This window comes from Anolis sagrei, chromosome 6 (genome assembly GCF_037176765.1).
Source record: "Anolis sagrei isolate rAnoSag1 chromosome 6, rAnoSag1.mat, whole genome shotgun sequence".
Lineage (NCBI taxonomy): Eukaryota > Metazoa > Chordata > Lepidosauria > Squamata > Dactyloidae > Anolis > Anolis sagrei.
In genome coordinates, this window is record NC_090026.1 from 41,725,606 (window position 1) to 41,868,513 (window position 142,908).

Genomic DNA, 142,908 nt, shown 5'->3' on the forward strand with positions numbered 1-142,908 from the left:
GTGTGATCCTGGACTCATCGCTCATTGCTTGGAACCGCAGGTTTCAGCGGTGACCAGGGGAACATTTGCACAGTTAAAACTTGTGTGCCAGCTGCGCCCGTACCTTGTGAAGTCTGACTTGGCCACGGTGGTCCACACTCTTGTTACATCCCGAATAGATTACTGCAACTCGCTCTATGTGGGGTTGTCTTTGAAGACCTTTTGGAAGCTTCACATGGTCCAACGGGCGGCAGCCAGGTTACTAACAGGAGCGGCACTCAGGGAGCACACTACTCCTCTGTTGCGTCAGCTCCACTGGTTGCCAATTTGCTACTGAGCACAATTCAAAGTGCTGGCTTTAGCCTATAAAGCCCTAAACGATTCCGGCCCAGCTTACCCATCCAAACATATCTCCTCCTATGAACCATCTAGGAGCTTAAGATTGTCTGGGGAAGCCCTGCTCTCGACCCCGCCTGCCTCTCAAGCGCAATTGGTGGAGACTAAGGAAAGGGCCTTCTCAGTAGTGGCCCCCCGACTATGGAACCCCCTCCCCAGGGGTATTAGATCAGCCCCTTCCCTCCTGACATTCCCTCCTGAGAATGCAGCGGAATAGATAACACGGCACTATGAATGATGAACATGGAATGGCCAGACAATGTTACTGGATAACCTTTTTAACAGGATGACACTGATGATTATATGTTTTAATGGTTTTTATATATGTTTTATATTTTCATGTTGATTGTTTTTAATTGCACTTATATGAAGGACTATGCCAATCTGTAACCCGCCTTGAGTCGCCGTATAGCTGAGAAAGGCGGGCTATAAATATTGTAAACAAACAAACAAACAAACAAACAAATAACTATGTGTATATATGTGTGTTTGTGTAAATATGTGGTTTTGCACATGCATTGTAATTCTTTTTTTTTGCTTTTAAAGTCTCTTCTACTGTGTTTTTCAGTGTTTTTATGAGTGATGGTCACTTGTTGGCCTGATAGGTGTATTGTGTCCAAATTTGGTATCAATTTGTCCAGTGGTTTTTGAGTTATGTTAATCCCACAAACAAAGATTACATTTTTATTTCTATAGACTATCTGTTCCCTGCCATGCGTTGCTGTGGCCCAGTCTGGTGATCTGGAAAATAAAGTAATGAGAAAGTGTTGGTTTCTAATATATGTAATTTCTTTCTGCTTTGGGTAAGCAGTATTTCTTGCTGTTTCTTTGTCAGTATTGATATCGAGATTGTCTGGTTTGCCTATTCAGGAACATTCAACATATTATTGTCCTTCTTTAGGGGTCCCTTTCAAATCTATGATACTATCTGTGTGTGTGTGTGTGTGTGTGTGAATCATATATATCTATCTATATCTACAGGGGGATGGCTCTTTGTCAGGAGGGCTTTGATTATGTTTTCTTGCCCTGGTGAAGGGGGTTGGACTGGGTGACCTTAAGTATTTTCTGTTGGTCATGGGGGCTCTTTGTGGGAGGTTTGCCCCAATTCTCTCATTTGTGGGGTTCAGAGTGCTCTTTCATTGTAGGAGAACTATAAATCCCAGTAACTACAACTTCCAAATGTCAAGGTCTATTTCCCCCAAACTCTATATGTGTTCATATTTGGGCAAATTGAATATTTGTGCCAAGTTTGGTCCAGATCCATCATAGTTTGAGTCCACAGTGCTCTCTGGATGTAGGTGAACCACAACTCCCAAACTCAAGGTCAATGCCAACCAAACCCTTCTAGTGTTTTCTGTTGGTCATGCGAGTTCTGTGTGCCAAGTTTGGTTCAATTCCATCATTGGTGAAGTTCAGAATGCTCTTTGGTTGTAGGTTAACTATAAATCCCAGCAAAAACAACTCCCAAATGACAAAATCAAGTGATGGTCACTCCTTGGGTTAGTAGGTGTCTTGTGGTCAAATTTGGCGGCAATTAACCAGTGGTTTTTGAGTTACGTTAATCCCACGAATGAACATTACATTTTTTTAAATATAGATGTTCAAGTTCCATTTTTTCAAACAATAAGTAAAGAAGGTTCTGGGTTGTTGTAGGTTTTTCTGGGCTAATGGAAGGTTCGGTTCCATTATCTGGGCGGAAGCCAAAAGGGGACACTAGACAGAGAAGGATAGTCTGTGGGGAGGGGGGTATTTGAAGAAGTAAAAGAATTTCCCCTGTTTTTCTGTCCCCCCCCCCCCCCCATGCCGCCATCATGGAAATAGCCCTCGTTGATTAAATGGGACATGGAGAGGGGTGATAACCAGTGAAAACGGGGAAAATGGTTTTCCTCCTTCAACTCCCCCAACCCCTAAAATGGACTATCCCTCTCTGTCTAGGCCCTCTTTTGGCCTCCGTCCAGGTAATGGAGGTAAAAGGTAAAGGTTTTCCCCTGACATTAAGTCCAGTCGTGTCTGACTCTGGGGATTGGTGCTCATCTCCATTTCTAAGACAAAGAGTTGTCCATAGACACCTCCAAGGTCGCTTCTGGTTGCTTCTGGAGTGAGAGAATCAGCCGTCTATGAAGACGTTGCCCAGGGGACGCCCGGATGTCTTGCAATCCTGCGAGGAGGCTTCTCTCATGTCCCCAATTTGTTAAAATGTAATACAATTGTCTGGTTGATACTGACACAATAAATAAAAACCTCCAAGGTCATGTGGCTGGCATAATTGCTTGGAGCACCATTACCTTCCCACCGGAGTGGTACCTATTGATTTACTCACATGTTTTCAAACTGCTAGGTTGGCAGAAGCTGGGGCTAACAGCGGGAGCTCACGCTGCTCCCTGGATTCAAACCTGCGACCTTTTGGTCAGCAAGTTCAGCAGCTCAGCGCTTTAACTCACTGCCCCACCGGGGGCTCCACCTGGGTAATGGAACAGTACCGAAAAGAGAAACAAAACAAAAAAAAGAGGATTTGTGGAGTTCTTGTTGCTAAATTAGATCTTTACAAAGGTTGTCTAATATTACCATATGTCACCGAGAGAGAGCGACAGGGTTGGGGGAGAAGAGAAGCCTTGCATTTGTTACAATTATTACATCTCTTTCTTCATCTCAATTAGTATTACACACACTGTCTAAAGTATTCAAAATTTCATATAACGTCACTAACAAAATAGAGCGTAGCCTTGAAATCTGACGTTAAAGCTGGTAGTCATTTTTTCTTATGTTGTCCCATGTTCTTCCTGTCTTCTCTTCCATATCTTATCAATAAGGGCTCCTCCTAATTATTCTTATTAGTTTATGTATTTAAAATGTTATCGTAGGCTTTCATGACCGAAATCACTGGGTTGCTGTGAGTTTTCCAGGCTGTATGGCCATGTCCCAGAAACATTATCTCCTGACGTTTCGCCCACATTTATGGCAGGCACCTTCAGAGGTTGTGAGGTCTGCTGGAAACGAGGCAAGTGAGGTTTATATATCTCTGGAATGCCCAGGGTGGGAGAAAGAACTCTTCTCTGCTTATGGCAAGTGTTATTGTTGCAATTGGCCACCTGCATTAGCATTGAATATCCTTGCAGCTTCAAAGTCTGGCTGCTTCTTGCCGGGGAAATCCTTTGTTGGGAAGCGTTAATTGACCCTGATGGTTTTCCTTATTTACTGTCCTGATTTTAGAGTTTTTCAATACTAGTAGCCAGATTTTGTTCATTTTCATGGTTTCCCCCTTTCTGTTGAAATTGTCCACATGCTTGTAGATTTCAGTGGCTTCTCTGTATAGTCCAGTGTTTCCCAAACTCCAGTTTTCCGGGTATTTTGGACTTCAACTCCCAGAAGTCTCAGCTGCCTTGACCAATGACCAGGGATTCTCTAGGTTGAAGTCCAAAATACCTGGAAGATCAGAGTTTGGGAATCAGTGGTGTAGTCTGACATGGTGGTTGTTAGAGTGGTTCAGCATTTCTGTGTTCTCAAATAATAGGCTGTGTCCAGGGACCTCATCACACTAGAGAATGAATCCACTTTAAATCCTGTTGCTGCCCCCTGCAGAATTCTGGGGTTTGTAGTTTAGGGAGGGGCTGGATTTAAAATGGATTCATTCTCTAGTGCAGTGGTTCTCACCCTTCCGTAGGTGTTTATTAATTCAATGATTAATGGGCTGTTGTGGCGCAATGGGTTAAACCAGTGGTTCTCAACTTTCCTAATGCGGTGACTCCTTATTACAGTTCTTCATGTTGTGGTGACCCCCAACCATAAAGTTATTTTTGTTGCTACTTCATAACTGTAATTTTGCTACTGTTATGAATTGTAATGTAAATATCTGATGTGCGGGATGTATTTTCATGCACTGGACCAAATTTGGCACAAATACCCAATACGTCCAAATTTGAATACTAGTGGGGGGTTGTGGGAGATTGATTTTGTCATTTGGGGTTTGTGGTTGCTGGGATTATAGTTCACCTAAAACGAAAGAGAATTCTGAATTGCACCAGTGATGGAATTGAACCAAACTTGGAAGACAGAACTTCCATGACCAACAGAAAATACTGGAAGAGTTCAGTGGTTCATCGGGGCTCTGCTATGGCTTCTCTCGTTGAATTAGTCTGCAGTGCCTTTCATGTTTCTTGATTCATGCCTGGGCAATACTGCGTTTGGTGGTCCCACAGCTGCATGGTATACGGTGGACTCCTGCAGAGGTGAGAGGATCCCTCTTGTCCTTTGCTGGATGTAGCATTTGTTGGATTTTCTTTGTGGGTCTGTAGATAGGTTGTAGGTTGTATTTGTTCATCAGATTCTCTCTCTGTGGTCAGTGGCTCCCTTGATGTATGGCAGGAACACTTTTCCTCTGGGTGGATCTTTGTCTTTACTCTCGGTGCTTGTTCTTGGTCTTGTGGCTCTTCTGATCTCTGTGGTGGAGTAGCCATAGGCCTGTTGAGCCCAGTTTAGGTGGTTCAGTTCACATTGGAGGAGGTAAGATTTGCAGATTTCTGCACGATCTGTCAGGGCTTTAATGGAGCTTCTTTTTTGACCTGGGTGATGGTTGGAGCTTTTACAGTATGTTGGTATCTATCCGTGTGTGTATGTTTTTTGTAAACTGTGTGACTAATATTTTTTGTAATATTTTTATTGTTTTCTTGTTATTTACATAAAAAGAGCGGGAACAATATGTTTCTGTGAAGTAAAGTAGGAAAGTAAGGAAATGAAGTAGATATAGGAGGTAAGGAGAGGGAAAAGGGGAGGGGAAAAGAAAAAAAAAACAAAAGGGAGGGAAGAAGGAAAGGGTGAAGGGGGTGGGTAAAGTGCTTCCAGGATCCCCCAGGGTGACCCAGCTGTCTATATATATATCTCCTGTCTTTGCTTATTTTTGTCGTCAGTTTCGTGTTGATACTTCCTTTGAGTTTTGATTACAAATTTCTGATATATACACTATTTATCTGTTTTCTTATCTTACGAATTCCAGAAATATTTTCCAATCAGTTCTTTGAGGTTTTGTTGTGTTGTGCGAACGTTTTTGAGTCAGTATGTCCATATGTATTATGTCCATATTTATTTATCCATGTCCATATTTATTTATCACCCACTGCTCCACTGTGGGTATTTCCTTAGTTCTCCATACTTTGGCTAGAATCATTCTTTTTTTTATTGAAGGTTTTTTTTACAGTGAGGGTTAAAAAAAAGTAGGAGTTTGGGTAAAGAAAGTGGGGTAAGGAGTGGTAGGGAGAGGTTGGGAAGGAGTTGGGTCATGGTAGGTAGGGGAGTGGGTATTTAGGAAAGGCTGGGGAGGTGGAGGTGGGGAGAAAGGAAAGACAGAGTGTTGGCTTCCAGTCGTCTTCATCTTTGGCATTCTAATCTCTTTATGTGGGTAGTTCGAATATTGAGAGGCAAACCCGTTTGCATCTTATTCAGTTGTATCTTGTTCAGTTGTAGTTTTGTTGTATTTTAGCCTATTATTGTGTTTTAATTAACCATTTGTAATTTTTTTGGGTTAAATAGTTTTTTTAGCGGGGTCCAATCTGTTCTTGTTTTCATCATCTTTTGATTCGCCTTCATCAGGTGGGTCAATCTGTCCATGTTCATGATGTAAACTATCTTCAGTAGCCATTGTTCTTGTGTAGGGATCTCCTTAGTTCTCCAGTATCTCACATAACAAATTTGGGCTGCCGTTATTGAGTAGTTGAGAAGTTTCTCTTTGTTAGTTTCCAGATCTATCTCTGTAATTCCTAATAGAAAAAGTTCCGGTTTTAGTTCAATCTTTATTTCTAAATTTCTTTTCAATTATTGCATGTATTTCCCTCCAATAAGATTTCCCAATTCTGCATGACCACCACATGTGGAAAAATGAGCCTTGTTGTTCTTCACATTTCCAGCATAGATCTATATATATAAATCTGTTAGGTGAGTCCAACGGGACAGCAAAACTCTAAAAACCCCCAACGAAACTGACCCAAAATTGCCATGCCCCTAGGACAACCCACTCGGTACAAACTAATCTACTCAAAATTAAAAACAACACAACAACACACAGATAAAACGGCAAAACAACTGAGCATGCGCACTGGCGCAAAGTCCCCAGCGCGCGCACACACATGGCCGAATGGCCAACGCACCCTCCGCACTTCCCTCCCTCCCTTCTGGCTGTGCTCCGCTCCCGAGACGGACGGCCCTCCCTCGCCCCGCCCGGCACAAACACGTCACCACAAACACGCAACCGCCGCCTCCAAGCCCGGCACGCTTCCGCCGCCAACACGCACAGACACAAACACACACACGCACCACGCACCTCCCCGCCGCCCCCTTCCCGCCCACACATGCAACACAACTTCCCCCCGCCCCCTTCCCGCTCACACATGCAACGCAACTTGCCCTCCTTCCTCTTACCCTGCTAACCCCGCCCACGCCGCTGCCAAGCCTCGCCCCCTTCTAACCCTGCCCACCCTCTTCCCCCAGTCAAAACCATCCCTCCCCTCGCCCCCTTCTAACCCCGCTCATGCCGCCGCCAAGCCTCGCCCCCTTCTAACCCCACCCACCCACTTCCCCCAGTGAAAATCATCCCTCTCCCGCCCCTTCTAACCTCGCCCACACCGCCGCCAAGGCTTGCCCCTTCTAACCCCGCCCACCCTCTTCCCCCAGTCAAAACCATCCCTCCCACCTACCCCCTTCTAATCCCGCCCACCCCGCCGCCAAGCCTCGCCCCCTTCTAACCCCGCCCACCCTCTTCCCCCTGTCAAAACCATCCCTCCCCCCGCCCCCTTCTAACCCCACCCACGCCACCGCCAATCCTCGCCCCCTTCTAACTCCGCCCACCCTCCCCCAGTCAAAACCATCCTTCCCCCTGCCCCCTTCTAACCCCGCCCACACCGCTGCAAAGCCTCGCCCCCTTCTAACCCCACCCACCCTCTTCCCCCAGTCAAAACCAACCCTCCCCCCGCCCCCTTCTAACCCCGCCCACGCCACCGCCAAGCCTCGCCCCCTTCTAACCCCGCCCACCCTCTTCCCCAGTCAAAATCATCCCTCCCCCCGCCCCTTCTAACCCCACCCACACCGCCGCCAAGCCTCACCCCCTTCTAACCCTGCCCACCCTCTTCCCCCTGTCAAAACCATCCCTCCCCCGCCCCCTTCTAACCCCGCCCACGCCGCCGCCAAGCCTCGCCCCTTCTAACCCTGCCCACCCTCTTCCCCCTGTCAAAACCATCCCTCCCACCTGCCCCCTTCTAACCCTGCCCACACCGCCGCCAAGCCTCACCCCCTTCTAACCCCACCCACCCTCTTCCCCCAGTCAAAACCATCCCTCCCCCGCCCCCTTCTAACCCCGCCCACGCCGCCGCCAAGCCTCGCCCCCTTCTAACCCTGCCCACCCTCTTCCCCCTGTCAAAACCATCCCTCCCCCACCCGCTTCTAACCCCGCCCACACCGTCGCCAAGCCTTGCCCCCTTCTAACCCCACCCACCCTCTTCCCCCAGTCAAAACCAACCCTCCCCCGCCCCCTTCTAACCCCGCGCACACCACCGCCAAGCCTCGCCCCCTTCTAACCCCGCCCACCCTCTTCCCCAGTCAAAATCATCCCTCCCCCCGCCCCTTCTAACCCCACCCACACCGCCGCCAAGCCTCACCCCCTTCTAACCCTGCTCACCCTCTTCCCCCAGTCAAAACCATCCCTCCCCCGCCCCCTTCTAACCCCGCCCACGCCGCTGCCAAGCCTCGCCCCCTTCTAACCCTGCCCACCCTCTTCCCCCTGTCAAAACCATCCCTCCTACCTGCCCCCTTCTAACCCTGCCCACACCGCCGCCAAGCCTCGCCCCCTTCTAACCCCACCCACCCTCTTCCCCGTCAAAACCATCCCTCCCCCACCCGCTTCTAACCCCGCCCATGCCGCCGCCAAGCCTCGCCCCCTTTTAACCCCACCCACCCTCTTCCCCCTGTCAAAACCATCCCTCCCCCGCCCCCTTCTAACTCTGCCCACGCCAAATGCTCAATTCAGAACTCCTAACTCACAGCCAAGGCTGTTTACAGGAATTGAATCCAAAGACTATAAATGCTGATAGGAAATCAAAACAGAACTGATAGCTACCTATTACAATTGAATTACAACATCATAACACCTGATGAAGACATTGCAAAACAAGGGAAACAAGTTGTGTGTCACTGTCATTGATGTTGTTTATGGAAGAAGATCTTTCGACAACATAGAAAGTGTTATTTTGTGCCACTGTGACGGATATTGTTTAACTGTTGTTTTGGAAGCTCTAAGTTCATTGTGTTGACGAAATATTGATAAACCATGTGTCACTGTTTCTGATGTTGTTTATGAAAGAAGATTTTTCGATAACATAGGAAGTGTTATTTTGTGTCACTGTGCCTGACATTATTTAATTGTGATTTTGGAAGCTCTAGTTTTACTATGTTAACAAAGTATTGAAAAATTATCTTCCAATTATAAACAGTCTCTAATTAATCGTGTGAATGTTCTCATGTTACATTCAATGTAGAAATTCTTAGTCTATATTATTACGCCTAAATATTTTACCTTTGTGACTACTTTAATTCCTGTTTTTTTCCCTGGAGTTTCTCTTTTCTTTCTTTACAAATATTCTTAGTAATAATTTGTGTTTTATTTCTATTTATTTTAAATCCAGCCAATGGTTGATTGGGTTTGCGGAGGACTCGTACAACTAGAAATGGCAGTTTTCCTTCATTTTCTTTTTCCATGGTGAATTGGATGTTTGTGTGTATGCTGTTGAGGTCGTCCAGGAACTTGTTTACTTCTTCTCCTCCATGGCTCAAAATGGTGAAGGTGTCATCCACATATCTGAACTTTTTGTGGCTGTTTCCAGGGCTTGTTTTTCGAAGTGTTCTTTGTAGAATTTTTCTATGACTGGGATGAGAGGTCTCCCCATGGCTAATCCATCTTTCTGTTCATAGAATTCATTGTCCCACCAGAAGTAGCTATGTTTCTATGAACAGAAAAACTGGTCTGGATTGTTAAGGCCCAGGGGATTGAGGGAGGGTTTTTTCAGCAGCAATTTAGTTGTGTATGTTCCAAATTTCCCCAGATATTAATTTTTGCTCCAAAAGACACATTAAACTTATTTGCAGGGGGTGTCTTGTTTTCTTGTGTACAAAAATCTACACCTATTCAAATATAGTCATTTCATCTTCTGTTACATTGTCATATTACAATGTCAATATTATTATTTATAAATATTTAATTATATATTAAAATTAATATTTTATCATTCATTCCTTTGAAGACTGCCCGGAAGCTTCAGTTAGTCCAACGGTCAGCAGCCAGGTTGCTCACCGTAGCAGCATATAGGGAGCATACAACTCCTTTGTTACGCCAGCTCTACTGGTTGCCGATCTGCTACCGAGCACAATTCAAAATGCTGGTTTTAACGTGCTGGTTTTAAAGTGCTGGTTCTGGCCCAGACTACATGTTTGAACATATCTCCTACTACGAATCATCACGAAGTTTCAGATCATCTGGAGAGGCCCTGCTCTTGATCCCACAGCTATCGCAAACACGATTGGTGGAGACGAGAAACAGGGCCTTCTCAACAGTGGCTCCCCGTCTGTGGAATTCCCTCCCCAAAGACATCGGATTAGCCACCTCCCTCCTGCCCTTTAGAAGGAAACTCAAGACTTGGCTGTGGGACCTTGCATTTGGCCATTGAATAGTGGCTTGTATAAAGAAGACATAAGCAATTTCGAAGTGACAATGAATTGACCCGGATCCGGATTTTAATTGGCGTGTTTTAACAACTGCTTATTTAATGTTTTGTTTTAATCAATTTGTTGATTGTTCTTATCATTATGATGGCACCAAATGGTGTTTGCTGTGAGGCCGCCCTAAGTCTCCCCTCTGGCGTGAGAAGGGCAGGGTACAAGTATATGAAATAAAATAAATAAATTATGTCTGTCCTGTCTTGTAATGGATGTATTATTAGTAAATGCCTCAATCTAGCTGATGACCTTAACTGGGACTTATTTTGGGGTAGTTCTTATTTACAACATATTGAAATATCATGCTGGGGCTTATTTTATGGTTATGCTTTATTATATATAACTTTTGGGCAATGCTGAAATTAGTGTGAGTCTTATAATTGATGGCATCTTAGAATTTTTTATATGAGAGAGGCCAGTGATTCCGGTTTGGGAATCACTGGCCTCTCTCATTTGAGGCCAGTTTGGGCCAGTGATTCCGAAGCCTTTTCGGTCATGGAACCCACACATGCCTTCTTTTTTGGTGTCAGGAGCGACTTGAGAAACTTCTGGTGTGAGAGAATTGACCGTCTGCAAGGACATTGTCCAGAGGGCACCCGGATGTTTTGACGTTTTACTATCCTTCTGGGAGGCTTCTCTCATGTCCCCACATGGGGAGCTGGAGCTGACAGAGGGAGCTCATCCATGCTCTCCCCAGATTCAAACCTCTGACCTGTCGGTCTTCAGTCCTCCCGGCACAAGGGTTTAACCCATTTGCGCCACCAGGGGCTCCTATGGAACCCTTTAGAAGACATTTCTTTCCTGCAGAACCCTAACGCTTTCTGTATCTTTTAAACCAAGCATTAGGAATTCACAAAGTTCTTCCTTTTTTCTATTTCTATTACCTGAGTTTTCTGTATAATTCAATATGTTTGGACATGAAGAGAAAATATTTAAAGTATAACCACAAACCATCGTTTTAGTTTTGAAAGAGGGTTTGATGTCTGACAGCTGCAGAGATAAATCTAGGGTGGTATTCAACTGCCACACCGTGTTTGGTGGAAGAATAAGAAGAAAAAGGTTTCGGAGATCACCTGCGCTCCCCATTCCTTCTCATTAGAGAAATCCAATATTGAGTTGTGTGTAGATTGATTTTAAAACCCCTTTAAATATGATTTTAAGATTTTTTGTGGAACCCTTATCGCTCCATGCAACAGTTTGGGAGCCAGTGTGAGTCTAGGCATTAATTAAGAGCCTGTGGGAGGGGCTTAGCTGTGGGAGGGGCGGGAGGGAGGGGCCTCAGGGAGGGAGGGATGTGTATGCAAATTAGGTTGCAGAAGTGGGTTGTGAGGGGAGAGGGTATTTGCATGTGGGTGCTGATTGGCTGGTGGAGGAGATAGTGGGAGGGGCCCTTGGAATGGAGTGGTTTCTATGCAGAGTGGAGATTTGCATATAGGCGCTCATTGGGTGAGCTGAGTGTGAGTGTGGAAAGGGCCAGCCAGACACCAGCCACACGCAAATCCCACTCATCCTCCCAATCCCAAACTCCTGCCACTCAGTCTGCATGCAGACCCCAGTTGCTAGCACTCTCCCTCTCCCACCCTCTCTCCCAGTGGCAGCCAGTTCCAAGGGTCAATCCCTTGCTAGAGTCCCTTGGAGTGGAGAAGACGGATGCCCTCATGGTGCCCCGTGGACTTCCTGGACCATCAGCCTGGTCCCTGTTGAAGGGAGGGGACGGGGGGCTTGCAGGACCCCTGGATGGGATGGGCTGCCCCAGTCTCTCACACTTTGTGGCCTTCTCTTGCCCCTTTCAGCTCTTCAGAGCCACAAGGAACTTGCGCGGAGGAGCCCTCTCTCCGGACATGCTTCATCCAAGTACTGCCAGCATTTGAGGTAAGAGGAAGGTGGCCTTTTAGAAATACAGGTAGTCCCCAAGTTATAAACAAGATAGGTTCTATAGATGTGGGACCATTTTTAAGGTGTTACTCCTATCTATCTATCTATCTATCTATCTATCTATCTATCCAAAACAATTTTTATTGATCAGTCGATTCATCAAAACACACGATGTAAACACAGCATACAGTATACATCTAGTCTGAGTAAAAATATAAATATACAAGTACAGAGGGAAAAAGTGTGGGTGGCCAACTTGTAACTAAATATACCTTGTTTATACATCAAATGTCCTCATCCCCCTTATACTGTGTACTAATTTGATCAATATACTCCTTTTAGCCGTATATACTTGAGTATAAGCCGACCCGAATATAAGCCGAGGCACCTAATTTTATCCCAAAAAAAGGGAAAACTTATTGACTCGAGTATAAGCCGAGGGTGGGAAATGCAGCAGCTACTGGTAAATTTCAAAATAAAAAATAGATACATTATTATTAAAATTACATTAATTGAGACATCAGCAGGTTAAATGGTTTTGAATATTTGCCATATTTCAAAGTAAAACAGTAAACAAGCCATGTAGATGGAAAAGGGGGGGGGGGGCAAAAAAAGCAATATGGTATGAACAGTAACTTTATAATAATGGGGACTCAGGCTGGCTTCCAACATAGTAACAGGCAAACATTAAATGCCTATATAAACAAAAAACTATAAAAAATTTAAACAAAAGACAATACTAAACATGGTAGGGTGCCCCCGGTGGCGCAGTGGGTTAAAGCACTGAGCTGCTGAGCTTGTTGATCGAAAGGTCGCAGGTTCGATTCCGGGGAGCGGCGTGAGCTTCCGCTGTCAGCCCTAGCTTCCAATCTAGCAGTTTGAAAAACATGCAAATATGAGTAGATCAATAGGTACCGCTCCGTCAGGAAGGTAACGGCGCTCCATGCAGTCATGCCGGCCACATGACCTTGGAGGTGTCTACGGACAACGCTGGCTCTTCGGCTTAGAAATGGAGATGAGCACCACACCCCAGAGTCAGACATGACTGGACTTAATGTCAGGGAACTACCTTTACCTTTACCTAAATATGGTAGAATGAGTTAAAATAAACAGTTGCATTAATTATCATTAAAAGCAATTTAAAAACCATCCGAGGTAAAATGTCATATCAGTTCCCTTTTGCCTTCTCTCAGGTTCCTATTGATGCAGCCTAGAACGGCACTGGCCTTTTCAGCTGCAGCATCACACTATTGTCTCATGTTCAGTTCGTGGTTCTAAGACTCCTTTCATAGAATCCTAGAATTGGAAGGGGACTCTAAAGAGCCATCTAGTCCAACCTCCTACATTCTGCCTTCATGTAGGGAAAGCACAATCAAAGCACCCCCAACAGATGGCCATTCAGCCTTGATATTAATATTAATATTGATAATGATAGTAATAATAGAGTTGGAAGGGAGCTCTAAAGGCCATCTAGTCCAACCCCCTTCATTCTGCCTTCATGCAGGGAAAGCACAATAAAGCACCCCCAACAGATGGCCATCCAGTCTTAATATTAATATGAATAAAAATAATAGATTTGGAAGGGAGCTCTAAAGGCTATCTAATCCAACCTCCTTCATGTAGCAAAAGCACGATCTTTGTAGGACACCTCCTGGTCTCAGAAAGCAGGCAAGCGAGCAGGCAGTGAGGCCGGGTGAAAGCTGAATGGAGCTGGCTATGGAGGCCTGTGCTGGCTGCGGAGGCCAGTGCAGGCCTTTGCAGCCAGCGCAGGCTTCCGCAGGCCTCCACAGCCACAGAAGTCAGGCAGACAGGCAGGCTGCTGCAAGCGGAGGTCCTCCTCCGCGGCGTCGGCTGCATCCTCCTCTCACTGCGCACGCCTCTGCAAGAGCGAGCGGAGGACACAGCCGACGGAGCAGAGAAGGACCTCCACTTGCAGCAGCTTGCCTGCCTCCTTACCTTCTGTGTCTGCGAAGACCTGTGGAAGCCTGCACTGGCTGCGAAGGCCTGCGCTGGTTTCTGCTGCCCTCCGCAACCAGCTCCAAGCGACCTCACTTTTGGCGAGGGCACCTGGCTGGCGAGTGCACCTGCTGCCACTGCCCCTTCCGACGAGGCTGCCTCCTTCCTTACAAATGGAGACCCAAGGTAGCCTCGCCGGAAGCTGTGGTGGGTGCACTTGCCAGCCACTTCTCTGGCCCGAGGCTGAAAAAGGAAGTGCAAGGCTCGCCTGCGGGCTCCGCTGCCCCTGCAGCCGCCATACGTCCACCTCCTTTGGCCTACTCCATGGAAGCAAAGGCCAGCCAGCTTCGAAGCCCCCAGGCTCCGCTGCTCGGCTTGATTCAAATATAAGCCGAAGGGGACTTTTTGAGCCCAAAAATAGGGCTGAAAAACTCGGCTTATATTCGAGTATATACGGTACTCCTTTTAGATGCTTTATACAAATAAAGGGCAACTTTTGTTGTTAAAACAGGGTTATAACCAGCTAGTATAAATGTGGTTTTGGCCGTTGCATCCCAGCTCGTTTTATGACAAACGAAAGGCCATAAATGTTGTTTCCTTTCTTTATCATACAAACAGTAGTTATGTAATATGTGGTTCAGATTGTCAACCAGCATTGGTGGCGCCACAGACACAGAGTCTTTCTTTGGGTAGGATATGATTGATAGAATGAAATAAAATGCAAAGATACAGAATGGGGGACGCATGTGAAAAAGATCTTTAGGTCCTCATGGACAACAAGTTAAACATAAGCCAACAATGGGATGCGGCGGCAAAAAGAGCTGGACATGTTTAGCCTGAAGAAGAGAAGGCTGAGAGGAGACATGATAGCCATGTATAAATATGTGAGAGGAAGTCATAGGGAGGAGGGAGCAAGCTTGTTTTCTACTGTCCTGGAGACTAGGATGCGGAACAGAGGCTTCAAACTACAAGAAAGGAGATTCTACCTGAACATTAGGAAGAACTTCCTGACTGTGAGAGCTGTTCAGCAGTGGAACTCTCTGCCCTGGAGTGTGGTGGAGGCTCCTTCTTTGGAGGCTTTTAAACAGAGGCAGGATGGCCATCTGTTGGGGGTGCTTTGAATGCAATTGTCCTGCTTCTTGGAAGGGGGTTGGACTGGATGGCCCACGAGGTCTCTTCCAACTCTATGATTCTATTGGATTTTAACTATGTTTTGACTTCTGTATTGTATGTTTTATATGCTGTAAGTCGCCTTGGGTCCACTTGCGGAAAAATACCGGGTAGAAACATCTTAAATAAATAGACAAATAAATAATTACATGGCCGACTCATGAAATTAAAAAAATCATATGAAAAAGTGACCAAAAGGAACATCAGAGATTTAAAAGGTGGACCAATATTAACAAAATGGGTTACAACTGGGAGAACTGTAGGGTACTAGACTTGGGCAATGAAGTTTTTTTTTGTCGTGTCAGGAGCGACCTGAGAAATTGCAAGTCGCTTCTGGTGTGAAAGAATTGGCTGTCTGCAAGGACGTTGCCCAGGGGATGCCCGGATGATTTGATGTTTTATCATCCTTGTGGGAGGCTTCTCTCGTGTCCCCGGATGAGGAGCTGGAGATGATAGAGGGAACTCATCCGCCTCTCCCCGGATTCGAACCTGTGGCCTGTTGGTCTTCAGTCCTGCCGGCACAGCGGTTTAACCCACTGTGGCACCGGGGACTCCATCAATAAAGATGAAATGCCTAGATATGGGATGGGTGACCTCTGACTTGACCACAGTCCATATGAAATGGAATTAGTTGTCTTAATTGACCGCAGACTGAACCTGAGTCAAGAGTCTATTGCAGCAGCTTTCCAAGTCCACGCTGTTCTAGGCTGCATTAATGGAAACCCAGGGTTGAGATGGAGCGATGTCCTAGTCCTACTCCCTTCTGCTTTGGTCAGACCTCTTCACCTGGAATAACTCTGTGTCTAGTTCTGGGTAAAGCCATTGAAGAATTGGGTTGCTTTGAGTTTTCCGGACTGTATGTCCATGTTCCAGAAGCATTCTCTCCTGACGTTTTGCCCATATCTATGGCAAGCATCCTCGGGAAATCCTTTGTTGGGAGGTGCTTAGATGGCTCTGATTGTTTCCTGTCTGCTTGAGGCAAGCATGAATGTTGAAAATGATCACCTCGATTAGCATTGAATAACCTTGCAGCTCAAGGCTTGGCTGTTTCCTGCCAGGGGGAATCCTTTGTTGGGATGTGCTTAGCTGGCCCTGATTGTTTCCAGTCCGGAATTCCCCTGTCTTTTGAGTGTTGTTCTTTACTTACTGTCCTGATTTTACAGTTGTTTAAATACTGGTAGCCAGGTTTTGTTCATTTTCATGGTTCCCTCCTTTCTGTTGAAATTGCCCACATGGTTGCAGATTTCAATGGCTTCTCTGTGTAGTCTGACATGGTGGTTGTTAGAGTGGTCCAGCATTTCTGTGTTCTCAAATAATATGCTGTGTCCAGGTTGGTTCATCAGGTGCTCTGCTGAAGTCTTGGGTTGAATTAGTCTGCAGTGCCTTTCATGTTCCTTGATTTGTGTAGACTTGTCCACAGCTGCATGGTATACGGCAGCTCCTGCAGAGGTGAGAGTATCTCTCTTATCCTTTGCTGAACGTAGCAACTCAAATGGCATCCTGCTTCTCACCAAATGTGCAGAGCACAACCTTGTCATCACCAACACGCTCTTCTGCCAGAAAAACAAGTTCAAGACATCATGGAAGCACCCCCGGTCAAAGCATTGGCACCTCTTAGACTATGTAATAACACGCGCCAGAGACCGCCGTGACGTGCTCCTCACAAGAGCCATGACAGGTGCTGACGACTGCTGGACTGACCACAGGCTAATTCGATCCTCGATGGCTATCAAGATCGCTCCCAAGCGCAGACTCCAAGGAAGGAAGGCAAGGCGCAAAATGAACACCCAAGCCCTTCAGGAGCCCTCCAGACGAGCCCATCTCCAAACAGCACTCAAGGACCATCTACCCACAGTACACCCCGAAAATGTCGAGGAACATTGGAACAAACTGAAGACCTCCATCATTCAAGCCTGCGAAGAAACTATTGGATACCAAGCCAAGAAACATCAAGACTGGTTTGATGAAAATGACATCGAGATCCAACAGCTAATTGACAAGAAAAGGAAAGCCTTCCAAGCATGGCAGAGAGACATCAACTGTGCTGCTAAGAAAAAGATCTATACCAGTGCAAAAGCTGAGGTCCAGAGAAGGACAAGAGAACTCAAGAACATCTGGTGGACAAAGAAGGCCGAAGAAATCCAACACCTGGCAGATACCCATAATGCTCAGGGATTTTTCAAAGCCACAAAGGTCATCTACGGACCAAGAAACCATGGCATACAGCCTCTACGCTCATCAGATGGAACCAAACTCCTGAAGGACCAAAACTCAATTGCACTACGTTGGAAAGAACACTACCAAAGCCTCCTGAACCGCAGCTCCAATGTGGCCGAAGAGGTCCTCTCACAAATCCCACAACAACAAACCAGGGATGAGCTTGCAGCACTGCCTAGTTTGGAAGAAGTCAGCAATGCCATCAACCAACAGAAGAATAACAAAGCCAGTGGACCAGATGGGATCCCTGCTGAAATCTTTAAAGAGGGAGGACCTGAGCTGACACACCAACTCCACCAGCTCATAGAAAAAGTGTGGGTGACCGAGAAAATCCCAGCAGATTTCAAGGACGCCACCATCATCACCCTCTTCAAAAAAGGGGAAAGAACAGACTGCGGAAACTATCGAGGTATCTCCCTTCTAACCTCCGCTGGGAAAATCCTCGCAAGAATCCTTGCAAACCGCCTTCTGCCCCTCTCAGAAGACACCCTCCCAGAATCTCAGAATGGCTTCTGCACGACAGCTCCAAGAAAAATGCAGGGAACAAAACCAACCTCTGTACATGGCATTCATCGACCTTGCAAAGGCATTCGACACAGTGAATCGCAGCGCTCTCTGGACCATCCTCCACAAAATCGGGTGCCCTAACAAATTTGTGAACATCCTGCGGCTCCTCCATGATGACATGATGGCAACAGTCTTGGACAGCAGTGGCTCCCAAAGTGACCCATTTAAAGTGGAATCCGGTGTCAAACAGGGATGTGTTATTGCCCCAACTCTATTCTCCATCTTCATCGCTATGATACTTCACCTTGTTGACTGGAGGCTTCCCACCGGAGTGGAAATAATCTATCGGACAGATGGCAAGCTATTCAACCTCAGCAGACTGAAAGCCAAAACCAAGGTTATAACAACAGCTGTTATAGAACTCCAGTATGCTGATGACAATATCGTCTGTGCGCATTCAGAAGAAGATCTACAAGCCACTCTAAACACCTTCGCAGAAGCATATGAGAAGCTCGGCCTGTCACTGAACATTGAGAAAACCAAGGTGCTGTTCCAGCAGTCACCAGCCCATCCCTCTCCAATGCCAGTAATACAGCTTAATGGCGTAACATTAGAAAATGTGGACCATTTCCGCTACCTTGGCAGCCACCTCTCCACCAAAGTCAACATCGACGCCGAAATACAACACCGCCTGAGCTCTGCAAGTGCAGCATTTTCCAGAATGAAGCAGAGAGTGTTTGAGGACCGGGACATCCGTAGGGAGACCAAGGTGCTTGTCTATAAAGCTATTGTCCTCCCAACCCTGCTCTATGCCTGTGAGACGTGGACTGTCTACAGACGTCACATGCAGCTCCTGGAACGTTTCCATCAGCGCTGCCTCCGGAAAATCCTGCAAATCTCCTGGGAAGACAAGCGGACAAACGTCAGTGTGCTGGAAGAAGCAAAGACCACCAGCATTGAAGCGATGGTCCTCCAACATCAACTCTGCTGGGCCGGCCACGTTGTCCGGATGCCTGACCACCATCTCCCAAAGCAGTTGCTCTACTCCGAACTTAAGAACGGAAAACGGAATGTTGGTGGGCAGGAAAAGAGATTTAAAGATGGGCTCAAAGCCAACCTTAAAAACTCTGGCATAGACACTGAGAACTGGGAAGCCCTGGCCCTTGAGCGCTCCAGCTGGAGGACAGCTGTGACCAGCAGTGCTGCAGAATTTGAGGAGGCACGAGTGGAGGGTGAAAGAGAGAAACGTGCCAGGAGGAAAGCGCGTCAAGCCAACCCCGACCGGGACCGCCTTCCACCTGGAAACCAATGCCCTCACTGTGGAAGAAGATGCAGAGCAAGAATAGGGCTCCACAGCCACATACGGACCCACAAGGAAATCCATAATGGAAGACCATCTTACTCGTCCAACGAGGGATCGCCTAAGTAAGTAAGTAAGTAAGTAAGTAAGTAAGGTTGCAGATTTCAATGGCTTCTCTGTGTAGTCTGACATAGTGGTTGTGAGAGTGGTCCAGCATTTCTGTGTCCTCAAATAGTATGTTGTGTCCAGGTTGGTTCATCAGGTGCTCTGCTGAAGTCTTGGGTTGAATTAGTCTGCAGTGCCTTTCATGTTCCTTGATTTGTGTAGACTTGTCCACAGCTGCATGGTATACGGCAGCTCCTGCAGAGGTGAGAGGATCTCTCTTATCCTTTGCTGAACGTAGCATTTGTTGGATTTTCTTAGTGGGTCTATAGATAGTAGGCTTGGGCGGTTTCGTTCGTTACTTTCGTAATTCATTATTAATTCATATTTCAATTAGCTTACGATCCAATATTGAGCCATGCAGGACTACTGTGAGGAGTAATTAAAAATCGAAACAATTTTTCCAATTTATTTCGTAATGTTTCGTAATTGTTTCGTAATTGGTTCAAAATTGTTTTGAAATTGTTTCGTAATTGTTTCATAATTATTTCCGTATGTCTGGTGCAAGTTTTATAGTTGTTGTTTGTTTTATCAATGATAAAAAATAAATTATCACACCAACAGTCAACAACAGAGGGAGAGGGAAGCTTCAGAAGTTCCCCCTGTCCCATTTGGAGGGTTTTTTAGCATATTGCGCAATCGCGTCCGCCATTAACGAATCGATTCGTAATTTTACGAAATTTCGTATATTTCGAACTTTTTTAAAGGAAAATTTCGGAATTCTTTAAAAAAACGAAACACAAGGGCCCCCCTAAAAACGAAACGAGTTTTGAACCAAATTTTTTCGTTGTTACCCAAGCCTAATAGATAGTTTGTAGGTTGTGTTTGTTCATCAGCTTCTTTCTCTGTGGTCAGTGGTTCCCTTGATGTATGGTAAGAACACGTTTCCTCTGGATGGATCTTTGTCTTTACTCTCGTGGCTCGTTCTCGGTCTTGCAGCTCTTCTGATGTCAGTGGTGAAGTAGCCATAGGCCCGTTGAGCCCAGTTTAGATGGTTCAATTCACCTTGGAGGAGGTGGGGTTTGCAGATTCTTTTTGCATGCTCTGCCAGGGCTTTAATTGTGCTTCTTTTCTGACTTGGGTAAAAGAAGATGGCCACCATTTCCCCTTGGGTTCCTCCATCTCGTTCGCTCCTTGTCTCTCACAGAAGCTGGGCCAAGGCAGTGGTCGGTATCCAAGAAAGTAGGGCTATTCTGGGTTGTTGTAGGTTTTTTCGGGCTATATGGTCATGTTCTAGAGGCATTATCTCCTGAAGTTTCGTCTGCATCTATGGCAAGCATCCTCAGAGGTAATGAGGTCTGTTGGAACTAGGAAAATGGGTTTATATATCTGTGGAATGACCAGGGTGGGACAAAGAACTCTTGTCTGTTGGAGCTAGGTGTGAATGTTTCAACTGACCACCTTGATTAGCATTTGATGGCCTGGCAGTGCCTGGGAGAATGTTTTGTTGAGAGGTGATTAGATGTCCTTGATTGTTTCCTCTCTGTTGTAATTTTAGAGTATTTTAATACACGTAGCCAGATTTTGTCCATTTTCATGGTTTCCTCCTTTCTGTTGAAATTGTCCACATGCCTGAGGATTTCAGTGGCTTCTCTGAGTAGTCTGACATGGTGGTTGTTAGAGTGGTCCAGCATTTCTGTATTCTCAAATAATATGCTGTGTCCAGGTTGGTTCATCAGGTGCTCTGCTATGGCTGACTTCTCTGGTTGAAGTAGTCTGCAGTGCCTTTCATGTTCCTTGATTCGTGTCCGGGCAATGCTGCGTTTGGTGGTCCCTATGTAGACTTGTCCACAGCTGCATGGTATACGGTAGACTCCTGCAGAAGTGAGAGGATCCCTTTTGTCCATTGCCGAACGTAGCATTTGTTGGATTTTCTTGGTGGGTCTGTAGATAGTTTGTATATTGTGTTTCCTCATCAGCTTCCCAATGCGGTCAGTGGTTCCCTTGATGTATTGCAAGAACACTTTTCGTCTGGATGAATCTTTGTCTTTACTCTCGTGGCTTGTTCTCGGTCTTGCAGCTCTTCTGATGTCTAAGGTATAGTATCCATTGGCCTGTAGAGCCCAATTTAGGTGGTTCAGTTCATCTTGGAGGAGGTGGGGTTCGCACATTCTGCCAAGGCTTTAATGGTGCTTCTTTTTTGACTTGGGTGATGGTTGGAGTTTGTATGTAGATATCTATCTCTGTGTGTGGGGTTTCTGTAAATGGTGTGACCCAATTGTTGATCCGGTTTGCGGATGACTAGGACATCTAGAAAAGGCAGTTTTTCTTCATTTTCTTTTTCCATGGTGAATTGGATGTTTGGGTGGATGCTGTTAAGACGGTCCAGGAACCTGTTTAGTTCTTCTTCACTATGGCTCCAAATCGTGAAAGTGTCATCCACATATCTGAACCATATCGTGGGCTTTTTTGTTGCTGTTTCCAGGGCTTGTTTTTCAAAGTGTTCCATGTAGAAATTAGCTATGACCGGGTTGAGGGGGCTCCCCATAGCTACTCCATCTTTTTGTTCGTAGAATTCATTGTCCCACTGAAAGTAGCTGGTGGTGAGGCAATGGTGAAACAGAGCTGTGATGTCTTCTGGGAACTTCTGGTTGATTGGTGCCATGGTGTCTGCTACCAGGACCATGGTAAATAGAGACACCACATCAAAGCTGATCAGTTTATCGTTGGTATTTAGCTTGAGATTGCTGATTTTTTCTATGAAGTGGGCTGAGTCCTTGATGTAGAGTGTAGTGAGCCCAATATGGCTTTGTAACTGTGCTACAAGAAGTTTTGCTAAGTTGTATGTGGGGGATCCAATGGCACTCACGATGGGTCTGAGTGGGGTGGAGTCCTCATGGATTTTTGGGAGTCCATAAAGCCTAGGTGGAAGGGCTTCCGATTTACATAGCCGTTGTCGTATGCCAAAGTTTATTGAGGAGTTGGAAGCTTTTAAGCAGAGGCTGGATGGCCATCTGTCAGGGGTGATTTGAATGCAATATTCCTGCTTCTTGGCAGGGGGTTGGACTGGATGGCCCATGAGGTCTCTTTTAACTCTTTGATTCTTTGATTCTATGTTGATTTTTCTGGTTATTTTGGAAGTTGGGTCTTGTTTAAGTTTTCTGTATATAATAGGATCCAAGAGTTTTCTGATCTTCTCCTTGTATTGTTCTGTATAGCATTCCCCTTGTCTACTGGGAGAATGATGTTATCAGGATCTGAGTTGAGGTCTCTGATGGCTTGTCTTTCCTCCCTTGTTATGTTACTGGAGGGAAGTTTTGCCTTTTTCAGGATCCTTGCTGTTTCCCCTCTTGCTTCTTCCTGAGGGAGGCGATAAATTGCTGATTCGACATTGGCAATGATGTTTTTTACTGGGATACTGGTGGCAGTTACAGCAAAATTTCCACCTTTCGTTAGTATGGATACTTGGTCTTCAGAGAATTGTCTGTCTGTCAGGTTGATGATGGTCCGCGATGTATCCACTTCTGGTTTCGGGTGTTGCTTTTGGCGTTTGTGGAATTTTTGTTTTTGTCTGTTGGTGTGGACAACCATGCTTTTCTCCATTTTTCTGCAAGTGAGGTTATCTATTTTGTCCCAGTCCTGAGAATTCATCTTCTGGCGGATGTTGATATGGAGGTGCAACAGTTCCTTATCTATGTTTGCGAGTTCTTTGCGGATGGTGTGAATTCTCTCTCGTAAGAGGTTGCATTCCAGGCGGTCATATATCCGGTGAGCCTGTGGTGTTTTGAAAGTCCTTTCAGAATTAAAGCAGCTTTGAGACAAACCTATCGTGAGGTTTTCTTGGCCAGATTTGTTCAGAGGAGATTGTTTTTGCCTTCCTCTGCGACCAAGAAAGTGGATTTTGATGGGAAAGTGGGGATTCAAATCCTGGCATCTACGATTGCGGTCCAAAGCTCAGACCACTGTAGCACACTGGCCAAAATGTACAGGGCTTGTCTGGGATATGAATATGGGACATCATGCTCCTACATACAGTATTAAGTCCCAATCTTAATCAGAGGTATCTGCAAATAAGACTGAGAAAGATTCCTGCTTTCTACTAACTAGCAGCTTCCTATAGAACCAAGAGAAATACTGAAGATGTCGAGTAATGGCCCTGATGCATTGCTGTTAAGAACTTAGGGCTATTCCGTTGTGGTCCCCAGGTGGGCCTTCTCTGAAGAGGGGTGGGAATCCTGGAGCCCTCAGGAGTTGTTTGACTGCAAATCCCAGCAGAAAGATTTGGCAGAAGGAAAAGCCCTTCTTCAGTAAAGTCTTGAGACCCCCCCCCCTTCCTTTCTCTGCAGTTTCTGGGGAGAGAGGACCTCCCCTTGGAGTCTAGCAGCCTGGTGGCCATCTGCGAGACTTCAGAGAGGTACCTCCTGTCCATGTTCTTGGGGAGAGGGCATGCTGGGGTCTGGGGGGTTTGGGCCCGGATATCTGGAGGGGGCCCTCCCAGGATGTTGCCTTCCTCCCATGGGCTGGCAAGATCCTTGGGATGGGGCTTGCCTCTCTTGGAGGGAATAGAAGGGAGAAGCTGAGTTCCTCTTCTGCCCCTTGCCTTTCTAGCAGCTTCATATCGGAGAGAATCCCAACTCCTCCACAGAAAGAACTACCCAGGGAGTTGGTGAGTGAAAAAAAGAGGCTGGAAAGGGGGGAGATTGCCTCTCTTCGTCCTTTGGGAAATGGATTCAGGCTCAGGGCCATCCCAAGACCCCTTGAGTTCTAGGTGGCTCTTTGCTGAAGAGGCCTCCTTCAGTGCTCAACTGTTGTTGGAGTGCAAGTCCAAACAGCCCCAGGCAGTGTGTCACTGGGGAGGAAGGCTGGGGGTTTCAGTCCAATTCTCTTTGGGAGAAAGGGGGGGGGGGTTGGCAAAGAACACAGCCCTCAATTCCCACTTCTTCCCACTCAATAGGGCTCCAAAGACGTTGGTGTTCCTTCGGAGCTGTTGGTGCAGGAGGGGGCGGCCCAGGACCTCGAGAATGAGAGGTACATCCCAGGTTCAGGGCCACATCGCAGTCAGAGATCCTCTCACTCCCTCCCTCAATTGTGTCCAGGGGGGTCTTCAGCGTGCAGCCTTATTCTAGGGGGCTTGGGGGGGGGGGTTCCAGCTGAGAGAGAGGAGAGGATGTCTTCTGATCTTGCCTTGTCTCTCTCTCTCCTTGCAGTGTTGATGAGCCCCCTGAGAAGACATCAAGGGTAAGGAAGGAAAGGGAGCGGGGAGGGGGCGGGCGAAGGGGGGGGGCTCCTTCCTCTTCATCCCCTCCTCTTTTCCTCTCCCTGCCCCTCCTTTAAGCTTCTTCCTCCTACTCTAGTCTTCCTCCCCTGAGCTGTCTTCCCATTCCTTCTCCTTTGCCCCAATTTCACTTCTCTATCTAATTGTCTTTTACAGGACCCCGAAGAGGCAACGTTAGCTGATATCCCCAGCCTGGAGGATGAGGTGTGGGACCCTCTCCCCAGTTCAAGCAGGTGCGTTGCTCTTTGCCAGGAGGGATGACCATTGCGCCCCTCCTTGTCCTCAGTCCCTGGCCTACCAGACCTCACCTCCTTATGCCTCTCTTCCAGCTCCCTGGGCCATGAGGAAGGGGAAGATCTGGCCCTGAAGCCTCGGAGATGGTCCTCCATGGACCTAGAGCAGGTAAGGCCCAGAGTTCCCCCCACAAGGCCTGGGACCACCACCGAGGAGGCATCGTCCAACGCCTTCCTCAGGACGCAGAGAGGGGCCTCCTGCATAGACCTTTCAGGTGACATCTTCCTAGAGATGTCCGGCCTTCAGGTAGACTTCTCTTTAGCCACAAGAAAGGTATGTTGGGACCCAATGCCCCATGCCTTCCAACAGGCATCCTACACATCTTACTGACCATCCCTCTCCCTCCAGTTTTGGTCCCAGGAGACTTTCCATGTCTCCTGAGTGCTACTGTTTCCATTCTTTCTTTCCTTACAGGCGCAAGAATACCTTCACCGTCTGTGCCAGCTCCTCTGCAGTCCCTCCTCTGCAGAGGCCATGCCGGCCGTGGATTACGTGGCCCGCAAACATCTCAAGATGGCCACAGACCACTATCTGGAGTCCAGTGGGAGGTAAGAGAGCTGGGCCTGGGGTGCCACTCCCCTGTCCCCATGGGGCTGGAGACAAGCCTGACCCTGACCCTGGCTCCCTCTTCCCTCTCTTCATTCACAGGGAGTGTGGTGAATTGATGTGCGCCGTTCTCAATTCACCTTACTGCTCTGCGGAGGCGGCGCTCGACCTGTTCCTGGCCAAGGTGAAGGAGGGCCCTTGGCTGGCCGAGGAGGGCAAAGAACAGGGGAGTTCCACTTTGGATGCGGCCACAGTAAGGACATCCCCTCCTGCACCCTGTCTTTGGGGGGCTTGGGAAGGAGAGGGGGCCCTCTTTCCTGGCCGTCAGCAGGAGCCCTCCTGGCATTTAATCCTCCTCCTTTCCCTCCGCAGGCAAGAGCGACGTGGGCCATCGGGAAGATCGTGAGATACATCAAGGACAGCAGTCGCCTGCAGGGGTGGTTCCTGGAGCTTCTGCTCGCCTTGGTGACCAACTACATCGAGGTCACAAGGCCTGGGTTGGAGGCACCCAGCAGGGACCAGAGCAGCATCTACGTTCCTCCAGAGTAAGGAGCGGGGGAGGCTCAGTGGGGCTCCCAGGCCTTTTGGGGGGCCAGATGGGGGACTCAAATCCTCCACTGGGAAGTAAACTTTTTTCTTTCATTTTCCTGCAGAGAACTGGCGAAGATAATCATCGTGCTGCTGAAGAGGGTGGCCCGGGTGTCTTTCAAGGAGACCTCCAAGGAGATGCTAGAAGAGCTCAGCATCTGCCCTGAGGGAATGGCCCTCCAGTTGCGGTAAGGAGCCAAGGGCCGGAGGAGGTTCGGGGAGGATGCACAGCCTGGTCTCTCTGGCTGGCTTCCCTCACGGGGTCCCTTTTGTCTTTCAGGAGCTTCCTCAAGTCCTCCTCCTCCCTGCTCCAGCACCTGTGTTCCACTTGGGAAACAGAAGCGCCGCTGGAGCATTCGGCCGGAGTGGTGGCCTTCTATATCCAGGTGAGGAGGGTTGGTCAGAATGAGTTTTGGGCTGGAAGGGGGCCTTAGGATAGGGCGGGGGAGTTGAGAAGAGGAGAGGCAGTGCTTCCCTTCCTGGCTCCAGCTCTTCACACTTCTCCTCTTCTATTTCAGCTGCTGCACACTGGCCAGCGCCCACACTCCCCAGAGAAGACCTGGGCACTGCTGACGGCCTGGCTCCAACATCACAGCCTGGCCGTACAACATCAGAGCAGGCAGGGCCTTCTCCTTCTGTGCAAGACATACAGGGAGGTAAGTCAGGCACAGCCCCGGCTCCACACACCACACAGAAGGCCAGCTGAGTCTAGATCCAGCAGGCCTTGCTCTTGCAGTTGTTGGAAGAAGGTCCTGGGAGGTCCCTTCCCCATCCAGGGGGGAGGACTGTGTCTACGCGTTCTCTGCAGGGGACCTCTTAGGCATGGCCTTCCTTTCTCTCTCTTTGCAGACCATGAGGCTCCAGGAGCTCCTGGACGGGGTCCTTGGGGGGCTGCAATCCCCCCACATCAACGTCGTGCTGGAGTTCCTGGGCCTGGCTGGCCAGCTGGGGGCCCTGCTGCACAAGGAAGACCAGGGCCCTGCGAAGGCTCACCTGGCTGCCGGATGCCGCCCTCTCTTCCACCACGTGAGTCTTCGCCCCTGGTCCTTTTTGGGGAGGGTGTAGACTTACCCCTTTCGCCAAGCCCTGAGAAGGGGCTTCACACAAAGAAAGGGGGAGAAAGAAAGTCTCTTTTTCCTTTGTTTTTTCAGGAGGCGGCCAAGATCAGGAAGGCAGCCCTGGAATGCTTTCAGCAGCTTCTCTGGCGCCCGGAACATCAACATCAGGAGCGCAAGACCATCCACGACCTCCTTACGGTGCTGGTTCACGTGGAGGATGAGGACAAGGAGGTGGCCAAGGTGGGAGGGAGGCCCAGCGCTTGGGGCTCAGGACAGGGGTCAAGGGGGAGAGGAAGGGGTCACTTGCCCGCCAAGTGAGCCTGACTCCTTCCCTCTTCCTCCTCCTCCTCATTGAAGACTGCGAGGGAGACCCTCAGGGAGACGGCGGAGGTCCTGCGATGGCACCTGAAGGACAGCGTTCTGGGGGGAGAGACCTTCAGCCTGCAGGAGCTGCTCCACAAAATCTCCAAGCGCCTGGTCAGTGCCCGTCCTGAAGCCTGGGAGTCAGGGGGGCCTTATGCCCGGCAGGCATAGGGAACCCTTTTTTTGACCTCATCTCTCTCTCTCCTCCAGATCCAGCACTGCAGCTCCAGGAGTGAGTTGGAGGAGCAGGTGTATGGCTGCCTGCCTTTTTTCAAGAGCAAGCTTCCCTCGGCAAAGAAGGCAGCGGCCATGTTGCTCGGTAAGAGATCGGGGGGGGGGGGGTGATCAGTGCCTATTCCTGGCTTCCAGCTCACTTTCTGGGGCAGTAGGAGTGCCCTCTTCCCCAGAGGACCCCTCTCCTTCCACCCTGGGCCCTTCGAGCTCATTCTGGGAACCCAGAGCCTTATTGGGGGGAGAGCAAAGATCAGGGACCTCTTCCTCCCCTTCTCTCCCTTCCTTCTGCCTGCAAAGCCCCCTCCCTGTCCTCCTCTGGGGCACCCCCTCCCTTGGGTGTAGCATTGGGTTCAGGGAGCTCCAGAATGCTCTTTGCTCAGGGAGATGGTCCCTCTCTTCTCTGCCGCCTTCCTTCTCTCCAGGTCACGTGCTTCACAAGAACAGTAACATCTGCACTGAGAGGAACACCTGCACCTACGAGGCCTGTAAGTCAGCCCAAGAGGGACTGGGCCTTGGAAGAGAGGGTCCTGGGGAGTCCGTGTGCCGTCCCTCTCCTGCTGACCTTCCTCCCTTCCTTCCAGGGCTGACCGATCTCCTCGCCGACCATGACCCTGAAGTCAGGAGAGTTGGCTGGCAGACCAAGGCCATCCTCGCCAGGGCCTCCGCCCTCCACTCCCGACACGGGCTGCGAGCTGCTTTTCGGCGCTTGGTGGCAGGCTGCGGGCGAGAAAGGTACCCCCCAGAGTACGCCAAGGGCCCACCCGCCTGATGGACAGGTAAGCAAGGAAGGAGAGAAGGAGAGAAGGAGGGAGGAATTGAGGAAGAAAGAAAGGAGTCTCCTTCAACCAGTCCTCCTTTCTCTGTCCTTTGCAGGAACATCACGATCTCCCGGCTTGTTACAGGAAGACCTCCGCTACGCTCCAGCTGTGCCGCAGCCCCAAAGGGAAGTAGCGTTAAGGAGGCGGGAGTCTGCCCAGCCCTGGCCCAGGGAATCCCCGCCCCTTTGCAGAAGGACCGCCCCCGCTCTGGGCCCCATTGCCACCAGAGGCCCTTGGAGCAGAACAGAAAAGGAAGACTGCTTGGGCCCCCTCAGGCCCCTCTGTTGAGCTCTGTTCTGTTCTGTGGGGGATTGGGGGACCTGGAGGGGAGGGGCCACCACCTGCTCCCTGGGTCTTCATTCCAACCCTTGGGTTGGGCTCCGCCTCCTTTGACCTCCGGACTCCCCCACCCTGACCCCTCCCCCTCGGCCTGGGATGCCACTACTGCTTTCTTCCTCCCTCCAAGGTGGCATCCCCACAAGGGCACTTCCCTCCCCTTGCCCAACCCATGGGTGCCGCCCCTCCTCCCCCTTCCCTCCAGGCACAGCCAGGCCTCCCTCCTCCTGAGCCCCTCCCCCCAAACACCCCCAATGCCCCCTCTCCCCACCCAATCAGAAGGGTCAAGAGGGCAAAGGTCAAGTCATGGGTCACAGGGTCACAGCCCCCTCCTTTCCTGGGGAATATCTATAAGTTCAGACTGCATTATTTAGAAACACACATCCAGCCACAGGTAACATATGGGGTGACTGCATCAGGTCTTCAGAGGCAACCTTGCCTCCAGACAGGCCCTTTATTGTAGAAACTTCTGCAAAAAAGGGGGAAGCTGTCCAGATGACATTCTGGTCAACCCTCAATTAATTTGCCACAAGCCAGGGAAACCTTGGTGTGTGGAAAATTAATTAGTTAGTGGATTTATTTTGTGCCTCTTGGAAGCTGTAGGATAAACCCACTACTTCTGGTGTCTGGACTACAGTCATTTTTCCGGACTAAATTAGTCCGGAAAACTATGGGAATCCCATCCTCCTCCCCCACAGCCCCCAACCCCTTTTTAAAAGTAAAATAAATTTAAGTAAGTTTATTTTACTTTTAAAAGGGTTTTGGGGGCTGTGGGGTAGGAGGCTAGGGTCTGCAGATGTTCTGCCGGGCCAGTCCCGGAAGAACACCTGGACACCCACCCCAGAAAGCATGCGCTTTCAGGGATGGATGTAGACAGGCCCCCAGGAATATCCACGTATTTTAATCGCAGATGCTCCTGGGATAAAGAGCTCTCTGGAAGCGCTCTTGGGCTTTGACTCATATCATCCTAATTGCTAGCAAGCTGACTGGGATTTCAGCAAACTTCCAACACATGTTGGAACGTGTGTTGGACTGACTTCCAACACACGTTGAGAAGCACAATTTGAAGGGCTATCCAGATAGGACACAAAACGTGCGCCCTCCTGCGTTTTTCTGAGAGGCGTCCAGATGACGGCCCACGTAAACGCGAATGCATTCGTCACAAAGCAGGAGAACTCTGCTTTGTTCAAGGTAATTTAACTGCTGGAAAGACACGGGTCTTTCAAAAGACCTGTGTCTTTCCCGGTGAGGGAGCTGTGTAGATGGGACCGGAGATTGCGCCGCGCGACTTCCAGTTCCCCTCTATACAATCTACCTTGGATTTCTTGGGCTCCTGGAGCCCCAGAAATGTAAGACACCCCTTCCCCAAAGCTCTTAAAACTGCCTTTCTAAAAGGAAAAAAAATCTGCTCCCCAATTTCTCTGGAGTTCTCCTGGGTCGTACCAATGATGCATGAAGGGAGGAGGAGGAAAATTGCTCCTGTCCTGCCCCCCTCCCCCTGGTGCACCATTGGCATGACCCAGGAGAACTCCAGAGAAGGGTAAATGGTGGCAGGGTGAGTTATTTTCCTTTTAAAGGGATATTTAAAGGTTTCTTTTTTCTTTGTCCTGGTTTCCTGTGGGAAATCCTGGCAGGGCATGTGGACTCTCCCCTCCAGGAAAGCACACACTTTTTGGGGGTGGTGGACTAGAACAGGGGAACATTCGCGTTTTTAAAATGTCATTGTTACTGGGTTAAACTGCTGTGTGGAACCGCCCTGAGAAACACTGCTTTAGACTTTGAGTGACTACTTCGGGGTTGTCCTTGCTCACAGGTTTGTCCAGGCAAGTGACAGCCACTGATGGGCCAGCTTTCCCCAAGGGCTGCATTGGAATTGCATTTGTATTTTCCAGTGTAGCCTCTGAGGAAGGCTGGCCCATTAGTGGCTGTGACTTTCCTGGACAAACCCGTCAAGCAGGAGGCCATCCCCCCTCTTCTGGAGCTATGTCTCCCGATAGGCCTTGATGCCCCTTGGGTTCACCTTGGGCCCCCCACCCACCCCACTTCACCTGGACTCACGTGGAAGGAGGCCTGGCTGATGGGGGCCATGGAGGAGAAGCAGGAAGAGGAGGGGCAGTGCTCCCCACTGACACCGCTTGTGGTTCTTGCAGGGCCTTTCCGGACGGAGGACGCCAAGGGACAGTGACCCATCGAGGGACATGAACATCGAGGGACCCTGATCAACGAGGGACTCTGACCATCGTGGGACGCTTGACATTGGGGGACCCTGATCAGCGAAGGACCCTGGCCATCGAGGGACCCCAACCATCATGGGACGCTTGACTTTGAGGGACCCTGACTGGCGCCTGTAAGAAGAAGAAGAGAGAAGACAGGACTTCGATAACTGTGTTTGGATATTTCGCTTTCTTGTAAAAGTTTAAAGTGTATGTTTGTTGTTATTTACCATGTAATATGATTGTCTTTCTTGTGTAGGAGAGGATCCCCCTGCCCTGTGGAAGCGCTGCTCTTCCCCTTTGGCTGCTCTGGCTGCCTCCTGTGGATCCGGGGCTTGCAGGGGAGGGAGGCCCAGGCCTCTCTGGCAGAGGAGGGTCTCCAAGGCCCCCCTCCCTCCTCTGCAAATCCCAGGACTCACAGCCCAGCCGCTGGAGGGGAAGAGACGCCCTTGGACAGCGCAGTGAGAGAGGCCCCCTAGTCTGTGTATTGTAGTTTTATCTTGTGGATTTGTGTAGTCTAATATTGTATCCTTTAATGTCTGGGTAGAATAAATGTACTCTTTTTTTTTAATGTGGTGGTTTCCTTAGATTCCTTTCGGGAGGGAGACCCAAACTGCCCAGGACCTGCAACTTAGGCCCATCCACACTGACCCTTCCATGCAGGTTGAACGGCATATGAGCTGGGTCTTTATTTCCCTCTCTCCCAGGATCTGATCCCAGATTATCTGCTTTGAACTGGATTATATGTGTCTGCACTGCCAGATAATTTTTGTTAAACAGATAATCTGGGATCACATCCTGCTACGTAGGGCAGGGTAGATCCAGCCTGAGTCTGCACTGACCATCCTATACAGTTCTACCTGCATGAAATGACAGTGTAGACAAGACTATAGGCCCCATCTACACTGCCATATAATCCATTTTCAGAATGCATGTTAATTGTGGTTCAACCTGGATTATATGGCAGTGTAGGGCCCCTTCTACACAGCTTTATAAAATCCAGGTTCTCTGCTTTCAACTGGATTATTTTGCAGTGTAGATTGATTCAGATAATCCATTTCAAAACAGATAATGTGGAATATCTGCCTTGATATTCTGGATTATAAGGAAGTGTAGAAGGACCCTAGATGGGCCCTAAGAGGAGGAAATTAGAGGAGATGACAATGTTCCCGTGTAGGCTGGATCTACACTGCCCTATATATCCCAAAATCTGATCCCAGATTATCTGCTTTAAACTGGATTGTACGAGTCTACACTGCCAGATAACCTGGGAGAAGCAGATAGTCTGGGACCAGAAACTGGGATATGGGGCAGTGCAGATCCAGCCTGAGTTCATACTACATGAAATGATAATGTAGATAAGGTTCTAGGTCCCATTAACACTGGCATAGAATCCAGTTTCTGAATACATATTACCTGCGTTCAAACTGGATCCTATGACAGTGTAGATGGAGCCATGGCATACGGTCTGTGTTGTATAGGCTTTGTAACCAGGGTTGTCATGTTGGGCAACCCTGACATCAATCGTGACTTAACATTATATTACTCTATAGTCTGTTTTGTCTAGTTTCCTGTAACCATTTATAAAATGTCTGCTGTCTAGTGTTAAAAGATCTTTGCTTAGAATAAATGTATCCGTTTCTTTTGAATGTGGTGCTTTCCTTGGACTCCTTTGGGGAGGGAGACCTCAACTGCCCAGGACTTACAACTCAGGCCCCATCCACACTGGTCCTTTCATGCAGATTGATCTGCATTGTATGATGAGTGTAGACTCATCCATATATGTCTGTACTGAGTATACGCCAGAAATCGGTTTACTCAGTGTATGGAGAATGGGGGACGTCACCTACTTAATTTGATCTTCAAAACTACATAAAACAAAACTTTAGGTATGCGCCTACATTATTAAAAAATTCTGATTCATACAATGGGTTTTATTAAGTTTTGAAAAAAGGAAGTTATGCTGCCTCACCCTGTATAACCCAGTTCAAACTGCATGCAATGGATAGTGTAGATGGAGCTATAGGCCTGATATGCACTGTCATATAATCCAGTTTTAGAATTTGGATTAACTGCAGTTCAAACTAGATTATATGGCAGTGTAGATGGGGCCTAAGAGGAAGAAGTGAGAGAAGACAGCAATGCTACCATGTGAGATGGATCTACGCTGCTCTATTTCTCAGGATCTGATCCAGATTAACTGCTTTAAACTGGATTATATGATCCTACACTTCCAGATAATCTGGGATAAACAGATAATTTGGTGTCAGATCCTGGGATATGGGATGGTGCGGAAGGGGTTGTAGTTTGTGCAAATGTGTGTGTCATTACACTGTGTCATGTTGAGATCATGTTGTGACCATAATGGCATGGCTGTGTCAATAAAGTTTGTTACATTTTCTTAAGAAGACCTGTTTTGTGTGTTTTTAAAAATGCTTTGCTGGGGGATCTGCTCCTTGTGGAAATGCAGAAGTGTGGATAGTAGGGAACCCTATACTTAGTAGTCTGCAAGTGGAAAATGAGGTGTGAAGCTACGACGAAAAACGGCAATGAGATTCTAGGCTGCATCAGTGGGAGTCTCATGTCTCAATGGAGGGGGGGGGGTCCACAATCCCATTCTGTCCTCACCTGGGATCAACCTGGGTCAGTTTCTGGAGACCACAATCCAAAAAGGAGAGGGACAGGCAGAAGGGCCCAAAGGCCTCCAGGTGGTCCTTTAACGGGTATCCCCATTTTGGGTTGTAGGTTTTTTGGGTTGTATGGCCATGTTATAGAAGCATTCTCTCCTGACGTTTCACCTGCATCTCTGGCAAGCACCATTAGATTCTGCCTTCTTGAAAGATGTCTATCCAAGGAAAGTTTCCAACACATTCCAAGACAGCATGTGCTATTACTATTTTATGGATTCTACCCTTAATAGCCCAAAATAGTGTGTCCTTAAGTCTAAGACTGTAAAGAAGTGGGAAACAACCTATATTACCCTCATCTCATTGCATGCAACATTTACCATAACATTGTATTTGATTTCAACTCTGTAGAAGACTAGAAATGCACTCTGAACATGCTCAGAAACCCAATGACAATATGAGGTGGGATTTGAACGGGCGGAGTGGCCGAACCCAAAGGGGGCTTCTGGCAATGGAAATGGTCTGTGTGAAAGGGATCTAGGACCACAAGCAGAACGTGAGACAACAGTGTGATGCAGCAGTGAAAGGGGCCAATGAGAGTCTAGGCTGCATCAATAGCACTCAAGTGTCCAGGTAGAGCAGTGGTGCTCAACCTTCCTCATGCCGCGACCCCTTGATACAGTTCCTTATGTTGTGGTGACCCCCAACCATACAATTATTTTAGTTGCTACTTCATAACTAATTTTGCTACTGTTATGAATCGTAATGTAAATATCTGATATGCAGGATGCATTTTCATTCACTGGATCAAATTTGGCACAAATACCCAATACGCCCAAATTTGAATACTGTGTTTGAGATTGATTTTGTCATTTGGAATTTGTAGTTGCTGAAATTTATAGTTAACATACAATCGAAGAGCATTCTGAACTCCACTAACGATGGAATTGAACCAAACTTGGCACACAGAATTCCCATGACCAAGAGACAATACTGGAAGGGTTTGGTGGGCATTGACCTTGAGTTTTGGAGTTGTAGTTCACCTACATCCAGAGAGCATTGTGGACTCAAACAATGATGGATCAGGGCCAAACTTGGCACAAATACTCAATATGCCCAAATGAGAACACTGGTGGAGTTTGGGGGAAAATAGACCTTGACACTTGGGATTTGTACTTGCTGGAATTTATAGTTCACCTACTATCAAGGAGCATTCAGAACCCCACCAATGATAGAATTGGGCCAAACTTCTCACATAAAACCCCCATGACCCTCCTGTCCAAACACATCTCCCTCTACAAACCTCTGTGGAGACTAAGATCCTCCAGGGAGGCCCTGCTCAAGGTCCCACCACCATCACATACATGATTGGCGGGAACGAGAGAGAGGTCCTTCTCAGTGATTGCCCCTGGCTATGGAACTCCCTTCCTGGTGAGACTAGATAAGCCCCCTCCCTCTTGTTCTTCAGAAAGATGGTAAAGACCTGGTTGTGGGACCAAGCCTTTGGGACAGTGCAATGGGGCAATAACAGGAAACCTATTCTGCTGACCGGAGCCAGAATTGTGATGGTTGTAAACAGCTGATTTTAGAGTAGATATAAGTGATTTTAATGTTTGTGTATATTTATACTTATTTTATGCCCCAGCATGCCTGCCGTATATATGTTGTGCTCCACCCTGAGTCCCCTTTGGGGTATTTATTTATCGTGTCAGGGGCAACCAGACCATTGTATTACATTTCTAACAGAACAAAACAAGCCAACAGATTTGGGGTGAGAAGGGCGGAATATAAATGTTTCAAATAATAAATAAACTCCACACTGCCCAAGTCCCAAGTCCTCAATGAGGAACAGTTTAGTTGGAGCACCTCAGTGGCACAGTGGGTTAAATCACTGAACTGCTAAACTTGTTGATCGAAAGGTTTCAGGTTTGAATCCAGGGAGTAGGGTGATCTTCCGCTGTCAGCTCCAGCTTCTGTGCAGCTAGCAGTTCGAAAACATGCAAATGTGAGTAGATCAATAGGTACCGCTCCGGCAGGAAGGTAACGGTGCTCCATGCAGTCATGCTGGCCACATGACCTTGGAGGTGTCTACGGACATCGCCGGCTCTTCGGCTTAGAAATGGAGATGAACACCAACCCCCAGAGTTGGATACGACTGGATTTAATGTCAGGGGAAAACTTTTACCTTTCCCTTCCTTTCCCTTCCTTTCCCTTCCTTTCCCTTCCTTTCCCTTCCTTTCCCTTCCCTTCCCTTCCCTTCCCTTCCCTTCCCTTCCCTTCCCTTCCCTTCCCTTCCCTTCCCTTCCCTTCCCTTCCCTTCCCTTCCCTTCCCTTCCCCCGTGTCTCCTGTATGACAGTTGGGATGTATCTAATTTCTTCTCTCCTCTCTGTTTCTACTCTCATTCTGATTGGTTGTTTAAAATGGTCTTTTTCTACTGCAAACTTTATGAATCTGCCTTCTGCCTTCTTACACTTTAGTATGGAGAGTATGTGTATGAGATCTCTCTCTGCATGTGTTTCAGAGAGATGTAGTGCTTTGAATATTTTTCCCTCTTGAAACCTTAGAAGAGATGGATGTTCTTGGTCATTAAGAAATCCAGTTCTTGGTTATTAAGAAATGCTGTTAGTTTCTTAATATTGTAAATACATCTTCTGTGATTTTTCAGATTGGACTCGGCATGTTTGCCTCCTAAGCTCTTAATTATTTACAGCCATATCACACGACACTTTATACACTTTGTTTGCTAGTTTGCGAATGCTCCATTTGTGTATCCTGTTTATTTTTGGATGTTCTGCTTTCTATATAAGGTAGTTTCCCCTAACAATTACATGTACAGCTGAAGCGGTTTTCCAAGTGAATAGCCCAATATAATAATAATATGTGGTGTGATGTTGAGCTTAGTCGGCTGTGTTGTCACTATCAGGAATATTTCTGACAACCAGTGGAAGGATAAATCTTGCATTTTATAGGTATTGCAGCAAAAGAAATAAATCATTAACAACATTTAGGATACCATATGGCTTACATGTAAGTTTTAGCTTCTGGTGGTTAAACAGTTTTGGGGTAAGATAATAAAGGCAACAGAAACATAAAGAGATATAGATTCGTGTTGAATATAACTTATTAAAATGCTGAGATAGGAAGTATTTAGGATTTTTTCAGATTTTGGGCTACCTGCTGCAGCACGCACGCACACACACACACACGCACACACACACAAAGGTTGTGCAAAAGTTTCTAAAGCTTCTAATGTCAGAAGAAAATTCGGGATAGGGGAGAGATTTGTCCCTCCATAACCAGCCAGAGTGCCAATAAATTGGTTAATATTCTACACTTTTATTTGTGTTCCTGGATTATAAATGTCTGTTCCTCATTGGCTCTATCATAAAAACCTGGTGAAAGTTTATTAAACTGCAAAAGCTTTGTCTTTGTGGGAGGGACATCATGCTATTTCACATTTTAAAAATAGTGTTCTCAGTGAGTCTCCTCCACCAATTTAACATAGAGTTAGACACAAAAATGAAGTTTCTGGAGTACAAAAACTACTTTCAAAGTAAGCACTACACAATTAAATAGGAAATAACACTTTCAAACTAGAAACATATTTTCTTTATTATATATTATTATATTATTCAGAGGCTGGATGGCCATCTGTCGAGGGTGCTTTGATTCTGCTTTTGCTGCATAGCAGAAAGAAGGTTACACTGGATGGCCTTTGGGGTCCCTTCCAGCTCAATAATTCTACTAGCTATTTTATAACATTGTATAATATTATCTTATACTACTATCTATCTTATAATATTATATAGACTTTTAATGAGATATCTTTGGCTTCTATAAAAACGTTTTTGTCAAAACTTTTAAAAATTCCCTAAAGTCAGTAGATGTATGAATATTCCTGAAAGAGAATGATCCCCTGTTGTCTTGTGTCATTGTATTGTACATTCAAGGAGATAGCTCTTGTCGTTTTGAAAAATGTTTATAAAAGTTTTGAAAATTTCCAAAAATCCGTGGATAAGTGAAAGGTTCTGAAATTTGGTGGGCTTACAGTGGTAAATGTGGTAAATGTGTTCTACCATTGTAGAAAGTTTCACCCCCATGGCAGTAAAAATGAGAGAGAAATGAGCTCCAGAAGCCCACCCAAGTGACCAATTACTTTAATGAAAAAGTAACAAAATTTCATTGCTCTCGTATTAGTAACTTATTTATTTAAACTAAAGAGACTTTAGAAACACTTTAGAATCAAAATGCCAGCAGCCCCCATTTAGTAAAAACTTTAAAAATGTTTTTAGATGCATCACACAAGCCTAATATCTCTCTATCTCTCTATCTCTCTATCTCTCTATCTATCCACACACACACTCACACACAATAAAAATATTTTTTTCATGTCAGGAGTGACTTGAGAAACTGCAAGTCACTTCTGATGTGAGAGAATTGGCCATCTGCAAGGATGTTGTCCAGAGGACGCTCAGATGTTGTGGAAGGCTTCTCTCATGTCCCCACATGGGGAGCTGGAGCTGACAGAGAGAGCTCATCCACACTCTCCCCAGATTTGAACTGCTGGCCTGTCAGTCAGCAATCTTGCTGGTACAAGGGCCCATTGCGCCACTGGAGGAAATGGGCTGAAGTCTAAACATGTGTATAAGATGTTATGTTTCAGAAACATCTTCTACATCTAGCCTGAAGATAACTGTATACAATAATTTAATAATTTTGTGCATGAAACAAAGTGTACGTACATTGAACCAAAAGAAAGCCAAGATGTAATTATCTCAGTGACTCACACAGACCACTTTGGATTATTTTGGATAATGGGGATGCTCAACCTGTATATGGCTTTGGAAAACCATAAACCTATGACATAGAGAATTTTAAAATGCCAGAAAAGTGACCGAAAAGAAGGCTACAGTGTAATAGAGAGCAAGGCTATATGTACATGTATGCACTACAATAAAACCCTAAACATGTTTTGTTCAGAACAAAGTCCCACTTTATGATCCCACCAAAGGAGGGATGGCGCAGTGGGTTAAACCCCTGTGCCGGCAGGACTGAAGACCGACAGGTCTCAGGTTCGAATCTGGGGAGAGGCAGATGAGCTCCCTCTATCAGCTCCAGCTCCTCATGCGGGGACATGAAAGAAGCCTCCCACAAGGATGATAAAAACACCAAAAATCATCCGGGTGTCCCCTGGGCAACGCCCTTGCAGACAGCCAATTCTCTCACACCAGAAGCGACTTGCAGTTTCTCAAGTCACTCCTGACATGACAAAAAAAAAAAATCCCACTGGAACCTCATTTCTTCTGGTGGGAGTTGATTCCCATCTTCTTTCTTTAATGTTTCTTCAACCATTTTTTCCCATATACTTTCAAAATCATTATTCTTCCTTTCCGTAGGCCTTTTTTAAACTTTAGAGTACATGTTAATTTATCATTTATTGCTAATTTCCAAATTTCCTTATATCATTCTTCTATCTTAATTTCCACCTCTCCTTTCCAATTTTTTGGTATTAGGATCCGGAGATTGGGAGCACTACAGGTAGCACAAAGGGGGAGAGGGTAAGAAATAACTATATAAATTGTAGATATGATTTTTTTCGCAACAAAATGAATAGAAATGTAATAAAAATTACTATTCAAAAAAAGAAGTAAGCCCCACTGAGGAAAGACTGGAAAAAGTTACTTTTCTGAACTGCAATTTGCCTAACTCATGATTGTGGGAGGTGTAGCCCAAAATATATTTTTCAAGTTTGGAAATAAATGGGACTTTCCCAGAGAATTGTGTACAGCTTTAGACATCCAGATATCACGATGAATTCAGTCGTCTTTTTGCTTAGTTAGAAGATTGAGCACATAAAGAACCACATACAAGGGCACGAAAGCGGCAGGCTCTCCTGTTCCAGTAAGATGAGCGTCATTTTCCTGAATGGTCACTCCACTCATTTCAATCATTGCTCCCGTTATAAGCATCTCCTCTTTAGATAAGATCTGGGCATCTACAGCAAATTCCACCTCCTGGTTGCCTCGAATATGCTCTAAAAGGATCTCAACCTTTGGGAACACGAAAGAAGCAAAATCAGAGCACACTACTCGAAGTATTCAATCTAAAAAAACATTGTTGTTCTTTGTGAAAACTATTGCTATGTATCACTATCTGATGAGGGAACTCTTTTGCCATAGTTAGTTCTACCAGTACTGAAAAACTAGCAGCCAAATTATATTTTAGAAAGGAACAAGTATACAGAAAGCTCGTATGAACTCATGCCGTTCTGTACCACAATGTTGTAGCATGATGATTCCACTTTAATTCGCATGGAATCCTGTGGGTTTTTTCTTGTTTGCTGCAGCATTAGAACTTTCTCTGGCTGCAAATCCTAGGCTTTCATAGAAACACATGATAAAAATTCACATCTATGAACATGTCTGGCAAAACATAAAGAATCATAGAATCCTTGAGTTCGAAGAGACGTCATAGGCCATCCAGTCTGTGCTGGTACGGCTGTACCAGGAGCTCCAACTTTATTTTCTTTCTGTTACTGTTTGCAGTCATAGGGCAGGTCTCCTGTCCATCATAATTAAGCTTTGGTTCCGCCCCTTGTTCAGGGCACTGGGCGGGAAAGGAGCCATTTTTTGTGCAGTCTCTCATAAGGAAGCTAAACTATAGGACGTAGACCAGCTCGTCCCGTAGAAAAGCTTCTTTTCTCAAGAACATCTGGGGAAACAGAAACAGAAATTCCAGGGAAAAAGTCCCAAGGCTCTGGCTGAGAGCTCACAGCCTCTCAACCTCACAGCAATCAGAGGGAAAACAGCCCTGAAGTTTTCAAAGAATTCTCTGAGGGAGGACAGCACTACAGATCCACGGAACTCCATCTGAAATATCTACAAGCCTCGGCTGGTAGGTCTACTCAATACCCAGACACATTTGGAATTGGTAGTAGGACCCACACCGATGAGGCACAGATAGTAAACAGCCTGGGAGAGGTTAAAAAGGGTTTTTTCCTACAGAGAATGTACAGCTAATCAAAGTCAGGTACCAGTCCATTGAGAACTAGACTAAGAAAGTGTTGTTTGAACCATTGAAGATTTGTTGTTTGTTCCTTAATAAAGACTTTGTTGTATCATTAAAGACTCTAAAGACCATCACTTCAGAAAAATCCCTGAGAACCTTTCTTTGAGGTGCCCTGGCTTCCCACTGGGCTTAAAGTATACGTCCTATAGAAAAGACAGCTGTTACAGGCCCAGAGCGCGGCAGAACAGTCCAATCCCCGCTAAGAAGCAGGAAAATTGCATTCAAAGTATCCCCAACAGATGGCCATCCAGCCTCTGTTAAAAGTCTCCAAAGGAGCCTCCACCACACTCCGAGGCAGATAGTTCGACTGCTGAACAGCTCTCACAGTCAGGAAGTTCTTCCTAGTGTTCAGGTGGAATCTCCTTTTCTGTAGTTGGAAGCTATTGTTCAATGCCCTAATCTCCAGGACAGCAGAAAACAATCTTGCTCCCTCCTCTCTATGATTACCCCTCACAAATTTATACAAGGCCATCATATCTCCTCTCAGCCTTCTTCTCTTCTGCAGGCTAAACATGCCCAGCTCTTTAAGTCGCTCCTCATAGGGCTTGTTCTCCAGTCCCTTGATCATTTTAGCCACCCTCCTCTGGAAATGTGGGGTTAGAGTTCTCACTTACCAGTGCCAGCTGCTTGGGCACAATCTTTTTTTCCACAGATTCTTCCAAGAGCATCAACTGTTCTTCTTGCAGTTCTGAGAAAAAGCAAAACAATCAATGGAAGGGAAGGGTTCCATACTAGGGCTGAATGGCTGAAGCAAGATTATTCTGACCAGCAATACATAAGAAAAAGCCCTAGTTTGCTCTAGCATTCTGGAACATGCAGATTAAGAGAAGGCTCTTTTTCAATGAGTTTATGTCCTCTCACAGTAATAACTGGGCAAATCTGTGAGAAAGTCTGGGAGAGTATGCCCTGAGTTACTTGTCCATGATGTATTATTATTAAACAGGTCTAGTTGCCCTCTTCAAGAGGGCAGTGGAGGATTTCACGCAGATTTAAAATCAAGCAAGATCAATATCTGTGCAACGGAGTCAGCAGGGGCTCATGGGCTGAAAGGTCCTTTAGTGACATACATTCAAATGGTCACTGTATTTTGGAAGTTGTGATCCTCACCATCTAAGGCTTTGAGAAAATAGACAACTGCCTTTGCAAGTTCAGAGATGATGACTCCACTGCAATCTTGTAAATTCTCCATCAGGTCTTGCAATTCTGGCTCGTCTGCCTTTAGTTCGCATGGGCCGGGGGCTTCAAGCGCCTCCTCCAGCTAATAGTATATAGAGAAAAAGAAGATGTTAATGCCAACCAGATAAATGCAGGGATTTAGTGGCACACAAATGAAAGCAAGGCTGGCTATGTGATGAAATTTGAAACAAAAATATGGTAGAATGGGAATGTTTTTGAAGATGAATTTGGGGTTGAAATTTAATGTTTTGTCCTGAAATGGCAGGGTGACTGTTTCTAAGTCTTTCTCACAAAGGACAAAAACACTTGTGAATCATTTTATATACTTTCTAATCAATAGACACAGGCAGCTCCTGAATTACAAACACAAGGCTTATATATGACTCATAGTTAAGAACAGGGATGAGACAACAGGAAGTGAGAGAAATCTACCCCCAGGAAGGGAAATTCATTCCTGGAAGAGTTATCAAGGGGTAAAGGTGTCTCCACTGAAGCTTTATCACTAATCCTGGATTCCATAATAAGCCGTGTATGGTAAATTGAGGGATATCTCTGGCAGGGTGGACACCAAGATCCCACCTATGCCCTTATATATAGCGTGGAACAAAAGGCTGAGCCTAAGTGACCGAAGCACTTGGTAAAAATAGCTGCCACCACCTCAGAATTGCCGGCCTGAGGAACCAAAAGGGTGTGATTGTATTTTAAATAAAAGGATGTTTGAGCTCTTGTACTTCAATGGCTAACTGGAGATTAAAAGATGCGTTGAGAGAATGACTTTTGAGGGAAACGAATGGATTGAGGCGAACAACAGTTAAGAGTGTAGCGGGGAGGGTGGTCCCCAAATTCCAATAATCCAGGAGATCGAAGAAGAAGGAAGAGACAGAGACAGCTTTGCAAGTTCACAGAATTTAATGCTTACCCGGGTAAGGGCACCTCAGCTTCAATCTGGCTGATGAGGTACAAAGTACTAACCCAAAACTCCCAGTATTTATAGGCAAAATTATCCAGTTCGCACATGCGTACATTCACTTGACATTTACACAATCTAATCAGTTTGTCCTCGAATCGTGGCCAAGAACATTTGTTGGCAAGAACACTTGTTGGCACAATACTATGTTTTCCACAACTTCCCCTTACATCATCTGACCACGCTCCCAGATGATTTACATTAAAATGAATCATTAAAATGAATCATAACTTCATATATTTCTTCACACATCATATTATATGATTCCACACATCTTCATATCTGTATCTTTAACTTATTAAAAGCAAGCATTTCCCTTATTAATCCTCCTTAATTACCTTCCCAATACATTCACAATACATTAGTTCTTTCAATTGATCCATTAAAAAGGTATATTAAATTTTGTCTGCTATTTACTTCAACCAGACAGGAGGTGGCGCTGTTATACCATATCTTCAGATGTTTGCTTCTCCTTAGATTAATAATTATCAATTTGTTCTTGGCACCAACTCTTGTAACCTTCCACATTTAGCTCCAGCCTTGGCTTATTCAAATATTGACATAAGATAGGTCTCTTGCCTTCCTGTCCTCTATACCATCTGTTATTCTTCCCTTCCACCACCGAATCACTACCAGAATTCCTTCTCCACACTATTAGGAATCCCTTCTAAGGTAAAACTTCATTAATTTCATTAAGTTATAATTATTTTTCTATTTAGCTGCTGCCACATACCCCACAAAATCTTGTGACGAAGAAAACTTCATTTTTCGGAGTCACACCCTTAGTGTGATTATATCACCTTATTTCCCCTGGATAACTGTTGCATCTCTTCTATCTCCATAGTCATAAGTTGTTTCAATTGACTTCCATGTCGGGCATTTGCCGCAGTAACAATTCTTTCAATCATATTTCTTAAGCAAGCAATCACACAAGGTAGTAGGAACATGATTAGAATACCAATTATCAAGATAACAAATCCTATGACGATGAGGTCTTTTAACCATTGGAAATTCGGCAACCAATCAGTTAACCAGCCAAAAACACTCTCTCCCTTTGGGGCGTATCCAATTCTGATGGTAGATACTACTTTCTGTATCTTATTTATATCAGATTCAACCTCTCCTGATTTGTTTATATAGTGGCAACACGTGGTATTTAGAAAAGAACATAGTCCTCCTTCTACAGACAATAGGTAGTCCAAAGCAAGTTTGTGTTGCATCAGGACCCCTGCCAAGGAATCAACTTCCGTCTGCAGAGCTCTTATTCCAGCCACAGTTTTGTTCGCCAGCCTCTCCACTTGAGCTGAGAGTCTCCGAATCTGTTTTATATTTAGAGCTACGCCCACAGCAGGGAACAAGATGGCTCCCAGCCTTTCTCCTTCATTTAAATAAGTTTGGTCTGGATCATATCCCAGTGTTTCATCATAAGCTCTTTTCAAACGCTGTTCTTCACGCTCCCTTCTCCAAGTCACCTGGGATTGTTGTTCTGGGTATATTGTCACATCTGCTAACATCAGGGTACCAATCGTGCACGTACCTTCCCAAAAAGGCAGTAAAATCTTTCCTGCCCATTGTCCACAGATCCAATACAATCCCTGAGACAAGCCTCCCTTGGCTACCAACGATTTAGGCACTTCCTGGTGGGCTTCCACCCCTTTTACCACTTTTGCAGGATTTGATTCTCCTCTACTCTGCTGTGGCCCTTCAACAGGTGGTTCCCCCTGGCCCTGAGGCAGCCCTTTGATAGGAGCCTTTGGTGGATCACGACCCCTGCTGGCTACTTTTGCCTGGGCCTGTTTAATGTGCGTGCCCAATTCTGGTGAAACAACTCCATCAGATCTTTTTACCCTTCTTGAGTGTTCCAAACGGGCTAAGAGGCTAATGTCTTCAGAAGCCTCTGTTTTGAATACATGGAGAAGGAGATTGCAATTGGGATAATGACCAAGTTCTATTTGGTGTGTGTGGAGAGGGTTGTCTCTATCTTGGGTCCATCTCTCATCTTTCTCCCAAGTAATGCAAGCTGGGGCCTCTGGCGAAGTCCCTTCATGTGTTACTATAGCTTGTCCTGGATCAAGTAAAGTTTCAGTCATCTCATAATTTTGAGGCCTTAAAGTGCTCCATCCTTTTTGACTTAATAATGTTCCTACCATAAGTGGCCATCCCTCACGCTGGGAAGTAGGCCCATGACTACAAATCCAACATTCAGTAGCTTCTGTCTCATTCGCTATATCCCGAATCATCTGGTGGAATATATTCTGCTCCCATCCTCCCTGCACTAACTTTGGGACAATCACACTCAACACAATCAGGTAATAAGTATTCCACATTCCAAAATGAATAAGCTTTCCCCCATAAAACATGCTTATAATAGTAACCCAACCAGACCAACCCTAAGATAATAAGGAGTCCCACAATTACACCCCCGTCACCCAAAAAGTCCATTCAATCTTCTTTCTTCTTTCTTCTTTCTTCTTTCTTCTTGCTTGATTGCAGTTTCAGAAACTAAGTCTCTCTCCTATTCAGGGCAACTTTATTCTTATGTTTTAAGTCTTTGAAGTATGTCTTTTTATTTTATTTATGTATGGTTTAATTAGTTCTTTATTCAATCATCCAACTCTTAAGTTTATTTGCTGTAAGTCAGGGTCCTCTGCTGTGTAGTCTTCTCTCTCTTTTAAGCAGGCTTAGCTCATCCACAATTTTACTTCCTCGTACCCGTGGGAATTCATCAAGTAGCAGACCCCTTTCACTCCTGTCTCAGATGTCACACTCCCCAGGATCTTTCATCCACTTTAAATCTTCTGGTAAAACAGGGGGATACTGTAACAGGTAATTAATTAACATTTTTAAAATCTGTACTTCTTTCCATGCTGCTTAATCCTCCTCACTTCCACCTCATATTGCAACAGCTTATCTTCATTCCTTTACCAATTCAATTTACTAATATGTTTGAACCTTAAAAAGCATCTCAGTATTTTAGCAAAGCAACCCCATAACATTCACTTTATCACAGCTCTCCCCACAAAATCTTCTAAATTTAAATGCATCTCAAATTGTCACTACTTTTTCTCTCTCAGACAGTTTTACAACTAATATCAATTTTTTTTCCCAAAAGATTTTCCCAATTTCTTCTCTCCCCGTGAGGGCATTTAAGTGGCCATTCTTAAATACTCTCAACACATAATTTCCCTTTTCAACCTCACCAGGCATTTGCAAACAACCAACCTCACACAACCTCACACAACAATCTTATTCATCCCAAAACTGATTTCATACATACACTCATTTACTCTTTACTGCAACTCTCTTCTCAAAAGGGAATCTAATCATTCACTTCTCACACTTCTTACTCTCACACATCTCAACAGTTTTCTTCTTTCATTATCTTTAATCCCTCTTTACTTCTGTACTAACATTTCATCACTACTGTATGACTTTCTTTTACATTCTCATTCTCTCTCTTTTCAATTCTTTTCCCACATGGTAATCACACACTCTGGTTTTTCTCCTGTGATTAACCATTTCGCTCTTCTGACTTACTTTTTCCTTGCTTTCTCAACATACCTTAACTTTCTTCTTGGATGACTTTCTCTTACCCACATACTTGGTCTTTCCCCATCATATGTATTGTTCCAGGTTTTTCCTGAATTATCCTCTTTTTCCTTTTATTTGAAACCTGTAAAGATTATTTCTCTCACAACACAAACAGCTACACACATTCTTTTTTCTTCTTCTAGCCATACACACATTCAAGTTTTTCCAGAAAATGTATACAGACATTTTCCCTTTTCCCAAAAGACAGACACATATTTCACATATTTTTCTTTTCTCTTTTCCTTTTTTTTTCATTATTTTTCTCATTTCATCATCATTTCTTTCTTTTTCCTTTTCTTTTTCCTTTTGGCTTTTTCCCGGAAGCTGCAGCTAGTCCAACGCGCGGCAGCCATGCTGTTAACCGGAGCAGGACGCAGAGAGCATACAACGCCCCTGCTGTCCCAGCTCCATTGGCTACCGATTCGCTACCGGGCCCAATTTAAGGTGTTGGTGTTATCCTACAAAGCCCTAAACGGTTCCGGCCCAAAATACCTTGCAGACCGCATCTCGGCCTATGAGCCCACGAGGGCCTTGAGATCATCCGGGGAGGCCCTTCTCTCGGTCCCGCCTGCCTCACAGGCACGCCTGGCGGGGACGAGAGAGCGGGCCTTCTCGGTGGTGGCCCCCCGGCTGTGGAACACCCTCCCTGTTGAAGTCAGACAGGCGCCCTCTTTGATGGCCTTTCGGAGGGCCCTGAAAACTTGGCTCTTCGAGCAGGCCTTCAACTGAGTGTATCTTGAACGACTCTGGAATGGACTAGGATTATGAAATTGGCTATGACCCCAGGACTTGACGAAGCGGATTTTTAGCATAAGTATATGTTTGTTTGTATTGTCTGGTCTGTATTGTCTTGACTTATTGTACACTGTTCTTTGCTACTGTGCACCGCCCCGAGTCGCCTTCGGGCTGAGAGGGGCGGTCAATAAATGCAAATAATAAATAAATAAATAAATAAATAAATAACCATTAGTTTCTTTTCTTTATGAACATACTGACATTTAACAAAGAAACAAAGCAAAAACAGAAACAAACATACGGTTGCAAAGCAGCTAGAAGGAACAATGCATATAGACACATCCAGATTCCACAATACACAACACATAGGATCAACATAACAATTTTCCCTTTTTCCCAACCTGAACACTTTTTCCCTTTTTAAAAAGTGCACTTTTTCCAACCTAAGAGTGAGCTTTCTGTGGCGAACGCAACACTCAGGGGGTTTTCTTTCTTGAGGTCTGCAGTACCTCTTTTGAAAAAATGTTCCCCCAAAAATGTTTCCCCAGGCATATCCACAAATGCCTATACCTTAAAAAGCTAGCTTCTCCCTTTTTCTGGAACTGCAGCTGTTACTTCTCAATGCACTTTCAGTCAAGGGGCCAATGAAGGAACAGGCCAGTGGAGGCGATTTTTCTTATGGGTACCCTTTTTCGTCTCCCCTGATCCATGCCTTGTCCGGCCCTCCGAGTGAGAGGCATCAGCCCCCAAAAGCTTACCTTTCCTTCTTCCTGTTCTCCAGTCCCTGTTCGGGCGCCATTTTGTAGCGGGGAGGGTGGTCCCCAAATTCCAATAATCCAGGAGATCGAAGAAGAAGGAAGAGACAGAGACAGCTTTGCAAGTTCACAGAATTTAATGCTTACCCGGGTAAGGGCACCTCAGCTTCAATCTGGCTGATGAGGTACAAAGTACTAACCCAAAACTCCCAGTATTTATAGGCAAAATTATCCAGTTCGCACATGCGTACATTCACTTGACATTTACACAATCTAATCAGTTTGTCCTCGAATCGTGGCCAAGAACATTTGTTGGCAAGAACACTTGTTGGCACAATACTATGTTTTCCACAACTTCCCCTTACATCATCTGACCACGCTCCCAGATGATTTACATTAAAATGAATCATTAAAATGAATCATAACTTCATATATTTCTTCACACATCATATTATATGATTCCACACATCTTCATATCTGTATCTTTAACTTATTAAAAGCAAGCATTTCCCTTATTAATCCTCCTTAATTACCTTCCCAATACATTCACAATACATTAGTTCTTTCAATTGATCCATTAAAAAGGTATATTAAATTTTGTCTGCTATTTACTTCAACCAGACAGGAGGTGGCGCTGTTATACCATATCTTCAGATGTTTGCTTCTCCTTAGATTAATAATTATCAATTTGTTCTTGGCACCAACTCTTGTAACCTTCCACATTTAGCTCCAGCCTTGGCTTATTCAAATATTGACATAAGATAGGTCTCTTGCCTTCCTGTCCTCTATACCATCTGTTATTCTTCCCTTCCACCACCGAATCACTACCAGAATTCCTTCTCCACACTATTAGGAATCCCTTCTAAGGTAAAACTTCATTAATTTCATTAAGTTATAATTATTTTTCTATTTAGCTGCTGCCACAAGAGTAAACTAATAAAGAGTTTATTTATAACTTGAGGATAACAACAACTCGTTGGAATTGAGTGGTACAAAATCTTGATGCAGTTGCAGTAACTTGGTTACTTGAACACAAACAGTTCTCCTGACAGAATAACTTTTATATCTGAGAATCTCTTTAAACCACTGTTCTACTATTAGACACAGTATTCACTGGGATACAGACCCAAGACAAATGGCAATAAGGTATCTGTGAAACCTTTACAAGGCTCACTAAGGCACAACCCTCCTTTACTAGTTCTCCTAACTCAGTAAAGCTCTGGCTTCCTGCCTTCCCCTTATTCCAAAACCTCAGAGATTCTCTAAAAGTTCTCTCACTTCTGTCAGTTCCCTGCTCTAAAAATCCAACTCTCTCTGTCTCACTCCCAGACTCAACTCCTCTGTCAGATAAGACAGCTCCCTTTCCCTCCATCCAGCTGACTCCACCCCTGATTGTTGCACCCAATCAGGAGTCAGCCTGACTCCTCCTCCTTCTCTGCTCAACAACCAGGGGGCAAGCCACTGCCAAGCAGGCTTCGGCCTAGCCAGCTAAAAAGGTAGTTTTATTACATACCTCCCCACCTTAAGTTCTTTCTGGAAAATTTTCAATTTCTAATTGAAATCTGTAAGAAAGGGTTTCTCATGAAGAAAGCTCTTTCTTACCTAACTCTCCCTTCCTGTACCTAACTATCTATTCTAACCCAATCTAACTTAAGGCAAAGGCATTCAACCTATCTTTCTAATCTTGCATGTTATCTAAACTATCTAAACATCCTATCTAACATGTTCACAGTCCTAACTAACATTACATTGCATACTAAACAACATTTGCAAACAATACAATTATTCAATGTATTCTATCTATGCAATCCTGCAATGTAAATAAAACAGTCAGTACAATATAATATACAAACCTGCAAAGGAAAAGCATGTTAAATATATTACATTATACTGTACAATACATTACCTTATACAATATACTCTATAATGCAATTACTTATACCATTGTCAATAATGCCTTAACTAACATCTGAACACCATCAATGCATTATTTTAACCTGCAATTAAATATTTTAAATTGCAAATAATCACCTGTATTATCAGCAAAGAAACTTCTATGGAAGATGCATTTGACATAACCCTGGGGTTTTCGTTGGTTAACTGGCACACTCAATTTAACTAGGAACCAACTTTGGCATGGCAAATATAAAGGGGCTTAACCTTGTTCTATTTCAGCCAATGCCACAAATTCTTCCTTTGGCTCTTAAATTAACACCACCCACGGCCAATTCAAACCCCATACTCCCATCTACAGATGTTTCCTCCCAGGATGAAGCTGAGACAGTGTCATCTCCATACAACACTCTCTGGACCTTACGCTCTAGCTCCACCTGCTGTTTTTGTCCGGGATTGCAATCTTTAAATTCTCCCTCCAAATCTAACAAAGAACCAATTGAATACACTCTCCCCCATTTAGACAGAGTCCCATTCCCCTCAGTCTCCGGAGAAATCTTCCCCACAACCCTGGTTCCGCGAGAATCCGGCTCTCCGGGCAAAGTCCAATGTCCTGAGCACAATGTCTCACAGCCTAACCCCAGTCCCGCTGGTACTGGAGTAAAGATACCAAACATTGTCCCTTTTTGCTGTCGTGAGGGCTTCTCCTCCGCTGTCCTCCGACTTGGATGGATGACTCGCTGGTCTCCTCGAGGGACGACCTCCCTCCTCTCCAGATGACCACGAGACCGCTCCGCCTCGCTCTCGCTCTCCAGCCGTTGCTTCTTTTCGAACACTGAGGTGAACTCCGACCTCACTGGGCTGTTGACCACCGCCTCTCTCCTTCTCTCTCTCTCCTGCACCGTCTGCTTGGATGTTGAGGCAGTCGCAGACCTCGCTGGGCTGCTGTCCATCAGCTTTCTCCTTCTCCCTCTCTCCTGCACCATCTTCTGTAACGTCGAGGTAGCTTTAGATGTTTTTGGGCCGCTGACCGTTCCCCTTCCGGCTTTGCTGGAACACACGATCGGCTTCTCGGAGACTAACTCAACCGTGTTTCTGATTGCTGGCTTTTCGGCTTCCCTGGCCACCATGACGGGCCCCTTGGTAACTTTCTGTACCATTCCTTTAGCCACGCCATCCAGCCCAGAGTCAGCTCCGCCATCTTTGTCTTTCCCATCCTCCTGAGCCTTTCTAGCAACCTCAGCTAGCACCTTGGCTCTCTTGATGAGGGACAAATGGCCTGGAGTCCCTGGCTGAAACTCCTGGTGCCATTCCACAGCCTGTGCCACAACTTCTATAGCACTGTTTAAATCTCCTCTTGCCCTCAAACATGTCGCCATTAACAAAACTAGATTAGTGGAACTCTTCAGCAATTCTGTATCTTTCAAAATCATGTATGCTTCATGTACATGACCTTGATTCAACTTTTGTATTGCCATAGTCAACTTTTCGATTTCTAAAGAGGCAGCCACTAATCCTGGGCTTTCTCCTCCTTCTTCAGCCTCAGTCTCCCTTACAGCCTCCTCCTGTTCCTCTCCCTGATTAGGAACCACAGGAGCTTTTTGGTGTTTAGGAGGCGCCATGCTGCTGTATAATGGTGTATTTAAGCAGTTTCTGAGGTAAAACTTCCTCAGAAATGCTTTGGCTCAAACTTTTACCTCACAAAATCACACCACCCCACTGGATTTAGGCTTAAAGTAACGTATCCCACCGCTGGTCACCAATATGGTAAATTGAGGGATATCTCTGGCAGGGTGGACACCAAGATCCCACCTATGCCCTTATATATAGCGTGGAACAAAAGGCTGAGCCTAAGTGACCGAAGCACTTGGTAAAAATAGCTGCCACCACCTCAGAATTGCCGGCCTGAGGAACCAAAAGGGTGTGATTGTATTTTAAATAAAAGGATGTTTGAGCTCTTGTACTTCAATGGCTGACTGGAGATTAAAAGATGCGTTGAGAGAATGACTTTTGAGGGAAACGAATGGATTGAGGCGAACAACAGTTAAGAGTAAACTAATAAAGAGTTTATTTATAACTTGAGGATAACAACAACTCGTTGGAATTGAGTGGTACAAAATCTTGATGCAGTTGCAGTAACTTGGTTACTTGAACACAAACAGTTCTCCTGACAGAATAACTTTTATATCTGAGAATCTCTTTAAACCACTGTTCTACTATTAGACACAGTATTCACTGGGATACAGACCCAAGACAAATGGCAATAAGGTATCTGTGAAACCTTTACAAGGCTCACTAAGGCACAACCCTCCTTTACTAGTTCTCCTAACTCAGTAAAGCTCTGGCTTCCTGCCTTCCCCTTATTCCAAAGAGATTCTCTAAAAGTTCTCTCACTTCTGTCAGTTCCCTGCTCTAAAAATCCAACTCTCTCTGTCTCACTCCCAGACTCAACTCCTCTGTCAGATAAGACAGCTCCCTTTCCCTCCATCCAGCTGACTCCACCCCTGATTGTTGCACCCAATCAGGAGTCAGCCTGACTCCTCCTCCTTCTCTGCTCAACAACCAGGAGGCAAGCCACTGCCAAGCAGGCTTCGGCCTAGCCAGCTAAAAAGGTAGTTTTATTACACCGTGTTTTTCAAAATCCAATAACCACAGGGACAGAATAACAAAATCCAATAACCACAGGGACAGAAGCACTCCAAGTGGCCAGATACTGGTCAAAGGACATTTAATCAACTACCAGACTCTACAAATTTTGTATTTTGTCTATCTGTTTGCTTTGTTCTGTTAGAAATGTAATATAATTGATTGGTTGCCCTGACACGACAAAAAGGGACAGAAAGTGGGGGGAAAATTGTCTGAACAGGAGCAGAGACAGCAAAACAAACACCACAGGGGTATTAGCCCTTTCCTGTTTTTTCCAAAGCTAAAAAAGATGTATTTTTAGTTGGAATTTGTAAGGTAATCTTAGATGCCGCTGGACAATATTAGGGTAGTGAGATGGTGTTATATATCATATGTAATGGTATAGTTTGTAATACTTGTCTTCTAGGCCTGGGCGGTTTCGTTTCGTTAATTCGTAATTCGTTAATAATTCGTTAATTTTTCCAATTACAAAACGATAACGAACCATTCTGGAGCAATCATTAAAAAAACGAATTTTTAAACACGTTTTGTAAATGCTTCGTGTTTCATTATTGTATTCGTTTCGTTATTGTTCTGAGGTTGTTTCGTTATTATTTCCGCATGTCTGGGCCAGTTTTATGGTTTAATTAGTGAAAAAAAAATATAATATCACACCAACAGTCAAGAACAGAGGGAGAGGGAAGCTTCAGAAGTTTTTGGAGGTTTTTTAGCGTATTTTGCGGTCGCGTCCACCATTAACGAATCGATTCATTATTGTTTCGGAAATCGATTCGTTAATTTTTTACCATTTACAAAATTTCGTAAATATCGAACTTTTTAAAAGGAAAATTTTGTAATTATTTTAAATATCGAAACAAAAAAACCCCCCAAATACAAATCGATTTTAGAAACAAATTTTTGCATTGTTACCCAGGCCTATTGTCTTCACTTTATATGCTGCCACCAACCCAAGCTGCCTTAGGATTTTTAAAATGCCGCTCTGAGGTAAACTTTTCCCTCTTCTGCCACCACTGCCCTCCCTTTAACTCCAAAGCAAATGATTGTCAGGGTTAGAACTCTTTCAGTGATATCAGGATGTTGCACTGCCTGGAATTTCTACTCAAGGATTACTGGTAAAATGAGTAACAATAGAGGCTTCTTAAAAGTCAAACAGAGAAAAGATTTATTTATAAAAAACAAACAGACAACTGATTTCTTCTTTTGAGAGGCACAAACGCTTGACTTGTTACTATAGCACAATATCTTAATGGTTGCTAAAAAAAAGATTCTTGGCTTGGTTACAAACAGAGCTAATCTCACAGATATAGCTACTGGATAAAAAAACAAACAAACCCTCACTCTACTTCAGCGAAATAGCAATGCGTTCTTGACCAACCTAACCCAGGCAGTCTTCTGAGTAATTAGCTAACTCTCCCCAGAGTCCTTACAGCTAACTTACTCAAACTAGAGACCAAATCCCTTGTGTTGTCTCCCACAAGTAATCAGGATGCTGCCTGACCTTTCTTGTCAGGTATTCAGCCCTGCCCTGACACAAAACACACACTCTCTCTCAGAAATACCCAGCCTCCAAACCACTTCTTCTCCCTCCAGTTCCCAAATCTCTCCTCTCTCAGAAGCTGAAATCTTTTTCCTTCCCAAGACTTGGCTCCTCCTCCTCTGCTCTAGCCAATCCCAGGAGACCTCCAACTCCTCCCATCTTCTATCTATCCTCCCTCAAGATGGCTGCTTTACTGGTAGAAACTCTCAAAATGGAGGTTTGTCCTACTGTCTTCCCAGGATTCTATTCTGGCCTATTAAGTAAGAATCATTACAGAGCTACACTTTAAAAATGCACCTACAAATTCAAAAATACAGAATGTATCTTGTTCATAACACGGGGACTCCCTGGAATACTATACTATGGAATACTATAGGATGTCCCTGGTACAATTTGGAGTGTGTAACAAGTAATAAAACTCAGGTTTGACATTCAAGATTTTAGAGAAATCTTCAATTTCTCTAAATATGACATAGAGCTGGAAATACACTAATGGGAAAGATCCACAAGGACAATGTGGCGATTCTGGCGAAGGATTAGTGAAGGGAGGGCCAATGTGCTGGAAAAAAGGAGGAGGAAACCCTTAGGCCCAAAGGAAGGGGCTAACGCACCACGAGAATATCTTTACCTGGAACTCTAGTTTTTGTAGAAGGTCCTTGTTCTTCATTAGAGCCACAAAGCCAGTTAGAAACACCCCTCTCAGATTTGCAGATAATGATGTGAACTGCGCACATTTCACTTCAACCTCCCGCTGTATAATTTCTTTACTGGGTTCAGCTGATAAAGAGAATTGAGAGTTCAGGATCAGATGATATGCACCCATTTAAGGAAAAAGATACCTGAGGGCTAAGTATCTGATAATACTGGTATTATTCATGTTTTTGAAAATATTGTATTTATGGGTTGTTGTAGGTTTTTTCGGGCTATATGGCCATGGTCTAGAGGCATTCTCTCCTGACGTTTTGCCTGCATCTATGGCAAGCATCCCCAGAGGTAGTGAGGTCTGTTGGAACTAGGAAAAAGGGTTTATATATCTGTAGAATGACCAGGGTGAGACAAAAGACTCTTGTCTGCTGGAGCTATATGTGAATGTTTCAATTGACCACCTTGATTAGCATATAATGCTTGACAGTGCCTAGAGCAAACTTTTGTTGAGAGGTGATTAGATGTCCTTGTTTTTTTTCCTCTCTGTGGTTGTGCTGTTGTAATTTTAGAGTTTTTTTTATACTGGTAGCCAAATTTTGTTCATTTTCATGTTGTCCATATTGTAGTTATGTCACCATGCAAACCCAGCATAACAAGTTCTTAGCACAGAGCACAAAGCCCATTAGAAACACGCCTCTCAGATTTGCAGATAATGATGTGAACTGTGCACATTCCACTTCAACCTCCCACTGTATAATTTCTTTACTGGGTTCAGCTGATAAAGAGAATTGAGAATTCAGGATCAGGTGCTATGCACCCATTTAAGGAAAAAGATACCCGAGGGCTAAGTATCTGATAATACTGGTATTATTCTATGTTTTTGAAAATATTGTATTTATGTCACCATGAAAACCCAGCATAGCATGTTCTTAGTACAGAGCACAGAGCCCCCGGTGGTGCAATGGGTTAAAACCCTGTGCCGGCAGGACTGAAGACTGACAGGTTGCAGGTTCGAATCCAGGGAAAGCACGGATGAGCTCCCTCTAACAGCTCTAGCTCCTCATGCGAGGACATGAGAGAAGCCTCCCACAAGGATGGTAAAAACATCAAAGCATCTGTGCATCCCCTGGGCAATGTTCTTGCAGACGGCCAATTCTCTCACACCAGAAGCGACTTGCAGTTTCTCAAGTTGCTCCTGACACGGAAAAAAAAAGCACAGAACACAAGCACAAAGAGGTATCTCACTGGTAGAATTAAATGCCAGATCTTTTGAAACGGTCGGAATCTTTGAAATCCATAACCTCATCAGTAGAGAAGGTTTGAAGTATTTATTGTATTGAAACAGATTAATATTCGATTAAGAAGGCTTTTAAGATAGGGGTTCCCAACACAGCAACTTCAGAGGATACTGTACCCAAAGATACCTCTCTCGGTATCCTGTGTCTGACTGACAGAATTCATCTGGACAGACATGGACAAATCTATTCTAATGGCACCCATCTGCCATGCTGATGGCACAGTTTTCTAATATATGCATCAGTTTGCCCATTTTACATGTATGTAATGCATTCACCAGTTCACCTCTTCTTGGCATATGACTGTTAATACAAAGATTTGATGCCATTTGCTAAAAGTTTATTTAAGCCTCAAGGGATATTAAATTATTTTCTAACTTTGAGTATCAAACTAGGACATATTTTCAGAAGTGATAAAAATATGTATAGTATGCGTTCCTTACCCCTGAGAATTTTTTTAAACCCACACTGCAGAAATATTGTGTTATTTCAGGATCCCCATATTGCTTGAAATATTATTGAAATGTGTAAATAGGCCAGACAATGAACTCAGTTACAACAGTGGCCTTCAATTGATTCACTTCAGAGCTTGCATTAACCCCCAGCTTCTGAAACATAATCTCTACTTACGTGGGCAAGAGAGTAATTCATGTTCTTCTTCTATGGAAAAAAGAAGCATAATAAGAAAAACAGAGTCAGGTATATTATTCATGCGATCTGCATTCAGACAGAGTGTGAACACATCCTACCGAATTTTGGTGGAGCCCAAAGACCTTCTAACACAGTCATGCTGCAATGATGGGTTTTGTTGGGGTAAAACTGGCTTTGTGCACTTTCGGAGTTCAACAAATTGTCCAAAGCACCCAAGGACATCCTCCCAAATTGCTTAGTGTGTGGTACTGAAAAGGTACATTTCTGCCCATCATTTCTGTAAGCCAGTAGGTTGTGCAGACTCAGTATCAAAGCGTGATCAGTGAATGCTTAAGAAATGATTGGACACTTTCAGGGAGTGTGGTCTCACCAGGAGACTTGAAGATGTCCAATAGACAATCATGTTTCCAAACGAGAATGGGATGTCTATACACACACATGAAGATCCGCATAGTCAAAGCAATGGTATTCCCCATAGTCATCTATGGATGTGAGAGCTGGACCATAGGGAAGGCTGAGCGAAGGAAGATAGATGCTTTTGAACTGTGGTGTTGGAGGAAAGTTCTGAGAGTGCCTTGGACAGCGAGAAGATCCAGCCAGTCCATACTTCAGGAAATAAAGCCCGACTGCTCATTGGAGGGAAGGATAGTAGAGGCCAAGATGAAGTACTTTGGCCACATCATGAGAAGACAGGAAAGCGTAGAGAAGACAGTTATGCTGGGGAAAATGGAAGGAGAAAGGAAGAGGGGCTGACCAAGGGCAAGATGGATGGATGGCATCCTTAAAGTGACTGGATTGACCTTGAAGGAGCTGGGGGTGGTGACGGCCAACAGGGAGCTCTGGTGTGGGCTGGTTCATGAGGTCACGAAGAGTCGGAAACAACTGAATGAATGAACAACAACAACAACAACACACACACACCAACTATATAACCCATTGTAACCTACACTTTGGGGCACATGAGAATGAAAGAATTATCCTACTTGGGAGCCCAGCTAAATAAAGCCTGCTTTTTTTCCATTCCAGAAGACTCGGTGTTATCTTTGAACTACAAAAACCATTGCAGTACAGTGGTTTATTTGCTACTTTTTAAAAAATCATCCCATCTTCAACTTAAATGGACATGTAGACTATACTATCCTGTCATGTTAAAGTTTCATTTCCTTCCCAAGCAGAAGGATGGCTCTGTAAATGCAGTGGCATTACGGGTGTTGGGGGGGTCACTCCCCCCCCCCCAACTAAACATGTGAGGCAGAGTAGAGCTCCATTTTGAAATGAAACAGATGATTTCCCTACCTTCATCACACTGTTAAATGTATCCATGTTATTCATTTGTACTCAGCATTGTTTGCCATCACACTGTAAAGATTTGGCCCCACCCACCATCCTTCCCCATGTTTTTTGTTGAAAAAACCCTCCTCTCTTTGAAATGTCATCTGTTATGTGTTTCCAATTCCGGAAGCAAGGAAGCAGGGAGGGAGGGAAAGTGGCAATGCTCACTCTCTCTCTCTGCTGCCCCACAGAAAAGTGTGTGGACCTTGGAAAACTATAACTCCCAGGACTGCATAGTATGGAGCTATGGTATTTAAAGTAAGGTCCAGCTGCATTCATTTCACAGTGTAGATGCACCCAGAGAAGGTTCATGGATCTAGGGAAAGTGCTTCTGCTGACCACCATGGCAATTGGGTTGTCTCCTGTGGGAGCCACCATATTGCTAGCCTGGTATTGTCCCATCCCACAGCTTTCTCTCAAAACCCCACTCAGCAGGAAGTCCCGTCCCTTCAAGATAATCTGCAGCAGGATCCATGGTTGCCTCTGCTCCCTCCCCACTCGGCATGTGAGCATGTTCAGCTCACACATCTCTGGAGGGGTTTCATTCACACAAAGGCAGGGAGAATAATCTGGTGCACCTTGTAAGCACCTCCCATGGAGTGGATTGGTAGGTCAATTAGGTTCCCACAGAAAGGAATTTGATTGTTCTATCGTTCTCCATGTTGTGGTGACATCTAAGTGATTCCTTTATCACACTGCACTACTCTATTGCTGTAATCTACTTTAATTGTCATGATAGCAGCCTGGGCTTCATAGTTTAGTGAGGCCTGTGAAGTCTCGGCCTGGTTTTTACCCCTCTGTTTGCTCCCTGGAGGTGGACTGTTCCATTCTACTAAGTTTTATAGAAGCTTAGGATCCCCCTAGAGGCCAAGCTCTGTTGGTTCAGCCCATTCTGGCCCAGAGCCTGGTGGAAGGACCTTTCATTCCATTCTGTTTGGACATAGCTTGTAGTCGTTAGCCAGAAAGTGTCTGGTCTGGCTTAGCAGTCTGAACAGGCCATCCTTAGCACATATTTGCCTCATAGATTAGAATGTATTTGTCTTAGAGTCAGATGTTATAAAGAATTCATCTGTATTTGTCATAGAAAATATAGTTGTTGTTACCTCAAAGTACATACCACCATTATACCTCATAGCCTCCTGTTATCTATGTTTACCTCAGTTATACCTTATACCTGTTCCTTACTATTCTGATTCTATACCATCAAGAATCAAACTGCACCTTTGTATACCTTGTTTTGATTCACTGCACCTTTGTATACCTTGTTTTTGATTCAGTAAACTTCATTGGTTAATTTTAGTCTCGTCTCTAGAGTTTTATTTTGGAGGTATTAAAGTATATTTAGGGCATACCGATGGTCACTGGGAAAATAGCTGGACACACATAGTTTTCTCTTAATCTTCCCGGTGGTGCCATCATAAGGCCCAAGAACTCTCTGGATAAGACTGCACAGCTCCTCTCCATAAACTGCAAGTTCTAGAATTCCATGGCAGTTAAAATGGAATATAGTGCTATGCACAGCATAGTGGGAATAAGGATATCAGGTAGATGTGGATCTTGACTAGGAAGAGTGCGCGAGAAATATCAGCTGGTTTGGAATATACCAGCCAAACTATTGATGAAAGCTAGCCCAAGTCATCTTGTTGTTTTTATGTGATAAGACTCAAATTAGCTACCAAAATGTTTCCAGATATAATTTTAAATTGTGGCTTCTATTTTTCATTCCCTAGGTCCAGATCAAATTAGCTTAAAGATGCTACATATGATCTTCCGTGGAGATTGACTTCAGTTACTTTAGTTTCAGACTATGGTCTTCTAATTTTATTAAATTATTTTATATTTTGAAATGCCCTTTTGTTTGGCATCCTTGAAGTGACTGGGTTGACCTTGAAGGAGCTGGTTTGGGGAAATATCTGTAATGCTGGTTTAAGGCACTAGGTAAAGAAATTACATTTATCCTTCTGATGTGTTTTTGGAAGAATGCTGGCACTATGAAAACACTTCTGTTAATGTGTGAATGATGTTGAGAAATAAAATATTAAATATTAAACAAATTTGCTAAACTTTGCTTACCTGACTCAGCGAAAAGCCAGGTTCCTGTATTATCATCTGAATAGTAGGAAAGACCTAAGGCAAATAAAAAAAATCATAACTGTAAAAAACAATATGAGTTTTGAAGATTAACATATGATTACAAACATTACTAATAGGGCAGAGTACTATCCAGAAGCAAGTATAATTGAACGCAAATGGATTAACCTCTGCATAGACAGAGGTTAATCGTATATTATCAAGCATTTTATCAATAAAATTGTTTTTAATTAAGCAATTGTTTTTGATTGTTTTATTAGTACAGGACAATGGATGTCAATGGGCCTACCAGCCTGTTTTGTAATGAATTCCAAGGTGTTATGTGAGCAATATTGTTAGGGAGTAAGGGATTCCTCCAGACCAGAATGTAAAAACAGGTGGCTTGAGAGAGTGTATGTGAATTGAACCTCCACAGTCACATTCTCACCATTCGCATTATACGTAAAAAAAAACCCGACCCCACCATTATCATCTTTTTTCATTTTGGGAAAACATTTCCTATTGCAAACCATCTTTCAATTCCAAGGACCTGCTGAATTTTTATACTTCTCCTTGACTCTGAGACTTAATGTGTTCCTGACTCTGTCCTGGGACCACCACGAGAATCTTGTTTTTGAGACATCTGTACAGCAGTGATTCACTGGCTAACTCATATTTTCAAGTATCGTATATGCTCGAAGATAAGCCGAGTTTTTCAGATGTTTTTATGGGCTGAAAAATCATTCCTCGGCTTATAATGGCGTCTAGCTGGGCAGTGGGGCCTGGAGGTCATTGCTTGCAATCTATATCTATATCTATCTATCTATCTATATATATATATATATATATATATATATATATATATATATATAAATGCTCTCTGTGAAATGAGTACCTTAAAAACAAAAGAACCAATGAACGAAATGACACCAAATTTGGCAAAAAAAAGTTTCACAACACAAGGAGTGACCATCACTCAAAAAATTATGATTTTGTAATTTGGGAGTTGTAGTTGCTGGGATTTATGGCTTACTTACAATCAAAGAGTGTTCTGAACTCCACCAATGATTGAATTGATCCTGTCTTGGCACACAGAACTCCCATGACCGACAGAAAACACTAAAAGGTTTTGGTGAGCATTAACCTTGAGTCTGGGAATTGTAGTTCACCTACATCCAGAGAGCACTGTGGACTCAAACAATGATGGATCTGGCCTGAACTAGGCACAAATATTCCATATGCCCAAATATGAACACAGATGGAGTTTGGGGGAAATAGACCTTGACATTTGGGAGTTGTAGTTACTGGGATTTATAGTTCACTTACAATCAAAGAGCATGCTGGACCCCACCAACGACAGAATTGGGGCAAACTTCCCACACAGAACTCCCATGACCAACAGAAAATACTTAAGGCCACCCAGTCCAACTCCCTTCACCAGGGCAAAAAAACAAACAAACAAAAAACGTAATCAAAGCCCACCTGACAAAGAGTTATCCAGCCATAGATATAAATTATATATATGTGATTCACACACAGAGAGATATAGTATCATAGATTTGAAAGGGACCCCTAAAGAAGGACAATTTGCATGGTGCATGTTTCAGAGTGGGCAAACCAGACAATCTCCACATCAGCACTGACAAAGAAACTGCAAGAAATACTGTTTACCCGCGAGCATAAAGAAATTACATATATTAGAAACCAACACTTTCTAATTATTTTCCAGACCACCAGACTCAGCCACAGCAACCCGTGGCAGGGGATGGCTAGTCTATGATATATTTCTCTCTCATCTTCCTCTGCTAGACAATTTTTCTTTTCTGCTTCTGCTCTGCTTCTCTTCCCAGGCTGGAATGTTTTGAAAAGGGAAAGAAGGGGGAGGGAAGCCAATCAGTCAACAGGTTTTCCCATTTTTTGTAGATGCCTTGGCTTATATTCAGGTCGGCTTATACTTGAGTATATATGGTTAAACAAGCAGCAGTGGTTGCCATGCCCTGATGGGCATTGTAATGAATCAAATGTTTCTTGTCATATAGAAAAGATAAGCATTTGCCAAAAGGAAAATGTCCCCTCCAAAATTATTTGCAATGCATTAATTGCAAGCTCTGCCCATGCTCAGAATTAACATACAAGAAAAGAAAGGATGGAAGAATTTACTTCTGTTAAGAACCACATTGTAAATAAACATCTATTACCTAATGATTCCTTTAATACTTTTAGTTTCTTGGTTCTGAATGCGAGAATGCAAGATTTTGGGATGAGAATTGTCTTCTTACTATCTCTGGTGCCCTAGAAGATAAAACAATAAACAAAACCCTGGATCAACTTCAAGGAACATGGCATCGGTGTGAAAGGAGACACCTTGTTTACTCCCTTGAAATTTATGAATGGGTTGAAGCAATGCTAATCCAACCTTCACCCCCATTTTGAGATATTTTTGAAAAAAGATGGCGCCTTTGGTTTGGCTGGATTCCTCAATCTCTGCATCTTCCACAGTCTCGACTGCCTCAGTCACAATATACAGGTCGTAGTTAAGCTTCTTTGATTGTTTAATGAACTCATGATCCCTGTCGATTTTTCTGTAGCAGAAAAGAACATACATCCCTTATCAAAAATATAAGCAACAGTACAGATTGCATGGAACAATGGTTATATAAAAACTAAAGGTAACACTTCCACTCAGGCCAGTAGCCAGGATTTTGATTCGGGGGGGGGGGGGGGCTGAGTCTGAGTGAAAGGGGGTCTACCCTAGCAAACCTTTTGTATTGTTACCCCAATACCCCCATGCATATGAGATATATTGAGCATGGTGATCAGATCATGATATGAATAAACATAACAGTTTAAATCAGGGGTCCCCAAACTATGGCCCAGGGGCCAGATACGGCCCTCCAAGCTCTTTTACCCGGCCCTTGCTCAGTGCCAGCCTAAGGCTGAAACGACTTGAAAGCACACAACAACAACAACAACAACAATGACAACAACAATCCTATCTCATCAGCCAAAAGCAGGTCCACACTTCCCACTGAAATACTAATAAGTTTATATTTGTTAAAATTGTTCTTCATTTTAATTATTGTATTGTTTTAAAGTGTTTTTGTACTACAAATAAGATATGTGCAGTGTGCATAGGAATTCATTCATTTTTTTTCCAATTATAATCCGGCCCTCCAACAGTTTGAGGGACTTTGACCTGGCCCTCTGTTTAAAAAGTTTGAGGACCCCTGGTTTAAATAATGTACCAGTAAGGCCTTTTTGCAGACCATCATGCCTGCTTCCACTATTTGCCAGGTGTTATTGAATGAATTTCTCGACCGTCATGGATATGGATTCTAGTATCAAAGTATTAAAAACCCATACTATTTTACTATAGCTTTCTCAGGCTTATATTTCCATTGGTGCATATATATATATAGATAGATAGATAGATAGATAGATAGATAGATATAATCTCCAACCAGTTTATCATGCACTTTTAATATTTATTTTGTGCAATATTGCTATGTTAATAATGATGATAAAAAATAATTATTATCATGACAATGAGGATCATTACTTTAAAGTCAACAAATACATCTCTATTTGTTTTTTTTTAAAATATATTTTGTGATTTGTCTGCATTATTGTGGGAGGGGGGTTAAGTTACTTTCTCATACACATTATGGGCCTCTTCACATGGGGCTATTTGGCCCCATTTTGTAGACTTTAAGCACAGCATGGACGGGACCTGCCGTGTGCCATCACACTATATATGGCAGGCCTCTCCTCTCCCACTTGAAGTAGAGGCAAAGCGCCAAAAGGCAGTTCACCCTCCACTACAGAGAGCAAAGGATATTTTGGGTACCTCTGATATAGTTACCCACAGTTTTGGCCAGTTTTGGCTGTGTGATGTCACAAAGGGCAGCGGGGCAACGAGTGTTGCTGTGCATTGCCATCCTTTGTGCCATATGATGGGGCGGGAAAGGGTGCCAATGCACCCTTTCCTACCCCCATGTGTGATGAGGGTAGGGGGAAGGTGCGCAGGGCACCACAAACCACCCCACACACCTTCCCTTTTGCCAGTGAAAGCCAGTGAAGTTACACAGCCCAGCTAGGGTGCGGGATAAAGTGATTACACTAAGATTAGAAAGAATTAGGTAAAACAGTTTTGGAACTGGAAATCAGTTTTACTTGACTGTGGAATCAAATCATATCTGAGTAGAAACATGTACAAGATATCATGCGCTATTGGCTTTGAAACAGGTTCACAAGCTCAATATACTTACAGCTTTTTCACAGAATTGATGATTGTGGGACATAATTTTATCTTTTTCACCTTCAAAGACCTTTCACAGGACATGGACACATTGGCTTCTATATCGGCTATACCAGGTCCAGAAATTTGTGCTTCCACTGTTCCATCTACCTCTACCTTAATGGTAAAGTAGCTTCCATCTTTGACATCTGGAAATTAAAAATGAAGAAAGTGTTTGACTGAAAGAAGCAATAGAAAAAAGAAAGATTGCTTAAGGATCAGAACAATTTTAAAAACTATCCACCTCATCACATTGAGGGCGCATCCACACAGTGCCTAAAACTCGCATTTTTACCCTGGAGCGTCCAAATGACACCTCAGGTAAAAATGAATTCCTTCGGCACAAAGTAGGAAAACCCTGTTCTTTCCCAAAGTAATCTGACACTTGAAAAGACTCAGGTCTTTCAGCACTGTGGGCGCTGTGTGGATTCGGTCCCAACCCACACAGCTGTCTCTCATTTTTGGGGTCCTTGAGCCTGAAAAACCCAAGACAGGCCCACCCCTTCCCAAAACACCATAAAAGCCTTAAAAAGTAAAAATTATTTACCCAGTTGGCATTTTCCTGCTGCCAACCCTCCCTTGACACGTAGAAATGCTGTGCGAGTAGAAGGGGGGGCAGGAGTGATTTTTCTCCTTCCCTCCCCCCACTTCTCCTGGCACATTATTTCTATTTGCCAGAATAGGGCCGTCAGCAGGAAAATGCTAACCAGGTGAGTATTTTTTTTCTTTTTAAGGCTTTTCTGGTGGTTTTCTTTTGTGTCTGGGTGCCCTGCCAGAAGGTCCGGCAGGGCATCTGGACGCCCCCCCCCCCCCACGAAAAGTATGAGCTTTTGGGGGGGGGTTGAACTCTAACGTGGGCCCAATCGGGTTTTTAAAATTCAGTTGGGCAAACATTAAAGTCTTGTCTGGAACCACCCTGAGAAGGGAAAGCATAGGATACTGTCCCTATAAGGGAGAAAATCTCTTGTTTGGAGTTCTACCTCCCCATCACACTCACGTGAAAACTGGCAATACAGTCATCTTTTACATTCATCACAAGAAACAACAATATCGAAAAACCAAGAGATTCCTTGCCCTGCCCAAAGCCCCTTACATTAAAGGAGACTGTCACCAGTTTACAGCCTATCTTCCCATGGCATCCTATTGATCTGCATGGAACCCCATAGAATACAAGATATAGTGAGCCAGGTTTAAACCATTGCTTTCCATGGGGATCCTACTGATCTGCATCAAACCCCATAGGATACAAGAGACTGCTGATGGTTGAGCAATGAAACAGGATGGGGAAATATTGATGGTTAATTACCGATATACTTGAGTACAAGCCGGCCCGAATATAAGCCGAGGGGGGCTTTTTCAGACTTAAAAATATGCTGGAAAACTCGGCTTATACTTGAGTATATACAGTATATGAGTTCTGCAGTTAAATGCATTGTGAAATCAAATGTAAGAATCAATGAATAAAACCCAAGAAGGGACAGAATGCTAAACTAGAAAGGTCTTTGGCTTGATTCAGCACCATCCTTATGGTCTTATAATTGAATCTTAGATGTTACCTAATTTTACAGCATCACAGTCACAACAAACCACATCGGTTAGTTTATATTCTGTTTTTTGAAAAGGCTCAGTCTTCCACCATGAAGTCTTTATCTTTTTGTAAAGCAGGCAAAATGGCCGATAATTTTCATGGTCTATACTGCTGCATACTGGGATCAAATCTCCTTGTGGGTCCAGTTCTTTTGCCAAAGATTTAGTTGTGTTATAGAATGACATTTAAGGAAGATAACTTTGACCTAAAAAGAGAAACAACAATAAATAGAACAAAATTACGAACCTGGCTGCATTGTGCAATTGGCAGAGGAATGATTTCCGCTTTGGAAATAGTAATTCTTTTGTCTCTTCAAAGGAATTTAAAGAAAATATGTGGTCTTTTCTGCTTCCCATGGTACAATTATGCAGTTAATACAATTAATCTCCAAATGTGGACAACAGCTCTACCAAAAAGTGTATGCAGCTTGATAACTTATGATTTTTAAAAAACAGGTTCACTGAACAGTGATTTGTTGTTCTCTATTATAACTTCTGTTAATACCAGCTTCATTGCTTTTATGTGCTTTCAAGTCAACTTATGTCAAATGTTCTGAAATATAATTAGGGGAACTTTCCAGTATATCTATTATATTTATATTTTCATAGTGTTACTCCGTGCTGGCATCTATATTGCATCTTCAAGCAGCCAGGCCACACTGTGAGATCATGATGATTGCAAAATTTTACCATGTAGACCAGTGGTTCTCAGTCTGGGGTCCCCAGATATTTTTGGCCTACAACTCCCAGAAATCCCAGCCAGTTTAGCAGCTGTTAGGATTTCTGGGAGTTGAAGGCCAAAAACATCTGGGGACCCCAGGTTGAGAACCACTGATGTAGACTGTGAACCAGCCTTTTCTTAAATCAGAGTCTTCAAACACTGGAGAATGGCTTTAGTCCCCCTGACAGCTCCTGCCTTGCTTCTGGCACTCCAAAACATGCAATTGTTCCTCCACATTGACGGTTTTCACTTCTGCAGATCTGATTATTCATGGATTTGATGAACATATTCTCTCTAGGAATCTCTAGAGAGATTCACAAGGTCACTAGCCTGGAGGAACTAGAAATTTCCGTAGAGAAATATATTCAGTTTCTGTAGAGTGGTGGTAAAAGACATAGAAGTCCTAATAGAACGAGATGGGCAAAATGTGCTCTCTCTCTCTCTCTCTCTCTCTCTCTCCCCGCAAAATTGCCCAGAGGGATGACTCAGGGAGTAAAATCTTGCTTTCTGATGGCTTATTGTACACAAATTTTGTTTCGTGTACAAAGTTATTACAAATAAATGTATTACTTGCCTCTCCTTGCAGCTCATGACAGGTTTAACAGGGTTAAAACAGAGTGATCAAATACAACACTATTACAATATATATAACACAATACACACCGTTAAAACTTTTCATCCTGAGCATTTTGGGTAAGGTAGAGTCAGCTTTACCTATCTTATTAAACCTGTTCATATTCTGTTTGCCCGATCTTTCTTTTTAAAATTAAATGCGTACGTTTAATTAAATTTCCACAACATCTACAATAACTACAATATCACAGAATAGAAACAAATCACATCCTAAAATGTTGCCTTTTCCTATCCACCTTCTCTCTCCAGCTGAGTAGTTGATTTTTACATCTGTCAATCCTCTTCTGAATAAATTATTCTCTACTCTGTTATTAATAATAGTCATACCTGTTGCATTTCAAGCGGAATTGAGTCTAGTCCCACAAAGACACAATAACTTTGCACAGTTGCAAAAGGAAAAACAGAAAACTTTACTCGTTTCAGCAGAGTCAAACATAAACTTGCAATGTTACATCAAAAACAAATCTTATGGTGTAACAAACTTACATAGTTCTTGTAAGCGTTGCAAGACCCAAAGAGCATGACTTCTTCTTCTTTCAAAGGAGAGATAGCAAGAAGCAGAAGCAAAAGCAGGAACATCAGCTCAAGTGTATCTTAGTACACACACACACACACAACCACACCCCACTGGGTGTGGTCCAAACTTAATTTCTCAACTAGTGAGAAATATTAGCTCCTCCACATTATGATCAGAAGTATGAGTTTTTATTTAACACATACAACCTTGGTATTGGTTTTCATTATACCATAACAAGGTATAGTCGTTTATCCAAAATCTCACTTGATCTGAGGATCATTCAAATTTGCTATTACTTTGGCACATATAGTTGATAAATGGTTTCCGTGGGATCATCCACAGTAAGTTGTAGAAGTAATGCAGTTTGACATCGCTTTCACTGCTGTGGCTCAGTTCCCTGGAATCCTGGGACTTGTAGTTTCACAAGGTCACTAGCCTTCTTTGCCATTGAGTGCTGGTATCTTCGCAAACTACAAATGCCATGGCGCCATGGCAGTGAAAGTGGTATCAAACTGCATCAACGTGGATGCAGCACATATAACCTTGAACAAATTTGCTTTCATTTCCTCTCTTTTAATATTTCAGACAAAGCTATTGGTGTTCTAGTTCACCAGTTCTGTATTGAGAAATTCTATCATTTTTCTCCATAGTTTGACTAGCTCCATCCTTGCAGCACACACCAGAAATACTATAAAATCTTTATTTTGCAGATTTGAAAAAGGAGATTATGTCTTTTAATAAGGAGATCATAGTCCTCTACAGTGGACCTTTTCTCCTATTATTAGGGACCTAGCAAAACCTTATTATCTTTTTTTCTTTTTAGAGCCTATTTTATTGTTTACTCCCATCCTAAATTAATCCCCCTTATTTGCTTCCTCATCGCCATTCAATCACTGAGATTTACACAGAGGGTGGAATAAGCCAAACAATTGTTCTGCACGACCAAGTGCAAGAGAGACTTTTTCACGAGTCTTACCTCTGGTTCTCAAAGATATATCCAACTTGGGTCCTCGATTGTAAGAGGCCTCTTTCTTAATTTCAACACCTCAGATTCAAATATCGAGCACGAAAAAAGGCTGCCTTCCTTGCTTTCTGTTGCAACAGAATGGGACTATCTTGGTGCCTCTGAATGCCTCTTGAAGGAAACTAGGGTTAAAGTAGCAAAGAAAACACCCACATGCAAACAAACCATCTAGTCACATGCAAACAAACCATTTAGTCACATTTACTAAATTCCACTCAAGGCTACACTTAAAATGTTGAAAGCCACTGTGTTCATAACATAAAGGACTTCACCACATTAAGCTGGGAAGTGTTTGAAAGAAGGGAGGAGAGGAGAGTTGTGTCTGACTCCATTTAGTAAAAATATGGAATAGCCCGATATACTAATTTGGTGTGATATTGAGCTTAGTCTGCTGTGCTGTCGGTATCAGGAATATTTATTTATTTATCTTAATTTTATACCACCTTTCTCAGCCCGAAGGTGACTCAGGGCGGTTTACAAATCACACAATTTGATGCCCCCCAACATAAAAAGCAATTAAAACAGTTAGCATAAATAACATCACACGAAACAATAAAAACCAATAAAAACATAGATGTATTGTCGAAGGCTTTCATGGCTGGAATCACTAGGTTCTTGTGGGTTTTTTCGGGCTATATGCCCATGTTCTAGAGGCATTTTCTCCTGGCGTTTCGCCTGCATCTGTGGCAAGCATCCTCAGAGGTAGTGAGGTCTGTTGGAATTAGGAAAATAGGTTTATATATCTGTGGAATGACTGGGGTGGGGCAAAGAGCTCTTCTCTGCTGGAGCTAGGTGTGAATGTTTCAGTTGACCACCTTCATTAGCATTTGAAGGCCTGGCTGAGCCTGGAGGAATCTTTTGTTGAGAGATGTTAAGATGTGCCTGGTTGTTTCCTCTCTGATGTTTTGCTGTTGTAATTTTAGAGTTTTTTTTAATACTGGTAGACAGATTTTGTGCATTTTCATGGTCTCCTCCTTTCTGTTGAAATTGTCCACATGCTTGTGGATTTCAATGGCTTCTCTGTGTAGTCTGACATGGTGGTTGTTGGTGTGGTCCAGCATTTCTGTGTTCTCAAATAATATGCTGTGTCCAGGCTGGTTCATCAGGTGGTCTGCTATGGCTGATTTCTCTGGTTGAAGTAGTCTGCAGTGCCTTTCATGTTGTTGGACTGTGACTCCCATCATCCAGGAAGGCATGGTGGTTGAGGACAATGAGAGTTGTGATTGACCCATCAGAAGTTATGGTCTTGTGTATGGGGCCTAAGTTCATGGTGTATCACAACGACATCATCACCTGAAGACAAACCCCCTTGGCAGCCTCTGGCCTTGGGAAGAACCAGGGAGCCTCCAGAGCCGGAGGGAGAGACCTTTCCTCCCAGAAGAGGAGCCAAGGGGGTCTCTGCCTGGGGCTCCAGGGGTCCCTGTGGCCCCTGAATCCACCCTGCAAGGCGAAGGGGCAGGAAAAGGGCAGGCGCACAGGGCCACTCTCCCTCCCTCCCAAGAGCATTTCCTGGCTGTGGGTTGTTTTCCTTTGAAAAGGTTCCATTCCTGCCCAGGTTCCAAGCCTGGAGGTGTTTACCTGGTTGCCATGGAGACTGAGGGTTCCAAAGGGCCAGGAGTCGGTTGGCCCTGCCATTGCCTTCCTGGGCGCCATCATGGGCAGAGGGCTCTCCAGGCAGGTCCGGCCGGAGCCGCCCCCCACAGATGCCCCTCCGACCCAGGCCCCTCCGCGCGCTCCCCTTGGGACGGCCCTGGTGACATGGCTCAGGGTAAGGGCCACGCTCCCTCGGGGAACCCTCCCCTCCCGCTCCCTTTGGGGCCCCGGGGCCAGCCCTGCTCTGGCAGGGAGGGCCCCCTTCATTGCCTCCCTCCACTTCTGCAGAATGCCTGGACAAGGCGCCCACATTTCCGCCACGTGGGCCCCGAAAACACAGAGGAGGTTCCTGTGGCTCTTCCAAGGTAAGCCCCTGGGGCCCCTTCCCCTCCCTCCCCCCCCCCAAGGGAAGCCCTGGCCCAAGAAAGGAGGGGTCCCCAGAGGAGGAAGAGGGCTGCTTGCTCCCTTTGGGTCCCAATTTAATTGTCAGGGAGTGCTTTTGGGGGTCCAAGCCCCAAGGGAGGGGTGGGAGGAGGGGATTGTGAGGGACACTTGCATGTGGGAGGTGATTGGCCAGTAAGGGAGAAGAGGGAGGGGCTCCTGGGAGGGGTATATGCAAAGTGTGATATGTGGGGATTGTGAGTTAATACAGTTTGCATGTGGGAGGTGATTGGCTGGGGAGGGAGAGAGACAGGAGGAAGGGACCCCTGGGAGGAGGGTATATGCAAATTGTGGCAAGAAGGGATTGTGAGTTTAAGGGAATTTGCATGTGGGAGGTGATTGGCCGGGGGAGGGAGAGGAGGGAGGGTTCCCTGAAAGAGAGGGGTTATATGCAAATCGTGGTAAATGGGTTCTCTGAGTTTAAGTGAATTTGCATGTGGGAGGTGATTGGCTGGTGGAGGGCAGAGGGAGGAGCCCTTGGGAGACGTATTTCAGCACATAATAGTCATCACCATGCAATAGTCACATCCCGCTTTTTGGCTCCCAAATTTAGCATTTTGGCTTTTTTCCCATAAGTTTGTATTGAGCACTAGCCATCCTCTGCCACACATTGCTGTGGCCCAGTCTGTGTATATGTGTTTTGTGTGTGTATATATATATTTGTGATGATCTGGATGAGGGCGAACAAATTGAAATTGAAATTCAGACAAGACAGAGGTCCTCCTGGTCAGTGGAAAGGCCAAATAGGGGTTCCAGCCTGCAGACACAGGTTAGCAGCTTGGGTGTGATCCTGGACTCATCGCTGAGCTTGGAACCCCAAGTTTCGGCGGTGACCAGAGGAGAATTTGCACAGTTAAAACTTGTGCGCCAGCTGCGCCCGTACCTTATGAAGTCTGACTTGGCCACGGTGGTCCACGCTCTTGTTACATCCCGAATAGATTACTGCAACATCCTCTACATGGGGTTGCCTTTGAAGACTGTTCGGAAGCTCCAAATGATCCAACGGGCGGTAGCCAGGTTACTAACAGGAGCGGTACACAGGGAGTACACTACTCCTCCGTTGCGTCAGCTCCATTGGCTGCCAATTTGCTACCGAGCACAATTCAAAGTGCTGGCTTTAGCCTATAACGCCCTAAATGATTCCGGCCCAGCTTACCTATTCAAACGTATCTCCTCCTATGAACCATCTAGGAGCGTAAGATCGTCTGGGGAAGCCCTGCTCTCGACCCCGCCTGCCTCACAAGCACGATTGGTGGAAACGAGGACAGGGCCTTCTCAATAGTGGCCCCCCAAATATGGAACCCCCTCCCCAGGGGTATTAGATCGCCCCTTCCCTCCTGACTTTCCGGAAAAAAGAACTGGTTCTTTGAGCAAGCTTTTGAGAATGCAGCGGAATAGATAACATGGAATTATGAATGATGAACACGGAATGGCCAGACGATGTTACTGGATAACGTTTGTAACAGGACGACACTGATGATTATATGTTTTAATAGTTTTTATATATGTTTTATATTGTCATGTTGATTGTTTTTAATTGCACTTTTATGAAGGGCTGGCATCGAATTATGCCAATATGTAACCTGCCTTGAGTTGCCGTATAACTGAGAAAGGCAGGCTATAAATATTGTAAATAAATAAATAATTATGTGTATATATGTGTGTTTGTGTATATATTTGGTCTTGTGCATGCATTGTAATTCATTTTGGGGCGGGGGGTTGGCTTTTAAAGTCTCTTCTACTGTGTTTTTCAGTGTTTTTATGAGTGATGGTCACTTGTTGGCCGGATAGGTGTATTGTGTCCAAATTTGGCGGCAATTTGTCCAGTTGTTTTTGAGTTATGTTAATCCCACAAACGAAGATTACATTTTTATTTATATAGACTAGCTGTTCCCTGCCACGCATTGCTGTGGCCCAGTCTGGTGATCTGGAAAATAAAGTAATGAGAAAGTGTTGGTTTCTAATATATGTAATTTCTTTCTGCTTTGGGTAAGCAGTATTTCTTGCTGTTTCTTTGTCAGTATTGATAATAGAGATTGTCTGGTTTGCCTACTCATGAACATTCAACGTATTATTGTCCTTCTTTAGGGGTCCCTTTCAAATCTATGATACTCTCTCTCTCTCTCTCTCTCTCTCTCTCTCTCTCTGTGTGTGTGTGTGTGTGTGTGTGTGTGTGAATCATATATATCTATCAATATCTACAGGGGGGTGGCTCTTGGTCAGGAGGGCTTTGATTACGTTTTCTTGCCCTGGTGAAGGGAGTTGGACTGGGTGACCTTAAGTATTTTCTGTTGGTCATGGGGGCTCTTTGTGGGAAGTTTGCCCCAATTCTCTCATTTGTGGGGTTCAGAATGCTCTTTCATTGTAAGTGAACTATACATCCCAGTAACTAAAACTTCCAAATGTCAAGGTTTATTTTCCCCAAACTCTGTCTATGTTCATATTTGAGCAAATGGAATATTTGTGCCAAGTTTAGTCCAGATCCATCATAATTTGAGTCCACAGTGCTCTCTGGATGTAGGTGAACCAGAACTCCCCAACTCAAGGTCAATGCCCACCAAACCCTTCTAGTGTTTTCTGTTGGTCATGTGAGTTCTGTGTGCCAAGTTTGGTTCAATTCCATTGTTGGTAGAGTTCAGAATGCTCTTTGGTTGTAGGTTAACTATAAATGCCAGCAACTACAACTCCCAAATGACAAAATCGATTTTTTTGAGTGATGGTCACTCCTTGGGTGAGTAAGTGTCTTGTGGTCAAATTTGGCGGCAATTTGGCCAGTGGTTTTTGAGTTATGCTAATCCCACAAACGGACATTACATTTTTATTTATATAGATTTTCAAGTTCCATTTTTTTCAAACAATAAGTAAAGAAGGTTCTGGGTTGTTGTAGGTTTTTCTGGGTTAATGGAAGGTTCTGTTCCATTTTCTGGGTGGGGGCCAAAAGGTGACACTAGACAGAGAAGGATAGTCTCTGGGTAGGAGGGTATTTGAAGAAGGAAAAGCATTTCCCCTTGTTTTTCTGTTATCCTCCCCCCCCCCCCCCCAATGTCGCCATCATGGAAATAGCCCTCATTGATGAAATGGGAAGTGGGGAGGGGTGATAACCAGTGAAAACAGGGGGAAATGGTTTTCCTCCTTCAACTCCCCCAACCCCTAAAATGGACTATCCCTCTCTGTCTAGGCCCTCTTTTGCCCTCCGTCCCCGTGTAATGGAGGTAAAAGGTAAAGGTTTTCCCCTGACATTAAGTCCAGTCGTGTCTGACTCTGGGGATTGGTGCTCATCTCCATTTCTAAGACGAAGGGCCGACGTTGTCCGTAGACACCTCCAAGGTCATGTGGCTGGCATGACTGCTTGGAGCGTCATTAACTTCCCGCCAGAGCAGTACCTACTGATCTACTCACATTTGCATGTTTTCGAACGGCTAGGTTGGCAGAAGCTGGTGCTAACAGTGGGAGCTCACGCTGCTCCCAGGATTCAAACCTGCGACCTTTTGGTCAGCAAATTCAGCAGCTCAGCGCTTTAACTCACTGCGCCACTGGGGGCTCCGCCCAGGTAATGGAACAGTACTGAAAAGAGAAACAAACAAAAGGGGGGGGATGAGTGGAGTTCTTGTTAGGGTTATTATTTAATGTGTTATCAAAGGCTTTCATGGCTTGAATCGTTGGGTTGCTGTGAGTTTTCCGGGCTGTATGGCCATGTCCCAGAAACATTCTCTCCTGACGTTTCACCCACATTTATGGCAGGCACCCTCAGAGGTTGAGAGGTCTGCTGGAAACTAGGCAAGTGAGGTTTATATATCTCTGCAATGTCCAGGGTGGGAGAAAGAACTCTTGTCTGCTTGTGGCAAATCTGAATGTTGATATTGGCCACCTGCATTAGCATTGAATGACCTTGCAGCTACAAAGTCTGGCTGCTTCTTGCCAGGAAAATCCTTTGTTGGGAGGTGTTAGTTGGACCTGATGATTTTCTTTATTTACTGTCCTGGTTTTAGTGTTTTTCAATACTGGTAGCCAGATTTTGTTCATTTTCACGGTTTCCCCCTTTCTGTTGAAATTGTCCACATGCTTGGAGATTTCAGTGGCTTCTCTGTGTAGTCTGAATGGTGGTTGTTAGAGTGGTCCAGCATTTCTGTGTTCTCAAATAATAGGCTGTGTCCAGGGACCTCATCACACTAGAGAATGAATCCACTTTGAATCCTGTTGCTGCCCCTTGCAGAATTCTGGGGTTGGTCATTTAGGGAGGGGCCGGATTTAAAGTGGGTTCATTCTCTAGTGCAGTTGTCCTCAACCTTTCTTTGGTGTTTATTAATTGACCCCCAACCATAAAATTATTTTTGTTGCTACTTCATAACTGTAATTTTGCTGCTGTTATGAATTGTAATGTAAATATCTGATGTGCAGGATGTATTTTCATTCACCGGACCAAATTTGGCACAATTACCCAATACGCCCAAATCTGAATACTAGTGGGGTTGTGGGGGACTGATTTTGTCATTTGGGGGTTGTAGTTGCTGGGATTATAGTTCACCTAAAATGAAAGAGAATTCTGAACTCCGCCAGTGATGGAACTGAACCAAACTTGGAACACAGAACTCCCATGACCAACAGGAAATACTGGAAGAGTTCGGTGGTTCCTCAGGGGCTCTGCTATGGCAGACTTCTCTAGTTGAATTAGTCTGCAGTGCCTTTCATGTTCCTTGATTCATGCCTGGGCAAGGCTGCGTTTGGTGGTCCCACGGCTGCATAGTATATGGTAGACTCCTGCAGAAGTGAGAGGGTCCCTCTTGTCCTTTGCTGAATGTAGCATTTGTTGGATTTTCTTTGTGGGTCTGTCGATAGTTTGTAGGTTGTGTTTGTTCATCACCTTCCCTGTGCGGCCAGTGATTCCCTTGATATATGGCAAGATCACTTTTCCCCTGGGTGGATCTTGGTCTTTACTCGCGTGGCTTGTTGGTGTTGTAGCTCTTCTGATCTCTGTGGTGGAGTAGCGATTGGCCTGTAGAGCCCAGTTTAGGTGGTTCCGTTCATGTTGAAGGTGGTGCTATTTGCAGATTTTTGCACGGCCAGTCAGGGCTTTAATGGAGCTTCTTTTTTGACTTGGGTGATGGTTGGAGCTTTTACAGTATGTAGGGATCTATCCGTGTGTGTATGTTTTTTGTAAACCGTGTGTCTCAATTGTTGATTGGGTTTGCAGAGGACTTGTACATCTAGAAATGGCAGTTTTCCTTCATTTTCTTTTTCCATGGTGAATTGGATGTTTGTGTGGATGCTATTTAGGTCGTCCAGGAACTTGTTTAGTTCTTCCTCCTCCATGGCTCCAAATGGTGAAGGTGTCATCCACATATCTGAACTTTTTGTGGCTGTTTCCAGGGCTTGTTTTTCCAAGTGTTCCATGTAGAATTTTTCTGTGACTGGGATGAGAGGTCTCCCCATGGATAATCCATCTTTCTGTTAATAGAATTCATTGTCTCACTGGAAGTAGCTATGTTTCTATGAACAGAAAAACTGGTCTGCGATGGTTAAGGCCCAGGGGATCGAGGGAGGGCTTTTTCAGCAGAGTTTAAGTTGTGTATGTACCGAATTTCCCCAGAAAGATGACTGGGTCTGATATTATTGTTTGCTCCAAAAGACACATTAGACATTTGCAGGAGGTGTCTTGTTTTATCATGCAAAAAAATCTACCCTTGTTCAAATCTAGTCATTTCATCTTCTGTTACATTGTCATAATATAATGTCAATATTATTATTTATAAATATTGAATTCTATATTAAAATTAATATTTTAGCATACAATATGTCTTTCTTATATTGTAGTTGATGTATTACTAGAAAATGCCTCAATCTGGCTGACGATCTTAACTGGGATTTATTATGGGGGTAGTTCTTATTTACAAGGATCATGAAATATCATACTAGGGCTTATTTTATGGTTATGTTTTATTATATATAGCTTTTGGGCGATGCTGAAATGAGTGTGAGTCTTAAAACTGATGGCATCTTAGAATGTTTTATGTGAGAGAGGCCTGTAGTTTGGGCCAGTGATTCCCAAGCCTTTCCAGTCATGGATCCCCCCCCCCCTTTTTTTTGTGTGTGTCAGGAGCAACTTAAGAAACTGCAAATCACTTCTGGTTTGAGAGAATTGTCCATCTGCAAGGATGTTGCCCAGGGGACACCCAGATGTTTTGATGTTTTACGATCCTTGTGGGAGGCTTATCTCATGTCCCCACATGAGGAGCTCTAGCTGACAGAGGGAGCTCATCCGTCCTGTCCCCAGATTCGAACGTCTGACCTGTCGGTCTTCAGTCCTGCTGGCGCAAAGGTTTAACCCATTTGTGCCACCGGGAGCTTCTGTGGAACCCTTTAGAAGACATTTATTTCCTGCAGAACCCTAACTCTTGCTGTATTTTTTAAACCAAGCATTGGGATTCCACAAAGTTCTTCCTTTTTTCTATTCCTATTGCCTGAGTTTTTTGTATAAGTCAATAGGTTTGGACATGAAGATAAAACATTTAAAATATAACCACAAACCATCGTTTTAGTTTTGAAAGGCTTGATGCCTGAGAGCTGAGGACATAAATCAAGGGTGGGATTCTACTTCCAAACCATGTTTGGTGGAAGCATAAGCAAAAAAAAAAAAAGATTTGGAGATCACCTGATTTTCCCCTTCCTCCTCATTAGAGAGAATCCAATATTGAGTTGTGTGTAGATTGATTTTAAAATCCCTTTCAAATATGATTTTTTGTGGCACCCCTATGGTTCCATGCAACAGTTTGGGAGCCAGTGTGAGTCTAGGTATTAAGAGCCTGTGGGAGGGGCTTAGCAGTGGGAGGGGCAGGAGGGAGGGGCCTCAGGGAGGGAGGGGTCTCTATGCAGATTAGGTTGCAGAGGTGGGTTGTGAGGGGAGAGGAAATTTGCTTGTGGGTGTTGATTGACTGGTGGAGGAGATAGTGGGAGGGGCCCTTAGAATGGAGTGGTTTCTATGCAGAGTGGGAATTTGCATATAGGCACTCATTGGCTGAGCTGAGTGTGAGTGTGGAAAGGGCCAGCCAGTCACCAGCCACACGCAAATCCTCATCCCAATCCCAAACCCCTGCCACTCAGCCTGCATGCAGACCCCGTTGCTAGCACTCTCCCTCCCCCTCCCTCTCTCCCAGTGGCAGCCAGTTCCAAGGGTCAATCCCTTGCTAGAGTCCCTTGGAGAAGAGGGATGCCCTCATCGTGCCCTGTGGACTTCCTGGGCCATCAGCCTGGTCCCTGTTGGAGGGAGGGGACGGGGGGCTTGCAGGACAGCTGGAGGAGGTGGGCTGCCCCAGTCTCTCACACTTTGCGGCTTTCTCTTGCCCCTTTCAGCTCTTCAGAGCCACAAGGAACCTGCACGGAGGAGCCCTCTCTCCGGACATGCTTCATCCAAGTACTGCCAGCATTTGAGGTAAGGAAGGCGGCCTCTTAGAAATACAGGTAGTCCCCAAGTTACAAACAAGATAGGTTCAGTAGATGTGGGGCCATTTTTAAGGTTGTACTCCTATCTATCTATCTATCTATCTATCTATCTAAACAAAACAATTTTTATTGATCAGTCGATTCATCAAAACACACGATGTAAACACAGCATACAGTATACATCTAGTCTGAGTAAAAATATAAATATACAAGTACAGAGGGAAAAAGTGTGGGTGGCCGACTTGTAACCAAATATACCTTAAGTTTATACATCAAATGTCCTCATCCCCCTTATACTGTGTACTAATTTGATCAATATATTTCTTTTAGCCGTATATACTCGAGTATAAGCCGACCCGAATATAAGCCGAGGCACCTAATTTTATCCCAAAAAAAGGGAAAACTTATTGACTCGAGTATAAGCCGAGGGTGGGAAATGCAGCCGCTACTGGTAAATTTCAAAATAAAAAATAGATACATTATTATTAAAATTACATTAACTGAGACATCAGCAGGTTAAATGGTTTTGAATATTTGCCATATTTCAAAGTAAAACAGTAAACAAGCCATGTAGATGGAAAAGGGGGGGGGGGGGGAGGTCAACAAAAGCAATATGGTATCAACAGTAACTTTATAATAATGGGGACTCAGGCTGGCTTCCAACATAGTAATAGGCAAACATTAAATGCCTATATAAACAAAAAAACTATAAAAATTTAAACAAAAGGCAATACTAAACATGGTAGAATGAGTTAAAATAAACAGTTGCATTAATTATCATTAAAAGCAATTAAAAAACCATCCGAGGTAAAAGGTCATATCAGTTCCCTTTTGCCTTCTCGCAGGTTCCTATTGATGCAGCCTAGAATGGCACTGGCCTTTTCAGCTGCAGCATCACACTATTGTCTCATGTTCAGTTCGCAGTTCCAGAATCCTAGAGTTGGAAGGGAGCTCTAAAGGCCATCTAGTCCAACCTCCTACATTCTGCCTTCATGCAGGGAAGGCACAATCAAAGCACCCCCAACAGAGGGCCATTCATCCTTAATATTAATATTAATAATGATAGTAATAATAGAGTTGGAAGGGAGCTCTAAAGGCCATCTAGTCCAACCCCCTTCATTCTGCCTTCATGTAGGGAAAGCACAATAAAGCACTCCCAACAGATGGCTATCCAGTCTTAATATTAATATAAATAAAAATAATAGATTTGGAAGGGAGCTCTAAAGGCTATCTAATCCAACCTCCTTCATGGAGCAAAAGCACGATCTTAGTAGGACACTTCCTGGTCTCAGAAAGAAGGCAGGCGGGCAGGCAGTAAGGCCGAGTGAAAGCTGAATGGAGCTGGCTATGGAGGCCTGTGCTGGCTGCGGAGGCCAGTGCAGGCCTTTGCAGCCAGCGCAGGCTTCCGCAGGCCTCCACAGCCACAGAAGTCAGGCAGACAGGCAGGCTGCTGCAAGCGGAGGTCCTCCTCTGCGGCGTCGGCTGCATCCTCCTCTCACTGCGCACGCCTCTGCAGGAGCGAGCGGAGGACACAGCCGACGGAGCAGAGAAGGACCTCCACTTGCAGCAGCTTGCCTGCCTCCTTGCCTTCTGTGTCTGCGAAGACCTGTGGAAGCCTGCGCTGGCTGCGAAGGCCTGCGCTGGTTTCTGCTGCCCTCCGCAACCAGCTCCACGCGACCTCACTTTTGGCGAGGCCAAATGGCTGGCAAGTGCACCTGCTGCCACCGCCCCTTCCGACGAGGCTGCCTCCTTCCTTACAAATGGAGGCCCAAGGTAGCCTCGCCGGAAGCGGTGGTGGGTGCGCTTGCCAGCCTCTTCTCTGGCCCGAGGCTGAAAAAGGAAGTGCAAGGCTCGCCTGCGGGCTCCGCTGCCCCTGATTCAAATATAAGCCGAAGGGGATTTTTGAGCCCAAAAATAGGGCTGAAAAACTCGGCTTATATTCGAATATATACGGTACTCCTTTTAGATGCTTTATACAAATAAAGGGCAACTTTTGTTGTTAAAACAGGGTTATAACCAGCTAGTATAAATGTGGTTTTGGCCGTTGCATCCCAGCTCATTTTATGACAAACGAAAGGCCATAAATGTTGTTTCCTTTCTTTTTCATACAAGCAGTAGTTATGTAATATGTGGTTCAGATTGTCAACCGGCATTGGTGGTGCCACAGACACAGAGTCTTTCTTTGGGTAGGATATGATTGATAGAATGAAATAAAATGCAAAGATACAGAATGGGGGACGCATGTGAAAAAGATCTTTAGGTCCTCATGGACAACAAGTTAAACATAAGCCAACAATGGGATGCGGCGACAAAAAGAGCTGGACATGTTTAGCCTGAAGAAGAGAAGGCTGAGAGGAGACATGATAGCCATGTATAAATATGTGAGAGGAAGTCATAGGGAGGAGGGAGCGAACTTGTTTTCTACTGTCCTGGAGACTAGGATGCGGAACAGAGGCTTCAAACTACAAGAAAGGAGATTCTACCTGAACATTAGGAAGAACTTCCTGACTGTGAGAGCTGTTCAGCAGTGGAACCCTCTGCCCCGGAGTGTGGTGGAGGCTCCTTCTTTGGAGGCTTTTAAACAGAGGCTGGATGGCCATCTGTTGGGGGTGCTTTGAATGCAATTGTCCTGCTTCTTGGAAGGGGGTTGGACTGGATGGCCCACGAGGTCTCTTCCAACTCTATGATTCTATTGGATTTTAACTATGTTTTGACTTCTGTATTGTATGTTTTATATGCTGTAAGTCGCCTTGGGCCCACTTGCGGAAAAAGACCGGGTAGAAACATCTTAAATAAATAGATAAATAAATAATTACATGGCCGATTCATGAAATTAAAAAAATCATATGAAAAAGTGACCAAAAGGAACATCAGAGATTTAAAAGGTGGGCCAATATTAACAAAATGGGTTTCAACCGGGAGAACTGTAGGGTACTAGACTTGGGCAATGAAGATTTTTTTTTTTGTCGTGTCAGGAGCGACCTGAGAAATTGCAAGTCGCTTCTGGTGTGAAAGAATTGGCTGTCTGCAAGGACGTTGCCCAGGGGATGCCTGGATGATTTGATGTTTTATCATCCTTGTGGGAGGCTTCTCTCGTGTCCCCGGATGAGGAGCTGGAGCTGATAGAGGGAACTCATCCGCCTCTCCCCGGATTCGAACCTGTGGCCTGTTGGTCTTCAGTCCTGCCGGCACAGCGGTTTAACCCACTGCGGCACCGGGGACTCCAGCAATAAAGATGAAATGCCTAGATATGGGATGGGTGACCTCTGACTTGACCACAGTCCATATGAAACGGAATTAGTTGTCTTAATTGACCGCAGACTGAACCTGAGTCAAGAGTCTATTGCAGCAGCTTTCCAAGTCCACGCTGTTCTAGGCTGCATCAATGGAAACCCAGGGTTGAGATGGAGGGACGTCCTAGTCCCACTCCCTTCTGCTTTGGTCAGACCTCTTCACCTGGAATAACTCTGTGTCTAGTTCTGGGTAAAGCCATTGAAGAAGTGGGTTGCTTTGAGTTTTCCGGACTGTATGTCCATGTTCCAGAAGCATTTTCTCCTGACGTTTTGCCCATATCTATGGCAAGCATCCTCGGGAAATCCTTTGTTGGGAGGTGCTTAGATGGCTCTGATTGTTTCCTGTCTGTTTGAGGCAAGCGTGAATGTTGAAAATGATCACCTCGATTAGCATTGAATAACCTTGCAGTTCAAGGCTTGGCTGTTTCCTGCCTGGGGGAATCCTTTGTTGGGAGGTGCTTAGCTGGCTCTGATTGTTTCCTGTCTGGAATTCCCCTGTCTTTTGAGTGTTGTTCTTTACTTACTGTCCTGATTTTACAGTTTTTTAAATACTGGTAGCCAGGTTTTGTTCATTTTCATGGTTCCCTCCTTTCTGTTGAAATTGCCCACATGGTTGCAGATTTCAATGGCTTCTCTGTGTAGTCTGACATGGTGGTTGTGAGAGTGGTCCAGCATTTCTGTGTTCTCAAATAATATGCTGTGTCCAGGTTGGTTCATCAGGTGTTCTGCTGACGTCTTGGGCTGAATGAGTCTGCAGTGCCTTTCATGTTCCTTGATTTGTGTCTGGGCAAGGCTGCGTTTGGTGGTCTCTATGTAGACTTGTCCACAGCTGCATGGTATACGGCAGCTCCTGCAGAGGTGAGAGGATCTCTCTTATCCTTTGCTGAACGTAGCATTTGTTGGATTTTCTTAGTGGGTCTAGAGATAGTAGGCTTGGGCGGTTTCGTTCGTTACTTTCGTAATTCATTATTAATTCATATTTCAATTAGCTTACGATCCAATATTGAGCCATGCAGGACTACTGTGAGGAGTAATTAAAAATCGAAACAATTTTTCCAATTTATTTCGTAATGTTTCGTAATTGTTTCATAATTGGTTCAAAATTGTTTTGAAATAGTTTCGTAATTGTTTCATAATTATTTCCGTATGTCTGGTGTAAGTTTTATAGTTGTTGTTTGTTTTATCAATGATAAAAAATAAATTATCACCCCAACAGTCAACAACAGAGGGAGAGGGAAGCTTCAGAAGTTCCCCCTGTCCCATTTGGAGGGTTTTTTAACATATTGCGCAATCGCGTCCGCCATTAACGAATCGATTCGTAATTTTACGAAATTTCGTATATTTTGAACTTTTTTAAAGGAAAATTTCGGAATTCTTTAAAAAAACGAAACACAAGGGCCTCCCTAAAAACGAAACGAGTTTTAAACCAAATTTTTTCGTTGTTACCCAAGCCTAATAGATAGATTGTAGGTTGTGTTTGTTCATCAGCTTCTTTCTCTGTGGTCAGTGGTTCCCTTGATGTATGGTAAGAACACGTTTCCTCCGGGTGGACCTTTGTCTTTACTCTCGTGCCTCGTTCTCGGTCTTGCAGCTCTTCTGATGTCAGTGGTGAAGTAGCCATAGGCCCGTTGAGCCCAGTTTAGATGGTTCAATTCACCTTGGAGGAGGTGGGGTTTGCAGATTCTTTTTGCATGCTCTGCCAGGGCTTTAATTGTGCTTCTTTTCTGACTTGGGTAAAAGAAGATGGCCACCATTTCCCCTTGGGGTCCTCCATCTCGTTCGCTCCTTGTCTCTCACAGAAGCTAGGCCAAGGCAGTGGTCGGTATCTAAGAAAGTAGGGCTATTCTGGGTTGTTGTAGGTTTTTTCGGGCTATATGGTCATGTTCTAGAGGCATTATCTCCTGAAGTTTCGCCTGCATCTATGGCAAGCATCCTCAGAGGTAATGAGGTCTGTTGGAACTAGGAAAATGGGTTTATATATCTGTGGAATGACCAGGGTGGGACAAAGAACTCTTGTCTGTTGAAGCTAGGTGTGAATGTTTCAACTGACAACCTTGATTAGCATTTGATGGCCTGGCAGTGCCTGGGAGAATGTTTTGTTGAGAGGTGATTAGATGTCCTTGATTGTTTCCTCTCTGTTGTTTTGCTGTTGTAATTTTAGAGTTTTTTAATACACGTAGCCAGATTTTGTCCATTTTCATGGTTTCCTCCTTTCTGTTGAAATTGTCCACATGCTTGAGGATTTCAGTGGCTTCTCTGAGTAGTCTGACATGGTGGTTGCTACAGTGGTCCAGCATGTCTGTGTTCTCAAATAATATGCTGTGTCCAGGTTGGTTCATCAGGTGCTCTGCTATGGCTGACTTCTCTGGTTGAAGTAGTCTGCAGTGCCTTTTATGTTCCTTGATTCGTGTCCGGGCAATGCTGCGTTTGGTGGTCCCTATGTAGACTTGTCCACAGCTGCATGGTATACGGTAGACTCCTGCAGAAGTGAGAGGATCCCTTTTGTCCATTGCCGAACGTAGCATTTGTTGGATTTTCTTGGTGGGTCTGTATATTGTGTTTCCTCATCAGCTTCCCAATGCGGTCAGTGGTTCCCTTGATGTATTGCAAGAACACTTTTCCTCTGGGTGAATCTTTGTCTTTACTCTCGTAGCTTGTTCTCGGTCTTGCAGCTCTTCTGATGTCTGAGGTGTAGTATCCATTGGCCTGTAGAGCCCAGTTTAGGTGGTTCAGTTCATCTTGGAGGAGGTGGGGTTCACAGATTCTTTTTGCACAGTCTGCCAAGGCTTTAATGGTGCTTCTTTTTTGACTTGGGTGATGGTTGGAGTTTTTATGTAGATATCGATCTCTCTGTGTGTGGGGTTTCTGTAAACGGTGTGACCCAATTGTTGATCCGGTTTGCGGATGACTAGGACATCTAGAAAAGGCAGTTTTTCTTCATTTTCTTTTTCCATGGTGAATTAGATGTTTGGGTGGATGCTGTTAAGACGGTCCAGGAACCTGTTTAGTTCTTCTTCTCCATGGCTCCAAATGGTGAAAGTGTCATCCACATGTCTGAACCATATTGTGGGCTTTTTTGTTGCTGTTTCCAGGGCTTGTTTTTCAAAGTGTTCCATGTAGAAATTAGCTATGACCGGGTTGAGGAGGCTCCCCATAGCTACTCCATCTTTTTGTTCGTAGAATTCATTGTCCCACTGAAAGTAGCTGGTGGTGAGGCAATGGTGAAACAGAGCTGTGATGTCTTCTGGGAACTTCTGGTTGATTGGTGCCATGGTGTCTGCTACCAGGACCATGGTAAATAGAGACACCACATCAAAGCTGATCAGTTTATCGTTGGTATTTTGCTTGAGATTGCTGATTTTTTCTATGAAGTGGGCTGAGTCCTTGATGTAGAGTGTAGTGAGCCCAATATGGCTTTGTAACTGTGCTACAAGAAGTTTTGCTAAGTCGTATGTGGGGGATCCAATGGCACTCACGATGGGTCTGAGTGGGGTGGAGTCCTCGTGGATCTTTGGGAGTCCATAAAGCCTAGGTGGAAGGGCTTCCGATTTACATAGCCGTTGTCGTATGCCGAAGTTTATTGAGGAGTTGGAAGCTTTTAAGCAGAGGCTGGATGGCCATCTGTCAGGGGTGATTTGAATGCAATATTCCTGCTTCTTGGCAGGGGTTTGGACTGGATGGCCCATGAAGTCTCTTCTAACTCTTTGATTCTTTGATTCTATGTTGATTTTTCTGGTTATTTTGGAAGTTGGGTCTTGTTTAAGTTTTCTGTATATAGTAGGATCCAAGAGTTTTCTGATCTTCTCCTTGTATTGTTCTGTATAGCATTCCCCTTGTCTACTGGGAGAATGATGTTATCAGGATCTGAGTTGAGGTCTCTGATGGCTTGTCTTTCCTCCCTTGTTATGTTACTGGAGGGAAGTTTTGCCTTTTTCAGGATCCTTGCTGTTTCCCCTCTTGCTTCTTCCTCAGGGAGGCGATAAATTGCTGATTCGACATTGGCAATGATGTTTTTTACTGGGATACTGGTGGCAGTTACAGCAAAATTTCCACCTTTCGCTAGTATGGATACTTGGTCTTCAGAGAATTGTCTGTCTGTCAGGTTGATAATGGTGCGCGATGTATCCACTTCTGGTTTCGGGTGTTGCTTTTGGCGTTTGTGGAATTTTTGTTTTTGTCTGTTGGTGTGGACAACCATGTTTTTCTCCATTTTTCTGTAAGTGAGGTTATCTATTTTGTCCCAGTCCTGAGAATTCATCTTCTGGCGGATGTTGATATGGAGGTGCAACAGTTCCTTATCTATGTTTGCAAGTTCTTTGCGGATGGTGTGAATTCTCTCTCGTAAGAGGTTGCATTCCAGGCGGTCATATATCCGGTGAGCCTGTGGTGTTTTGAAAGTCCTTTCAGAATTAAAGCAGCCTTGAGACAAACCTATCATGAGGTTTTCTTGGCCAGATTTGTTCAGAGGAGATTGTTTTTGCCTTCCTCTGCGACCAAGAAAGTGGATTTTGATGGGAAAGTGGAGATTCAAATCCTGGCATCTACGATTGCGGTCCAAAGCTCAGACCACTGTAGCACACTGGCCAAAATGTACAGGGCTTGTCTGGGATATGAATATGGGACATCATGCTCCTACATACAGTATTAAGTCCCAATATTAATCAGAGGTATTTGCAAATAAGACTGAGAAAGATTCCTGCATTCTACTAACTAGCAGCTTCCTATAGAACCAAGAGAAATACTGAAGATGTCGAGTAATGGCCCTGATGCATTGCTGTTAAGAACTTAGGGCTATTCCGTTGTGGTCCCCAGGTGGGCCTTCTCTGAAGAGGGGTGGGAATCCTGGAGCCCCCAGGAGTTGTTTGACTGCAAATCCCAGCAGAAAGATTGTGGCAGAAGGAAAAGCCCTTCTTCAGTAAAGTCTTGAGACCCCCTTCCTTTCTCTGCAGTTTCTGGGGAGAGAGGACCTCCCCTTGGAGTCTAGCAGCCTGGTGGCCATCTGCGAGACTTCAGAGAGGTACCTCCTGTCCATGTTCTCGGGGAGAGGGCATGCTGGGGTCTGGGGGGTTGGGGCCCGGATATCTGGAGGGGGCCCTCCCAGGATGTTGCCTTCCTCCCATGGGCTGGCAAGATCCTTGGGATGGGGCTTGCCTCTCTTGGGGGGAATAGAAGGGAGAAGCTGAGTTCCTCTTCTGCCCCTTGCCTTTCTAGCAGCTTCATATCGGAGAGAATCCCAACTCCTCCACAGAAAGAACTATCCAGGGAGTTGGTGAGTGAAAAAAAGAGGCTGGAAAGGGGGGGATTGCCTCTCTTCGTCCTTTGGGAAATGGATTCGGGCTCAGGGCCATCCCAAGACCCCTTGAGTTCTAGGTGGCCCTTTGCTGAAGAGGCCTCCTACACTGCTAAACTGTTGTTGGAGTGCAAGTCCAAACAGTCCCAGGCAGTGTGTCACTGGGGAGGAAGGCTGGGGGTTTCAGTCCAATTCTCTCTGGGAGAAAGGGGGGGGGGCTTGGCAAAGAGCACAGCCCTCACTTCCCTCTTCTTCCCCCTCAACAGGGCTCCAAAGAAGTTGGTGTTCCTTCGGAGCTGTTCGTGCAGGAGGGGGCGGCCCAGGACCTTGAGAATGAGAGGTACATCCCTTCCAGGTTCAGGGCCACATCGCAGTCAGAAATCCCCTCCCTCCCTCCTTTCCTCCTTCAATTGAGGCCAAGGGGGCTTGAGCCTGAAACCTTATTCTAGGGGGTTTGGGGGGGGGGGGGAGAGAGGAGAGGATGCCTTCTGATCTTGCCTTGTTCTCTCTCTCTCCTTGCAGTGTCGATGAGCCCCCTGAGAAGACATCAAGGGTAAGGAAGGGAAGGGAGCAGAAAAAAGGGGGGTTCCTTCCTCTGCATCCCCCTCCTCTTTTCCTCTCCCTGTCCCTCCTTTAAGCTTCTTCCTCCTACTCTAGTCTTCCTCCCCTGAGCTGTCTTCCCATTCCTTCCCCTTTGCCCCTATTTCACTTCTCTATCTATTGTCTTTTACAGGACCCCGAAGAGGCAACACTTTTGGATGTCCCCAGCCTGGAGGATGAGGTGTGGGACCCTCTCCCCAGTTCAAGCAGGTGTGTTGCTCTTTGCCAGGAAGGATGACCATTGCACCCCTCCTTGTCCTCAGTCCCTGGCCTACCAGGCCTCACCTCCTTATGCCTCCTTATGCCTCTCTTCCAGCTCCCTGGGCCATGAGGAAGGGGAAGATCTGGCCCTGAAGCCTCGGAGATGGTCCTCCATGGACCTAGAGCAGGTAAGGCCCAGAGTTCCCCCCACAAGGCCTGGGACGACCACCGAGGAGGCATCGCCCAACGCCTTCCTCAGGACGCAGAGAGGGGCCTCCTGCATCGACCTTCCAGGTGGTAGGTGTGTCCTAGAGATGTTCTGGTAGGCTGCTCTTTAGCCACAAGAAAGGTATGTTGGGACCCCAATGCCCCATTCCTTCCAACAGGCATCCTACACATCTACACATTCCCCTCCCTCCATTTTTGACCCAGGAGACTTTCCATGTTTCCCGAGTGCCTTCTTTCTTTCCTTACAGGCGCAAGAACACCTTCACCGTCTGTGCCAGCTGCTCTGCAGTCCCTCCTCTGCAGAGGCTATGCCGGCTGTGGATTACGTGGCCCGCAAACATCTCAAGATGGCCACGGACCACTATCTGGAGTCCAATGGGAGGTAAGAGAGCTGGGCCTGGGGGTGCCACTCCCCTGTCCCCATGGGGTTGGAGACAAGCCTGACCCTGACCCTGGTTCCCTCTTCCCTCTCTTCATTCACAGGGAGTGTGGTGAATTGATGTGCGCCGTTCTCAATTCACCTTACTGCTCCGCGGAGGCGGCGCTCGACCTGTTCCTGGCCAAGGTGAAGGAGGGCCCTTGGCTGGCCAAGGAGGGCAAGGAACAGGGGAGCCCCACTTTTGATGCGGCCACAGTAAGGACATCCCGTCTCGCACCCTGTCTTTGGGGGGCTTGGGAAGGAGAGGGGGCCCTCTTTCCTGGCCTTCAGCAGGAGCCCTCCTGGCATTTAACCCTCCTTCTTTCTCTCCGCAGGCAAGAGCGACGCGGGCCATCGGGAAGATCGTGACATACATCAAGGACAGCAGTCGCCTGCAGGGGTGGTTCCTGGAGCTTCTGCTCGCCTTGGTGACTAACTACATCGAGGTCACAAGGCCTGGGTTGGAGGCGCCCAGCAGGGACCAGAGCAGCATCTACGTTCCTCAAGAGTAAGGAGGGGGGGAGGCTCAGTGGGGCTCCCAGGCCTTTTGGGGGGCCAGATGGGGGACTCAAACCCTCCACTGGGAAGTAAACTTTTTTCTTTCATTTTCCTGCAGAGAACTGACGAAGATAATCATCGTGCTGCTGAAGAGGGTGGCCCGGGTGTCTTTCAAGGAGACCTCCAAGGAGATGCTAGAAGACCTCAGCATCTGCCCTGAGGGAATGGCCCTCCTGTTGCGGTAAGGAGCCAAGGGCCGGAGGAGGTTCGGGGAGAAGGCACAGCCTGGTCTCTCTGGCTGCCTTCCCTCACGGGGTCCCTTTTGTCTTCCAGGAGCTTCCTCAAGTCCTCCTCCTCCCTGCTCCAGCACCTGTATTCCACTTGGGAAACAGAAGCGCCGCTGGAGCATTCGGCCGGAGTGGTGGCCTTCTATATCCAGGTGAGGAGGGTTGGTCAGAATGGGTTTTGGGCTGGAAGGGGGCCTTAGGATAGGGCGGGGGAGTCGAGGAGGGGAGAGGCAGTGCTTCCCTTCCTGGCTCCAGCTCTTCACACTTCTCCTTTTCTATTTCAGCTGCTGCACACTGGCCAGCGCCCACACTCCCCGGAGAAGACCTGGGCACTGCTCATGGCCTGGCTCCAACATCACAGCCTGGCCGTACAACATCAGAGCAGGCAGGGCCTTCTCCTTCTGTGCAAGACCTACAGGGAAGTAAGTCAGGCACAGCCCCGGCTCCACACACCACACAGAGGGTCAGCTGAGTCTAGATCCAGCAGGCCTTGCTCTTGCAGTCGTTGGAAGAATGTACGATGCAGAAAGTCCTAGGGGGTCCCTTCCCCAATCAGGGGGGAGGCCTGTGTCTAGGCGTTCTCTGCAGGGGACCTCTTAGGCATGGCCCTCCTTTCTCTCTCTTTGCAGACCATGAGGCTCCAGGAGCTCCTGGACGGGGTCCTTGGGGGGCTGCAATCCCCCCATATCAACGTCGTGCTGGAGTTCCTGGGCCTGGCTGGCCAGCTGGGGGCCCTGCTGCACAAGGAAGACCAGGGCCCTGCGAAGGCTCACCTGGCTGCCGGATGCCGCCCTCTCTTCCACCACGTGAGTCTTTGCCCCTGGTCCATTTTGGGGGGGGGGGTGTAGACTTTCCCCTCTCCCCAAGCCCCGAGAAGGGGCTTCACACAAAGAAAGGGGGAGAAAGAAAGTCTCCTTTTCCTTTGTTTTTTCAGGAGGCGGCCAAGATCAGGAAGGCAGCCCTGGAATGCTTTCAGCGTTTTCTCTGGCGCCCGGAACATCAACATGAGGAGCACAACACCATCCACGACCTCCTTACGGTGCTGGTTCACGTGGAGGATGAGGACGAGGAGGTGGCCAAGGTGGGAGGGAGGCCCAGCACTGGCCCCTCAAGGCCTTGGGGCTCAGAACAGGGGTCAAGGGGGGGAGGAAGGGGTCACTTGCCCTCCAAGTGAGCCTGACTCCTTCCCTCTTCCTCCTTCTCCTCTTTGAAGACTGCGAGAGAAACCCTCAGGGAGGCAGTGGAGGTCCTCCGATGGCACCTGGAGGACAGCGTTCTGGCGGGAGACATCTTCAGCCTGCAGGAGCTGCTTTACAAGATCTCCAAGCGCCTGGTCAGTGCCGGTCCTGAAGCCTGGGAGTCAGGGAGGCCTTATGCCCAGCAGGCATAGGGAACCCCTTTTTTGACCTCATCTCTCTCTCTCCTCTAGATCCAGCACTGCAGCTCCAGGAGTGAGTTGGAGGAGCAGGTGTATGGCTGCCTGCCTTTTTTCAAGAGCAAGCTTCCCTCGGCCAAAAAGGCAGCAGCCATGTTGCTCGGTAAGGGACCGGGAGGGAGCTTGGCCCCCTTTGTGCCCATTCTTGGCTTCTAGCTCACTCTCTGGGGCAGCAGGAGTGCCCTCTTCCCCAGAGGACCCCTCTCCCTCCACCCTGGGCCAATGTAGAATGGCCCTTCGAGCTCATTCTGGGAACCCAGAGCCTTATTGGGGGGAGAGCAAAGACCAGGGTCCTCTTCCTCCCCTTCTCTCCCTTCCTTCTGCCTGCAAAGCCCCCTCCCCAGCCTCCCCTGGGGCATCCCCCTCCCTTGAGTATAGTGTTGGGTTCAGGGAACTCCAGAATGGTCTTTGTTCAGGGAGATGGTCCCTCTCTTCTCTGCCGCCTTCCTTCTCTCCAGGTCACGTGCTTCACAAGAACAGCAACATCTGCACTGAGAGGAACACCTGCACCTACGAGGCCTGTAAGTCAGCCCAAGAGGGACTGGGCCTTGGAAGAGAGGGTCCTGGGGAGTCCGTGTGCCGTCCCTCACCTGCTGACCTCCCTCCCTTCCAGGGCTGACCGATCTCCTCGCCGACCATGACCCTGAAGTCAGGAGAGTTGGCTGGCAGACCAAGGCCATCCTCGCCAGGGCCTCCGCCCTCCACTCCCGACACGGGCTGCGAGCTGCTTTTCGGCGCTTGGTGGCAGGCTGCGGGCGAGAAAGGTACCCCCCAGAGTACGCCAAGGGCCCACCCGCCTGATGGACAGGTAAGCAAGTAAGGGAGGAAGGAGAGAAGGAGGGAGGAATTGAGGAAAGAAGAAAGGAGTCTCCTTCACCCAGTCCTCCTTTCTCTGTCCTTTGCAGGAACACCACGATCTCCCCGTGTGTCACAGGAAGACCTCCGCTTCGCTCCAGCTGTGCCGCAGCACCAAAGGGAAGTAGCGTTAAGGAGGCGGGAGTCTGCCCAGCCCTGGCCCAGGGAATCCCCGCCCCTTTGCAGAAGGCCCGCCCCCGCTCTGGGCCCCATTGCCACCAGAGGCCCTTGGAGCAGAGCAGAGAAGGAAGACTGCTTGGGCCCCCTCAGGCCCCTCTGTTGAGCTCTGTTCTGTTCTGTGGGAGATTGGGGGGCCTAAAGGGGAGGGGCCACCACCTGCTCCCTGGGCCTTCATTCCAAGCCTTGGGCTGGGCCCCGCCTCCTTTGACCTCCAGACTCCCCCACCCTGACCCCTCCCTCTCGGCCTGGGATGCCACCACCGCTTCCTCCCTCCCTCCAAGGTGGCATCCCCACAAGGGCACCTCCCGCCCCTTGCCCAGCCCAGGTGTGCTGCCCCTCCTCCCCCTCCCCTCCAGGTGCAGCCAGGCCTCCCTCCTCCTGAGCCCCTCCCCCCAACCACACCCTTTGTCCCCTGTCCCCACCCAGTCAGAAGGGTCAGGAGGGCAGGGATCAAGAGGAGGGTCACGGGCCACAGCCCCACCTGTCCAGGGAAATCAAGAGACCACACTCCACTTGGTGAAAGGCGGTTTCACCGCTAATGGAGTTGGCCTTTTTGGGGATGCACTGATTGGACAAATGTTCAGTGCATCCCATTTAGATGTGCACATTAATCTGCAGAACATGGTCCACATGCAGATCTTATCTCAGGAATGTCTGGAGTTGTATAAGACACTCTCCAAAGACATGGGTCATTAAGGAAGGAGACCTGGGGTCTCTCCTCCCTGGGTTTTTCTATAGGGACTCAGGAAGGAGAAGGAAGGAAGAGCCAGGGTTTTCCACAATAAAGGACCCATCTGGATGGGCCCCAAAACACCTGGAGGAGCAGTTTGAGAAACTTACAGTCAACTCGCAATTAATTCGCCACAAACCAGGAAAACCTTGGTTTGTGGTGAATTTATTAGATAGTGGATTTATTCCGTGCCTTCTTGGAAGGCGTGGGATCAACCCACTACTTCCGGTGTCTAGATTGCAGTCCAGACACCATTTTGACAGTTTTCTGGACTAAATTAGTCCGGAAAACTGTGGGAATGCCATTCCCTCCCCCACATCCCCCAAACCTCCTTTAAAAGTAAAATAAATTTAAGTAAGTTTATTTTACTTTTAAAAGGGGTTTGGGGGCTGTGGGGTAGGAGGCTAGGGTCTGCAGATGTTCTGCTCGGCCAGTCCCAGAAGAACGTCTAGACACCCACCCCAGAAAGCATGCGCTTTCAGGGATGGGTGTAGACAGGCCCCCAGGAGCATCCACGTTTTTAAAATGCAGATGCTCCTGGGATAAAGGGCTGCCTGGAAGCGCTCTTGGACTTTGACTCATATCATCCTAATAGCTAGTAAGCTGACTGGGATTTCAGCAAACAGACTTCCAAAACATGTTGAGAAGCACAATTTGAAGGGCTATCCAGATAGGACACAAAACGTGCGCCCTCCTGCGTTTTTCTGAGAGGTGTCAGATGACGGCCCACGTAAACGTGAATGCATTCCTCACAAAGCAGGAAAACCCTGCTTTGTTTCAAGGTAATTTAACTGCTGGAAAGACATGGGTCTTTCAGGAGACCTGTGTCTTTCCAGGTAAGAGAGCGGTGTAGATGGGACTGGGAATTGCGCCGTGCGACTTCCCTCTATACAATCTACCTTGGATTTCTTGGGCTCCTGGAGCCCCAGAAATGTAAGAAACCCCCTCCCCAAACCCCTTCCCCAAGGGTTGCATTGGAATTGCATTTGTATTTTCCAGTGTAGCCCCTGAGGAAGGCCGGCCCATTAGTGGCTGCCAGTTGCCTGGACAACTGGTGGTCATCCCCCCTCTTCTGGAGCTATGTCTCCCGATGGGCCTTGATGCTCCTTGGGTTCACTTTGGGCCCTCCACCCACCCCACCTCACTTGGACGCACCTGGAAGGAGGCCTGGCTGCTGGGGGTCATGGAGGAGGAGAAGCAGGAGGAGGAGGGGTCACTGACACAGCTTGTGGTTCTTGCAGGGCCTTCCCGGATGGAGGACGCCAAGGGACAGTGACCCATCGAGGGACATGAACATCGAGGGACCCTGATCAGCGAGGGACTCTTACCATCGTGGGACGCTTGACATTGAGGGACCCTGATCAGCGAAGGACCCTGGCCATCGAGGGACCCTAACCATCGAGGGATGCTTGACATTGAGGGACCCTGACTGGCGCCTGTAAGAACAAGAAGAGGGAAGACAGGACTTTGATAAATGTGTTTGGATGTCTCATTCTTTTGTAAAATGTTAAAGTGTATGTTTGTTGTTATTTACTATGTAATTGATTGTCTTTCTTGTCTAGGAGAGGATCCCACTGCCCTGTGGAAGCGCTGCTCTTCCCCTTTGGCTGCTCTGGCTGCCTCCTGTGGATCCGGGGCTTGCAGGGGAGGGAGGCCCAGGCCTCTCTGGCAGAGGAGGGTCTCCAAGGCCCCCCTCCCTCCTCTGCAAATCCCAGGACTCACAGCCCAGCCGCTGGAGGGGAAGAGACGCCCTTGGACAGCGCAGTGAGAGAGGCCCCCTAGTCTGTGTATTGTAGTGTCATCTTGTGGATTTGTGTAGTCTAATATTGTATTCTTTAATGTCTTATTAGAATAAATGTACCCTTTTCTTTTTAATCTGGCGCTTTTCTAAGATTCCTTTCAGGAGGGAGACCCAAACTGCCCAGAACGTGCAACTCAGGCCCCATCCACACTGACCCTTTCACGCAGGTTGAGCTGCATATGAGGCTGGATCTATATTTCCCTCTCTCCCAGGATCTGATCCCAGATTATCTGATTTGAACCGGATTATATGAGTCTGTACTGCCAGACTCATATAATCCAGTAGGGCAGGATAGATCCAGCCTGAGTCTGCACTGACCATATTATACAATTCTACCTGCATGAAATGACAGTGTAGGTAAGGCTATAGGCCCCATATACACTGCCATATAATCCATTTTCAGAATGCATGTTCACTGTGGTTCAACCTGGATTATATGACAGTGTAGGGCCCCTTCTACACAGCTTTATAAAATCCAGGTTCTCTGCTTTCAACTGGATTATTTTGCAGTGTAGATTGATTCAGATAATCCAATTCAAAGCAGAAAATGTGGACTATCTGCCTTGATATTATAGGGAATTAGAATGGATTATAGGGAATTATTATTGGATTATAGGGAAGTGTAGAAGGACCCTAGATGGGTCCTAAGAAGAGGAAGTGAGAGAAGATGACAATGTTCCCATGTAGGCTGGATCTACACTGCCCTATAGCCCAAAATCTCATCCCAGATTATCTGCTTTAAACTGGATTATATGAGTCTACACTGTCAGATAACCTGAGAGAATCAGATAGTTTGGGACCAGAAACTGGGATATGGGGCAGTGTAGATCCAGCCTGAATTCATACTATATGAAATGATAATGTAGATAAGGTCCTAGGCCCCATTGACACTGGCATAGAATCCAGTTTCTGAATACATATTAACTGCGGTTCGAACTGGATTTTATGACAGTGTAGATGGAGCCATGGCATATGGTCTGTGTTGTATAGGCTTTGTAACCAGGCTTATCATGTTGGGCAACCCTGACATCAATTGTGACTTAATATTATTCTATAGTCTGTTTTGTCTACTTTCTGTAACAATTTCTATAATGTCTGCTCTATAGTGTTAAAACATCTTTGTGTAGAATAAATGTATCCATTTCTTTTTAATTGGGTTCTTTCCTTGGATTCCTTTTGGGAGGGAGATGTAAACTGCCAGGACTTACAACTCAGGCCCCATCAACACTGACCTTTTCATGCAGGTTGTTCTGCACTGTATGATGAGTGTAGACTCATCCATATATATCTGTACTGAATATATATCCAGTTCAAACTGCATGCAATGTACAGTTTAAATGGAGCCATAGACCTCATTTGCACTCCCGTATAATCCAGTTTTAGAATTTGAATTAAATGCAATTCAAAATGGATTATATGGCAGTGTAGGTGGGGCCTAAAAGGAAGAAGTGATAGAAGACAACGATGCTACGATGTAAATTGGATCCACGCTGCCCTGTTCCACAGGATCTGATCCCAGATTATCTGCTTTAAACGGGATTATATGAATTTGCACTTCCAGATAATCTGGGAAAAAGAGATTATTTGGTATAGGATCCTGGAATATGGGAACAGTGTGGAAGGGATCGTAGTCTGTGCAAATGTGTGTGTCATTAAACTGTGTGATGTTGAGATCATGTTGTGACCAGGATGACATGGCTGTGCCAATAAAGTTTGTTAAATTTCATTAAAAACTGTTTGTGTGTGTTTTAAAATGCTTCGCTGGGGGGATCTTGTCCTTGTGGAAATGCAAAAGTGTGGATAGTAGCGAACCCTGTTCTTAGTAGTCTGCAAATGGAAAATGAGTCCAAGGTGTTTTTGGTTTTTTTTGGTTGTGTCAGGAGCGACTTGAGAAACTGCTTGTATTAAAGATAGTGAACATTTCAAGAAAAGAGGTGCCTGTTCTTATGTTGGCAGTAACATAAGTGAATGCACAAGAGTCCAATTTTTTATATTTAAAATCGGAGAATACAGTTATTTTGCTACATTTGTTCTGATTCTCTTTTTAAAATCTTTCTACTCCCATTATGTCAGAAATCATGAATTTTGGATGGTTGCTTTGTTTGTTTTTCATGTCAGGAGTAACTTGAGAAACTGCAAGTCGCTTCTGGTGTGAGAGAATTGGCCGTCTGCAAGGATGTTGCCCAGAGGACACCTAGATATTTTGATGTTGTATCATCCTTGTGGGAGGCTTCTCTCATGTCCCTGCATGAGGAACCAGAGCTGATAGAGGCAGATAGAATCATAGAATCATAGAATCAAAGAGTTGGAAGAGACCTCATGGGCCATCCAGTCCAACCCCCTGCCAAGAAGCAGGAATATTGCATTCAAACCACCCCTGACAAATGGCCATCCAGCCTCTGCTCAAAAGCTTCCAAAGAAGGCGCCTCCACCACACTCGGGGGCAGAGAGTTCCACTGCTGAACGGCTCTCACAGTCAGGAAGTTCTTCCTCATGTTCAGATGGAATCTCCTCTCTTGTAGTTTGAAGCCATTGTTCCGCGTCCTAGTCTCCAAGGAAGCAGAAAACAAGCTTGCTCCCTCCTCCCTGTGACTTCCTCTCACATATTTATACATGGCTATCATATCTCCTCTCAGCCTTCTTTTCTTCAGGCTAAACATGCCCAGTTCCCTAAGCCGCTCCTCATAGGGCTTGTTCTCCAGACCCTTGATCATTTTAGTCGCCCTCCTCTGGACACATTCCAGCTTGTCAAGATCATCCACACACTCCCCGGATTCGAAACTGCAACCTGTCGGTCTTCAGTCCTGCTGTCACAGGGGTTTAACTCACTGTGCCACCGGGGCTCCTTAGTCCAAGGTGTGAAGCTGTGGTGCAAAAGTCCAATGCGAGTCTAGGCTGCATCAGTAGGAGTCTCATGCCTCAATGGAGGGGAGCCACAGTCCCATTCTGCCTGGGATCATCCTGCTTCCCTTTCTGGAGACCACAATCCAAGAAGGAAAGGGTCAGGCCGAAGTGTCCAGAGAAGGAAGGGCCACCCAAAGGGTCAACGATTGTTTGCAGATTAAGGCATGGCCAGACTTACCGGGCCAAAGAAGTTGCGGTGCTGGGTGTTCCCCACCGCCATTCTCGCCTGAGGGAGCTTCTTCCTCCCAAAAGCCCCCTTCTGATGGTGGGAAGGTTTCCTGCCAGCAGGTCAAAGGGCCAATAGCCAACTGACCACGCCCACCGCAGATGAGGCCTGAGCTGGCCTCTCCCTCCTCAGGGGCAGCCTTCATAAGGCTGCCCTGGGCTCCTCAGCAGGCACTTGACCTGCAACAGCTGGTCCATCCCACCCACCCTGCATGTAGTTAATGCTTTTATTGGAAGTTTACTTGGGTTCTGTTTCCTTTTCATGGTTGCCTGTTAACAGTTACTTGTTTGTGTTATGCTCCTTGTCACAACTCCTTGTTGGCGTGGGGCATGGGCCCTGGATCTGGTTTGGTATCCCCCCCTAGCGGTAGGGGGGGATGCCCGGTGGTCCCAGGGGGTGCCGGGTTGCGTTTGCCTGGTATTGTGCCAGCGGCCCCTGGTGAGTGTGTGGGATCGGGCAGTATTGGGCTGCCCGATCATGATCCAGGACCCATGCTTAGCTGCCAACCCTTGTTCCTGTTATCAATAAATGAGTTGTGGCCATTGTTCATCCCATACCTTGTGTGAGTGTACTTCTTGGGTTGGCTGTGGGAGGTGTATCGCACGTGCACACGCAAGTTCTTTTCAGAGCCAAACTAAACATCCCAGGGAAGAACGCACTGGATGAAAGGAGTCGGCTGATACCAGTCTCTTTGAGCAAATGCCCCAAAAAAACAAAGCAATGAATATGTAGCTTTCCTAGTCTTAGGGTGACACCACACTATAGAACAAATGCCCTTTGAGCCCATGTGAACTACTTTGCCTCAAGGCTGTGGAATCCTGGGAGTTGTAGTTTAGCTGACAGGGTCAGTGCAGATGGGGCCTGAGTCTTAAAGTGCATCTGTGCTATAGAATTAACTCACTATTGAAGTAAAAGACAGTCTTTTAACTTATGGAGATATATATGGAGGAGTCCAGGTGGCCTTTTATTGTATTGTACTGTCAAATAATGCAGAAGAAAGATGGCGCGGGTCAAGCTCCAGCGCATGCTGCAGCTCAAGTGACTATGTTAACAAACATACATTACTTTCAATAGCTCTAATGTAAAAAAGTAACACTTAAACGCAACTATTTTATGAATTGTTTGCACTGTCAATAATCATTCAAGGATTTGAAGAATGCATCTACACTGTAAAATGAATGCAGTTTTTTTTAGACGGATAAAGCCGGTTAGAAATAATAATAATAATAATAATAATAATAATAATAAGTCTAAAAACTGGGTGGTATTTTAGAATACCTACAGTGTCAAAACGTTCTGGTGCCTCTCCACTTTATCGATCTCTGGATTCCATAGCATTGAACCGTGGCAATCAAAGTGGTGTCAAACTGCATTAATTCTACAGTGTAGATGAACCTTTAGTCCTTACAAACAAAATACATTCCTCTCTCTTAAGGGTGTATCTGCTCTGCAAATGTCATGGCTCAATGCTATGGAATTCTGGGAGTTGCAGTTTTGCAAGGTCTGCAGCCTTCTGTGTCAAAGAATGCTGAGAAAGTGAAATGCTTTGCAAACTAAATGACAACTCCCAGGGATTCCATCGCACTGGACCACGAATGTTGGCGTGTGATCAAACTAATCCTGAGTCCAGAGCTTGAACCAATTCACCATGCTGCCTCTCTGTTTCTGGCACTTTTGGGCAAAGAAGGCAGAAGGCCTGTCAAACTACATCTCCCAGGGTTCCCTGGTGTTCAGGTGCCTTTCCCCAGGTGAGTGAGTCAGTTCCTCCTCTTGCCCTCCAGGGGGCCCTTGCCATGTGCTGCAGTGCCAGTGTTTATTCCAGGAAGGAAAGTGAAAGAAGCCAAAGCTCAGCACATTGAATCCCAGCTGCCTGTTTCTCTTTGTTATTGAAGACCCCCAATCCCACCCCTAATCAAAAGAAGACATAGCTTCGTTGTGGGAATTGCAGTTTCCCAAGGATGGAAGTCCAGATGAATTGGAAATGGCCTCCATCCCCATGACCTCCCTTGTGCAAGAACCAGCAGTAGCCCACACTCCATAGCCCCAAAGTCCCTCCACACAAGCATCCACCCCCAGCTCAGCCGTTTGACTCAAGCCCGTATGCTCCAGAAAATCTCCGCAGCTTCAATTGAGTCGCCCAGTTGATCCTCTCCCTTCCTCAAGTAATACTGAAAAACAAAAAAACTCTGAAGGTATTTGGGCAAATTAAGAAGAGGAAACAGCAGTGAACCTCAAGACTCTGAATTTAGTTTCATTTTCAACATAAAATTCATCCCCTTTTCGGGAAAACAATTGGCTTCTTAGGCACGCCATGACCAACTCAGGCTGTGTCTACGTCGTCTCATTAATACAATTTGACAGCACTGTGTCTGCCTTAATAAAGGCAGTCTCCAAGTTATGAACAAGACAGGTTCTATAGGTCTGTTCTAAAGTTTAATTTGTATACCTTTTTTAAGTGTAGCTCCAGATACACACACACACACACACACACACACAAGCTATAGGTGTGTGTGTGTGTGTGTGTGTGTGTGTGTGTATATATATATATATATATATATATATATATATATATATATATAAGCTGTCCTCTGCCACGTGTTGCTGTGGCCCAGTCTGGTGATCTGGAAAATATATGCAATGGTTTCTAATATATGCAATGTCTTTATGTTTGTGGGTAAACAGTATTTCTTGTTTTTTGTCAGTGTTGATGTGGAGATTGTCTGGTTTGCCTACTCTGGAACAGGCAACATATCATTGTCCTTCTTTAGGGGTTCCCTTCAATATATATGTGATACTATATATATGTGTGTGTGTGAATCATATCTATCTATAATATCTATGGCTGGATGGCTCTTTGTCAGATGGACTTTGATTACATTTTCTTGCCCTGGTGAAGGGAGTTTTACTGGATGGCCTTAAGAATTTTCTTTTGATCATGGGGGTTCTTTGTGGGAAGTTTGCCCCAATTCTGTCGTTAGTGGGGTTCAGCATGCTCTTTGATTGTAGGTGAACTATAAATCCAGGTAACTACAACTCCCAAATTTAAGGTCTATTTTCCCCAAACTCCATCTGTGTTCACATTTGGGCATATGGAATATCCGTACCAAGTTTGGTCCATTATTGTTTGATTCCACAGTGCTCTCTAGATGTAGGTGTACTATAACTCCCAAACTCAAGGTCAGTGTCCACCAAACCCTTCTAGTGTTTTCTGTTGGTCATGGGAGTCCTGTGTGCCACATTTGGTTCAATTCCATCATTGGTGGAGTTCAGAATGCTCTTTGATTGTAAGTAAACTATAAATCCTAGCAACTACAACAGTGATGGTCACTCCTTGGGTTAGTAGGTGTCTTGTAGTCAAATTTGGCGGCAATTCGTCCACTGGTTTTTGAGTTCTGTTAATACCACAAACGAACATTACATTACATTACAATATATATATATCTTCTCCGTGGTCTCCGTGAATCACACAATTCACTGTTTCGAATCTGCTACAATCTAAAATGTTTTGGTGATAACCCTACCTACCATCCTGAGGCTATGTAAGACCCGGCTGCCACCAAAACCCCTCTGTTTTGATTCTAAAATAGCATCGATTGTAAGATGCACACCAATTTCAGTAACAGCAACGGAGAAAAAAAGCTTTATTCATATATACAAAGAAATTTATGTATATAAAGATGCACCCCATTTGTAGAGATGTTTACAAGGAGGAATAGTGTGACTAGGCAGTTCCAAAAAATTGGCCCAATGTTACCTAAGTTCTGCACTTTAACATGGCCCTCCGCTCTACAATCCTGACATTTTAATGCCCATGAACATTATCCTCCCAGCCCTGTCTTTCTGAATTATGCACTTTCCCTTAGCTCTGTCTAGGAATTTGCACAAACCCAGAGCCCTCTGAACTCAGCACTTTTATCGTTCTGTATGGTACTGTTTTTATGTTATGCTTTATTGTCATATGTTTTTATTTGGTTTTATTTCGATGGCATCTTATTGTGTTATGGTTTTAACTTTGTGCTCTCTGGGCTTGTCCCTTGTAAGCCGCCCCATTCCCTTAGGGGAGATGGAGGTGGGGTATAAAAATAAAATTATTATTATTGTTGTTGTTGTTATTATCTTAGAATAAATGAAAAAGGGTAATTTTAAAGTAGTCAGGATATTGAAAAAAGAAGTATGTCATACATGCAGGACTTGTATGGTGTTTTCATGTTTGCAACATGGTTGTGTGTGTGTGTGTGTTTTTTTTTTGTCGTGTCAGGAGTGACTTGAGAAACTGCAAGTCGTTTCTGGTGTGAGAAACATGGTAAAACAAGCATATGACCATCCACAATCTAGCTATCTATCCATCCCATTTAATTGAGACTGGATGGTTCTACTTCAGAAGAAAATTAGCCATAATTTGCAGTGGCTATTTGAGATAGATGGTCATGATGGCTACCATCATCAGGAGATATAATTTCTATCAGAACAAGGAATGTTGCAAATTGTAAGGGCTGAATGAGGCATGTAACCTAAGGTCTTTTGCAAAGAAAATAAATGATTTTATTACTACTAATTTTCATTCCAAGAGAGAAATGTGACTGAAAAGGAGGCTATATAGCGCAAAGAAGATCTGAGAGCAAGGCCGTATATACGTATCTGCACTACAATATAACCCTATACCGGTTTTGCTCAGAACTAAGCTGCACTGAGGAAAGTCTGGAAAAAGTTACTTTTCTGAACTGCAATTTGCCCAACCCATGACTGTGGGAGTTGAACCCAATATATATATATTTCAAGCTTGGAAATAAATGAGATTTTCCCAGATAAATGTGTACAGCTTAGTCATGCAGATATCATGATGAATTCAGTCGTCTTCTTGCTTAGTTAGTAGAGAGAGCACATAAAGAACCACAAACAAGGGCACCAAAGCTGCAGGATCTCCTGTTCCAGTAAGATGAGCTTCGGTTTTCTGAACGGTCACTCCACTCATTTCAATCATTGCTCCCATTATAAGCATCTCTTCTTCAGATAAGAGCTGGATGTCTACAGTAAATTTCTTTTCACCGTTGCTTAGAATATTGCCTAAAATGATATCGATCTTTGGAAACATAAAGAAACAAAATCAAGCCACACAAATCAAAATATTCATTGTAAATAAAAAAATCATTGTTGCTCTTTGGAAAAACTATAGTGTACAGCCATGTATCACAATTTGATTATGGAACTCTTTTGCCACTGTTAGCTCTGCCAGTGCTGAGAAGCTAGCAGGCAAATTACATTTTACATTTTAGAAAGGCAGAGGTATATGGAAGGCTCTTATGAACTCATGCCCTTTTGCACCACACAGTTATGGTGCCATCGATCCACTTTAATCGGCATGGATGCATCATATGGAATCCTGTGGTGTTTTTTTTTTGTTAGTTGCTGCTGCATTAAAACTTAAAACTGTCTGCAAATCCTAGGATTCCACAGAATTCACATTTATTTCAGTTTTGTAAAAGGAGTATCTACTATCTATTAAGTCTGAGTGTCAGCTGCATTAAGATCACTTCTGACCAAAAGGTCACGAGTTCGAAGCCAGCCCAGGTCAGAGTGAACTTCAGACCAATTGTGTAGCTTGTTGTCGACCTTTGCACCCCAAAAGACAGTTGCATCTGTCAAGTAGGAAAATTAGGTACCACCTATGTGTGGGGAGGCTAATTTAACTAATTTACGAGCCCATAAAAAAGACGCCAGCAAAGCACTCCAGCAAAAGCATGTGGGGAATGTGGAAGTACTTTATCAGTGTCACAGATGGACGATGAAAGCGACAGCTCCCCTGGAGGCCAGAAAAGTTAAATAGCCTCTGACTGTCTGTCTATATCTGTTGTGTGTCTTTGGCATTGAATGTTTGCCATATATGTGTACATTGTAATCCACCCTGAGTCCCCTGTGGGGTGAGAAGGGCAGAATATAAATACTGTAAATAAATAAATAAATAAATAAATAAATAAATAAATATTGACATGTCTGGCAAAACATGTAGGGAATGTGTGATTAGAGTTCTCACTTACCAGTTCCAGCTGCTTGGGCACAATCTTTTTTTCTAGAGATTCTTCCAAGAGCATCAATTGTTCTTCTTGCAGTTCTGAGAAAGAGAGCAAAACAATCAATGGAAGGAAAGGGTTCCACACTAGGGCAGAATGGCTGAAGCAGAGATCTGACAAGATTACTCTTATCAGCAATATGATAAGAAAGAGCCATAGTTTGCTCTAGCATGCTGGGACATGCAAATGAAGAGAAGCCTCTTTTTCACTGAGTGATTGTCCTCTCACAGTAGTAACTGGGCAAATCTGTGAGAAACTCAAGAGAATATGCCATGAGAGAGCTGTGGGAAATTTCAAGCAGTTTGAGATTTGAAATGCAGCACTTATCTGCAAGATCAACATCTGTACAACTGAATCAGAAGAGGCTCATGGGCTGAAAGGTCTTTTAGTGACATACATTCGAATGGTCACTGTATTTTGGAAGTCGTGATCCTTACCATCCAAGGCTTCTAGAAAATAAACAACTGCCTTTGCAAGTTCAGGGATGATGACTCCACTGTGATCTTGTAAATTCTCCACCAGATCTTGCAATTCTGGCTCATCTGCCTTCAGCTTGCATTGGTCAGAGGTTTCAAGTGACTCCTCCAGCTAATAGCATAAAGAAAAAGGTAATGTCAATGCCAACCAGTTACATGGACCTAAATGCAAGGATTTAGGGGCACACAAACGAAAGCAAGGGTTGCTATGTGATGAAATCTGAATCAAGAGCATGAAGGAGTGTTGAGTAATTTTGAGGATGAATTTGGTTTGGTTCTGTCCTTTAAATCAGTTCATGTGAGAGAACTGATGCAAACATGAAATAGATAGCCACTGGCTAGTTTTAATTTTCCTGCCAAAAAGATTGTAAATCAGATAATCTCCTAAACATTCCTGCAGATAAGATTCCTTTGAAGGATGTGTGAAGGGGCTTCCATGGAATAATATTCTGTGAAAGAGCAACAATGATTGCTATGGTGCAAAGAAGAAAATTTGCACATATTTCATCCTCCATTGCAAGAACAAAAGAGTTGCAAATACTTTCATTCCACTCCTCTTATTATTTTTCATGGCATACTTTCAATGGTTCTTAACACTTGCATTTTAATAGAATTATAACGTTAGCCCTGATTCCCAGGATTGGGGGAAAGGCAGCAATTTAAAGAAGACTGTAATAATAATAATAATAATAATAATAATAATAATAATACAGTAATACTCATTTTTTTTGCACATTTTCAATTATTCTTCATATTTGGAGATTTTAATTTTTCACCAAAGGTACCTTGGATTTTGCAGGGAAAAAACACAATAACCTTAATGCAAAGAACACTGTATTTGTGCATTTTGTGTTAAAGTGCATTGGTTTCTAAATGAAAATGTTTTAGGTCAAAATGTTTTTTTTAAGCGGGGTGGGGGTTGCAAGTTAACTTTTTGTCCTGAAATACAAAACAATGTAATGAATTTCTTTTGGCAGGGTGACTTTCTCACTCTTTCTCTCAAAGGAGAAAGGAATTTGTAAATAACTTTTACACATTTTCCAGTCAATGGGTGACGACAGTCCCCGAGTTACAAGCACACTCAAGCAAGAACAAGGTTGTAACAAACGGACGTGAGAGAAATCTACCCCCAGGAAGGGAAATGCACTCTTGGAAGAGTCATCAAGGGGAAAAGGTCTCTCCATTGAAGCTTCATCACCAATCCTTGTTTCCAAGACAAGCCACATTTTTCAAAATCCAGTTATCGCAGGGACAGAAAGTGAAGCAAGATCTTCTGAACAGGGGCACAAACAACAAAACAAACACCACAAACCTGTTTTTTTCCCCCAAAGCTAAAGAAGATATATTTTTGGTTGGAACTACACTTGACAATGGGAAGCGGAGATTAATCTTGAATGCCTCCAAATATGACACTGGGTTGGAAAGACACTAATGGGAGAGATCCACAAAGACAATATGGCCAAGGATTTGTGAAGGGAGGGACAATGAGCTGGAAACAAATGATGAGGAAACCCTTACCCCCAAAGGAAGAGCCTAACGCACAACGAGAATATCTTTACCTGGAACACTAGCTCTTGTAGAAGGTCCTTGTTCCTCATTACAGCCACAAAGCCAGTTAGAAATACACCTCGCAGATTTGCAGATAGGAATGAGAACTGTACACAGTTCTCTTCAACTTCCTGATGTATACTTTCCACACTGTACATTACAGGTACTAATAAAGAGAATTGAGAGCTCAGGATCAGATGTTATGAACCCATGTAAGGAAAAAGGTATCACAGAGCTAGATATTTGGGATTAGTGGTAATACTTCATGTTTTTGAAAATATTACATTTATGTCACCATACAAACCCAGCACAGAGCACAAGCACAAGCAGGTGTCTCACTGGTAAAATTAAACTCCAGATCTTTGTAAACAGTCAGAATCTTTAAAATCCAAAACCTCATCAGGAGTGAAGGTTTGACTTATTTGTTGTATCGAAATAGATTCATATTTGATTTAGAAGGCCTTTAAGATAGGAGTCTCCAACAGGGCATCTTCAGAGGCTACTGTGCCTAAAGATACCTCCCTCGGTATCCTGTCTCTGAGTGACAACATTCACCTTGACAGACATGGACAAGTCAATTCCCAGGACATAAATTCCTAATATATTCACAGTTAATCTTTTTAAGTGATAAAAATATGTATAGTATGGCTTTTCTTACCCATGAGGGTTTTTTAAAATCCCACACTGCAAAAAGATTGTGTTATTTCATAACTCCATATTTCTTGAAATATTATTGAAATGTGTAAATACGCCAGACAATGAACTTAGTTGAAACAGTAGTCTTCAACTGATTTACTTCAGAGCTTGCATTAAACCCTAACTTTTGAAACATGAACAACTTACTTTCGTAAATGCATGTCCTTAGAGTTTCTTCTCCTATGGAAAAAACAAGCATAATAAACAAAGCAGAGTCAGGTATATTATTCATGTGATCTGCATTAGGAGAGTATGAATAGATCCAACTGAATTTTAGTGGAACTCAAAGACCTTCTAACACAGTTATGTTGCAATGATGGTTTTAGTTGGTCTCAAACTGGCTTTGTGCACTTTCGGAATTCAACAAATTGTCCAAAGCATCCAATGACACCCTCCTGAATTACTTAGTATGTGCACAATAGTTTATTTGCTACTTTCTTTTAAAAACCATCTCATCTTAATCTTAAATGGACATGGAGGCTGTATTATATTGTCATCTTCAATGTTTATTTCCTTCCCCAGCAAAAGAATGGCTTTGCACATGCAGTGGTATCATAGGTATTGGGGGTCACCTCCCCAACTGAACACGTGAGGAGAAAACCTCCCTCAACATATCAATGCATTCATGGCCCTTCTCCCCCTCCCATCACTCACGCCTGGTTTAGGGCTGTATGGGTCATAGCCTGCACCTTGAAATGGGCCCGGCAGCTTATCAGCAGCCAGTGGAGCTGCTTTAATCGGGGCATTGTATGCTCCCTATAATTGGCTCCAGTTAGAAGCCTGGCTGCCAACCTTTGTACCAGTTGGCGTTTCCAGACCATCTTCAAGGGCAGCCCCACGTAGAGCGCATTGCCACAATCCAATCTGGATGTAGCCAAGGCATGGACCACCATGGCCAAGTCAGACTTCATGAGGTACAGTCACAGCTGCTGTACAAGCTTTAACTGTGCAAAAGCCCTCCCAGCCACCGCCGACACCTGAGCTTCAAGCGTCAGCGCTGATTCCAACTGATCCCCCGACTGACCAAGACCTCTGTCTTGTCTGGATTTAGTTTCAATTTGTTAGCCCTCATCCAGTTCATCACAGCCATCAGACACTGGTTTAGTGTTCGGGAGGCTTCCATGGAGTTCAGTGGAAAGGAGTAGGAGAGTTGGGTGTCATTTGCGTACAGATGGCACCGAACTCCAAAACTCCGGATGACCTTGTCCAGCGATTTCATGTAGATGATGAAAAGCATGGGGGATAAAATGGAACCTTGTGGGACCCCACAGGTCAATGGCCAGGGGTCCGAGCAAGTGTCCCCCAGCTTCAACAACTGGGAGCAACCCTCCAGGAAGGAGTGGAGCCACTGCAAAGCAATGCCCCCAAGACCCATTTCGGAGAGCCGCCCCAGAAGGATACCATGGTTGATGTTATTGAAAGCTGCTGAGATGTCCAGGAGAACAAACAGGGACACACTTCCCCGTCTAGCTCCCTTCAGAAGTCACCCACCAAGGCGATCAAAGCCATCTCCATACCATGGCCAGGCCTAAAACCAGACTGTAATGGATCAAGATAATCAATGTCATCCAAGAATCCCTGGAGTTGGGAGGCCATGACCCATTCCAGAACCTTGTCCAAAAAGGGGAGATTAGAAATTGGCCAGTAGTTGTTCAATACCGAGGAATCCAGGGATGCATTCTTAAGGATAGGTCTCACTATTGCCCCTTTTAGGCTCAAAGGAATATGTCCCTGTTCCAATGAGGCATAAACCACTCAGCTAATCCCCCACTGGCAAGTTTGATAAATGAGGAAAGGCAAGGATCTAGAGTACAAGGGGTCACTCTCACCGCTCCAAGGACCTTGTCCACATTATCAGGCTGAACAAATTGAAATGAATCCATCAAAGCCAGACAGACAGGTGCCTCAGTTACATCCCTTGGTACTGCGCTAAGACTGGTGTTTAAGTTGGAACGTATCTCCATGTTAGACCACCGCAAGCCCTCCTCCTCGCCCCCAGGTCTGATGCACCCCAAAATCCAGTGGACAGAGCATGGTGAGGCTAACCCCCCCCCCCCCCCCCCCGAGATCATCCAGCCAGGTCTCAGTAATGCAAGCGAGGCCCACTTGCTCAACCAGGATCAAATCCTGAATAGCAACTGTTTTACCATTTACAAGAAAGCATTTAACAGCAGGACCTTAAGTCTGGGAGGCCTGTCATGATGGCACTCCTGCCTATCTCGCCTCAGGGTCGCAAATGTTCTGTTGCGCTTCTCCCTGGGATGGCATATTCGATCACATCTATGCTTCCCCAGCACGACCTCAATGGTGGACCCCCCGCTTGCGGGATACCCCATCCCCAGGGGAGTCATTGTTTAGACTTAATGGGGCTAGAAGTCAGCTATCAATATTAAACAAATTTGCTAAACTTTGCTTACCTGGCTCATTGTAAACCCAAGTTCCTAGTTTATCATCTGAATAATAGGAAATACCTGAGGAAAACCAAAACAATGTTCGTAGCTGTAATGGATAATATGAGATCTGAAGATTAACATTTGATTACAAATATTGCCAATAGCCTTTTAAATCTGAAATTGATACGAGGGCAGAGTATAATCCAAAAACAGGTTTTGATCTATTAAGCTGTTGTCTGGGACCAGAACCAAGTAGAATTCAAATGGATTAACCTCTGAGTAGACAGCATGAGTAGCTATTTAAGTATGATCAAGCATTTAACTACATTGTTTTTATTGCTTTTTTGGTACAGAACAATGGATGTCAATGGCTCTACCAGCCAGTTTTGAAATAAATTCCAAGGCATGAGGTGAAAAAGAGCAACACTGTTAGGGAGTAAGGGATTTCTCAGATTAGAAAGTAAACGTTTGCTTGAGAAAGGGTATGTGAAGTGGTCCTCCACATTCTCATTCCTACCAATACATCATACCTTGCACCACCAGGTTCCTGACTTGTCCTGAAACCATCATGAGAGTTTTGTTTCTGAGAAGTACATATAGTAGTGTTTTGCTAGCTATCTCATATGTATGATGCTTTTGTAAGGCTGCCCTGAGTCCCCCTTCGGGGGGAGAAGGATGCGGTATAAATATGGGAAATAAATAAATTAAAAATATGTGTAAGTAAAGTAAGCAGCAATGCTTGCCACCCCCCTCATGGGCATTGCAATGAATGAAATGTTTTTTGTCACATAGAAAGCATAAGCATTTGCCAAAAGGAACTTTGTTGCGCCCTCATGTTCCCTCCAAATGATTTGCAAAAAGTATTGTAAGTTCTGGCCATGCTCAGGATTAACATCAAAGAAAAGAGAGGACAGAAGATTCTCCTTCTGTTAAGGATTGGATTGTAAACATCCATTACCTACTGATTCCTTTCCTACTTTTAGTTTCTTGGCTCTGAATGCCAGGGTGCAAGATTTTGGGATATGAAACTCCTTCCTAATATTTCTGGTACCCTAAAAGAGAAAGAGAAAACAAAAAACCCTGGATCAACTACAAGGAAAATGGCATCAATGTGAAAAGAGGCACTTCTTTTACTCCCTTGACATTTGTGAATGGATGAAAGCAATTCAGATCCAACCTTCAGCCCCATCTTGACACAGGCTGTATAAAAGATATTGCCTCCCATTTGGCTGCATTCCTTGAATGGTGCATCTTCCACAGCCTCTACTGCCTCAGTTACAATGTACAGGTCCTTTTTATACTTCTTTGATTGTTTAATGAACTCATGATCCATGTCGATTTTTCTGAAGCAGAAAAAACAGACATCCATTATCCAAAACATAAGTAACTGCGCAGATTACATAGCACAAGGGATATATAAAAGCTAAAGGCACGAGTGCCACCATTTGCCAGGTGTTATTGAATGGAGTTATTGACCATCAAGGATTTCGATTCTAGTATCAAAGTATTTAAAAAACCCATACTATTTTACTATAGATTTTTCGGACTTATATTTCCAATAGTACGAGATATCATGCGCTACTGAGTTTGAACCAGGTGCATAAGATCAATATACTTACAACTTTTTCACAGAATTGATGATTGTGGAACATAATTGTATCGTTTTCACTTTCACAGACCTCACACAGGATATAGTCACATTGGCTTCAATAGAGGCTATATCACGTGCAGAAATTTGTCCTTCCACTGTTCCCTCAACCTCTTCCTTAATGGTAAAGTTGTCTCCATCTTTGACATCTGGAAATTAAAAATGGATAAAGTATGTGATTGAAAGAAGCATTAGAAAAAATGAAGATAGCTGGAGGATCAAGACACCTTTTTCTAATAAGGTATAGGAAAATGGCTGGCTCTACCAAATCAGATGAACAGCCTCACACCAGGGATTTGTGAAGATGATGGGGACAGAAGCCAAGACTGAACATGGCTGGGAGGGGCATGGGAAAGGACCCTTTTGGAAGTTGCCTTTGGGCTCTATGTGTTTTATGAGCCTATTAGACCTCTAAGATCTTTTGGAGAGGCCTTTCATCAACTTCTCAGGAGAGGGCCTCTTGGTGGCTGCTCTCAGACTTTGGGACTACCACCCCCCCCCCCCCCCCTTAGAGAGACCAGGATGGCCCCATCTTTCCTCTCCTTCAATTAGTACATTACAAAAATTTGATGTTTGAAGGCTTTTAAAAAATTTAATGCTGTTCTTGTACTCATACAATATTGTAAGTCACATTGAGTCAAAGTTTGGGGGAAACGGAAGAGTATTTGAGTTAAGAAACTGGTCTCTACCATTGTATAAATAGCATCAATGATGTTGGATGCCTTGCAAGGTAAGAAATGACTTTCATTTGAATAACACAGAGAATAATGGTTTCCTTGTTTTGCTGAGACTCAATAAAACAGAAATGATAATCTTCATGCATGGCAATAATTATGAACGTTGTGAGTTTTCCTACTGTCGTTTAGGTTCCCATGTTGAGTGTAAGAAAATGTTCAGCGCAAAGCAGATCTCAGGGCCAAGCTTCTCTCTTATTCATTTATTTAAAAAGGTATTATTGAGCAGACCGTATTGTATTGTGAAAACAATTAAGACATTCCTGCCTATATTAGCTTCCTTTTAGATTCCAATATCTACCCAGTGATTAAATGAGAAGACATATGAAGTCAGGGATGTCTTGGATTAGCCACATGTCGCATGTGTGTTCTGCAGTTAAATGCATCGTGAAATCATTTTTAAGAATACCTTCTTCTTTTGTAAATAAATCAGTGAGTAAAACCCGAGCGTGAACAGAATGTTGAACTAGAAAGGTCTTTGGCCTGATTCAGCACGATCCTTAGGTTGTCGAAGGCTTTCATGGCTGGAATCACTGGGTGGTTGTAGGTTTTTTTGGGCTATATGGCCATGTTCTAGAGGCATTATCTCCTGACATTTCACCTGCATCTATGGCAAGCATCCTCACTACCTCTGAGGATGCTTGCCATAGATGCAGGCGAAACATCAGGAGATAATGCCTCTAGAACATGGCCATATAGCCCGAAGAAACCCACAACTCAATCTTTAGGTTCTTATCACTGAATCTTAGATGTTACCTAATTTTACAGTGTGACCGTCAGAATGAATGACATCTGTTAGTTTGTATTCAGTTTTATGAAATGACTCAGTCTTCCACCACCAAGTCTCAGTGTTTTTGTAAAGCAGGCAAAAAGGCCGATACTTGTCATGGTCTGTACTGCTGAGTACTGGGATCCAATCTCCTTCTGGGCCCAGTTCGGTTGCCAAAGCTTTGGTTGCCTTATGGAATGACATTTCAGGAAGATAATTTTGACCTAAAAGAGAGAAACAATAAAAAGAACAAATTAATGAACAGCACCGCATCGTGCAATTAGCAGAGGAAAGACATCTGGGATGGAATGCCTGAGCCTTTGGGAAAAACTATAGTGTCTGGCTTTACTCGGGGGGCAATATGTATACCTTCTGTTACGATTGAGACCCTTAACACACAGAGGCACTCTAGGCAAGGTGGAAAGACAACCAAATGAGTTTACTGAAAACAAGATGAATAAAGGGTTAACTCCACCTGGGATTATTATAAGGTAACTTAAAACAATATATTACAAAAGGAGATTTTGCTGGTTGCAGTCACCTATCTGGAGTCTTCTGCCTCTGGTGCAAAGCGAGGGTTTACGAGCTGTTGCTTATAAGCTGTCTCAATCTTCTTTCTTGTGAAGCTTAGGCTGGTCAAAAGCTTCTGTTTCTCTGGGACTGATGGTATAAGAATACTGTTGAATGCAGGTGCCAAGGATGCCTGTTTCGGATTGCTTGGGCCTAGGATTGCCAGACAATGCCCCAAGCCTCTAGTGACTGTAGCTCTGCTGTGAAAAAAAAAGGAGTCCAGCAAAATAGCTCCATATGGGCAAATTGAATAGACCAACTAAGGTTGGTCTCTGGGGGATTTTATGTTCCACCCAAAAACTAATACAAAGGAAGTTATCTACACTGTTGGGAAAGCCTAGAAACAAGGGGAACTAAAGCAGAGGAGAGGAAAAGGCAGAGCCAAGACTGCACAACATCCTTTTTGGAAATGGTGATTCCTTCATCTCTTCAAATGAATGTAAAGAAAGCATGTTGTCCTTTATGCTTCCCATGGTATAATTATGCAGTTAATACAATTAACCTCCGAATGTGGACAACACTCTTTCAGAAAGTTGACACAGCTTGACGCATATGACTGTTTCATTAAATAATGGTTTGATGATCTCTATTATAACATACGTTAATACTAGCTCTGTTGCTGTTATGTGCCTTCAAGTCAACTCTTACTTATGTCAAAACCTAAGTTCTGAAATCGAATTAGGGGAACTTTCAAGCACATCTGTTGAATGTATGTTTTCATAGTCTTGTTCCATGTTGGGATAGATATTATATCTTCAAAACAACCTGGCCCCAGTGAGTTCATGATACCACTAAATTCTACCATGGAGTCTGTGAACCAGCAGTTTCCTGAATCAGTTTCCTGAAAAAGCACGAGATGGTCAAGCTTTTGTCCCATCCCTTCCTGACAATTCCTTCCTTGCTTCTGGCACTCCAAAACATGGAGTCCCCGGTGGCGCAATGGGTTAAACCCCTGTGCCAGCAGGACTGAAGACCGACAGGTTGCAGGTTCGAATCCGGGGAGAGCTGGACTCTATCAGCTCCAGCTCCTCATGTGGGGACATGAGAGAAGCCTCCCACAAGGATGATAAAAACATCAAATCATCCGGGCGTCCCCTGGGCAACGTCTTTGCAGACGGCCAATTCTCTCACACCAGAAGCGACTTGTAGTTTCTCAAGTCGCTCCTGACATGACAAAAAAAAACCCACAAAAAAGAAAAAAACCTTAAAATTGCCCAGTTGGATAACTGAAGGAGTGACATCTTTGCTTTTCGATAGTTTATGGTATGCAAACCTTGTTTCATGCACAAAGTTATTACAAATAAATGTATTATCCGCCTCTCCTTTTGGCTTGAGGTTAAAACAGAGCGATAAAACACAACATTTTAATTTTAATTAAAGTTCCACAACATTTACAACTGCTACATATTGTACTTACATATTGTTCCACAGAACAGCAACAAATCACATCCTAAAATCTTGCCTTTTCCTATTCCTCCTTTCTCCCGGCTGCATGACAGATGTTTGCAAACTACTTACTTGATCCTCTTACGAATAAATTAAATTACAAATAACTTTAGGGTCCTGTTTTATTAATAATAATCATATTTTCCTCTAGTCATTTATCCAAAACCTCACTTGATCTGAGGATCATCCAAATTATTGTCAAGGCTTTCATGGCCGGAATCACTGGGCTATTGTAGGTTTTTCTACTATATGGCCATGCTTCTAGAACATGGCATACAACCCATAAAACCTACAAAAACCCAATCATTCAAATTGCTATTACTTTGGTACTGACAAATGGTTTCCATGGGAGCACCTACAGTACGCTGTAGAATTAATGCAGTTTGATGCCACTTTCGCTGCAGTAGCTCAATGCCATGGAATCCTGGGAACTATAGTTTCACAAGATCTCTACGCTTCTTTGCCATGGAGTGCTGGTGTCACCCAAAACTACAAATCCCGGGACTTCATGGCAGTGAAAGTGGTATTGAACTGCATCAATTCCACAATGTGGATGTATGCTGCATAACCCTGAATAAATTCTTTTTCATTTCCCCTCAAATTTTTCAGACAAAGTTATGGCTCGCGTTCTGCGTTACCAGAGGTGGCCCTATGTAATTTTCAATGGTAAGCAAACAGTATTTTGCCCCCCCCCCCCAAACAATCACTGATATATATATTTTCTGTTCGTTGTGGGAGTTCTGTGTGCCATATTTGGTTCAATTCCATCATTGGTGGAGTTCAGAATGCTCTTTGATTGTAGGTGAACTATACATCCCAGTAACTACAACTCACATATGTCAAGGTCTATTTCCCCCCAAGAGCGCCTCAAGAGCGCCCCTGGGCAAAATCAACTATACTACAAATGCTTACTTTGCGTAATGGGTTGAGCCACCTGTGTGTTACCAATCATGTATCAATAAATTCTTATCATTTTTCTCCATAGTTTGACTTGCTCCATCTTTGCAGCGTATACCATAAACACTACAAAGTCTTTATTTGGCAGGTTTTAATAAGGAGGCCATGTCTTTTAGAAAAGGAGACCATGACCCTCTATAGTGGACATTTTTTCTTATTATTTAGCACGTAGTAAAACTTTATTCTCTTATTAGCGCCTCTATTATTGTCTCCTCCCATCGTCAATGCATTCCCCCTTATTTGCTTTTTCATCTCCATTCAAGAACTGAGATTTACACAGAGAGAGGAACCTGCCAAGCAGTTGCTCCGCATGACTTATAGTGCAATTGAGGCTTTTAAGACAGTCTTACCTCTGGCTCTTAAAGATCTGTCAAACTCGGGTCCTTGAGTGTGAGTGCCAGGGTCTGAAGCCTCTTTCCACATTTAAAATAACTACCAGGAAGAAAGGCAGCCCTCTGTGCTTCCTGTTGCAACAGAATGGGACTATCTGGCTGCCTCTGAATTCCTCTGAATGTAGTTTTGTTTTCAGCTGAAAACTCAACTCATCTCCGTTCCTGGAAAACAACTGACTTCTTAGGAACTCCTTGAACAACTCAGAATAATGCAGTTTGCCAGCACTTTAGCTGCCATGCCTTAATACAAGTGGTCCCCAAGTTCTGTAGGTTTGTTCTTATCATAGAATCAAATCAAAGAGTTGGAAGAGACCTCATGGGCCATCCTGTCCAACCCCCTGCCAAGAAGCAGGAATATTGCATTCAAATCACCCCTGACAGATGGCCATCCAGCCTCTGTTTAAAAGCTTCCAAAGAAGGAGCCTCCACCACACTCCGGGGCAGAGAGTTCCACTGCTGAACGGCTCTCACAGTCAAGAAGTTCTTCCTAATGTTCAGATGGAATCTCCTCTCTTGTAGTTTGAAGCCATTGTTCCGCATCCTAGTCTCCAAGGAAGCAGAAAACAAGCTTGCTCCCTCCTCCCTGTGGCTTCCTCTCACATATTTATACATGGCTATCATATCTCCTCTCAGCCTTCTCTTCTTCAGGCTAAACATGCCCAGCTCCTTAAGCCGCTCCTCATAGGGCTTGTTCTCCAGACGCTTGATCATTATAGTCGCCCTCCTCTGGACATATTCTGTTGAATTTGTATATGCCATACTTCTCCAGGTAATGGGTAAATATTAACCAAGAATAAACAAATAAAAGAAGGAACAAGGGAAACAACATACAGTTGGAAAATCTCCTCCTGTTGTTTAAATTCCATGTATTTCCTGTTAATGCTACCTTCCTGCTTTATAAGTTATTTTATATTTCTAGAGCAGTGGTTCTCAACCTCTGGGTCCTTAGGTGTTTTGGCCTACAAATCCCAGCCAGTTTATCAATTATTAGGATTTCTGGAAGTTGAAGGCCAAAACATCTGGGTTGAGAACCACTGTTCTAGAGGCTCTTTCTCAGTATTCGGTTGCACCACTGAGATTCCACTTTTTATGGGAACCTGGTATTTGTAGTTTGGTATGCCAAATGCCCCTCCCTAAGATTTAAAGCAGGAATGTGTCCAGAGATGGGCAACCAAAATGACCAAAAGTCTGGAAACCAAGCTCATGCCTAGGAAGCTCAGCATCTTTAGTTTAGAGAAGACAACATATAAGAGGGGACACGATAGCCGTATTTAAAATGAAATCATGTCAGGGAAGGGGAAAGCTACTTTCTTGCTTCTCCAGAGAGGAGTACATGGAGCAGTGGGTTCAAATTGCAGGAAAAGAGAACCCATTTAAACATTGGTAAGAACATCTTGATGACAAGAGCTGTTCAATAGCGGAATACTCTGCCTCAAAGTTTGGGGGAGTCTCCTTCAATTGAAGCTTTTAAACAGAGGATGGATGGCCATCTGTCAGGAGTGCTTTGATAGTGTGTTCCTGCGTGGCAGAAGGGGGTTAAACTGGATGGTCCTTGTGGTCTTTTCTATGATTCTATGAACGACAACAAAAAGGAGATAATGAGAGGGTGTTTAATTATCAGTTGTCCTCTGGTGAGATCCTCCTGAAAAAAAAGCTGTTTGTTTTTCCTTAAATGAGTAGGTGATCTGGACTGGCTTGGGAAACTTTAATGACACAATCCATCTCTTCCAAGGTCTCATGCCTATACCCTGTGGGGGTGTCCTGAATAAAATAAGTTGATGTTGTCTCCAAAGATGTTAGAACAGGTTGTTGGTTCTTTATGATGTAGTTTACTCCCTTTGTTGTCCATGACTAAAGCAAATAGTCTTGCTCTCTGCCCAAAACCATTCTCCACCTTTTCAATAGTGAAGCCGAATCCGAAGAGTGCTCACCAATGGTTCCTCTTCACATTGCTAAGAAGTGATTAGGGGGGTTCAGTCCTGGGCCCAGAACTGTTCAATCTCTTTATTAATGACTTGAATGAAGATTTAGAGGGTGTGCTTATCAAGTTTGCAAATGACACCAAATGAGGAGTGATAGCTAATACTCCAGAGGACAGGATCAGAATTCAAAATGACCTCAACTGATTAGAGAGCTTAATGAGAGCCAAAACTAACAAAATGAATTTCAACAAGGAGAAATGTAAGATACCACACTTAGGAAGAAAGAAATAAAATGCAAAGCTACAGAATGGGTGATGCCTGACTCAATAAGAGTACCTGTGAAGAAGTCTTTGTGGACAGCAAGTTGAACATGAGCAAACAATGTGATACTGCAGCTAAAAAAGCCAATGGGATTTTAGGCTACATCAGAAGGAGTATAGTGTCTAGATCAGTGGTTCTCAACCTGTGGGTCCCCAGATGTTTTGGCTTTCAACTCCCAGAAATCCTAACAGCTGGTAATTTGGCTGGGATTTGTGGGAGTTGTAGGCCAAAACACCTGGGGACCCACAGGTTGAGAACCACTGGTCTAGATCAAGGGAAGTCACAGTGTCCTTCTATTCTGCTTTGGTTAGACCTCACCTAGAATACTGTGTCTAGTTCAAGAGAGATATTGACAAGCTGGAAGGTGTCCAGAGGAGGGCAACTAAAATGATCAAAGGTCTGGAGACCATGAATCCCTATTAGGAGTGTCTGAACACCTTATCTTATAGGCTAGATTCGACTGCAATTCCGTCACCCACGGAACCATCCGGCCCCTATCAGATGGCTCAGCGAATGCACAGGGGTGGAATTGGTGTGCCACCACCACCCTGGCAACACCAGAGGCTATGGGAAGAAGCTGTGCGCACCATTGCCCTTCCAGTGGGCGATGCGTGTGATGCGAGGTGAGGAGTGCGGCACTGGATTCCCCATGCTTTGCGGCAAAGTGGAGTGCTGCCACCTCCTGCTGTTGGCCATCTGGTAAGGTTGTTAAAGAGCTGGATATGTTTAGCCTTCATAAGAGGTTGAGAGGAGACATGATAGCCATGTATGAATATGTGAAAGGATGCCGTAAGGAAGTGGGAGTAGGCTTGTTTTCTGCTGCCCAAGAAACTAGGACTTGGGAGCAATGGGTTCAAATTACAGGAAAGGAGATTCTCCCTGAACATTAGGAAGAACTTGACTGTAAGAGCTGTTCAACAGTAAAACTCACTTCCCCAGTGTGTGGTGGAAGCTCCTTCCTTGGAGGCTTTTAAACAGAGGTCATCTGTTGGGGGTACTTTGAATGTGCTTTTCCTGCATGGCAGGGGTTTGGACTAGATGGTCCATGTAGTCTCTTTCAACTCTATGGTTCTGTGATTCTAAGCCGACCACCTGCCTTCTATCAAATGGCAAAGAATGGTAAGAATGGGGAATATGTTTTGTTAATGAGAAAAGCAGAAGATCGTTAAGCTAAAGTACTCAAGAAGACAAAAGGAAATTAAAGAGGAAAACTTGTTAGCCTTTTCAACAGTTCTTTCACAATCTGCCTCAGAAGAAAATACATGAAGACAAGCTTTAAAAATGAGTTAAAAGGGATAGTAAAGTTGACAGTTTTTATTTCATAAAAAATAACATAAAAATAATGGATAGTTGTATACATGAGATGCCAATAAAATTACATTAATTGAGGCATCAGTAAGATTAAATGTTTTTGAATATTTACATAAAACTTTGATTTAAGATAAGATTGTCCAATTCTAATTAAACTATTATTCTCACCTTCTTTAATGTAAATGTGCTTACGTATCCTTCCAATAATAATAAAAAGAGTAAAATAATAAATGTAATAAAAATAAGAGTAAAATAAAGTAAATGTAATAATATCAATAATAATAGAGTAAAATAATAAATGTAATAATAATAATATTAATAAATAGAGTAAAATAAGAATTGAAATAAAAATAATACTAATAACAGAGTAAAATTATAAATAACCTTGTCTCTAGTATAAGCCGAGGGGAGGTTTTTCACTCTAAAAAGGGGCTAAAAAACAAGGCTTATACTCAGATATCCCAGTTCAAAGCAGATATTGTGGGATTTTCCGTCTTCCTATTCTGGTTCTATGGCTGTGCGGAAGGGCCCTCAGTCTCTTTCCCAGCAAACTCTGCTTTCTCCCTGCTGCTTTCCTCTCCTAATGGCGAGAGACCATTAATTAATAGAGGAATGGCAGCCTTGTTGGCTTTGCTTTGCTTGCTTGCACTAAAATAAAACTGACTTTGGGAGGGTTACAATGTTTACAAAATTCACATGACAAAGTATTGGGTAACTTTAGATTCTTAAGTTTTTGGCGTGGACCACGCCCATGCACCAGCTATTGCGTCATAAGTACGAATTCTATCCTATTATGACAACTAATGAAAAAAAATCCACACCCCTACTAGACATACCACTGATTTTGCCCTTCAGGATTTCCAAAAGATCCTGGGGAGGTCCCAGTGGATGCTGCACTGCCCTGGTTCTCTGCTACTTACCATTGGCATTTTAGAAGACGGGGTGCAGCCAGTAGAAATTGGTTGGGAGGGTGATAAGGTTGACATTTCATTGTTTCCCCTTTTGCAGAAGTGATTTGAACTACTGGAGCCGATAGTGAAAAAATAAGGCCTCTAGACAAATCGTAAAAAAGTCACAATATTTACCTCTTGCTGACTGGAAATGTATAGCAGTTTTGCAAGAACCTGCGGTTAATGATTTCTCCCAGCTAGGTTTTAAATAGGAAGCATAGTTGTAGATTTGCAGTTTTGAAGGATTCATGGTTATGCATATTTTCCAACATTTGACAGATGAAAACTGGGACACCTGTGCCTCTGAAATATCAGAGGGCAGTCAAACTTATTCAAACTTGTTAATGATGTGAGGGTCTCTAAAAACCAGAAATGTAAAGACCCCAGATGGTTTTTATTATTCATTATCAAGTTGGGGGTTGTTGGGCTGGTGAAACATACCTGAAATCGCTTTTAACTGAGACCTGGGGGGGGGGGGGGGGAGCAATTTCACAGAGGACATGGGGAAGCGGGTGACATTCAATAGCTGCTTGAGGTTCAGGTTTTCTCTTGGTATTGATCCCCAATAGGGAATTGGGCCATTCAGAGGATAAACATTGATCACAGCTTTGAATGGTTGGGGAATCATGTTGGCAAACACAGCACTCCCTTTCTTAGGGCCCTTCCACACAGCCCTATATCCCAGAACATCAAGGCAGAAAATCCCACGTTATCTAAGTGTGGACTTAGATAACCCAGTTCAAAGCAGATACTGTGAGATTTTCCGCCTTGATATTCTGGGATATAGGGCTGTGTGGAAGGGTGCACAGATACTCTTTCCCCTCTGAAACATGGAGACCCTCCTCCTGCCCCACTTCTTCCCCTGAAAGGAAGGCCAGAGGCAGCTCTTTCCCTATGGCTTGCTTGCTTGCTTCCTGCAGGACAAAATGGCTGCTGCTTTCAGGGGAAGATGGGGACCAATCCCAGGATCCTCCAGGTCTGAGGAGGGCCTGCCAGGAGCCCCCAGAGCCCTGAATAGGGACGAATGGAAGCCTTTCCTGCCCACATTGGCCTCCATGGCCTTGAAGGCGTCCTCACAGCTCAGTCCTCCTCACCTGCAGCAACCTTTCAGCCATCCTGAGGAGTTTTCACGCTCCTCCAGTGTGGAGGCCTCTAAGAGAAGAGTCTATCCCTGTTCTGAGGAAGGGCCCGGGGCCTCTCTTGGGCCCCATCTGGAGGCTCTTCATTCTGCCTCGGTCCCTTCAGGAGGGACAAAATGGTGGCTGACTGGAGACGGGATTCCCAGCCAAGGCTCTTTCCTTGAGGGAGCACAAAGACTCCTCCTGTTTTCAGTCTCGAGAATAAGACCTGGATTTGGGCAGAAAGGAGCGTGAAGGGAACATTCATGGCGGTCCTTGAAGAAGGATCCTAAACAGGTGGATGCAGACTTCTCTGGAATGAATAATATACTGTATATACTTGAGCATAAGCCTAGTTTTTCAGTCCTTTTTAAATACTCGAGTCAAAGTTATTTATTATTTTACTTTGTTGTTGTTATTATTATTACATTTTTTATTTTATTATTGTTGTTATTATTCCATTTATTATTTTACTCTATTTATTATTGTTATTGTTACATTTATTATTTTACTGTATTGTTATTATTACATTTATTATTGTACTCTATTACGACTGTTATTATTAAAATCCATTATTTTACTCTATTATTATTATTGGAGGACATGTAAGCATATTTACCTTGAAGGAGGTTAGAATAAGAGTTGGGTAGTCTTACCTTGAATTACAGTTTTATGTAAATATCCAAAAACATCTAACCTACTGATGCCTAAATTAATATAATTTTATTGGTATCTATTTTTATTTTGAAATTTACCAGTAGCTGCTGCATTTCCCACCCTCGGCTTATATTCGAGCCAATCCATTTCCCCAGTTTTTTGTGGTAAAATTAGGTGCATCGGCTTATATTCGGGTCGGCTTATACTCGAGTATATACGGTTACTAACATTGTGAATAAGAGTGCATCTACACTGGGCAGTTAATGCTGTTTGGCACCACTTCAACTGCCGTGGCTCAGGAAACCTCCAGAGCCGGAGGGAGAGACCTTTCCTCCCAGAAGAGGAGCCAAGGGGGTCTCCGCGTGGGGCTCCTGGGGGCCCTGTGGCCCCTGAATCCACCCTCCAAGGCGAAGGGGCAGGAAAAGGGCAGGCGCACAGGGCCACTCTCCCTCCCTCCCTCCCTCCCTCCCTCCCTCCCTCCCAAGAGCATTTCCTGGCTGTGGGTTGTTTTCCTTTGAAAAGGTTCCATTCCTGCCCAGGTTCCAAGCCCGGAGGTGTTTACCTGGTTGCCATGGAGACCGGGGGTTCCAAAGGGCCAGGAGTCGGTTGGCCCTGCCATTGCCTTCCTGGGCGCCATCATGGGCAGAGGGCTCTCCAGGCAGGTCCGGCCGGAGCCGCCCCCCACAGATGCCCCTCCGACCCAGGCCCCTCCGCACGCTCCCCTTGGGACGGCCCTGGTGACATGGCTCAGGGTAAGGGCCACGCTCCCTCGGGGAACCCTCCCCTCCCGCTCCCTTTGGGGCCCCGGGGCCAGCCCTGCTCTGGCAGGGAGGGCCCCCTTCATTGCCTCCCTCCACTTCTGCAGAATGCCTGGACAAGGCGCCCACATTTCCGCCACGTGGGCCCCGAAAACACAGAGGAGGTTCCTGTGACTCTTCCAAGGTAAGCCCCTGGGGCCCCTTCCCCTCCCTCCCCCCCCAAGGGAAGCCCTGGCCCAAGAAAGGAGGGGTCCCCAGAGGAGGAGGGGGGCTGCTTGCTGCCTTTGGGTCCCAATTCAACTGTCAGGGAGTGCCTTTGGGGGTCCAAGCCCCAAGGGAGGGGTGGGAGGAGGGGATTGTGAGGGACACTTGCATGTGGGAGGTGATTGGCCAGGAAGGGAGAGGAGGGAGGGGCTACTGGGAAGGGTAAATGCCAAGTGTGACATGTGAGGATTGTGAGTTAATACACTTTGCATGTGGGAGGTGATTGGCTGGGGAGGGAGAGAGACAGGAGGGAGGGGCCCCTGGGAGGAGGGTATATGCAAATTGTGGCAAGAGGGGATTGTGCGTTTAAGGGAATTTGCATGTGGGAGGTAATTGGCTGGGGGAGGGAGAGGAGGGAGGGGCCCCTGAAAGAGAGGGGTTATATGCAAATTGTGGTAAGTGGGTTCTCTGAGTTTAAGTGAATTTGCATGTGGGAGGTGATTGGCTGGTCGAGGGCAGAGGGAGGAGCCCTTGGGAGATGTATTTCCGTACATAATAGTTGTCACCATGCAATAGTCGCACCCCGCTTTTTGGCTCCCAAACTTAGCATTTTGGCTTTTCCCCCATAAGTTTGTATTGAGCACTAGCCGTCCCCTGCCACGCATGTGTTTGTGCAAATGTGTTTTGTGAGTGTATATATTTGTGAAGATCTGGATGAGGGCGAACAAATTGAAATTGGAATTCAGACAAGACAGAGGTCCTCCTGGTCAGTCGAAAGGCCAAACAGGGCATAGAGTTAAGCCTGTGTGGACGGTGTTACACTCACCCTGAAGATACAGATTCGCAGCTTGGGTGTGATCCTGGACTCATCGCTTGGAACCGCAGGTTTCGGCGGTGACCAGGGGAGCATTTGCACAGTTAAAACTTGTGCGCCAGCTGCGCCCGTACCTTGTGAAGTCTGGCTTGGCCACGGTTGTCCACACTCTTGTTACATCCCGAATACATTACTGCAACTCGCTCTATGTGGGGTTGTCTTTGAAGACCTTTTGGAAGCTTCAAATGGTCCAACGGGCGGCTGCCAGGTTACTAACAGGAGCGGCACTCAGGGAGCACGCTACTCCTCTGTTGCGTCAGCTCCACTGGCTGCCAATTTGCTACTGAGCACAATTCAAAGTGCTGGCTTTAGCCTATAAAGCCCTAAACGATTCCGGCCCAGCTTACCCATCCAAACATATCTCCTCCTATGAACCATCTAGGAGCTTAAGATTGTCTGGGGAAGCCCTGCTCTCGACCCCGCCTGCCTCACAAGCGCGATTGGTGGAGACAAAGGAAAGGGCCTTCTCAGTAGTGCCCCCCCAACTATGGAACTCCCTCCCCAGGGGTATTAGATCGGTCCCTTCCCTCCTGACTTTCTGGAAAAAAGATCTGGCTCTTGGAGCAAGTTTTTGAGAATGCAGCGGAATAGATAACACGGAACTATATATGTTTTATACTGTCATGTTGATTGCTTTTAATTGCACTTTTATGAATGCTTGGCATCGGATTATGCCAATCTGTAACCCGCCTTGGGTCATCATTTAGCTGAGAAAGGCTGGCTATAAATTTTGTAAATAAATAAATAAATATGTGTATATATGTGTGTTTGTGTATATATGTGGTTTTGCGCATGCATTGTAATGCACTTTTTTGGCTTTTAAAGTCTCTTCTACTGTGTTTTTCAGTGTTTTTATGAGTGATGGTCACTTGTTGGGCTGATAGGTGTATTGTGTCCAAATTTGGTGTCAGTTTGTCCAGTGGTTTTAGAGTTATGTTAATCCCACAAACGAAGATTACATTTTTATTTATATAGACTAGCTGTTCCCTGCCACGCATTGCTGTGGTCCAGTCTAGTGATCTGGAAAATAAAGTAATGAGAAAGTGTTGGTTTCTAATATATGTAATTTCTTTCTGCTTGTGGGTACACAGTATTTCTTGCTGTTTCTTTGTCTGTATTGATATAGAGATTGTCTGGTTTGCCTACTCATGAACATTCAATGTATTATTGTCCTTCTTTAGGGGTCCCTTTCAAATCTATGATACTATCTGTGTGTGTATATGTGAATCATATCTATCTATCTAAATCTACAGGGGGATGGCTCTTTGTCAGGAGGGCTTTGACTATGTTTTCTTGCCCTGGTGAAGTGAGTTGGACTGGGTGACCTTAAGTATTTTCTGCTGGTCATGGGGGCTCTTTGTGGAAAGTTTGCCCCAATTCTTTCATTTGTGGGGTTCAGAATTCTCTTTGATTGTAAGTGAACTATATATCCCAGTAACGACAACTTCCAAATGTCAAGTTCTATTTTTCCCAAACCCTATCTGTGTTCATATTTGAGCAAATGGAATATTTGTGCCAAGTTTGGTCCAGATCCATCATAGTTTGAGTCCACAGTGCTCCATGGATGTAGGTGAACCACAACTCCCAAACTCAAGGTCAATGCCCACCAAACCCTTCTAGTGTTTTCTGTTGGTCATGGGAGTTCTGTGTACCAAGTTTGGTTCAATTCCATCGTTGGTGGAGTTCAGAATGCTCTTTGGTTGTAGGTTAACTATAAATGCCAGCAACTACAACTCCCAAATGACAAAATCGATTTTTTGAGTGATGGTCACTCCTTGGGTTAGTAGGTGTCTTGTGGTCAACTTTGGCGGCAATTCGTCCAGTGGTTTTTGAGTTATGTTAATCCCACAAATGAACATTACATTTTTATTTATATAGATTTCAAGATCCATTTTTTTCAAACAATAAGTAAAGAAGGTTCTGGGTTGTTGTAGGTTTTTCTGGGCTAATGGAAGGTTCTGTTTCATTATCTGGGCGGAGGCCAAAAGGGGACACTAGACAGAGAAGGATAGTCTCTGGGGAGGGGGGTATTTGAAGAAGTAAAAGCATTTCCCCCTGTTTTTCTGTTATTCCCCCCCCCCCCCCCATGTCGCCATCATGGAACTAGCCCTCGTTGATGAAATGGGAAGTGGGAGGGGTGATAACCAGTGAAAACGGGGGAAATGGTTTTCCTCCTTCAACTCCACCCAAGTCCTAAAATGGACTATCCCTCTCTGTCTAGGCCCCCTTTTGCCCTCCGTCCGTGTAATGGAGGTAAAAGGTAAAGGTTTTCCCCTGACATTAAGTCCAGTCGTGTCTGACTCTGGGGATTGGTGCTCATCTCCATTTCTAAGACGAAGGGCCGACGTTGTCCATAGACACCTCCAAGGTCATGTGGCTGGCATGACTGCCTGGAGCGCCATTACCTTCCCACCGGAGCAGTACCTACTGATCTACTCACATTTGCATGTTTTTGAACTGCTAGGTTGGCAAAAGCTGGGGCTAATAGCGGGAGCTCACGCTGATCCCTGGATTCAAACCTGCAACCTTTTGGTCAGCAAATTCAGTAAAAAAAAAGAAAGAAAAAAGAGGATTTGTGGAGTTCTTGTTGCTAAATTAGATATTTACAAAGGTTGTCTAATATTACCATCTGTCACCGAGGGAGAGCAATGGGGTTGGGGGAGAAAAGAAGCCTTGTATTTGTTACAATTATTACATCCCTTTCTTCATCTCAATTAGTATTACACACACTGTCTAAAGTATTTAAAATTCCATATATGGTCTATAACAAAACAGAGCGTAGCCTTGAAATCTGACGTTAAAGCTGGTTGTCATTTCTTCTTATGTTGTCCCATGTTCTTCCTGTCTTCTCTTCCATATCTTATCAATAAGAGCTCCTCTTAATTATTCTTATTAGTTTATGTATTTAATACGTTATCGAAGGCTTTCATGGCCAAAATCACTGGGTTGCTGTGAGTTTTCCAAGCTGTATGGCCATGTCCCAGAAACATTCTCTCCTGACGTTTCGCTCACATTTATGGCAGGCACCCTCAGAGGTTTATATATCTCTGGAATGTCCAGGGTGGGAGAAAGAACTCTTCTCTGCTTGTGGCAAGTGTGAATGTTGCAATTGGCTACCTTGTTTAGCACTGAATGGCCTTGCAGCTTCAAAGTCTGGCTGCTTCTTGCCAGAGGAATCCTTTGTTGGTAGGTGTTAGTTGGCCCTGATGGTTTTCCTTATTTACTGTCCTGATTTTAGAGTTTTTCAACACTGGTAGCCAGATTCTGTTCATTTTCATGGTTTTCCCCTTTCTGTTGAAATTGTCCACATTCTCGTTACTACTCTGTGTAGTCTGACATGGTGGTTGTTAGAGTGGTCCAGCATTTCTGTGTTCTCAAATAATATGTTGTGTCCAGGGACCTCATCACACTAGAGAATGAATCCACTTTAAATCCTGTTGCTGCCCCCTGCAGAATTCTGGGGTTTGTAGTTTAGGGAGGGGCCAGATTCAAAGTGGATTCATTCTCTAGTGCAGTGGTTCTCACCCTTCCTTGTTGTTGTTGTTCATTCGTTCAGTCGTCTCCGACTCTTCGTGACCTCATGGACCAGCCTACGCCAGAGCTCCCTGTCGGCCGTTACCACCCCCAGCTCCCTCAAGGTCAGTCCAGTCACTTCAAGGATGCCATCCATCCATCTTGCCCTTGGTCGGCCCCTCTTCCTTTTGCCTTCCACTTTCCCCAGCATAATTGTCTTCTCCAGGCTTTGCTGTCTCCTCATGATGTGGCCAAAGTACTTCAACTTTGTCTCTAGTATCTTTCCCTCCAGTGAGCAGTCGGGCTTCCTTCCTTCCTTCCTTCCTTAGGTGTTTACTAATTCAATTATTAATGGGCCATTGTGACGCAATGGGTTAAACCAGTGGTTCTCAACTTTCCTAATGCAGTGACCCCTTATTACAGTTCTTCATGTTGTGATGACCCCTAACCATAAAGTTATTTTTGTTGCTACTTCATAACTAATTTTGCTACTGTTATGAATTGTAATGTAAATATCTGATGTGTGGGATGTATTTTCATTCACTGGACCAAAATTGGCACAAATACACAATACACCCAAATTTGAATACTGGTGGGGTTGTGCGGGATTGATTTTGTCATTTGAGAGTTGTAGTTGCTGGGATTATAGTTCACCTAAAATGAAAGAGAATTCTGAACTCTGCCAGTGATGGAATTGAACCAAACTTGGAAGACAGAACTTCCATGACCAACAGAAAATACTGGAAGAGTTCGGTTGTTCATCAGGGACTCTGCTATGGCTGACTTCTCTAGTTGAATTAGTCTGCAGTGCCTTTCATGTTCCTTGATTCATGCCTGGGCAATGCTGCGTTTGGTGGTCCCACAGCTGCATGGTGTACTGTAGGTGAGAGGATCCCTCTTGTCCTTTGCTGAATGTAGCATTTGTTGGATTTTCTTTGTGGGTCTGTAGATAGGTTGTAGGTTGTGTTTCCTCATCAGCTTCCTGTGCGGTCAGTGGTTCCCTTGATGTATGGCAAGAACACTTTTCCTCTGGGTGGATCTTTGTCTTTACACTCGTGGCTTGTTCTTGGTCTTGTAGCTCTTCTGATGTCTGTGGTGGAGTAACGATCGGCCTGTAGAGCCCAGTTTAGGTGGTTCCGTTCACGTTGGAGGTGGTGATATTTGCAGATTTTTGCACGGCTGGTCAGAGCTTTAATGGAGTTTCTTTTTTGACTTGGGTGATGGTTGGAGCTTTCACAGTATGTAGGTATCTATCTGTGTGTGTATGTTTTTTGTAAACCGTGTGGCTCAATTGTTGATTGGGTTTGCAGAGGACTCGTACATCTAGAAATTGCAGTTTTCCTTCATTTTCTTTTTCCAGGGTGAATTGGATGTTTGTGTGGATGCTGTTGAGGTTGTCCAGGAACTTGTTTAGTTCTTCTCCTCTATGGCTCCAAATGGTGAAGGTGTCATCCACTTAATCCACAACCCTAATCCATCTTTCTGTTCATAGAATTCATTGTCCCTCCAGAAGTAGCTATGTTTCTATGAACAGAAAAACTGGTCTGCGATGGTTAAGGCCCAGGGGATCGAGGGAGGGCTTTTTCAGCAGAGTTTAAGTTGTGTATGTACCGAATTTCCCCAGAAAGATGACTGGGTCTGATATTAATTTTTGCTCCAAAAGACACATTAGACTTATTTGCAGGAGGTGTCTTGTTTTATCATGCACAAAAATCTACACTTATTCAATTCTAGTCATTTCATCTACTGTTACATTGTCATAATATAATGTCAATATTATTATTTATAAATATTTAATTCTATATTAAAATTAATATTTTAGCTACAATATGTCTGTCTTGTATTGTAATGGATGTATTACCAGTAAATGTCTCAATCTGGCTCTCGATCTTAACTGGGACTTATTATGGGGGTAGTTTTTATTTACAAGGATCATGAAATATCATACTAGGGCTTATTTTATGGTTATGTTTTATTATATATAGCTTTTGGGCGATGCTGAAATCAGTGTGAGTCTTAAAACTGATGGCATCTTAGAATGTTTTATGTGAGAGAGGCCTATAGTTTGGGCCAGTGATTCCCAAGCCTTTCCAGTCATGGACCCCCCCCCCCTTCTTTTTTGTGTGTGTCAGGAGCAACTTAAGAAACTGCAAATCACTTCTGGTTTGAGAGAATTGTCCATCTGCAAGGATGTTGCCCAGGGGACACCCAGATGTTTTGATGTTTTACGATCCTTGTGGGAGGCTTATCTCATGTCCCCACATGAGGAGCTCTAGCTGACAGAGGGAGCTCATCCGTCCTGTCCCCAGATTCGAACGTCTGACCTGTCGGTCTTCAGTCCTGCTGGCGCAAAGGTTTAACCCATTTGTGCCACCGGGAGCTTCTGTGGAACCCTTTAGAAGACATTTATTTCCTGCAGAACCCTAACTCTTGCTGTATTTTTTAAACCAAGCATTGGGATTCCACAAAGTTCCTCCTTTTATGTATTCCTATTTTATGTATTCCTTTTATGTATTCCTCCTTTTATGTAATCCAATATTGAGTTGTGTGTAGATTGATTTTAAAATCCCTTTCAAATATAATGTTAAGATTTTTTGTGGCACCTCTGTGGTTCCATGCAACTGTTTGGAAGCCAGTGTGAGTAGGCATTAATTAAGAGCCTGTGGGAGGGGCTTAGCTGTGGGAGGGGCAGGAGGGTGTGGCCTCAGGGAGGGAGAGGTCTGTATGCATATTAGGTTGCAGAGGTGGGTTGTGAGGGGAGAGGGAATTTGCATGTGGGTGCTGATTGGCTGGTGGAGGAGATAGCCGGAGGGGCCCTTGGAATGGAGTGGTTTCTATGCAGAGTGGGGATTTGCATATAGGCGCTCATTGGGTGAACTAATTGTGAGTGTGGAAAGGGCCAGCCAGTCACCAGCCACATGCAAATCCCACTACGCCTCCTAATCCCAAACTCCTGCCACTCAGTCTGCATGCAGACCCCAGTTGCTATCACCCTCCCTCTCCCTCCCTCTCTCCCAGTGGCAGCCAGTTCCAAGGGTCAATCCCTTGCTAGTCCCTCGGAGTGGAGAAGAGGGATGCCCTCATGGTGCCCGTGCACTTCCTGGACCATCAGCCTGGTCCCTGTTGGAGGGAGGGAGGGGACGGGGGGTTTGCAGGACCCCTGGATGGGGTGGGATGCCCCAGTCTCTCACACTTTGTGGCCTTCTCTTGCCCCTTTCAGCTCTTCGGAGCCACAAGGAACCCGTGCGGAGGAGCCCTCTCTCCGGACATGCTTCATCCAAGTACTGCCAGCATTTGAGGTAAGGAAGGCGGCCTCTTAGAAATACAGGAAGTCTCCAAGTTACAAACAAGATAGGTTCCGTAGATGTGGGAACATTTTTTAAAAAATTGATTTTTATTATATGCACACAAAGAAAACAATAATTTTATTAGATTTACATCGAAAGTGGGAGAACATTAAGATTATAGAAAAGTAGGAAAATATTTAAGAGGAGATAGAAATGGATTTTAAAAAAAGAAACGTAAAAACACATATATATATACCTAAAAAATAAAAAATAGAAAAAAATGGAAAAAAGAAAAAAGTCTTTGCCTTCCATTCTGTGTCTTTGCCAATATTTTGTAATTACTTGCTTTTGTATTTTCATCTTGCTCTATAAACTCCTTTATAATGATTAACAGGGAAAGATCAGAGAGAAATGAGATAATGATAATAATAATAATAATCTATATATATATAAATCTGTTAGGTTGGTTCAACGGGACAGCAAAACTCCACAACCCCCCAACAAAACTTAACCAAAATTCCCATGCCCATAACACAACCCACAAGGTACAAACATATCTACTCAAAATGAAAAACAACACAACAACACACTCACAAAATGGCAAAACAACAAAACTAAAAAAACCCCAACGAAACTTAACCAAAATTCCCATGCCCATAACACAACCCACAAGGTACAAACATATCTACTCAAAATGAAAAACAACACAACAACACACTCACAAAACGGCAAAACAACGAAACTCAAAAAACCCCCAATGAAACTTAACCAAAATTCCCATGCCCATAACACAACCCACAAGGTACAAACATATCTACTCAAAATGAAAAACAACACAACAACACACTCACAAAACGGCAAAACAACAAAACTCAAAAAAAACCCAACGAAACTTAAGCAAAATTCCCATGCCCATAACACAACCCACAAGGTACAAACATATCTACTCCAAATGAAAAACAACACAACAACACACTCACAAAACGGCAAAACAACATAACTCAAAAAAACCCCAACGAAACTTAACCAAAATTCCCATGCCCATAACACAACCAACAAGGTACAAACATATCTACTCAAAATGAAAAACAACACAACAACACACTCACAATACGGCAAAACAACTGAGCATGCGCATTGGCGCCCAGCCGCAAGTTCCCTGGGCGCGCACACAGCCTTCCGGCCAACGTTCCCTCTGCGGAAGCCATGCCAACTCCAAGCCCCACCGCGCCGCTTCCCACACACACACCCCCTGCCGCACGCACACACACAACCCCACGCTCCATCACTCCCCCTGCCGCCGCACACACACACGCAACCCCACGCTCCATCACTCCCCCGCTGCCGCACACACACACGCAACCCCGCGCTCCATCACTCCCCCCGCCGCCGCACACACACACGCAACGCCACGCTCCATCACTCCCCCCGCCGCCGCACACATACACGCAACCCCACGCTCCATCACTCCCCCCGCCGCCGCACACACACACGCAACCCCACGCTCCATCACTCCCCCCGCCGCCGCACACACACACGCAACCCCACGCTCCATCATTCCCCCTGCCGCCGCACACACACATGCAACCCCATGCTCCATCATTCCCCCCGCCGCCGCACACACACACGCAATCCCACTCCCCCCGCCGCTGCACACACACACGCAACCCCACGCTCCATCACTCCCCCCGCCACCGCACACACACACGCAACCCCACGCTCCATCACTCCCCCCGCCGCTGCACACACAAACGCAACCCTACGCTCCATCACTCTCCCCGCTGCCTCACACACACACGCAACCCCATGCTCCATCACTCCCCCGCCGCCGCACACACACGCAACCCCACGCTCCATCACTCCCCCCGCCACCGCACACACACACGCAACCCCACTCTCCCCGCCGCTGCACACACAGGCAACCCCACGCTCCATCATTCCCCCCGCCGCAGCACACACACATGCAACCCCATGCTCCATCACTCCCCCGCCGCCGCGCACACACACGTAACCCCACGCTCCATCACTCCCCCCACCGTCGCACACGCACATGCAACCCCACACTCCATCACTCCCCTGCCCCAATCTTACCTCCTTTTACTTCATGCCACCTCCAAACCCCACCCCGCCCCTTCCCGCCCTGTCAAAATCCAGGAAAGACAGGAAAGAAGGAAAGAAGGAAGAAAGAGAAAGGGAGGTAAAGAAAAAGGGGGAAGGAAGGAAAGTTAGAGAAAGAAGGAAGAAGAAAAGGAAAGATGGAAGGAAAGAAAAGAGAGACAGCAGAAGAGAAAGAAAAGGGGGGAAGGAAGGAAAGAGGTAGGGAAGGAAGAAATGAGAGACAGAGGGAGGGAAAGAAAAAGGGGGAAGGAAGGAAGGAGAGAAGGAAAGAAAAAAGGGAATGAAGGAAGGAAAGAGGGAGTGAAGGAAGGGCGAAGATGTAGAGAAAGAGGAAGGGAAGGAAAGAAGGAAAGAGAGAAGGAAGAAAAGAGACCAGAAGAGAAAGAAAAAGGGGGAAGGAAGGAAGGAGAGAGAAAAAAAGGGAATGAAGGAAGGAAAGAGGGAGTGAAGGAAGGGGGAAGATGTAGAGAAAGAGGGAGGGAAGGAAAGAAGGAAAGAGAGAAGGAAGAAAAGACACCAGAAGAGAAAGAAAAAGGGGGAAGGAAGGAAGGAAGGAGAGAAGGAAAGAAAAAAGGGAATGAAGGAAGGAAAGAGGGAGTGAAGGAAGGGGGAAGATGTAGAGAAAGAGGGAGGGAAGGAAAGAAGGAAAGAGAGAAGGAAGAAAAGAGACCAGAAGAGAAAGAAAAAGGGGGAAGGAAGGAAGGAGAGAAGGAAAGAAAAAAGGGAATGAAGGAAGGAAAGAGGGAGTGAAGGAAGGGGGAAGATGTAGAGAAAGAGGGAGGGAAGGAAAGAAGGAAAGAGAGAAAGAAGAAAAGAGACCAGAAGAGAAAGAAAAAGGGGGAAGGAAGGAAAGAGATAGAGAAGGAAGAGGAGAAGGAAAGATGGGAGGGAAGGAAGGAAGGAGGGAAAGAAGGAGAGAAAGAGGGAAGGTTGGTCACAGCAACACGTGGCGTTTAAAGGTTGTTATTTCTATTATTATTATGCTATTATTCCTATTATAGAATCATAGAATCATAGAATGAAAGAGTTGGAAGAGACCTCATGGGCCATCCAGTCCAACCCCCTGCCAAGAAGCAGGAATATTGCATTCAAATCACCCCTGACAGATGGCCATCCAGCCTCTGTTTAAAAGCTTCCAAAGAAGGAGCCTCCACCACACTCCGGGGCAGAGAGTTCCACTGCTGAACGGCTCTCACAGTCAGGAAGTTCTTCCTTATGTTCAGATGGAATCTCCTCTCTTGTAGTTTGAAGCCATTGTTCCGCGTCCTAGTCTCCAAGGAAGCAGAAAACAAGCTTGCTCCCTCTTCCCTGTGGCTTCCTCTCACATATTTATACATGGCTATCATATCTCCTCTCAGCCTTCTCTTCTTCAGGCTAAACATGCCCAGTTCCCTAAGCCGCTCCTCATTGTTCTCCAGACCCTTGATCATTTTAGTCGCCCTCCTCTGGACACATTCCAGCTTGTCAATATCTCTCTTGAATTGTGGTGCCCAGAATTGGACACAGTATTCCAGATGTGGTCTAACCAAAGCAGAATAGAGGGGTAGCATTACTTCCCTAGATCTAGACTCTATGCTCCTATTGATGCAGGCCAAAATCCCATTGGCATTTTTTGCCGCCACATCACATTGTTGGCTCATGTTTAACTTGTTGTCCACGAGGACTCCAAGATCTTTTTCACACGTACTGCTCTCGAGCCAGGCGTCCCCCATTCTGTATCTTTGCATTTCATTTTTTCTGCCAAAGTGGAGTATCTTGCATTTGTCACTGTTGAATTTCATTTTGTTAGTTTTGGCCCATCTCTCTAATCTGTCAAGATCGTTTTGAATTCTGCTCCTGTCCTCTGGACTATTGGCTATCCCTCCCAATTTGGTGTCGTCTGCAAACTTGATGATCATGCCTTCTAGCCCTTCATCTAAGTCATTAATAAAGATGTTGAACAGGACCCGGCCCAGGACGGAACCCTGCGGCACTCCACTTGTCACTTTCCAAGATGAAGAGGAAGCATTAGTGAGCACTCTCTGGGTTCGTCCACTTAACCAATTACAGATCCACCTCACCGTAGTTTTGCCTAGCCCACATTGGACTAGTTTCCTTGCCAGGAGGTCATGGGGGACCTTGTCGAAGGCCTTACTGAAATCCAGGTACACTACATCCACGGCATTCCCCGCATCTACCCAGCTTGTAGCTCTATCGAAGACTCTGGGGGAATGGGGGAGGCGTCAGGTCCTAGAGGCAATGCATTGCATTATTGTTATTGTTATGATGGCAGTGAAATAAAAGGAAATAAAAAGTGAAAGAAGGAAGCAAACAGGGAGGGAAGAAAGGGGGAGGGAATGAAGGAAAGAGAGAAGGATGAAACCAAGTAGTGAAAGAAGGAAAGAAAGAGGTAGAGAAGGAAGAAAGGAGAGAAAGGGGGAGGAAAGGGAGAAGGAATAGGTAGGTACCTCTCTTTCATAATAGTCCAGATATCTAACTCAACTTTGATAAGTTTAACTATAGGCCACAGCAACGTGTGGCAGGGCACAGCTAGTAATAATAATAATAAAAACCTTAAACTGACAAGAGAAAAAAAGTCTAATTTTTAAACACTGTCTCTCTGCTTCTTCTCTTTCTCATATTTCTCGAAGTAAGACAAATCAGTCATTTTTATTGGGCTTCCCGAGCTGCTCTTCAAAAAGAACGTTAGTTTGTCTATGTCTCTAATGTCCTGTATTTTATTTAGCCAATCGACTATTTTTGGGATTTTGTCTAATTTCCAAATTTTTGTATATGATATTCTTGCTGCTGTTGAGATGTAAGTGAATAAAATGTCTTTATTTTGGTCCAAAATTAGATCTGAGTCTGTAATATTTAATAAGTAATACTCTGGTTTTCTTGGGAATAACATTCCCAAAATTTTTTGAGACTCTTCGTGTATGCACTTCCAATATTTTGGCCTTCTCTACAAGTCCATCACATGTGGAAGAAACTTCCATCGAAGTCATGACATTTCCAACAGTTTTTCCCCATATTTTTATACACTAGTTCTATTTTTTTTTTTGGGGGGGGGGGGACATCTTAAGCCAGTTTTCTTTTCAATGCATCGCATATGTATATTTTAGTTTCTTACTTCCCATTCACTCAGATGGATTGGTCTTCTTAAATTTTCCGACCACCTAATCATACAATTTTTTACCACCTCAGTTTCTGTAGACCATTCTAAGAATTTATCATAAATCTTAGTTATTAATTTTTTCTGTGTCTGAAGGATCCTATCCCAAATGGATTTTTAAAAATTGAAGCCTATCTCTTTATCCTGTTCCTTTATTTGCATATAGTGTAGCCAGGAGATATTATCAAAGTCCCGCTTTGTAAACAATGTAAACAGCATGCAGTATACATCTAGTCTAGTAAAAATATAAATATACAAGTACAGAGGAAAAAAGTGGCGGACTTGTAACCAAATAAACCTTAATCTTAAGTCTATACATCAAATGTCCTCGTCCCCCTTACAATGTGTACTAATCTGATCAATATACTCCTTTTAGATGCTTTATACAAATAAAGGGCAATTTTTGTTGTTAAAATGGGATAATAACCAGCTAGTATAAATGTGGTTTTGGCCGCTGCATCCCAGCTCGTTTTATGACAAATGAAAGGCCATAAATGTTGTTTCCTTTCTTTTTCATACAAACAGCAGTTATGTAATTTGTGGTTCAGATTTTCAAACGGTGTTGGTGGCGCCACAGACACAGAGTCTTTCTTTGGGTAGGATATGATTGATAGAATGAAATAAAATGCAAAGATACAGAATGGGGACGCATGGCTCGAGAGTAGTACGTGTGAAAAAGATCTTTGGGTCCTCGTGGACAACAAGTTAAACATAAGCCAACAATGTGATGCGGCAGCAAAAAAAGCCAATGCGATTTTGGCCTGCATCAATAGGAGTCTTGTGTCTAGATCCAGGGAAGTCATGCTACCCTTCTTACTTAGGCGATCCCTTGTTGGACGAGTAAGATGGTCTTCCATTATGGATTTCCTTGTGGGTCCGTATGTGGCTGTGGAGCCCTATTCTTGCTCTGCATCTTCTTCCGCAGTGTGGGCATTGGTTTCCAGGTGGAAGGCGGCCCCGGTCGGGGTTGGCTTGACGCGCCTTCCTCCTGGCGCATTTCTCTCTTTCATCCTCCACTCGTGCCTCCTCAAATTCTGCAGCACTGCTGGTCACAGCTGTCCTCCAGCTGGAGCGCTCAAGGGCCAGGGCTTCCCAGTTCTCAGTGTCTATGCCAGAGTTTTTAAGGTTGGCTTTGAGCCCGTCTTTAAATCTCTTTTCCTGTCCACCAACGTTCCGTTTTCCGTTCTTAAGTTCGGAGTAGAGCAACTGCTTTGAGAGACGGTGGTCAGGCATCCGGACAACGTGGCCGATCCAGCGGAGTTGATGTTGGAGGACCATCGCTTCAATGCTGGTGGTCTTTGCTTCTTCCAGCACACTGACGTTTGTCCGCTTGTCTTCCCAGGAGATTTGCAGGATTTTCCGGAGGCAGCGCTGATGGAATCGTTCCAGGAGTTGCATGTGACGTCTGTAGACAGTCCACGTCTCACAGGCATATAGCAGGGTTGGGAGGACAATACTTTATAGACAAGCACCTTGGTCTCCCTACATATGTCCTGGTCCTCAAACACTCTCTGCTTCATTCTGGAAAATGCTGCACTTGCAGAGCTCAGGCGGTGTTGTATTTCGGCGTCGATGTTGACTTTGGTGGAGAGGTGGCTGCCAAGGTAGCGGAAATGGTCCACATTTTCTAATGTTACACCATTAAGCTGTATTACTGGCATTGGAGAGGGATTGGCTGGTGACTGCTGGAACAGCACCTTGGTTTTCTCAATGTTCAGTGACAGGCCAAGCTTCTCGTATGCTTCTGCGAAGGTGTTTAGAGTGGCTTGTAGATCTTCTGAATGCGCACAGACGACATTGTCATCAGCATACTGGAGTTCTATAACAGATGTTGTAACCTTGGTTTTGGCTTTCAGTCTGCTGAGGTTGAATAGCTTGCCATCTGTCCGATAGATTATTTCCACTCCTGTGGGAAGCTTCCCATCAACAAGGTGAAGTATCATAGCGATGAAGATGGAGAATAGAGTTGGGGCAATAACACATCCCTGTTTGACACCGGATTCCACTTTAAATGGGTCACTTTGGGAGTCATTGCTGTCCAAGACTGTTGCCATCATGTTATCATGGAGGAGCCGCAGGATGTTCACAAATTTGTTAGGGCACCCGATTTTGTGGAGGATGGTCCAGAGAGCGCTGCGATTCACTGTGTCGAATGCCTTTGCAAGGTCGATTAATGCCATGTACAGAGGTTGGTTTTGTTCTCTGCATTTTTCTTGGAGCTGTCGTGCAGTGAAGATCATGTCCACGGTTCCTCTGGAGGGGCGGAAGTCATTCTGGGATTCTGGGAGGGTGTCTTCTGAGAGGGGCAGAAGGCGGTTTGCAAGGATTCTTGCGAGGATTTTCCCAGCGGAGGTTAGAAGGGAGATACCTCGATAGTTTCCGCAGTCTGTTCTTTCCCCTTTTTTGAAGAGGGTGATGATGGTGGCGTCCTTGAAATCTGCTGGGATTTTCTCGGTCACCCACACTTTTTCTATGAGCTGGTGGAGTTGGTGTGTCAGCTCAGGTCCTCCCTCTTTAAAGATTTCAGCAGGGATCCCATCTGGTCCACTGTGTTCTCAAATAATATGTGTTCTCAAATAATATGTTCTCAAATAATATGCATTTCTGTGTTCTCAAATAATATGCTGTGCACAGGTTGGTTCCTCAGGTGCTCTGCTGACGTCTTGGGTTGAATGAGTCTGCAGTGCCTTTCATGTTCCTTGATTTGTGTCTGGGCAAGGCTGCATTTGGTGGTCTCTATGTAGACGTGTCCACAGCTGCATGGTATACGGCAGCTCCTGCAGAGGTGAGAGGATCTCTCTTATCCTTTGCTGAATGTAGCATTTGTTGGATTTTCTTAGTGGGTCTATAGATAGTTTGTAGGTTGTGTTTGTTCATCAGCTTCTCTCTCTCTGGTCAGTGGTTCCCTTGATGTATGGTAAGAACACGTTTCCTCTGGGTGGATCTTTGTCTTTACTCTCGTGGCTCTTTCTCGGTCTTGCAGCTCTTCTGATGTCGGTGGTGGAGTAGCCATGGAGGAGGTGGGGTTTGCAGATGCTTTTTGCATAGTCTGCCAGGGCTTTAATGGTGCTTTTTTTTTTTTTTTAAAGGGTAATGGTTGGATTTTTTATGTAGGTATCTAACCATATGTGTAGGTTTTATGTAATAGCCCAATTGTTGAGTGAGTCTCTGGATGACTAGAACATGTAGAAATGGCAGTTTTCCTTCATTTTCTTTTTCCATGGTGAATGGGATGTTTGGGTGGATGCAATTCAAGAAGGCTGTTGACAAGCTGGAATGTGTTTATAGAAGGGCAACGGATACAATCATAGATCTGGAAGCCAACCCCCTTCTGCCACTCAGACCACTTTCTATGAGGCCTGTAAACCATGAATTCCTATGAAGAGCAGCTCAGGAAATAGGGTATGTTTATCTTGGAGAAAAGAAAGCCGAGAGGGATATGAGAGCCATGTTTACCTATCAGAAGGGGGCTGGACTAGATGGCCTTTGGGGGTATCTGTTAACTCTATGATTCTATGAATGTATGAATCTATGCTCCAGCAGCAGCTGTAGCCACAGAAATCAAACTTGCCTCCTACCCAATGGGACACCCAAATATTTAAACATGGCCCTCATGTCCCTTCTCCGTCTTTTCCTTTCCAAGACAAATTTTCCTGGCGAGTCATAATTGCCAGACCTTTCACAGTTTGGGTCATCCTTCCCTGGACAGATTCCAGTTTGTCCTTATGTTTCCTGACCTTTGGTGCCCAGAACTGGACACAGTCTTATTCCAGGCAAGGTCTGACTAGAGCAGAACAGATGCCCTCCTCTGGAGGGAGACAAAGCGTTATGAAGAGGAGATGTGTTGTGGGTCAAGTGTCCCATGGGGACTGTGACTCTCAGCAGAAGATGGCCACCATTTCCCCTTGGGTTCCTCCTTATCGTTTGCTCCCTGTCTCTCACAGAAGGTGGGCCAAGGCAGTGGTCGGCATTCAAGAAAGTAGGGCTATTCTGTTTTGGTCCCCAGGTGGGCCTTCTCTGAAGAGGGGAGGGAATTCTGGAGCCCTCAGGAGTTGTTTGACTGCAAATACCAGCAGCCTCTGGCAGCAGGGTCAATGGGGAGGAATGTTGGGGGTGGGAGTCGAGCACTGTCTGGGGATTCCAGCCCTGAGAGAAAGAATGGGATGGAAGGAGAGAGATTGTGGCAGAAGGAAAAGCCCTTCTTCGGTAAAGTCTTGAGACCCCCTTCCTTTCTCTGCAGTTTCTGGGGAGAGAGGACCCCCCCTTGGAGTCTAGCAGCCTGGTGGCCATCTGTGAGACTTCAGAGAGGTATCTCCTGTCCATGTTTTTGGGGAGAGGGCATGCAGGGGTCTGGGGGGTTGGGGCCCGGAGATCTGGAGGGGGCCGTCTCAGGACGTTGCCTTCTTCCCATGGGCTGGCAAGATCCTTGGGATGGGGCTTGCCTCTCTTGGGGGAATAGAAGGGAGAAGCTGAGTTCCTCTTCTGCCCCTTGCCTTTCTAGCAGCTTCATATCGGAGAGAATCCCAACTCCTCCACAGAAAGAACTATCCAGGGAGTTGGTGAGTGAAAAAAAGAGGCTGGAAAGGGGGGAGATTGCCTCTCTTCATCCTTTGGGAAATGGATTCGGGCTCAGGACCATCTCAAGACCCCTTGAGTTCTAGGTGGCCCTTTGCTGAAGAGGCCTCCTACACTGCTAAACTGTTGTTGGAGTGCAAGTCCCAACAGCCCCAGGCAGTGTGTCACTGGGGAGGAAGGCTGGGGGTTTCAGTCCAATTCTCTCTGGGAGAAAGAGGGGGGGGGGCGCTTGGCAAAGAGCACAGCCCTCACTTCCCTCTTCTTCCCACTCAATAGGGCTCCAAAGAAGTTGGTGTTCCTTCGGAGCTGTTCGTGCAGGAGGGGGCGGCCCAGGACCTCGAGAATGAGAGGTACATCCCTTCCCAGGTTCAGGGCCACATCGCAGTCAGAGATCCCCTCCCTCCCTCCTTCCCTCCTTCAATTGACGCCAAGGGGGCTTGAGCCTGCAACCTTATTCTAGGGGGTTTGGGGGGGAGAGCATGCCTTCTGATCTCTCCTTGTTCTCTCTCTCTCTCCTTGCAGTGTCGATGAGCCCCCTGAGAAGACATCAAGGGTAAGGAAGGGAAGGGAGCAGAAAAAAGGGGGGTTCCTTCCTCTGCATCCCCCTCCTCTTTTCCTCTCCCTGCCCCTCCTTTAAGCTTCTTCCTCCTACTCTAGCCTTCCTCCCCTGAGCTGTCTTCCCATTCCTTCTCCTTTGCCCCTATTTCACTTCTCTATCTATTGTCTTTGACAGGACCCCGAAGAGGCAACACTTCTGGATGTCCCCAGCCTGGAGGATGAGGTGTGGGACCCTCTCCCCAGTTCAAGCAGGTGCGTTGCTCTTTGCCAGGAGGGATGACCATTGCGGCCCTCCTTGTCCTCAGTCCCTGGCCTATCAGGCCTCACCTCCTTATGCCTCCTTATGCCTCTCTTCCAGCTCCCTGGGCCATGAGGAAGGGGAAGATCTGGCCCTGAAGCCTCGGAGATGGTCCTCCATGGACCTAGAGCAGGTAAGGCCCAGAGTTCCCCCCACAAGTCCTGGGACCACCACCGAGGAGGCATCGCCCAACGCCTTCCTCAGGACGCAGAGAGGGGCCTCCTGCATCGACCTTCCAGGTGGCAGGTGTGTCCTAGAGATGTTCTGGTAGGCTGCTCTTTAGCCACAAGAAAGGTATGTTGGGACCCCAATGCCCCATTCCTTCCAACAGGCATCCTACACATCTTCATTGACCATCCCCCTCCCTCCACTTTTGGTCCCAGGAGACTTTCCATGTCTCCCGAGTACCACTGTTTCCCTTCTTTCTTCCTTACAGGCGCAAGAACACCTTCACCGTCTGTGCCAGCTCCTCTGCAGAGGCCATGCCGGCTGTGGATTACGTGGCCCGCAAACATCTCAAGATGGCCACGGACCACTATCTGGAGTCCAACGGGAGGTAAGAGAGCTGGGCCTGGGGGTGCCACTCCCCTGTCCCCATGGGGCTGGAGATAAGCCTGACCCTGGCTCCCTCTTCCCTCTCTTCATTCACAGGGAGTGTGGTGAATTGATGTGCGCCGTTCTCAATTCACCTTACTGCTCCGCGGAGGCGGCGCTCGACCTGTTCCTGGCCAAGGTGAAGGAGGGCCCTTGGCTGACCGAGGAGGGCAAGGAACAGGGGAGCCCCACTTTTGATGCGGCCACAGTAAGGACATCCCCTCCCGCACCCTGTCTTTGGGGAGCTTGGGAAGGAGAGGGGGCCCTCTTTCCTGGCCTTCAGCAGGAGCCCTCCTGGCATTTCACCCTCCTTCTTTCTCTCCGCAGGCAAGAGCGACGCGGGCCATCGGGAAGATCGTGACATACATCAAGGACAGCACTCGCCTGGAGGGGTGGTTCCTGGAGCTTCTGCTCGCCTTGGTGACTAACTACATCGAGGTCACAAGGCCTGGGTTGGAGGCGCCCAGCAGGGACCAGAGCAGCATCTACGTTCCTCAAGAGTAAGGAGGGGGGGGGAGGCTCAGTGGGGCTCCCAGGCCTTTTGGGGGGCCAGATGGGGGACTCAAAGCCTCCACTGGGAAGTAAACTTTTTTCTTTCATTTTCCTGCAGAGAACTGGCGAAGATAATCATCGTGCTGCTGAAGAGGGTGGCCCGGGTGTCTTTCAAGGAGACCTCCAAGGAGATGCTAGAAGACCTCAGCATCTGCCCTGAGGGAATAGCCCTCCTGTTGCGGTAAGGAGCCAAGGGCCGGAGGAGGTTTGGGGAGAAGGCACAGCCTGGTCTCTCTGGCTGCTTTCCCTCACAGGGTCCCTTTTGTCTTCCAGGAGCTTCCTCAAGTCCTCCTCCTCCCTGCTCCAGCACCTGTATTCCACTTGGGAAACAGAAGCGCCGCTGGAGCATTCGGCCGGAGTGGTGGCCTTCTATATCCAGGTGAGGAGGGTTAGTCAGCCTGGGTTTTGGGCTGGAAGGGGGCCTTAGGATAGGCGGGGGAGTTGAGGAGAGGAGAGGCAGTGCTTCCCTTCCTGGCTCCAGCTCTTCACACTTCTCCTCTTCTCTTTCAGCTGCTGCACACTGGCCAGCGCCCACACTCCCCGGAGAAGACCTGGGCACTGCTGACGGCCTGGCTCCAACATCACAGCCTGGCCGTACAACATCAGAGCAGGCAGGGCCTTCTCCTTCTGTGCAAGACCTACAGGGAGGTAAGTCAGGCACAGCCCCGGCTCCACACTCCACACAGAAGGCCAGCTGAGTCTAGATCCAGCAGGCCTTGCTCTTGCAGTCGTTGGAAGAATGTACGATGCAGAAGGTCCTAGGGGGTCCCTTCCCCAACCAAGGGGGAGGCCTGCGTCTAGACGTTCTCTGCAGGGGACCTCTTAGGCATGGCCCTCCTTTCTCTCTCTTTGCAGACCATGAGGCTCCAGGAGCTCCTGGACGGGGTCCTTGGGGGGCTGCAATCCCCCCACATCAACGTCGTGCTGGTGTTCCTGGGCCTGGCTGGCCAGCTGGGGGCCCTGCTGCACAAGGAAGACCAGGGCCCTGCGAAGGCTCACCTGGCTGCCGGATGCCGCCCTCTCTTCCACCACGTGAGTCTTGGCCCCTGGTCCATTTTGGGGGGGGGGGGTGTAGACTTCCCCCTCTCCCCAAGCCCTGAGAAGGGGCTTCACACAAAGAAAGGGGGACAAAGAAAGTCTCCTTTTCCTTTGTTTTTTCAGGAGGCGGCAAAGATCAGGAAGGCAGCCCTGGAATGCTTTCAGCGTTTTCTCTGGCGCCCGGAACATCAACATGAGGAGCACAACACCATCCACGACCTCCTTACGGTGCTGGTTCACGTGGAGG

General features: G+C 45.3%; 4 protein-coding genes and 4 long non-coding RNA genes across 8 annotated transcripts; 6 read left to right on the forward strand and 2 right to left on the reverse strand.

Moving 5' to 3' along the window:
- The first annotated feature begins 11,938 nt into the window (after nucleotides 1-11,938).
- LOC137097266 (uncharacterized) lies at nucleotides 11,939-24,267 on the forward strand. Its single transcript, XR_010910098.1, has 4 exons — nucleotides 11,939-11,997; nucleotides 23,599-23,666; nucleotides 23,861-23,918; nucleotides 24,207-24,267. It is a non-coding gene; the product is annotated as an uncharacterized lncRNA (long non-coding RNA).
- Nucleotides 24,268-24,457: 190 nt separating this feature from the next.
- On the forward strand, nucleotides 24,458-89,667 carry LOC137097436 (uncharacterized). The gene is made up of 9 exons (XM_067470550.1): nucleotides 24,458-24,490; nucleotides 24,684-24,760; nucleotides 24,857-25,369; nucleotides 25,470-25,620; nucleotides 88,582-88,754; nucleotides 88,863-88,985; nucleotides 89,078-89,183; nucleotides 89,316-89,494; nucleotides 89,661-89,667. The coding sequence occupies exons 3-9, from the start codon at nucleotides 25,296-25,298 to the stop codon at nucleotides 89,665-89,667; spliced, it is 813 nt and encodes a 270-aa protein (XP_067326651.1). The 5' UTR covers nucleotides 24,458-24,490; nucleotides 24,684-24,760; nucleotides 24,857-25,295.
- Nucleotides 25,746-28,197, forward strand: LOC132779622 (uncharacterized). The gene is made up of 10 exons (XM_067469536.1): nucleotides 25,746-25,912; nucleotides 26,021-26,143; nucleotides 26,236-26,341; nucleotides 26,474-26,611; nucleotides 26,805-26,981; nucleotides 27,107-27,253; nucleotides 27,371-27,490; nucleotides 27,587-27,695; nucleotides 28,033-28,091; nucleotides 28,192-28,197. Exons 2-10 carry the CDS (start codon nucleotides 26,094-26,096, stop codon nucleotides 28,195-28,197), a joined length of 912 nt encoding a protein of 303 aa, XP_067325637.1. The 5' UTR covers nucleotides 25,746-25,912; nucleotides 26,021-26,093.
- LOC137097295 (gasdermin-A-like) lies at nucleotides 39,412-66,107 on the reverse strand. The gene is given in 10 exon segments (XM_067469537.1): nucleotides 39,412-39,655; nucleotides 41,288-41,361; nucleotides 41,781-41,931; nucleotides 54,602-54,750; nucleotides 59,970-60,023; nucleotides 62,165-62,258; nucleotides 62,383-62,548; nucleotides 64,235-64,412; nucleotides 65,820-66,056; nucleotides 66,098-66,107. Coding segments are annotated over 10 exon segments (1,347 nt in total). The 3' UTR covers nucleotides 39,412-39,421.
- LOC137097267 (uncharacterized) lies at nucleotides 78,153-86,772 on the forward strand. The gene is made up of 3 exons (XR_010910099.1): nucleotides 78,153-78,205; nucleotides 86,459-86,526; nucleotides 86,721-86,772. It is a non-coding gene; the product is annotated as an uncharacterized lncRNA (long non-coding RNA).
- Nucleotides 87,541-88,095, forward strand: LOC137097268 (uncharacterized). The gene is made up of 3 exons (XR_010910100.1): nucleotides 87,541-87,609; nucleotides 87,716-87,788; nucleotides 88,077-88,095. It is a non-coding gene; the product is annotated as an uncharacterized lncRNA (long non-coding RNA).
- A 12,341-nt stretch (nucleotides 89,668-102,008) lies between the features above and the next one.
- On the reverse strand, nucleotides 102,009-110,460 carry LOC137097437 (gasdermin-A2-like). The gene is made up of 9 exons (XM_067470551.1): nucleotides 109,963-110,460; nucleotides 109,521-109,686; nucleotides 109,302-109,395; nucleotides 108,368-108,421; nucleotides 106,098-106,130; nucleotides 105,266-105,420; nucleotides 103,668-103,818; nucleotides 103,198-103,271; nucleotides 102,009-102,242 (listed from the first exon to the last, which is right to left on the reverse strand). The coding sequence occupies exons 2-9, from the start codon at nucleotides 109,674-109,676 to the stop codon at nucleotides 102,009-102,011; spliced, it is 951 nt and encodes a 316-aa protein (XP_067326652.1). The 5' UTR covers nucleotides 109,677-109,686; nucleotides 109,963-110,460.
- A 29,901-nt stretch (nucleotides 110,461-140,361) lies between these two features.
- On the forward strand, nucleotides 140,362-140,932 carry LOC137097269 (uncharacterized). The gene is made up of 3 exons (XR_010910101.1): nucleotides 140,362-140,431; nucleotides 140,538-140,610; nucleotides 140,914-140,932. It is a non-coding gene; the product is annotated as an uncharacterized lncRNA (long non-coding RNA).
- The last annotated feature ends 1,976 nt before the right edge of the window (nucleotides 140,933-142,908 follow it).

Coding starts and splice junctions, on each gene's coding strand:
- LOC132779622 (XM_067469536.1), top strand. CDS start 26,094: ATGCTAGAAGAGCTCAGCATCTGCCCTGAGGGAATGGCCCTCCAGTTG. Junction 26,612..26,804: donor TGTGCAAGACATACAGGGAG/GTAAGTCAGGCA, acceptor CTCTCTTTGCAG/ACCATGAGGCTCCAGGAGCT. Junction 27,696..28,032: donor GGCAGCGGCCATGTTGCTCG/GTAAGAGATCGG, acceptor CCTTCTCTCCAG/GTCACGTGCTTCACAAGAAC.
- LOC137097437 (XM_067470551.1), bottom strand. CDS start 109,676: ATGGATCATGAGTTCATTAAACAATCAAAGAAGTATAAAAAGGACCTG. Junction 109,396..109,520: donor GTGTCAAGATGGGGCTGAAG/GTTGGATCTGAA, acceptor TTTCTCTTTTAG/GGTACCAGAAATATTAGGAA. Junction 103,272..103,667: donor TTTTCTAGAAGCCTTGGATG/GTAAGGATCACG, acceptor TCTCTTTCTCAG/AACTGCAAGAAGAACAATTG.
- LOC137097436 (XM_067470550.1), top strand. CDS start 25,296: ATGCCGGCCGTGGATTACGTGGCCCGCAAACATCTCAAGATGGCCACA. Junction 25,621..88,581: donor CCACTTTGGATGCGGCCACA/GTAAGGACATCC, acceptor TTCTCTCCGCAG/GCAAGAGCGACGCGGGCCAT. Junction 88,755..88,862: donor AGCATCTACGTTCCTCAAGA/GTAAGGAGGGGG, acceptor ATTTTCCTGCAG/AGAACTGACGAAGATAATCA.